Genomic DNA, 108,014 nt, shown 5'->3' with positions numbered 1-108,014 from the left:
TGGGATCACGTGTTTTTGGTTTGCGTCTTGGCACAGAACGCAACGATGAGGGGCTTGTTGCTTCTATTCGCTATTCGGTTCTCTGTTGATATCATGAGTGTATTTCGGGGGCAAATATTGTCTGATGCTGCCCATTGAGCAAAATCTGATGAGCCATAGAGCCTCAATATGACGTCTGGTGATGGTTTGAATAAAGAGTTCGACATGAGAACATCTGCATTTTCTCATTTCGTTGATGACGATACCGTGGCAGTGTGGTGGTAGTCCAGGAAGCGATGCGGGCAGCATTCCTGTATTCAGCTGGAAGATTCTTCAACAATGTTTTATTTCCTATGCTGGTGACCGTATGCTGCATACTGGTTTTCTCCAGATCGCAGAGGAGGTCGAGAAGAGACTCGAGGACGGCGACAGATTAAAGGTGTCCTTCCCACCTAGGGGCACTCGCTAGGACGAAGCATACCTTGGTCCTTTTTGTCGCAGTCTTGTTGGCAAGAAAACGATTGATGGTGCATGGCAGGAATGATAGACTGCGAGAATGACAGGAATTATAGACGGCAAGAATAACAGGAACGGCAAGAACGACTGACCCGACAGCAAGAAATCTCTGCCGCTGGGAGCACCTCTGGCGAGCTTCATCTCTCCCATATCTAGCCACAAGGAGTGAGGTGACCCTCTTGTAGTCTTGGAGATCGGTTGAGATGGCAAATTTCTCCTCGATCCCATTGTATACGAGATGTTTGATCCTCGGAGAGGGCAAGATGATATGCGCAACAGAACATGTTTTTTGTAAGATACTCAGAATAGCACGTACGTATCCCCAAAAGCACGTAAAAAAATCGAGGATTTGGTAAAGTAATATCATAATCCAGCTACGAGACGGCGTCCTAGGTCGTCGTATGCTAATCATATGAAGGATATATCATAGTATGATTTAGATGAATTGCATAGCACAAATCAAGTCAAATCACCCAAAAACATGGTAATGTAACATCATAATCCAACTACCAACCACTAGGTCATGGGCTGATGTTATGGGTAAGTAAAAGAATAAATATAATCTACCCCCCCAACCGCCCCCTACCCTCCCACTCCCCTCCTACCAAATCGTCCCCCTCTACCTCCTATACAGTAACATGACATTATAGTTATAGGGCTAGTAGGGCTAGGCTCTAGTAACGTGACTTATAAGTCACAAGACTAGTAGGGCTAGGCTGTAGCATGACTTAGCTAGTAGATAGTTGGCAAACTAGTAGATAGTTAGATAGTTGGAAAAAGCCTAACTATCTAAACTATCTAAACTATCTATAAGGCATAACACCACTATATAAGTAGATAGTATTCCCTTAGATAGGAGCTTTGTGCTCAACTTAATATAGTATTCTTTATAATACTATAACATGTTACTTAGAAAGCCTTTGTGTCTAATCCCCTGCCTCCTCTGTTAAGTCAACCTTATGCAAGAAACCTCTATGTCTTCTAGGGTGCGTCATAGGGGAGCATCGGTCCTGAACGGCTAGTCTGAAGATTTTCCAACCTAGACCATGGTCTAGGTTGGAAATCCAGGGCAAACTGCCTAGACCGGTGTGGTCCCCTAGCGGTTCCTTAGCAAACCGACCACAATCACATGTTTTAATATAGTGAAGCACGTGATGAGTTTCTGTATACAATTATTTTTACTTTGCTATGGTAATACAGTGATTATTATACTTATTACTATACAGTAGCTCTATGTGTATATATTTAGGATAGTAGAAAGATTTCATTAAAGTTCTACTACAAAGGATACAAAAAAGATGAAGAGAGGAACCCCCGTTGGGTCAATCTCCTTAAGTACCTGAAACGGGTCTGACTCGGCTAACCGGCCCTAACTCTCCCCACGTGACCATAACCTGTCCGACTCTGATCCCTTCCGTCACTGAGTGTAAGGATGCCTTCTCGTCTCTCATTCTAGGGAGTAGACTCTGGGTAGCTGGAGCATCACGTGTGATCATTTGGGTGGGCTAACCGAGTCGGAACCGAGTCGGATGGGTTTCAGGTACTTGAGACAATCGACTCACGGGGTTCCCCGATCATCTTTTTTGTATCCTTCGTAGTAGACCTATAGGATAGCATCCGTTTAGCCTCCGACTTGCACTCTCATATGCTATTACTGTGAGCTGGGTGCCCTGTGTCCTTACACTGAGGGTGGAGGCATCCTTGTCATACTGACATTCGTTGCACTCAGTTTTGTTACGATGGTCATAGAGGTCATGATGCCAGTCCAGGAAAAGTAATCTAGATTGAATCTAAAGAGAGAAGAAGAAGAAGAAGGAATGAAGGTGAGGCTATTCCTCATAACATACAGTTGTCTGCTTAGCGGTTGTAACCTTGTGGCTAAGGCTACACCCGTAATCCCCATAACAACTGTAATAACCGTAATAACCATAACAACCATAACAACCATAACAACCATAACAACCATAACAACCATAACAACCATAACAACTGTAACAACTGTAACAAGCTGTGACAAGCTGTGAGCTGTAATCGTAACAAGTTTGCTATCAAACTCAAGAGCAAACTTAGAAATCTCCTCCTCAAACCTACAAGTCACTATATGTAAGGATGCCTCCACCCTCAGTGACGGAAAGCATCGGAGTCGGGCAGGGTACAGTCATGTGGGGAGAGTTAGGGCAGGTTAGCCGAGTCGGACCCGTTTCGGGTACTTAAGGGGATTGACCCAACGGGGTTCCTCATCATCTTTTTTGTATCCTTCGTAGTAGACCTATAGGATAGCATCCGTTTAGCCTCCGACTCGCACTCTCATATGCTATTACTGTGAGCTGGGTGCCCTGTGTCCTTACATTATACAAAAAAGATCACGCCTGCCGGGGACGGCCGTACTTCAATAATATCCCACACCGGAACGACTCAGGAGAACTACCATCACGACATCGACCGCGACTCGGTGACGTTTTGGAGGAGAGACCTGACGACTTCAAATAGCCGTGATTCCAGAGATCTCACGGACAGCCAGTGGATCAGGGTTTGATTCTTCAGAACAAGCTGGTAAAGTCACCGACGCGTTGGCGCCAAATAGGATACAAGATCCTTAAGAACCCCCTCCTAGCACAGAGGAAATTGTGGACAAGAGCGTTGATAGCTACGAGCTACCGGAAGTCAAGCTCTTTCGTATCGGTACCGATACACACCCGAGGCAATATGTTGAAAAAGCTGACATCAAACATACCCCAACACAACGACGGTCAACTGCCCATAATGACTACCAGACAAACCACCGCTGCAGCTACAGCCGCTGTGCCATCCAAAGACATCCCGAGTCAAATAGCCCACCTCGAAGCACAGATACAGGAGGTCAAGGATCTACTAGTTACCCTGACGGCAGCCCAGACCAGAATCCTGTCCACACCGCCGGTGGATGCCCCCATACCCACAGTCGAAGCTACGGAGCAACAAATGCCTCGTGTCATACTGACATTCGTTGCACTCAGTTTGCTATCAAACTCAAGAGCAAACTTGGAAATCTCCTCCTCAAACCTACAAGTCACTATACATATTTTGGCTTATCACACCAACAACAAGAGCAATACTACTCAACGATTGCTACAACCATCTATGATTCATTACACGTCATTGCTCCTTAGTTACTGGGCCGATATTACCACATAGCATATCTCTACAACCCTCTATGATTCATTACATGACATCACTTGTAATGGTGGGTGCACCAGATGTGAGAATCTAGCTGTCATACTGACATTCGTTGCACTCAGTTTGCTATCAAACTCAAGAGCAAACTTAGAAATCTCCTCCTCAAACCTGTCATACTGACATTCGTTGCACTCAGTTTGCTATCAAACTCAAGAGCAAACTTAGAAATCTCCTCCTCAAACCTACAAGTCACCATACATATCTTGGCTTATCACACCAACAACAGAAGCAATACTACTCAACGATTGCTGCAAACTCTTCTACTACATCTGTTTATGCTACATACATCACGGCATATCATTTGGACACTCATTGAACAAGTTATTAAGAAAATCTCCTCCTTAAGGGGGTGGGCCAATACTACCACATGGCATATCTCTACCAACTAGAGGCCTAGAAACATGAACGATAGCTCTAGAAGCTTCTACAACCCTCTATGATTCATTACACGTCATCGCTCCTTAGTTACCCACAAAATTGGTTAAGTTATGACATAATTTGTCTATAGGTACTCTGACCTTGGACCTCCTTTTCACTTCCTATAGGCTAGGAACCCAAGAGATGGTTCTATGGGATTCTCTTACGTTCACTACATGATTAGCAAGCTAGTTGTGGGTCGCACTTGATTTCTAATACATTTACCAAGCCTGGTTAGACATGGAAAGTCATGGAAAATGAGAGAACTACACTCCTTTGGCATAAATAGGATTGCCCTTTCCTTAAGAAAGGGCAAGCAGGCAATACAGTAAATCGACTATCACATACTTCCACGTCTTTTACAAGCTTCCAAGCATTGATCTTGTTATTCTCTGTTTTTGAAAAGTCAGTGAGGTGCTAACCTCTGACTTACCCCTGAGTTCTCAGACTCAACATTTGTTGCAACTTGTCTAAACCACTTCACCACATCATACACCTGATTGCTGCGTTGTGGAATAGTCTAAGCTACAACCCTTTGGCTCTGTTTCCTAAGACAGTGTGTTGTCTTAGTAAATTCATCCCTTCCTTGGGTGGCTAGATTCTCATATCTGGTGCACCCACCATTACACCACCCCCTCCGGGGCCCTTACGGTTGCCTTCCGCGTGCTCTGTCTGCGCTGCCTTCAGGCCAAAGCCCGTGGGATCCAGTCCCACGACTGCATCTGGTCCCCGACCAGTTCGAAGTGTGGGTACTGCACGGCGCAGCACTCGCCTTGCGTCCCGGTAGGTTTTCTTGTGGGGTTCAGTGTTTGGTTTGGTTGGCCGTTGCTGACTTTGGTGGAAGCTGCCCTGGTTCCTTGGGGAAGAGTTTGCGGCCCTCCGCGCCGCCGAAGAGGCCACCCCCCTCATTCCCGCTGACATCGCCGCCGCCGCCACTGAGGCAAATCGGGTGGCCCTCCTGGCCGCCCAGAGCATGCCAAAGTTCCGCTCCGACGTGGAGCGTGACCTCTACGAGGAGGCACGCGCCACTCAGGCTGCCCTCGAGTCGGGGCTTGCCGTGAGTAGACCCCCTTCCCCTTGTGTTGTTTCAGTGCTGACTCTGGGCAGCAAATTCGGTCGTCGCTGCGCCGTCTCCGGACGGAACAGGAGAGCGTCCCTGCTCTCTTGGGGGAGTTGGTGGCTGCTGTGGGCAAACTGCCCACCGCTGCCGCTCCCGCGGTCGCTCCAACTCGGGGTGATGGGAGGAAGGAGGGGGAGGATGGGGAAGTTGGGGCAGCCTATGGGGCCTAGGTGGGGGAAGACCCTGTGTCGGAGGGGACTCGGGCCTGGCCCTTCGTGTGGGGTCACTTCGACCCTTCGTCTCTCATGGTGGTAGCCGCTTGTTGCGATGCCATTGAGACGTCTGGGAAGGGTGACTCCTGCAAGGGTTACAGTGGTGAGTGCGCCCTGGCTCGGAGGGTATTTAGTTTAGAGACACAGATAGTAACAGCGAAGTGATAGACGGCGTAGAGGAATGGGAAGTGGAAAAGATCCTCACCGTAAGGCTCCGCCAGAAGCAACTACAATACTGGGTTAGTTGGGTCGGATACGATCTGGACCCGGAGTGGTACCCAGTGTCGAACTTCATGAACTCTCCCCATACCCAGAGTTACCAGGTCCACCTCGAGAACAACTCGGATGGGTTACGGCATGGGAAATGGAAGAGGAACAAAACTACGATCACAGAAGGAAAGACAAAGCGGAAGAAGGTAGGGGGTTGTTCGGATCCTTCATGAGGACATCTGGTGAGAACACATCATGTATTTGAGAACCGGTAGGTAGTTCCAATCGAAACGCGTGCCCAATCCGTTCCAACACCATATATAATCCGACCCATTGTTAGCCCAACTTGCGGCTAGGGCGAGAGTTTTTCAAAGTTTTGGTTGATAGGTACACTCTATCTCCTACGTCCCAGTCGATGGCCCTTCGGCGTCGATTCGCGTGCTTAGACATTTCCTCTTGTGCCTTTGCCATGTTTTCCTTTGCGTGGACCCATGCGGTATGCATTCAGTCTGCAACCGCCTTGGCTTCCTCTCAGTTTAGAGTCTCCCAGGGGTTGGTGCTTTTCAGAGTGTTCCAATCCCAACTCGTACGCGGATCGGTTCCGTACTTGAGTCGGTAGGGGGTCATGCCAATGGATGCGTGGGGGAGTGTCATTTGCACGCGGTCCATTATGGGGATGAGTTCGCTCCAGTTATCCTGGTAATGGGATACGAAAGGCCTCAGTCTCTGGTCGATGTATCAGTTCATGATTTCCGTCTGTCCGTCGGTCTGCTTATGATAGGCAGTTGACAGCTTAACCTTCACGCTGATAATTCGACAGAACTCCTGCCAAAAGGATGATACGAATTGGGGTCCGCGGTCACTTACAATCGACTCCGGAGTGTGTCCGAATTAGTATATCCATTCGATGAACAATTGTGCCATTTGCCGGGCAGTTGTGGTTTTGTAGCAAGGTATGGTCACCAAACTCTTTCCGAGTCGGTCCATAAACACTAAGATGCTGTCGTATCCATGCTTGTCCCTTGGGAACTCCTTGAAGTCCATGGTGAGGTGTTGCATAGGATATTCGGGTACGGGTAGCGGGTGTAGGAATCCTTGTTGCTTAGTGACATTGGTGTGAGAAAGCCGGCATGTCATGCAGTTTCGTACATACTGTAAACAGTCCGCTTCCATCCCGACCCAATGATACTTTGGAGCGAGCAATTGGTAGGTTTTCCTGCCACTTGGATGTGCTGACGACACTTGATCGTGCGCTTCTCGGATCAGTTTCGTACATAGATCGGTGTGGCGATTCACACATAGGTGGCCTTTGTACAGGAGGAGCTGGTCGTTCATCGCGAATCCGTCTGGTAGGGGTTGTTTCGCACGAGTCTCGGTGAACGACTTCCGATTGTCCGCACATAGCGCCTCTATTAAATTGAAGGGCACCTGTGCCTTGGGGGTGTCTATCAGGTTAATGGACGCACGTAGCTCTCTGCTAGTTCGGCGCTGATGCGGGGGTGTAAGCGGCTTGGACCTAGCAATACTCTTGCTCTACTGTTGAGTTTGACTTTCTGCTGCGTTACCAAGTCTTGGTCTCTTCGGCTTAGAATATCTGCCTTCTGGTTATTCTTGCCCGCAGTGTACGTAATGCAGAAGTTGAAGTCGGAGAGTAGCTCCATCCACCGAACCTGTTTCGCTGTGAGAATCTTGGTAGACATAAAATATTCCAACGAACGGTGATCAGTGTAGACGTCAACTCGGTGGCGTACTGAAGCCAACTCGGGCCTCCATTTTCTGAAGGCTTTCACGATTGCGAACAGTTCCTTGTCGTGGATCTCCCAGTTGATCTTGTGTCCAGATAGGACGTGACTGTAGAGGCTTACAGGGTACCATCGCTTGTCAGGGTGTTTCTGGGACAGGACACCAGCTACCACTCCATCAGAGGAGTCGGTCTCCAGCTTCGTAGGCAATTCGGGGTTGAAGTGGTGAAGTGCCTGTACCGCTAAAAGTTGTCGTCGCAATTCTTCGAATGCATCCTCACATTCGTCTGTCCACCGGAACGGCTCCGAGGGACTAGTAATAGTTGTGAGGGGCTTTGCTATTTGCCGAAATCTCGAATGAATTGCCGGTAGAAGCCACAAAAGCCTAGGTAGGACTTCACACCTGTAACAGTAGTCGGTCAGATCCAGTTGCGAAGGGGCTCGATCTTGTCAGGGTCCGCTTCGACACCAGAAGTAGTAAGGATATATCCTAAGTACTTTGTCCGGGTAACGTTGAATTCGCATTTCTTTATATCGGCTTGAAGTCCGGCTTCTCGGAGATGCTGTAGGACCTTATGCACATGGTCTACGTGTTCTGTAGGGTCCTCGGAATAGATTAGGATGTCATCTAGGTAGGCAGTACAGAAGTCGTCCAAATATTGCATCAGGACGTTATTCATATACCACTGATAGGTTGCGGGACCGTTCGTCAGTCCAAATGGCAGCACTTTGCACTTATATGATCCATAGCGAGTCCGAAAGGTCGTGTACTTTTCCGAGTCGGGGTGCATCCGTATGCGATGGAAGGCTTGTCTGATATCTAGCTTTGTGAAGATTTTGGCTTTCGACACCCGTGTCAGTAGTTCGTCGATACGCGGAATGGGGTAGGGATCGTTCCGGGTGAGACCATTTAACTTCCGGTAATCAATGCAAAATCTTAATTTGCCATCTGCTTTCTTTATGAATAGGATAGGGGATGCAAAGGGGCTGTTGCTGTTGATGATGAAGCCTTTCTCTAGGTTTTCTAACAGGTATTGCTTGGTAGCCTTAAGCTCTTCGGTGCCCTGTCAGTATAACGGGGAGAAAGCGTTTGGTAAAGGGGCTTCGAGCTGTATCTTGTGGTCGTATATGCAGTGTGGGGGAATTCGATCTGATTCCAACTTCGAAAAGACATCAGTGTACTTCCAGTGCATATGCGGAAGCTTCTGTTGGATGAGGTGAAGTGTTTCTGCATCCTCGTCCAATTCCTTTTCATGAATGATCTGATCGATTTCGTAGATGCTAGTCTGAAAAAACTCGGAGTCGCTTCGCATCATCTCGTGGTGGAAAGCATTTGCACTGATTTCACAGATATGCATGGGCGTAAACCTATGTACTAGGGTCTTCTGCGGTGGGGGAGAAACCTCCTGGTTTCGTAGTGGGTTCGATGGCGTATCGATCTCTTCGTAGTCAGGAATTATCACTTTCTTTTCCATCGAACGTCCGCCTGCGCGGCGTCTGTCTTCGCGGTGGATTGCGGAATCCCGGCGATTCGCATCCGACTGGTATGCAGGATGTCTAATGGACATTTCGCGTGAGTGGTAGGGCAAGGTGATCTCCTTGCTCCAGTAGGAGTCGGCGGGTACTCCTTTGGCCATACTAACTGGCTCTTTGCAGAGTCGAGTAGTATTTAGAAGCGGCTGAAAAGCTTCTTCCCAATTATCACATCTTGTGCTCCGAGGTCCAGGAGTACAAAGGGGCAGTTATATATCTGGCGTCCTTCGACTGTTAAGTGTAACCGAATATACTCCGATACGTGGCCTTGGATTTTGCGCTGAAATCCACGTATGGGTACTGTAAGGACACAGGGCACGTTTGGGAGTAGTTAGGCTCGGCGCCTCGAATGTGTCATCTGCAAGTGCAAGGGATACAAAGTGAGTGATGGCACAGAAAATTGGGTCGTCAACTTCAGTAAAGAAAAATATCGTTCTGTGAATGTCTGTTAGTTTGATATTAGGTGGAATGTCTAAAGCGGTCGGTCAACTCATGGTTTGGGGCGCTTATTATGATGAGAAAATTTGACCTCCATAGCGAGCACATTCCGCTCGCTATTGTCAGGACTGTGTACGACTAGTAGGCGGACATCCTCATAGCAGAGCGCATCAGGGCGTCTGCTGTCCCCCTCCACCCCGCTCATATGAACGTCACCTTCGAGACCATCGCCGTCGGAGCCGGGATTATCTCTTCATTTCCTTTTTGTATCAACTAGCTCCGCAGGCCGACACGCTGTGTCATCGCACCCCTCTTCCTCACCCGGTCTTTATCGGATGTTGAGGGGCATCATCTACACACAGATACAATTGGGACGTTTGTTGTCAGAGGTAGAAGAGACTAGATGCGGGTTTTGGTTTTTGGATTTCAGGAACGGTACCTTCGGTCCGATAATTCGCCGGTACCTGATTCGTTCATCTAACGCACGTGATAGGATTTTGGTTGTAAGTCCTGAAAAACACCAACATCAACCGGCTGCATAATAACCGATTATGTGTAAAGTGTTCGGGGATGCGTAAAGCAGCAACCAGCGCCAGCCGAAAACAGCAGCTCCGACACCACAACCTCGCATAAAGTTATAATAAAGGGTTTAAGTTTCGTTATTATAAGTATCTTTGTATACAAATTTAGCTGTAAAGATACATACCTTCGTTATGCCATTACCCCCGTTACGCCATGACCTACGTTAACTCTGTCAATTGATCGAATACAATCTGGCCGTATGTGCTGTCGCTAATACCGACCTGTCCCCATGCCAGGGAGGTGTTTAGAACCTCAGTATTCTGCACGTTCAAAAAGTTGTTAACTACGATGGCTGTAGTAGAAGCCGTCCCAATGCTGTACATTTGGGCTGACTCCACAAAACTCTCGACAACATTCTTACCGTGGGCAGGCGACTGCTAATGGTATAGTTGTAGGGGATTGTCTTCTTGTCGAGAGTTGGGAACTTCACCTTAGTCGGCATATCGTGAACCCGCAATTGTGCCTGGCCACAAGCGTGGCATACTTCCCACCTAGAGCAGTGATGCTTTCCATCCATTGATCAGATTTACATAATTGCAGCCGTCGCTGTCGATGTAAGTGGCAATGTTATAGTGGATGAGTACACCGATCTCTTTATCTTGAAAGGCGAGCTGCTCTGCTGTCGGCAATCTTGGAGCCATCGATAGGGGAAATGCGATATTTTGGCTCGTAGGCTTTAGGAGCATTGCTGGCTACAGCACATGTCACAAGGCAAGCACCAGCGGGGACAGTATACAAAAGCTTCATCTTATGTCAGAGAGCGGTACGGTGCCAAACTTGGATTCACAGATTGAGATACTCATTACCACTCTCATAGATATATATGTGTATGAGAGTAGTAATTAGTATTCTAGTCCATATGTCAACGTACGGCTTGCCCCCAATACCCCTCGCCTCATTACCCCGCAATAGAGTATATAAATCGTCCTAAAGTTGGGTGTAACGTAGTTAATTCATCGACATGGAGTGACGCCTGCATGATGCTACTAGGGCAATCCAGTAACAGAGTAGATCTACAGTAATCGATCAACTTCCGCCCAAGCCTACAGATGATTCGTATCAAATGCACATGCCCACAATGATCTAAGTCATTGCCAGGTCTGTGAATGGCGAATTGAGTACCGCTAACCCGGAAAGATGTTGTATTATAAATGTAGCTATAGCTCCACATGCTCGCCCTGGGGAAGCGATGACTCGCTGCTAGCAAATAACTTACCTCCGAAGATTTCCTGATAAGCAACATCAAATCTTGCTCCTGCAAGATGTGCAGCGCCTATCTAAATTACACATTAGATCGCCTGTAGATGATGTAGGAATGTATTGGGTGCATTACCATCAGGAAAGAAATAACGAAAAGTGTCCCAAGGACGGCCGCCATAAGGTAGACGGTGTCTGTCGTAGCTTCTGACTTCTTTGCCGCCTCTTCCGCGGTTGGGTCAGTGGCTGCGAGCGTGGCGACCTTGGGGTCTTGTGATGGAAATATGGACTCGATAAATTGCTCGATCTAAACCAGCATTAGTTACTTGTCCCCGAACAATGAGCGCTCCTTCGCAGGACATACCTTGCCACAAGCAATGCTAATTTCCAAGAAATTCGGATCTGTCGGTGAATTCTTCTTGGCAATCTTTCGTGTGTATGTTCTGAAAACTCCGCAGACAATCCGCAGGTTTTGGGTAGACTGGATCATCAACTCGCACGCGTCGCTCTTGGTGATCTTGATGTTTTGGTGGAAAATTTTTGGGTTTTGGAAAACGAGCTCAAGGGTCGCAATGGCCATGGCCTGGGGAATAGCCGTGAAATTGAAAACACTCTGGTCTTTAATTCCAGCCAAGTAGAAGAGGCATTCGTCCGCGTGGCGAAGAGAGTTCAACACCATTTCCGAGCTGCATGCAAGAGCTGCTGTCTGGTTTTCAGGCTTGAACAGGTCCTCGAATTTCTCAACATGCTTCGACCAGATCTCCTTTGGCCAGAACCTCCGTTTGTCGTCCAAGTCTTCGCGGATATCACGAATGATGTTTGTCTTCTGCAGGAACTGTCCCATGGATTCGGACAGGTGTGGGCGTTGGAGAAGTGCCGGATTGGCCAATCCACTCTCGACAAAAAGTCTGGTCAAGCCGTCTCCTACAAGCCCAGCAACATAATGGCAGTACAGCTCATAGTCTTTGATCGTGTTAACGCCGTTCACGTTGTGTTCGGCATTGTTGGCGTATTCCGCCATGCCATTGCCCATTTTATCCGTGATGTCCTTGATGATCGCTTGGTATACCGGCTTCACCTTCTTGTATTCCATGATAACGACGTCGAAGTCCACCAGTAGGCCACGATCCTTCTCATCTGGGCCGTTACCATTGAAATTCCAGCCATCCTTCTCCATGATGTTATGGAAATCTCTCAGTATCGGCTCTTTCTCCTCCAACGGAATGGTCATGTCGTCTTCGACTGTGTCAAGACCGCGAAGGATCAGGTAGAAGAGGGCAACCGGGACGAGCAACTCTGGGTTCAGCTCTTGAATGACCATGCTGAAACTGCGGCTTGTATTTTCCAGATGCACGAAGCATTTTTGGAGAGTTTCGCATTCTGTTTTTTTGTCCCGAGTATGGACTGGATCATGCCATACCTTCCTACATGCGACGGGTTAGCATCGTCGCTTTGGGTTCAGAATGTCCTCACGAACCATTGGATAATTGAGCGCAGCTGGAAAGGATGGAGCGCAAGGTATAGAGCCTGGCTAGCAGAAACCATGATTGAGGTGAAGGCGGAATGTCGCCGGAGAGTAAATGGTGTCTGGTTTGTGGTGAAGTTGATGCGGAGGTGGAGGAGGTAAGATGTCAAATAAGGCAAGTTGCCCAGTGGAGCTTACGGAACTTGCGGACGGGGTCAGGTGAGGAGAAAGGGTACCTTGGAGGAGGCGGCCCTTTTTTCGTGACCATTGGAGAGGATTAATCGTAAAAAAGGGTCTTGCTTGGGCTGACCGACCCACACTGTCTTATGTAGCTAATAATGTGGCTAGGAAAGGGCTTCGTAGCATAATATGAATTTTTAAATGAAAACCCCACAGAGAAGAGTGCTTCAGTAGCACGGATGTACAGAGTGCCACGCGGAGGCCAGAACAGAGTGCTATTCTATCATGTTAGATATTATTTGTAACAGGTTTGTAGGCACAGGTTTTAGTCCCATATGACCTAGACTGAGTACTTTTCTAGAGACGCCTTGCAATCCTATAGGTGTAGACCGACAAATAGAGTTAATTACCTCTAGAATTTGTCACCATACCGATATTCTTAGTAAAAGGCTGTAAAGGAAAATCGACATTTACGAGCTGAAAACGAACGACAGAAGAAGAAGAGAGCAAAGAAACGGTCATTTATTCGTACGGGAGGTGCTCTTACAGTTCCAGAAGGAGTAGAGCAGGGAACAGCCACGAACACAAGCTGTAAGACTGTGTAGTATATGTAGATCGACTGTACATAGTGCTCGAACATGCCCTCAACGAGTATAATTAATCAGAGTCAATTTCAAGACACTCCCATTCTATTAAACCAAGTTGAAGTGAACATTCGACGACCTAGATGAAATGATGATCTGAAAGCATTGACGGTCCATTACAGAAGAGAAGATGACCTCGATGCGGGTTGGACGACCCTGAGGATAGCAACGCGTGTACCAACGACGCCAGCGGGCTCGACGGCCCTATCCAAAACCTAACAAAATCATCACATCCGCCACTAAACATCCAACTTCTCCCTCTCCTGCTCCTCACTCTGCCTCTTCTTCCTGCCCTGCCTCAAGAACCCCCGTCCACGACGCTCTCTTGCCCAGTTCGGCGATCCATCGCCCCTGCGCCCCTGACATCTCAAAATCGCAACCATCAACACAATCCACACCAAAATCACCACCACAACCCCCACATTCCCCAACTCTGGCGTCGCATCTCCAACACCTTTGTACGGGAACCGAGCCCCGGTCGCCTCATCAACATGCGCCTGAGCCGGGTCATACGACTTGTGATCCAAATACGGGTTACCAATCCCATCATCCTGAGCCGCCACCCTTGCTCTCGCCGCCGCATCCTCAACACCCTTCTGTCTCTCCGCCTCCCTCAACTTCGCAACCTTCACAATCTCCCGCGCAGCATCCTCGCGATCCGCAGCGCTCACCCCTCCCTCCCCAGCCCGCCATCTTTGCTCTTCCTCCTTGACCCCCTGCCCTGTCCACGCTGGCGCATGCTCCAATGGCGATGGCGGCGCGCGCTTGCTGTACTGAGGTGGAGTTGGAGGTTGATAATCGATCTCCTCGAGGAAGGCGGCGCGATCAGCGGCTTGGCGTGCGCGTTTCGCCTCAAGCTTCTTGGCAAATTTTATGCGACGGAGGGCGCGGGCACGGGCCTCACGCTCTTTTTTGATGCGGCGCGCTCTTTGGCGCTGCTTCTTGTCCCAGGATGAGGCTTCTTTGCTCATGGTTTGCGTGTTCTTCGGTTTGACGGCCTTGTAGGCCATTTCGCGCTCTTTGGCGGGGACGGCGTCGGTGGTGATTGGGCCTGTCGCACCGGAATCAGCTTCTGTGGTAACTGGCTCCGACCCTTCAATTATTCCTTCCGTTGATGTAGCTGTAGCGGTGGACCGTGTAATGCCAAAAACTGACTCAGGGGTGGTGGAAGGCGGTAGAGCTGGCCCAAGCGATGCTACAGTAATAGTCTCTGCAATAAGGTCGTCCACGGCGTTTTCGCTGAAAGGGGAAGGGACGACAGACTCGATTGGGGCCACAATGGCGGCAGGCACGGATGGAGCATCTGACACGGCTGGCACGTCATCTTCGGCAGGTTCGACCGACCGGCGGTAGACGATAGATGGGAACCATCCGTTATGGTTGCCGTGGCGAGCAGTTGATTTGTCAGAAGCAGGCGTATCCTCATTTTTGTCACCTGATTCACCCTCCGCGCCTTCCTTGTCTTCTCCATACGAGTCGTCCTCCGCACCTTCCTCACCATCTTCAGATTCCAGGGAGGCACCTTCCTCTTTTTCATCATTCCCTAGTGGTTTACGGGTGGCACCTGCCCCAGTTCTGTTGTGCTCCACGGTCTTGAAGTTGGGACTTAATTTTCGAGGAGCTCCAACAACCTCCTTACGACCTTCTCGCATATTGAAGCTGCAAGCATTGTTGAGGTCGGCCATGTAGGCTTCGAATCCACCTACATCGCGTTTTCCAATTCCACGGAACCCCTCATAGGTCTTTCGTTTGGGTTCTTTGGGTGCCCCGGGAGACAATCTGACAGCTCTGAATAGCCTGAGAAGTGTCAACATTGGAGATACTTTACGCTCAGCACCATCAGACGTGATGTCTGTGGCAGTGCTTGTCGAGGTGGTATCCTTATCTGCCCCGTGAGCGTTCGCCTTCCGGCACAAGCCGGCCGCAGGGCAAGGAATATCAGGCGCACATAGCTCAGCAAGTTCGCAAGGATCGACCGGATTAGCCACGGGCTTTCTGAGAGGAAGAGGGACTCCACAGTCTCCAAGTCCAGGCAGCCCCTCCAGGAGTTCGATCTTGATCTTCTCAGTAGCCGGGTTCCCCTTCACGGTAAAGACAACTTTATTCACGAGCTGCTCGCGAGCAGCTTGGTCCTGGGCTTCGTAGTCGTCTAAGGAAAGTTCGCTAAGCTCCTCGAAGAGCTCGCTGCCCAAAACGACCTTAAGGACTCTGTGGATTCGGCGTGGGTCCTCGGGGTTGCTTGGTGCATCCTCGTCGTAGCTGGTCACACCAGGCAAGCCTTCCATGACTGGGAGATTTGGGCCCTCGATGGCTTTCATCAGGTTGTCCATGAAGGTTTGATCAACGAAGTTATTGGAAGATCCAGATGCAGTGAGAACTTCTTCCCCTGGCTTCTTATCTGTTATCTCCTCTTTATTTTCCTCTGCCCCTGCCTTCTTACTTGCCAGCCTTTCCGCCAACTTTTCTGCCACCACATCCGCAACCTTACCCGCAACCTTCTTTCCAAGCTCACCAACTAATCCTCTATTGTTGATGCGGTTCTTATATCTGCTAGACTTCACAGCAACGACTTTTTTGGGCGTCTTGAGTTTTTCCTCCTTACGGTCTTTCTGGAAAATATCAAACAACTTGCGCGCCCTATCGTTTTTGGCCATTTGACCCTCTCGGAGTCTTTCTTTGCGGTCGGCAACCGCCAATTGCCATGATTCTCTATCTTTCATAGCTTGCTCTTCTGGTGTCAATTTTGGCTTTTCTTCTTGTGGAACTTGCGGATCAACCGGCTCATCCCCAGCCTGATGTGCTTGCTGCGGCGTTTTATCAGCATCAAATGAGTCGAAGTTGGTAACGCTGTCATTCTCCTCATTTGGTAGCGAAGCTTCTTCGTCGACCAACAACGTGCCTGGGTTGCCTGGGTTACCTGGAGCTTCTTTGGTGGACACTGGAGCTGGCTCTTCATTTTTTGGCCCTACAGTTTCTGGCTCTTCAGTTGCTGGTGCAGAGGCTTCCTCCGCATCTGCAGATTTTGAGTCCCATTCACCGTCGGTGGCATAGCTGTCAGTGGCATCATCGTTAGAATCCCATTCAGCGTCATACTCTCCATCATACTCCCCATCATACTTCCCATCATATTCCCCATCATACTCCCCATCGTACTCCCCATCATTCTCCCATTGTTCTTCGGTGGCCCATGACTCTTGCCCAGCTCTGAGACTGATACGTCCAGGTGCCATGGTGTATAAATACCAAAAGCGCCAACAGAAATTGTATGAAGTGAGAATATCAGATTTGAGTGAGAATTAATACTAGTCGAATATTGACATGTAAATTCGCACATTCTAATGTGTATGAGAAAAAGGGAAGATAAATCAGAAGGAGAGAAATTTCGAGGCCGTGCCGTAATAAATTAAAGACATCAGGCGTTTGATGCGTTCCTGATTTGTGGTTCCTGGCTAATGTTTGGCGTGGTGGACCCCCACGTGCTAATGCTCGCTTTGACGCCGGTGAAGTTGAACGCGCTAATGCCCGCCTTCACCACGAGAATCTGACATCAATGAAGCTTTACTCTCTGATATTATGGACTCTTAAATACAGCTCGGGAGGAATTAAATAAACTGTGATCGTGCAAGGAAACCCAACTTACATTCAACTCGCATTAAGAACACATCAACAACACTCCGCTAAGTTCAAGACGTGATGAATCTCAATATAGACTTACTACTTTAGGCACTAATATAGTGTTCTCAAATGCACTTGCATTTGAGGACGCTAGTAAGCCGTGAGTATCAAACGGAAATCGTGGCATGAGTTATGGCACTGGAACCTCGCCGTCGTCAGATCAAATTGAAGCTTCTTGGATCTTATTGGTGGGTATCATCGTCATCGCCTACTCTATGGCCTCAGCGCAAAAGGTCTCTGCCCCGCAGTCTGGCACATTCTCTATTACTCATACCAGCCTCTGCCGCAGAAACTCCGCAAATATGCCAATATCTTCGCACGTCTCCAATATCCTTCCTAGATCATCCACGACCAGAGACTTCATCTTGGTGGTTTCCGTCATGCCATCTCCATCGGGAAGAATGTTCTGTGAGACAACACTAAGTGAACCGTTTGATTCGATCCCCACCAAAATGTCCGCTATCCGTGGACCAAGGGGGAAGATTATCCTCAGGCTTGGTCCTGGCTGAGTGTATAAGCTGACATCGACAGGTATTTTCGTAAACTGTAGATCTTTATCCTTGTGGCTTGCCTCCGCCATGAAGGCGTCAAACTCGTCCTTCACGGTACTCTCCTCTCCCGGTACATCCTCGCTCTCTGTCTTGTGGTCCGATGTATATTTTGACCCAAAGCTTCTTTCAAGTAGCGTAGATAGTCTGGTGTATTGTCTCAAGATGGGTAGCATTTGCACTAGCTCCCGCGGATGACTGAACGGCACCTCCGTTAACGTTAGGGCGTATTCCATTTTTGGAATAGTGAGCGTGTTTGTGTGGCACTTCTTCTCATGCTCGCCTGCGCGGTTATACACGCTGACCAGTTGCTCCTTCCGTATTCGTCGGTGGGCACCATCTGGCTCGCTCGTTTCCGCGGTTTGGGGTGGGAAGGCAAGAGCGTCCAATGCCGCTAAAGCATCTGGTTCAAGGTGTGCGCTAGTCGAGTCGTAAATTTGCATTGCTGCGCTGTATGGCAAGGTTAAGGGCGGGCTGAACTTTGCCACAAAGCGCACATCTGGGAATTTCTGATTGGGTAGCTGGCCGGGCTGTTCGATGCCTTCCATGCCGCTGTCATCCTTCTGGTCGGGGTTGGAGGTGAGAAGGATGTTTGGAGGATCTTGCCAGTCAAGAACGACATCAGAAGCTGAGAGGAGGACGTCATCAGCTGTTGGGTTGGACTTGGCGACGGAAGGTGAGATCCATGCCGAGGAAACGCGAACGGGAGGGTACACCATGGATGACGACTGGTCACATTCAAGAAGGAGCGACCATGTTTTGCAACCTTCTCCCTGTGAAGTAGCGTGCCTCTCTTGCCAGTATTCCAAGCAGAGCCCGACATTACCATGGGCATTCATGGCAGGTCGGCCGCTCTTCTGCAACAGCGCAGCCCTCACGATTTGCTCTTGTGTCTTGCCTGACATTGCCTCCTCCTCCGTCAGCCTGGCCACTTCCCATTTGTGTAGCCTCTCTAAGCTGTCATATATTCCGGCAACTGCTTCGTGACAATTCAGCTGGGGCATCACACTGAGCTTGTCCAATCTCGCCATCCTATCCAGATTCCCCGCAAATCGGTCAACCCGTTTCGTCAACACGGTTTCGTCCTTGCTGAGCTTCAGATCGTCGAGTAGAATCCTCCCCGCTTGGTCTGCGTGCCGCGTCACGCTCTCTGGGCTCTCCGGGAATCCGAGCGTCACCGTCTCAACGACGTTATCCGTGAACTCGATATCAATCGAGAGTCCAGTCCCAGCGATAATGAGAGTCTTTGACTTCCCTCCCCTTCCCATCCCGGTCTCCCATAAACACTCCAAACCCACCGACCGCGCCAGCCGCTCGATACCATCCTCGCTGACCCTGCCTTTCACTGCCTTTAGGGTATCAACAATCTGCATCAACTTCCTCCTCTTCCGCTCATCCTCATCAAGCCTTCCGATCCCTTGTAGCCCGCCCAGTCCAGTCCCCAGCCCCAACCCCCCGCCCAGGTGTCCCAGCCCACCCCCCAATCCACCAGCCGATGCATCGAGCCCAAGGTCTCCCAGCGGCAGTGTCGCCAAAGCCGCTGCTGTAGTCGGGCTGTCAAAATTTATCCCGCCGAACGAGGAGGCTGTCGGGTGCGCGTATTGGTTCGAGTTTGCGGGGCTCTTCTTGTACTGCTGAGGCGAGAGATTGACCGATTTGCTCGCCGAGAAAGGCGTGGAGACAGGTGGCGTTAAGCCTGCCCTGAGGCTGGCGGGATGCTTTCCGACAGGCGTCGGGGTAGCCATTGGATACGCTCAATGCTTCGACGGGTCGTCGAGTTGTAAATCGCTTCGGGGCGGTTGTTGACGCTTTGTCGTTAACATTCGACCCTGGGTCGCGTCAATCGCTGGTGAGGAGACGACGCGGTGGATAGTGGCCTGAGAGACGATCTTGAGGAATGAAGCTATTTATTCGAGGGTTTTGCTCAATTCGCAATTATAGTTGGAGCGGTATTGCAAAGTTTAATATGAGGTAGAGTGTGGACAAATTGTTCAGCCTTGCAAACAGGCTGGCCAAGCCGCTTTTGGTTCAATTCAACGTCACCTCGCCTATCTTATAATTTACTACCATAGACAGTATGTTCAACACTGCCCACAACATCGGTGAGATGCCATTTTTGCATATGGATACAATGTCTTACCTCAATTTTTTTTTACAGCTCTGCTGTGCCAAAATGGCAGTCTTGGGATTATGTTGTTGATGAGACGAGCTGGTGAAGGCACAGACCAAATGACTAAAACATATATTTACTACCCAGCTCAAGGACAAACCACCACCAAAGTCCTAATAAACCGCTAAACAATAACAAATAATACCTCTGATGCGCTGCTTGAGGGCCTACCATCTGATAATAATACCTCTAGCCTGCCCTCCGCTATCGACGTTTTTGGGACCGAACATAAACCATGAGACTCGCGCTCTTCTCACCGAATTCCCCTGGCCTTCGCCTCCTTCTTCTGCATCAATAATACTTCTAACTTTTGCTGGATGTCTGCTGCATCAGACACCATCTTTGCCACTTTCAGAGTATTGCTATTTGATCTTGATATTGGCAGGTCCTCGAGGCGTTTCTTGGGAACGACAGCAGCCTTCTGGCCAGTTAATGGATATTTCTTAGTAAACCGCTCAAGAAGCTCTCCCGCCCAGCGCTGAGACTGCATGACAGCTTCTCTCCCTCCGGGATCTTCCGGATTGTCCCAGATCACCCGTTTCTTGGTAGGTTGCGAATCACCTCGTGAATTGGGCCGTGTATGGGCTCTTAGTGGACGCTGATACGGCAAGGTATTCCCAAACTTGCCAGTGATAGGCCATGGTGGACGGCCTTGGAGTGCGGCGTGGAATGGGATATTGATAGTTGCAGGAGCTGTTGGTCTAGCTGATGCTGACAATGTTGGGCAAGTATGGGAGCTGACTTTTTGTAGCCAGATCTCGTTTTCTCTGAAAATTATAGGTTTAAAATCAGGCACTCTTGGATCAAAGCCAGTAGTTGTGTCCTGACCTTGGGCACTGTTTTGAATATCCTCGTCAACTTTCTCTCCATTTTCAGAATCAGTGTCGGTATCTGTCTCGATATCTCTCAATGCCTTCAACAGAGAGTCCAACTTGTTCCTGTCTCCCTTCTTCCATCGTTTGAACGTCGAGACAAAGGCATCGACATCTTTATCACCACCCGTTTCTTGCCGTTCCGCAGCCCCTTTCCCTCCATCTTCCACAAAGAGTCTCTCAAACATTGCTTCTGTAGTTGGCCTTTCGTTTACAGGGTTAATGACCGGGCCAATAAGGGTAATAGCAGGATCCCATGAGACGCTTTTATTCAGCGTACGGCGCGGCGAAGTATTCGATGGACTATGGTCGACTGCTGGAAGTATGGCAGGTGGTACCGAATGATGACCATTTTCTGTGGGATCCAGTGCCGACTTGCTAGGTGAGTTTGGCTGTGGAGGACCTGACTTGTTATCTTGATTTTGTTGTATTTCTTGGTCCACAAACCATCCGTCAGGCGTGTAAGAATTCTCTGCGCGACCTGGAAAGTTGTGTTTATTTGGAGATATGGGCTCACGAATCGGCTTATATATCGGAGAGGGTTCCCCTTGACGTCTGGATTTACGAGTGATATCGTCCTTATTTGGCTCTGCTTTTTGAGGCTTGCCAGAAACTCCGTTGACGATTGAGCCAATTGCCCGAATAATATTCCGACTCGAGGGTTGAAGATAGCGGCCGACAGTGGTAGGAGTGGGTTCCAAGACAATCTTTGGATCCCCCTCGAGTGCATCCTTCTGTATCACTATGCGCGAGAAGGGCGCATCTTTCTCTCCCCTCTCGCTCTTACGATGCCCCCCCCCACGTAGACGCCTGGGTTGATGGGTCTGATCAGGTTTGTAGTGAGCCTTTCTTAGCATCGCTTGATACGCGGACTCTCGATCCGTAGGTTGGCATACGCCCTTCGAATTTTGAGGCTCCAGATAGTCATAATGCTGCGAGCCTGATTTTGGCATCATTTGGAATGCATGATCGTCGTTTTGTATTATTTGAGCTCTGAAATTTCCAATGAAATATTGCCTCGCTTGGCTATTGAGGCTTTCCCCGTGCGTTGCCGCTGTAGGATGTACTGGGTCGCTCACAGTTGCCGACCTCCTCAATCTAGGTGTGTGGAGCGTTATGTTTGGATCTATCGCCAAGATATGTGCTTCAGGGTTTAGGTATGCAGCTTCTATTCGCTGATCTGGAGGCGCTGCACCTCCTGGTACAAACATGGCTCTCATAGGCACATCGCGAAGCTCGTCGACACTGTCACTGGTGAAATTGAGAAGCCTTTGCCTCAATTGCCTTGATAGTATTGCTGGATCCCGGATTGGCTCCGGGGTAGTCCTGAGACTCTGTGGTGGCCTCCATGCCTGCCAGTCACCGCCAGTATTATCTGCTGGCAGCCATGATTCCTGACTTTCATCCACTGGCGTCCCCACAGGGCTTCTGAGTTTCCCGGTGCGTCTACTGGGTTGCATGCGTTCACAAATAATAGTTTCGTTGGCAAATCTTGAAGGTATATCCTGTTCCTCATCTCTTTCCGCGATGAAACCTGGCGGAAAGAGACATCTGGCTTTGGTGCCAGAGGGGCGCACCCCAGATACAGGGGATTTGTTGTCACATATCTGGTCAAAACGAGGGCCCTTGTCATTTTGCGACGGTATTTCAAAAGCATTTGGGGCTTTCGATGGAGCGTCTATACTTAGTCTGCTTCTCTTCAGCAGAGACGAGAAGTACTCGTCATCTTTAGCAGGAGAGTGGTTACTACCGGGCAACGAGCCAACCTTGCTATCTTTCGGAACAGGCGAAGGTAGTTTCTTTGAAGGGGAGCCCAAAATTGACGCAGTTTCGTAGCCACGTTTATGGAATGGGCTCCATTTGTGGACATCCCTCACCGAAGAAACATGTGGGCTTTCACCTGTGTTTCGGGATGTGCTACTGCGCCATGAATTGGTTTTTGTTGGTTGTTTTGGTGGCTGTTTTGACATCTGCTTTGGCAGTTCTTTTGGCGTCTGCTTTGTCTGCTTTTGCGTTGGAGTCTGCCTTTGAGCCTGCCTTGGAGTCTGCTTTGGTGGCTGCTTTGGTAGCTGCTGTTGTGGCTGCCTCAGTGTTTGCTTCGATAACTCCTCCGATGGCTCCTTCGATGGCTGCTTCGATGGGGATACCGCTGATTTTCCTTTTTCTGCTGGCGAAATCCCCGAATTCCAGAGCCGGGGTTGTTTTGCAGTCTTCTGCCGTGGGGTTTGTTCGGGTGTTGGCGACAATTCGGGCTTCTTCCCACGACCGCTATGTGGCGGAGGTTTCGACATCTTGGACCTTACTACTTGAACGCAGCTATTTTCTCGCAGACTTGTCGACAAGCCGGTTTAGGTGGCGATCGATTGAATGGGAGAGGGATATATGCCTGGATTGCTCAGTTCGTATGGCACCCAGTGTATCTTGAAGTATGGAACCCACCCTGCCTCTTCAGTGATGCCGCGTATACGAGGTCTCTCGTTCCAACTTCAGCCAGCTCAATCTAAGCATACCAGTTTGGAAGTTCGAGAGGTTCAGATAATTTGCACAGTTCCATGCGGGAGTTGAGTGAATTTAAGCACCCAACGAAGAGTAAATGATCGTATCGGAATGAAGCTGTGGCTATAAAATACGCTTCGAGATGCTGTAACGCTGCGAAGGCCAGTGAGGTCGCTTCATGGTTTGAGAGAGAGAAGGCAAGGAAAAAAATATGGCAAGCTCTGAAGTGAGCTTGGCAGGTCTGAACGCCATCGTGTGGAAGGAGCGACCTGCGTTCTTGCCATATTTAAAATTTATCCGCGTCGACTGCGAATGGACTCATGCACAGGCGGCAAGGAATGGAGAACGTTTTATACTTCAGAAACAAGCCAAAGAGAAGAAATAGAAATGCTAAACAATCAAGAAGACATAATTGAGTGTATCAGAGACTCTCTTACCTGGGACGTGAAGCCGATGGGGTTGGAAAGTGCTCTGGAGCAATCTTTTCGGAAGGAACGACCATGAAAACGATAGCGAAGAATTTACACACCCTCCCTCTTGTCATAGTTGATAAAATATCAGCGATGCTAAAATCAGGTACATTGATTGCTTGCAATAAATGGCGACCCAAACGCTTCAACTATCCAAAAACCAGTATGAGCATAAATGATGACCGCCTGCTCTTGCCCCAAAACCAACGAAAACGAAGTTACAAGCGCAGTCTTACATACCGGCGGCAGACTGAGCAGCCATCCATTGGGCGAATCCGGCTGGGTTCCTTGTCTGCAGGAAGATGGTCCCGGGACCGGTAAATTTGCACACCAGCCCTTCTCCGGATGCAATACCAGAAATAATACCCCCAGAGGCGATGCGCTCAAGGACGTACTTCGTATTCCACGCAATGAGATGGCCGTTATCTACAACATATCGCTCGCCTTCTTGGAGCTATTTCTGTGTCAGCAAGCCTCTCATGATTCGGAGCCAAGATAGGGAACTCACATCTTTCCGAATAATCGCGCCAAAGCTGGTAATCCACATGATTCCGGTTCCAGAAATCTTAAATACGAAAAGACCTTCGCCCGAGAACATGGCCTTCCCCAAGCCCTGACGCTTGAAGTCTTTCACCACGCCTTGTGTCGATGCAAGGAGGGCATCCTTACCCACGCTCCACTGCTCGTTTCCGGTGAGACGAATCGACGTTATGTCACCAAGAGCCTGTGGGGCAAGAAGCAGTTCTCCTGGGCCCGTGAACGTCGAGTGCGAAATATGGCCAGCCATGATTTTCGTCATGCTAAATTTCATGTTTCCCTTGAGTGTTACAGTTGGAGACATGGCGATCATACATCCTATTCGATATCAGTTCCCGCTCTCTTGGGTGTAAAATGGAACCAATCGGCCGCAACTTACCAGGCTTAACGGACAAAGGGCAGCCGAATGCCAGCTGCAGGGTAATGATACTATTCGTATCCCTATGGCTGATCCTATAACTCCCTCCATTAAACGTCCCGACGTCGTCTTGCGTGGCCACCGCTCCCATAAAGTGCCCCGCTGCAGGCGCACCGGCATGCATGTTCACGCCTTGCTGTTGCTGCTGCTGCTCCTCTTCATACTCTTGTTTCTCATCGGGATACTGGTCAGCGGCTACCCCCGGCGGGGGCGCATATTGCGGAAGAGGCGCCGGAGCAGGCGGACTGGCGGGCTTCTGGTACGATGTGCGGTGAGAGAAGTTCGGGGGCGGTGCATATTGTTTTTGTGCCTGCTGGCCTGGAGCAGGGGGCGGAGGGTATGATTGCGGGTTTGAAGGCGCGGCAGCCGGTCGGGGCGGTGGGTAGTATTGCCCTTGAGCCGGGGCCGGAGGAGTAGGAGTTGCCGGGGGCGGGGCAAAATGCTGCTGGGCTGGTTGACTGCCCGGGGGAGCTGTAATTAAATGTTGTTAGCTTCAGAGTGAAATGAAGGTGGAGCTTGAAGGATCACGAAGGAGTGGGGTAGAGGAATGGGATCCTTACGGGGATAGTAGCCAGACATGGCGACAGTTTCGGAACACAATGCCAACGGCGACAAAAAGGACAGAGTATAGATTTGAAGCTATACGTAGAATATGGAGAGTGGGAATTGAGGCTTCGTGAACAATGCTACCTGGTTGGTGTCAGCTCTCCATCCCCCCAGCTTTACCCCGCACCCATCACGAACAACAAAGGGACACAAACACAAACCTTGATTCAACAGCAACAAATCAGCTCCAAATAGCAAGACAAGAAATGCCTAAATGAAGCAGCGACGTGTATCGGGGAAGCAGGCACATCTATATACCTGCTCACCTACCTGCAGCTGCGCTGACGCTGGATGGCCCATGCCCAGTAAGCCCAGTAATTGGAGACTGCATATATTTCTAGGGCCAGCGATCAACTCCCTCGAAACATCCTTACATAGTAGCACTGTGGCAGACGGTCGCCAGCAGGCGACCAATAGCGCCATTCCTGCAACCCATGTTGTCGGTATCGGCGTATCGACGAGGGTTGTGTGGTTGCGGGATCGATGGCTTTCAGCGCCGTCAATTGGGTCCGCTTCCATTTGGGTGTGCCGTGGGCGCTTACAGGTGGAGAGATTGATGAGCCCTGGATGCTCGGCAGCGCGAAAAGAGACACATTGGAGACACAGCATACTCTGTATAGTACTCTCTGGACACAGGTAACAGGAAAATCACACATCACGCACAATAATATTGTCAACTTTGGATATGTTTTCATGATCTTTGCAAGTTTGCACGAGCTGTCCGTCTCTAAAAGGCTCAAGCAAGTCTGCGAAAAAAAAAGTCACTTTCTCGTCATCGCATCGCATCGCATCGCATCGCATCGCATCATTTTCTCTGCCAGAACATATATAACCTATCCATGCATCATGAGCATCATATTTTAGTTTCCCTTCCCTTGTAATCCGTACCCTACATGAAAGCATCCTTGATCTTGATTCCTCTCCGCCCGTAAAAAGCCAAGAACACCAAACAAGAAGCCGCGGAAATACCCCAAGGCACACTCTAACCCTGTTGTCTCTTGCGCTTTCCGACCTGTGCGGAGAAACCAGTCTTGATGGCCGTAACCGAACGGCGCGATCCGCACGAGTTGCAGGTGATGAAGTACAGTCTGTTCTCTCCCTTGTTGAGCTCCGTATCCGGGGATCTGCAAGTTTTGCAAGTGACGTATTCCACTGTTATTGATTAGTTTCTGATTTTCTATGCAAATGCAGCTCGCTCCTGGGAAAACTCACTGATATATCTCCTCAAGACGTTTTCGATCTGCTTCTGCTGGAAGCGACCCTTGATAACCAATCTCCTGCTTCCGTCCACGGAGCCGCTCGTACCCAACTCAGCGAACAGGTATGATGTGACGTGCTCGTCGGTCCTCTTCATCCTCTTGCAGATCTCGTTCAGGTTGGCGAAAATGGTCTTCTTGTTTCCTTCACGGAGACACTGTGGTGGGGGGATCTTGTACGATCTCGAGCCGCTGCTTGCGTGATCTGGGTTCTTTTGGGCCAGTAGGCTGAAGAAACGGGTAAGGAGGAGCTCGTATCCGATCGGCTTGATGTCGTTGTGCGCCCAGATACCGGTTCCCTTCTCCATATCGCCGGAATCCTCGACCTTTTCGGGCTTGGCAACGGCTTCCTCATCTCCCTCCTCCTTATCCATGTCCAGAGCAGCGAGCTTGGCGGCAAAGTCATCCTCTCCCTCTTTCGGCACCTTCTTCTTCTTCTTCTTCTTCATTGTGAGGTCGAGACCACCGTCAGCAGCTGCGTCAGCCTCGCCAGCTTCGTCATCAGCCTTGGGCTTCTTGGCCTTCTTCTTCTTCATGCCCTTAAGCATGTTGGCGACATCATCGTCATCCTCTTTTGCCTCTTCTGCGTCGGGGCCTGGAATATTGTTAGTCGCCACAGGTGAATTTGTAGGTGAAATGTGGGGTGACAAACTCGAGTGCGACATTGCTGTGTCCTTCGATCCGTTGGCTCCCTCGGTGGAGATCTCTCCATTCTCATCCACGATAGTTGCTCCCTCGCTGAACGCGACAGACTTGCGCGGTTTGCGCTCTGCGATAGTATCCTGTCGCAAACGTGTTAGTCTGACCTGATGTGGCATTTCGCCCCTCATCCAGCGTGGGTTTGTATTTACCTCGCCCGCCATGATTGCAACCCTATAAAAATTCCTCTATTGATAATATCGACGCGATCAAGTGTGTGGTCTCGTCGTATCCGTTATGGAACCTTGTTGTTGTCTTGGGTAGGTAAGGTCGATTCGATATTCGCCATTCAAATTCCAAGGTGGGCTTCGTGAGTCAAAATGCAGCTTATGTAAGCAACCTTTATTCGTTGCTGAGAGCATGGGGAAGGCCGCTCCCCCACGTGAACTGGGAGCTCCTGTGAGCTACGGGTAAAGCACAACTGACGACGCGCGCGACTCACGATTACCACACATTGGCATGCCAGATATTTGATTCCTCCAGTGCATAACCTGCTACTGTATGCTGGGTTCACAAAGACGTTATCTGTGCCTTGGAAGCACATTAGGCTTCACACTTCCGGAGCCGCCCAACTCGCAATGTCGACCTCAACATCTTCCTCATACGTCTTCCCATCTGGACAATGGTCGACGCCAGCCACTGCCCCGGATGCTCATGATGAGCTCGCATCAGACAATGATGATCTCGACTCCCTACCATCATCGATAGACAGCTCGGAGGAAAGCTCGGAGTACAGCTCCGATGCACAGAAGGAGTGGGAGGCCAGCCTGCAGCAGATCGAGCTCCTGCTCACAATGGTTGTTGTGCCGTACGTGGGAAAATATTTCGGGAGGAAGTGTGCTTATTGGAGTGAGTCCACTTTTCTGCGTTGCATTTATTTGAGGGTTGCGATACAGATGGGGCTTGGGAACAGATACTGACTACGATACAGGCTGGGCGAAATACATGGAATGGATGTACGCAGTCGAAGTGAGATATACGAATAAGGCGGCGTTTAGAGCGGCTGGGGCTGTTGAAGCAGCAGCAACATTATAGAACAGTCCGATAAGGTGGAAATAATATATCAACGAGATGAAATCGGAGGCCACTGAGGCATTCGTTTGTTCAGTTCCACATGTAATTAACTCCAACAGCGGCCCTTGATATTACAGTCGTAGCCCGCAGTGATTATGAAGATTTGACCAACAACAGCCCCCTGAACAAGTCACTGAAATGCTGCCAATGTCTCTGCTAACAGGATGGAATAGTGGTTTATTAATCGAATGATAGGGCGTTTGGGCGGCGAGCTGGATGGCCACCTTAAGAATAGCATCAGCGAGGTTGGGTTCTCGATCAACCTGACGTTCCGCCTCGAAAAAGATCATGACGCCCTTCGACGCGGGAAACCCCCTTGCGGTGGACATGGCGGAGTGGTGGGATAGGGAGGTGACGGTAAACTCAGCGGCGGCAGAATGAGTAGTGACAGCAGATATCGGCGCAGTGAGAAAAGGCACTCTACGAAGGCTTTATTCTCACCGTCGCTCATACTGCTGTCACCTACGCACCCCGCCGCCGCTAAGTTTACCTTTTGGTCCGCAGCCCACGGACACCACCAGTGACCTTTCCGGTCTACAACCAACTGACGCGACTGATGGCGTACGTAGGCCGCCGCACACTTAGACACGCATCTTCCAACGTCGCTCTGCCTACTCCTATTATTCCTACTGGCGGCAGCGCGTTTGAACTCGTTAGCGACGGCCTTGCTCACCTCCCCTCATTTAGAATCGCCAATCACTATTAAAATCGGTTTCTCCATCCTGCTCTGTGCCGTCAACCGACTGGCGTGTGCTTGACCTTCTTCTGTGGATGCTTGAAGGATCTGAAGGCTATTAACCCGTGTAATATATGACGAGGCGAATCTAGTGACTATACGGAACGAGTCAAGAGCATATTCACAAGATCCCTGCGAATGCAGAGGTATCGAAACAGTTATCCTGTCACCGTGCCCAACAAGCCAACCGCCACAAAGAGGTGGAAAGACACGTTGAAGCTGCCCGAAAGTCGATACCATACGTTGCATTTGAGAAGGCTAGGAATGAACTAGGCACGAAGGTAACAGAGACTGAACGTAACAATACCGATGCTCTCGAGGTCTTCAAATCACCATCGCCATGATCGGACAACGAGCGCCTCGACTAGTTTTTCACAGCCTTAACTAGGTTATGAGATTGGGTGGCGGTGGGATGGGGAGGTGACGGTAAACTCAGCGACAGCGGGGATTAGTAGTGACAGCAGACTGTCAGTGGCGGCGGTGAGACAGACTCCACGATGGCCATCTTCTCATCGTCGCTCATATTCTACTATCACCTGCGAGAGCAGCAGCGTAGTCTTTCTTAGCTTTCTCGAGGGTAGTAGTGTGCTTGCGTTTAGCCTCCTTCGCCTCTACCACTTTAATATCATCGGCATGCTTCACCTTGGCCATACTCTACTTCTCATCGTTCTGTTCTCAGCAGACTATCAGCAACGGTGAGAAGAAGGCCTTCCTGAAGTTACCGAGGGAATCTCATGCAGCTTGATCAAACGTAACACAGCACTCAAAAGGTTTTCAAACTCCCATCAATTTGGGGGAACGATCTGTTATATTCTCGCGCACGTCATGCTTAAAATCGTATTATAAAACAAAGATAGACTATCAACCAAGTAGGTCACCCTGCCGAAAGATCATTTAAGATTTCTAAAGAATTCCACCCTTTTTCACATCCTGCACAACCACCCCCCTAAAACCAAATATTAATCAAAAGATCCATGCACCACGGTGTGTGTCTTGTCCGTGGGCTGTAAATGATAAACGCCAGGGTATCGTATGCTTCCCGAATATGTGTTCTTTGAAGTGGAACAAGAGACATTTGATAAGTTGAGTCAAAGGCCCGCCTTCAAGGGTGCAGGCCGTATCTAGTCGTCTTGAAGAGACATCATAATCCTACACCAAATTAGCACCTTGCACCAAAGATCAAAGAAGGAATCTCACGGTAAGCTATCAAACACCACCTCATTATGCTCGTAATGCACAACAAAGCCACCTCCCAACACCCGCCTCAGCTCATGCAGCCGCATTAACTTCCACCAGCGGTCAATCGTCATCGAACCCCCGCCATGGACCTTAACCTTCATCCGGCTCCCGTATCGCTTCCCCGTCTCCTGGTCAATCGCCTTCTGGTACCGTGGCCCGCGCTGTGGATGCTCTACGGTGCACAGGATATCGCTGAAGCTGGAGTGTAAGTGCTTGCGATCCTTGCGGCTGATGGACTTGGAGGAAACGGCTGCGAGCTGGCGCAGGGTGTGCTGGAGCTGGTTGGTCTGGCGGTAGACATTGTAGCGCTTGACGAGGGAGTTATCCAAGGGAAATCCTTCCTCATCCTCTACTTCCTCAGGCGGTCCATCGTCTTCTTCGCGATCGGTGTACGATTTCTCGAACAGCAAGGCGATGTTCTCCCCCGCGGCGATCTGGACGGCGGCGTCAGTGCTCTCGAGCTGTTCGACAAAGGCTTCTATGGCGTCTTCAGTACGGTCTTCCATATCGTCGAGAGAGGTAGCTAGGAAGCCCCAGGACTCGAGTGCAGCAACAACGACGGATGCTTCGTCGGCTGCGTCGATGGAGGTGCCGTCGGATTCGATAATCTCGAGGAGCTCGTCAAGAAGTTCCTCGGTGGCCTCGTCCGCTGCGCCACCGTACATGAGGATCGAACCGAGGGAAGAAATTGCCGTGGTTTTAGCGGCAATCGACTCGGAGCTCGTATAGATGCGCTGAATAGCTGGGAAGACGGTGGCGTAGGCAGAGTTAGACGGCGAAGTGATGAGGGTCACGGCGATGGCGCGGATGGCGAGCTGTGTCTCCTTCTCGCTGCTCTCAGCCTTGGTGCTCTTGAGGAAGGCGGCGAGAAGGTCTGATTTCCGGGACGAAATGGTATCGAAGGCGTAGTGCGTGGTGAGGAGGTGCACATAGACTGCGTAGGCAAGCTCGCGGCCTTGGATGCTGCTACGCTTGCGGTCGATAATCTCTTCGATGCGGGCACTGAGGGTCTGTTGCCAGGCGTCGGTGCCGTCGCCCTCGACGGCTTCGGCGGAGAGTAGTTCGTCGATCGAGTTTGTACTGTGTGGGAGGTTAGTTTTATCTCTTGAGCGGGGTTGGCGGGGTAGGCGCGGGGTACAAACCTCCAGTTCGTGCTGTCACTTAGGTTATTCTCCTCTTCGTCTGAGCCGTGCCTGCTTGCATTTCTCGAACCTGCGTGGGATGATGTGCGGGATCCAGCGGCGGAGGAGGCACGCGAGGAGACCTTGGACTGGGCCTTTCGCGACACGGTCTTGTGGCTCTCGAGAGCTTGACGTCTGAGGTCGCGCATGTTGCAAGCTTATCGAGGCTGAAGAAAGAAGTTTGTGCCCGGGGAAGGAAGGGCGATGGGCACTATATGAGCTGTACACGTGTGTGTTGATCTAGTGGTGTGGTCCACCTTTTTCGCTGGCTGAGGGTGTGCTGGATGTTATCGCAGAGCTTTGTGGTACATGTAGCGGAAAAAGGTCGTCGAAGAAGCGAACTCCATGTGTCTGAGGGCGCTGGCTCTGGGGTCGAGGTGCGTATATGTACGTATGTACTCGGTATGGGATGGAAGGATGATGTTATGTGTGGTGTTGTCGAGCCGGAGAGAGTTGTGTGAAGCTTGGTGGAGATAATAGACCAGCGTCAAGAATTCGCCGTCGCTGTCTTTGTGGGCCGACGTGGGCGAATGAGGGCCCACGGTTAGTTACCCCTCACCTTACCTCACCGCTTCACGATAATAATTGAAGTGACGATGACCTTGTCTTCTTAGTAGTAGTGTCGAGAGAGGCGTATTTTGAGGATAGTATTTCACTTGCAGTCGAAGAGCTCAAAGTGAAGCATCTGCTAGGTATTGCCATACAAAATTCGCGTGATTGTGGGAAGCATCATCCCCTAACACACCCAGCCGGCCCGTCCGACCGCTGACCCCGGCCTGCCAAACGATCCTAAGATTTGATACGTGAGATAGGGGTCTAGAACGAAGAATAAGACGCATGTCTGGCGTGATGTTGGAGCGGAGAGATATGTGGGCTATGGTTGTGAGAACTCAACCCCACGATCCCATTTCACGTGCCCGCGATAAGAAATATCGTCATCGCCAATCGAAAATAATCACGCCGATTCACGCCGCATCAACAACCTCAAAATCACAACTTTACCATGCAAACGCCTGCCTGAGCCCACGGCCACCCAACTGAAACAATCCAACACCAGCCACCCAATCCTCTCGAGCCAATTCCCCCGAGACACCCTCAACGGCCTCGCAACCACCCAATCCGCCTCCGCGCGCCCTCCAACCACCCCATCACCAACCATGACCACCACCACCCCCCAAACCCTCACCTTCCCCCGCCCAACCTTCGCCAAACTCGCCCCTCACTCCTACCTCCTCGCGCACCTCAACACCCCCTCCCCCACCCGCGCCAACGCCCGCCTCCCCACCTCCCCCCGCCCCCCACACACCCACAAAGGCTCCCTCACCCACGCCAACGGGAGCGCCGTGATCCGCATCGGCGACACGACCGCCGTGTGCGGCGTCCGCGGAGAGGTGCTGTTGGCTGATGCAGTGGGGTACTCTGAGACGCGCCTCTCTGGCGGTGCTGCTCCTGCTACTGCTGCTACTTCCGGGACGCGCCATAAGGGAGGCATGAAGAGCACAGCGCAGGAACTGGATTTGCTCGTCCCGAATATCGAACTCGCGACTGGGTGCGCGCCGGAGTTTTTGCCGGGGATGCCGCCTAGTAAGATGACGCAGGAGCTGGTAGCGCGCGTCTACGCTCTTCTGCATGCTAGTGCGCTGGTGGGGGATGAGTGTCTGAAGATTTGGGGACCCGTTGTGGACGGGGAGGATGAGGAGGATGAGGAGGGAGAGAAGGAGGAGGGGAGTGAGGTTAAGGCGTTTTGGGTGTTGTATATTGATATCCTCTTCATCTCGCTGGATGGAAATGCGTTTGAGGCTGCGTGGGCGGCGCTGCTAGGGGCGTTGCAGGATGTGTATTTACCCGCTGTGAGATGGGCGGAGGATCGGCAGGCGGTGGTGTGTGAGGATGATGTGAGTAGTGCGACGAGGTTGGAGTTGAGGGGGTTGCCTGTTGCAGTTGGGTTTGCGGTTTTCAGGGCGAAGGAGGGGGCAGGGAAGAAGGGGGAGTATTGGGTGTTGATTGATCCGGATATGTTTGAGGAGGGATTGTGTGAGGAGACTGTTACGGTGTTGTTGGATTGTGCTACCGGGGAGACGAGGTTGATTGGGGTTGAAAAGGTTGGGGGGGCGATGTTGGGGAGGGAGCAGATGGTGAGGTTGATAAAGCAGGCGGAGAAGAGATGGGTGGAGTGGAGGAATGTGTTGAAGGGTTGAATGAGTATGCAGAGTCGGTTCTCAGTTGTGGGATAGGAGGCACGAGAATCTGCACGGGGAATCTCGGAGCCAATGCCAGGCCGATAAAGTTGTCTGTCGGGGCTAACAGCCACAATGCCTGGTCGGATTTCCGGTGCAAGTGTAGGATAGGACTGCCCGGAGTTATGTACTTGAATTCCCTACGACCCAGGATGCCACGGGGCATGTATACAAGCATAGTTGGCGCATTTAGTAGCCTCAAGTATCACCAGGACTATCTCGGTCCGTACAAAAGGAAAATCTCACTGAAAGTATATTGTCAATGAACGGGTTGGATAATACATATATCATTGCAAGCATCCACCTGCACTACGTGAAGATAGTTGCCTATATTACATTGAGAACTTGAGAACTAGACTGGACTCAACAGCTTGTCGACTGCCCATTTGACGTTCAAGCTCCTAATGTCAGAGTAGTGCTGCCCGACACCTATAAGTAAATTAGTATGTTGTCATCATCGGCGGAATGGAATCTATCACATACCCACGAATAGAACGGGTGTTCCCGATGCATGCACCATGGACACAAGAGTTCCAATCTAGGAGATGTTAGTCGGAAGGGACATATGGTTTCGGGGAGAGAACTTACCATATCCCCAACGGTGTCGCACTTCGATATAATAAATCCATCCAGCCTGCGAGTAGCACCAAATGCAGCATTGAAGTTCCTTGCTTGCGCAACAGAATCAGTGCCCACCAATGCCTCACCAACCATCAGGAGTTTATCAGGGTTCGCAAACTTTGCAAACTTCTCCAACGAGGACATCAAACGCTACGCATATTAGCTTCATCCACACAAACTCCCTTGCGAACTCACCTGGTCATTATGGCGCCGTCCAGCAGTATCAATCAGAACCACATCGAACTTCTCCTGCGCCGCAAACGTAATCGCATCCTTCGCAACACTCGCCGCATCCTTGCCATACCCCTTCTGGTAGAGCTCCACCTGTCCCCCCTCTCTCGCGCTCAACTCCTTCAAGTTGCGCACATGGACAGCAAGCTGCTCCACGGCACCGGAGCGAAAGGTGTCGCAGGCGACGACGAGGACTTTGTACTTGTTTTGTAGAAGGAAGAAGCAGATCTTGGATAGGTTGGTAGATTTCCCGACGCCGTTGACGCCGACGATGGAGATGACATAGGGGCGAGCTTTCTTGAGCGAGACGGTAGAGGGTGATGTTACGTCGTCGATTTCGCGGAGGAGGTCGAGGGATGTTGAGGGGGTTAGGATCTTTTGGAGGGATACTTCCATCGCGGCGCGAATCCTCGCCTCTGTGCTCTCAAAGTTCCCAGTCTTGGTCCCGATCAGTTCCCTCTCCACACCCTCACATAAACGCATCGCGGCTTCACGAGCAACATTCTTCTTCAGGAGATGGTCTTCCATTCCCTTCATGGCCTTGTCAAGGTCTGCTTTCGACAACACCTTGCCTCCAACAACATTTCTGAACAGCCCCCCGATAGCTGACAAACTGGACCCAACGATGCCAGATGGCGCAGTGGTTGTGGCAGCCTTTTTTGAGTCGGCAGAGGACAATATAGCGTGAACTTGATCGTCGAGATCTTTCAAGACAAACTGGCCCTTCCCTGTCCTGGAGCCCCACGATTCCTGATCAACAGCCTCCATAGCCCCGGGCAAACCGCTGCCTTCCGCCTCCCCATCATTTGTGACATCAATTGACGGAATAGAATAATCCAACTGGGTGTCATCATCCTCATCAGCATTACCGTCTGCGTCCCAGCGGCGGCCCTTTTTGGCAGTGGGGGCCTTCCCTCCCTTGCCTTTTCGCGAAGCCTCGTCCCCCGATGAAACAAGATTTGTTTTCCGTGCCCGCCTAGATATTTTCCCTCCTGGTCCACCTTTCGTTGTTAGTATATGGCTGGATGGAGTTGAAGGCCTCGAGGTGTCTGGAGTGGCAATGGGTGTGGATTCGCTGGATGTCAAGTTGGCTTGTCTCGATTGGCCTATTAAAAAATTAGCTTTTTCTAGAGTTATAGTCGAGTTGTAACAGGTGGCATACCTCGTGATAGAACGCCGGGAATGGGGGGTGGCTCATCGTCTCCCGGAGCCAGTTTTTGGTCGAAATGAGGCGGGGTTGACGGTACTGATAAGTCGTGAGTTGCCGCAGTAGCCTCTAGTTCCCTAATTTGCTGGTCGAAATATTTGTCAAAATGGCACTCAACACCAGTGGTATGCGGCCTTCTAAGCTGGTCGCCATAGAGGTCCACAAATAGAGTCTTTATATTGTCCACGAGTTTGTCGATCCAGGAAAGGTGGAGGAGTGATCTGTACACAGCCTATATGCGCAATTAGAACATGTATATATGGCTGCTTCCAATTTACTCACAACAAAGATCAAATTTAGCTCCTTCACTGTCGTCCATTTTAGAGTATGCTGGTCGTGCTTGTAAGGGGGGTTATTGGCGGCAGAAATGTCGTCTGAAGCACCAGCGCCACCGGCACGTGTGCGCTCCTCGATGAAGACATTCTTGATGAGGCCGTTGATAATAGCTGGGCTAGTCGGAGTGTATGTCCTTGACCACAACACAACACCGGAAGTTGTGATGATCTCAAAGGTATCCAACATCGTGAATTCGGCGCTCTATTCAAGATGTTCTTATCCCTTCCATCAGTGACACTTATCATCTATTACTGAAGATGTATGAGGGAAGGCGGTGGCAGAAAATTCGCCTAACCAGGTAAAGCTCCCCCTTAACTATCCACGAACACATTTCAAGACGTGTAAACAAACTACTGGCAACCTTCAAGCAGCTCTAGGCGGCGATTCTTGTCTTTTGACATATCTACTTGAAACAACCATTCCGATATACTCTATAAAGCTTCATCATGCAACGACCTACATATGGGCAACCCCCCCCTCCAAATTCGCCACCTTTACATCATCCAGTCCCCCAGCATGTTTCGACCGTACCTCAGCTCCGCTCCCCTCCCCCGCCAGTCCCCCAGCAACAGTCAGGATATGGCAATCCCTATCAACAGCAAGCTGGCCCTGGAGCAGCAGCTCCTAGCCACGCATTTGGCGCGTATGGGGGGTTTATGAACGACCAGACAGCTCAGATGGGATTCCAAGTCGGCCAAACAGCTTTGAAACATGGACAGGAATACGTCGAGCAAAATGTAAGAGGGTAGACAAAGTTATTCTTACAGAAGCTAACGTGCAGCAGTTCAATCGCTACATTAATGTCCCAGCTCTCAAGCATTACTTCGATGTCTCGAACTCTTACGTTGTCAATAAATTGTTCCTGGTGCTCTTCCCTTGGAGACACAAGCCATGGTCCCGAAAGCAAACAATTGGACCGAATGGACAAGAGGGCTGGTTTCTGCCCCCAAGAGAAGATCTAAACAGCCCGGATATGTATATTCCAGGTAAGAGGAAGCTATTGCGCCCCCAACCAGTGCTCTCATTGACATTGTGACAGTTATGGCTTTTGTCACATACATTCTGTTGTCTACTCTCCTCGCCGGCCTGCGTGGTGCGTTCCAGCCTGAATTACTTGGCTACACAGCGTCGGCCGCCTTCGCCATTGTATTCCTGGAGATCCTGGGTCTCAAGCTAGGAAGCTATCTGCTTTCGATATCAAACGACTCGCAGTTGCTTGATTTAGTGGCCTATTCAGGATATAAATTTGTTGGCATCATTGTCACGCTTGTCCTCAGCGAAATAATAAACAGAGGCCAAGGCACCGGAGGATGGGCGGGGTGGACGATATTCGGTTACACATTCTTAGCAAACGCGTTCTTCTTGGTAAGTCAAGACCCGACCTAGGAATTGCACTCTCTCTAACCAGAAATTAGCTACGCTCCCTCAAATACGTTCTCCTTCCAGAGAACTCGACGGACAATTCCAGAGGGGCTATGCATACGGTTGCACGGTCACAGAAAAACCGTCGAACCCAGTTCCTCTTTCTGTACAGCTACATTGTCCAGTTCGTTTTTATGTGGGCACTGAGCCGACCATAAACCCCCACCGGGGAATTAGATCTGAGGCGGTGAGATATGGATTAGCTTTGCGGAGAAAGGGGGGATGGCCTGGCGTTGGGATGGAATTGTATTCTAGCTAGCGCTCCTGACATGGGGGGGTTGACGAAAGTAACGATATAGCGAATAACTAATAAATACCGAGCACCGAGCACCGAGCACCGCCGAGCACCGAGCCTATAAATGTAAGATTCATAAATTATTGGAGTGCATAACATACGTATAGCTGCACCCCAAAGACCAAAAACATCGTCAAGGTATGCGTTATGCGGGGTTTAGCTGCGTCTTAGCCGTGGTTATTGTAGCCTCAGTGATGGACCTCGGCGCACTAGTCTCTGTAGGTTAGTGCACACCTTGATCGCTTTGAGATCAATAAAGAGAGATGGATGGCCATTTCAAACTTCATACTGCTTGTTTTATTTCGAAATTGGTCCTTCCCAGTTCTGTATATTCTACATCGTTATATACTCTCTCGTCGTATTCGCCTCGGAATAAGACATCTCCTTTGCTGAACATGGCTTTCGGTACGCTTCCCCACACTTCCCCACGTTTGCCCCAACTGGCGCACCCCACCACAGCCATTCTTGTCCAGGTCACCAACATAACATTGTCAGCGGAGTTCCAGGGGGTCGGGAGCCGTTGATGATTAATATGTGGGATATGATATGATAGTATCTGGACAGAATGAATCAAGCCCTTTTATAATACTATTGTGTATCAAATTTCCGCGATGCTAACTTCAATATGGAACAGCCGCAGCAGCCGCAGTGGTTGCTGGCACCACTGCTGCCGCCATGTACATCGATGCCAAAACTGGAATTGGGGCTGATATAACAGCGTTGAAGGGCTTTAAACGTGGCGGGCAGATTTGGGATGAAGCTGGTATTTACTCTTTGCTATCAAAGACTTCACATCTGACCATACGTAGTGGCGAAGAAGCAGGCCAGTCTCTACTACCTCTGGGAGGAAAGCGCGCTGCGAAAAGGCAATGAGGAGTGTATATGGTCCCGCGAAGGATGTTACACCTGGACGCAGGCCTACGATCGCGTCCACCAATACGCCCAGTGGTTTCTGGCCGAGGGCGTTAAGCCCAAAGACCTCGTTGGAGTCTACCTTCAGAATTCTCCCGAGTTCATGCTAATCTGGCTTGCCCTGTGGTCTGTTGGGGCTGCGCCTGCCCTGATCAACTACAACCTTGCAGGCGAGGCACTTGTGCATTGCCTCAAGATCAGCGGAGCAACTATACTTCTGGTTGATGCCGACGAGGCCCTTCAAGCGAGAATCAACGAATCCAAGTCGGTGATCGAGGGACAGCTGAACATGAGATGTGTGAATCTAGAGGATGTAAAGAGCGTCATTGTTACGCTACCAGCGCAAAGACCAGGAAACGAACTACGTGACAATGTGGAAGGTAGTGATCCAATGTGCTTACTATACACAAGGTGAGTCCACCCTCGCAAGACTATTGGCCCAGCTAACACTCGGAAAGCGGTACCACCGGATTGCCCAAAGGTTGCCAGTTCAACATAGACAGAATGTACATGGTTTGCTTACAAGTAAGTCACCTTAACCCTCGTTGTATACTCATGCTAACTTCTTTTTCAGCGCAAAGCCGGGATAGCATGGACTGTGGATTCAGACCGTTGGTACGACTGCATGCCATTTTACCACGGTACTGGCGGCTGCGCAGCTCTTAACGTACTTTGTAATGGGATAACTCTCTGCGTTGGCAAGAAATTTAGCACAAGCCAATTCTGGGTTGACGTGCGCGACTCTCGTTCAACATGGATCACCTACGTCGGAGAAACTGCACGATACTTGTTGGCTGCACCCCCATCGCCACTTGACCTCCAGAACGAAGTCCGAGGAATGAACGGAAACGGCCTCCGACCTGATGTCTGGATCAAGTTCCGTGACCGCTTTGGCATCACGGAGATCATCGAGTTTTTCAACTCTACGGAGGGAGTCTTTGGTCTGGTCAACCACTGCAGAGGTGATTATCTCGCAACATCCGTTGGACACCACGGCATTCTTCGCCGCCATCTGCTTCGAGACACATTCGTCCCAGTTCGTGGTGATACAGGCACTGGAGACCTCCTACGCGATCCTAAGACTGGATTCGCCATCAGGGAACCATACGATGTGGGCGGAGAGGTGCTCGTCGCCGTGCCCAGCGAGGAGGCATTCCAGGGCTACCACAACAACCCCGCTGCCACGGAGAAGAAGTTCATTCGTGACGTCTTCCAGAAGGGTGACTTGTGGTACCGCTCTGGAGACGCGTTGAGACGGACTGATGACGGCCGGTGGTTCTTCCTGGACCGTCTTGGTGATACTTTCAGATGGAAGGGAGAGAATGTCAGCACCGCGGAGGTATCTGAGGTTATTGGCAGGTTCCCGGGTGTTGTAGAGGCGAACGTCTATGGTGTTCAACTGCCAAACCATGATGGTCGTGGTAAGTCATATTGAGGGATGCCATTCTAAGATCAAAGCTAACATCGTTCTAGCCGGGTGTGCAGCCATCTACATTGATCCTGCTGCGCGGGGTAGTTTTGACTACGCAGCATTACTCCAGTAAGACCCCCTCAGATACGAATTTTAACCGTTCCCGTTGCTGACCTTCTACAGACACACTCGAACCCACCTCCCAAAATACGCTGTGCCAATTTTCCTCCGAATCGTCCAGAACATGACGCCAATCCACAACAACAAGCAGAACAAGGTTCCTCTGCGGGATGAGGGAGTCGACCCAGCAAAGGTCTACAAGGGAGATGAGATCGTTTGGACCGAGGCAGGCGGGAAAACATACCAGCCATTCACGCCAAGCCATTGGGATAGTTTGAATTCCGGGAAAGCGAGATTGTAAAGAACGAGCGACATATAGGATAAAGGATAGAAGGTAGCTGTTTATAGTAAGTAACATAGGTTGACTCAACGAACGGACAAAGTGTACCACTTTTTACTCCAACATAATTAGAATTATGTAATTGGATAGGAGAATAAGTTTACATCTATCTAAGCATTATGAATTGCGGATCAACCTCCCCAAAGCCTTAACCTTGGCCCACACCCCAGGTTGATATCCCAGGTCCACAATGGCCGTTACTAGCTTGCGTCCCGTCCTCGTGCTGGGAATAGGGTATCTCAGGGGAGCTGGAATAGCTGTCTTGGCTCCCATCCAGCTCCAACGATCCCGACAAATTCCCTTGATGTTGCACATTCCCCTCAGGCCCTCCTCGCCTGCAAAGCGGCCGTAGCCACTGCCTCCCACTCCACCAAATGGCAACTGAACAGCATAGTATGCGCCAAAGTCGTTGACAGCCACCATTCCGCTCTTCACTGCGCGCGCAACTTCGTTAATCTCGTATCCGTTGGCGCCGAAGACGGAGGCACCAAGGCCGAAGTTGGGGGAGTTGGCGATTTCGACGGCTTCTGCTGCGGATGCGGCGCGCATCACGACGCAGATCGGGCCGAAACATTCCTCTTTCGCGATCTCCATAGAGGCGGTCACGTCGACGAGAAGAGTTGGCTGGAAGTAGCTGCCTTGTTTGTACACGGGGTGGTCGTAACGACGACCACCGACAATGAGACGTGCACCATCCGCAACAGCCGACTTAACCAGAGCCTCAAGGCGTGAGAATGACGCAGGAGAAATCATAGCTCCCATGTCGACATTCTCAGTAGGTGCAGAGTCAAGGTCAGAGCCTAAGCGGATCTTGCGTATGCGTGTTTCCAGGAGAGTAATCAGTTTGTCGTAGACAGCGTTACCGGCAATAATACGCTCAATACCAACACAGTTCTGTCCAGACGATTGGAAAACACCACGCATGAGGATTTCAATGATTCGTGGGATATCAGGCGCAGCGGAATCAAGAACGATAGCAGCATCCTTGCCACCAAGCTCGACGACCACGGGAATCAGTGCCTTTGCGGCGCTAGCAGCAACGTGGTGCGCGACTGGGCGACTTCCAATGAAGGTAATATGCGCGATGTCTGGGTGGCAGGTGAGATGGTTGGCAACTTGTGGCCAGCAAACGACGGTCTGGACCAAATTCGGGTCGTGTCCACAGACAGACAATGCGCCTCGTGCAATGACAGTAAAGTAATTGGCGCTCCATGCGGTGTTCTCCGATGACTTGACGACAATTCCATTACCCGCGAAAATGGCAGAGATGATTGGCCCCATCAGGTTGTGGAAGGGATAGTTCCATGACACCAAAGCGGCAACGACTCCGAGGGGCTCGTAGTATACTTTGTTTTCCTTGTACATCATGAGGAGGTTCGTAGGACGTCTCTCCGGTGTCAAGGCCTTCTCGCCGTGTAAAATGGTCCAACGGAGCTTCTCGACCGTAGTCAGCGTCTCTCCAAGGGTTGCATCGATCATAGTCTTTCCAGAGTCGAGGCACGCAATTCGCAATATCTCCTCTTGGTTCTTCAGGATAAATGCCAGCAGTGTGCGGAGCACCTGTCGGCGCTGAGAGAATGTCGTCCGCGCCCATTTCTCCTGCGCAACCTGGGCTTGCTGGATGGATCTGTCGATACCAGCGGCCGTCGAAGGGTTGACGAGGCCTAGAAACTCGCCTGTCGCTGGAGCATAACAGTGTATGGCTGAAGAGCCTGAAAGCTTGATCGAGGGCTCGTCCCAGTTCGGGGGTGGGTTGGTCGATTTTTGCGGAGGCGACACTGTGTATGGAATAACAGGTTCGGAGGTATACCACTTCGTGAATTTGATGGCACCGAAAAGGCATAGCATCGTGAAGCATAGTCCAGTTGCCGCGGCTTGAAGCAACTTTGTTTCTCTAAAAATAGCAAATGTATTAGCATCCGCAGAGTATAGAGATAGTTTGATCCCCGAAACTAAAATACTCACAATTCATTCTCCCACAGCGACCCATCAATCATACGTTCAATAACGTCTCGAACCCCCGCATTGCTCACGAGTGAAGCCATATTTGCGTTGCGCGCCTCTCCTGGTATGTCGATTAAGAGATCGCTATGGCCTTGACATATTGGGGTTGAGGAGGGACGAGAGTAAAAGGCAATTGGAACTTGATAGTTGTTCCAGACCAATCTGAGAATCCCTCATGCAACTGGCAGGGTCGGTTGGGCCTTTCTGGGTAAATAAAAAGGGATGGGCGGGTAAATATTTTCTCCGCTCCGGGTAGCCTTCAGGCTGGGGATATCAAGTAAGTCGCGATGGGCGATACGAATCTAGAATTTGGCGCATGAGATAGCGTCATATTCGAAGGAAAATCCTTGGGTAGACTCTCCTCTAACTGGAAGTCAATGATAATTGCATATTTTTGCCTCGGTTGTTTTGGTTGTCCTATTACTATTTTGCTACCAACATCAATAAAACACAGACAGCTCACAAATACATATCACCTCTGTGTTTGGCATAAAAAGCTGTATTAACTTATGCCAACTCTATAGAGACAACCGTACCCTCGATGGATTGAGGAGGCGATAATGCAGCGCAGTTATAATAATGTATGAAGAACCGAGCCAACTCCAAACCCCACCAGCACCTGATAACAAAGAGCTATTTATATATGCCCAGGCCAGTATCCGCCGACTTCGTTATCTGTAAAGCAATACTTCGTATATATATGCCCAGGACGAGCCAAAGTAGCCATAACGTATAGTAGGATGTGAACCATCACTTTTCTCCTTCCACCTCGGGAGTTGTCTCGGCCTCATTCCATGGATAACCACCAAATATCGCCTCGTCAAGCTCGCTCAACTCAGAATCAATATCCTCCTCACTTCCGTTCTCCTTTTTCTTCATCTTACCCACCGGTTTGAGAATCTTCCGCAAGCCAGTCCTCTCAACAAGGTGGTCAATTGGGCAGACCGTTTCCTTCCAAGCTTCGCTCGTCTCCGAAGTCGAGGCTCTGCAGCGGCCGCAAGTTCTACCGTGTCGAATAAAGAGCTGGTGAAGGCTGTATTTGTACTCATTGGGAACGCGAACCTCACAGTGACTAAAAGCCGAGTCTCTAGTGGCCTTTTCGGGGATCCATTTCAGCCATCTGCAGAGCCGGAAGATATGAGTATCGACTGCAAAGCTTGGACGTCGGAGACAGAAAAGTATGACACAGGAGGCTGTCTTAACTCCTATTCCAGGGTACTTAGTGAACTCCTCCATTGCCTCGTCTGGAGTTAGGCCGTGCATGTACTGTAGCGAAAGAATTTCTTTGTCTGCGACCGCGATCTCCATGTCTTTCTGCCCCTGCTTAAAGCTTTCACCACCAACAACATTAGCCTTTTCGCCGCTCTCCTTTTCCTTGAGGAATGCTTCACGACGGGCTATATTTTCGTCATGGACCATGTCGAGAATCTTTTTAATGTCTATGCTCTTCGACTTTCCTAGACCGCCCCGCTTGATTGCAGCCTCGATATCCTTGACGTCGGCTTCGCGGACCTTGTTCCAGTTTACACTGCCTTTTCCGATTCCCACCTTGAGGATTCCAAACTTGGAAACTAGACCTGCAAAAGCATATCCTGAGTTTGTGCTAGTCGTTGCTGCACTAAGGCGAGTCCGGATGAGTGCATCGAGGACAGACGGAACTTCTCCACAACCGGTCACCTCTAGAGAGGGAGGCGGGATTGCCTTTGGCTGTTCAACAACACCGTGTACCTCAGAAAGAAGATTTTTCACCTCCAGGCATGCTTCGAGCGTGGGCATTAGGAAATCTGGATACGGAGTTACTCCAGGGGTAAGTCCATATTTATTCTTCTTGGGCTTCCTGGGCTTCGTGGCCTTTTTAAGAATTTCATTTCCATCAATGAGTTTTTCCACCTGGTCTTGTACAGCTTGGGATATGTCAACTTTCTTAGCTACTCTGCAGGCCCGAGCCTTTTTGGGTTTCTGGTCTTCGACATCGGCGTCGTTGGCATCGTCAGATTCCAGTAGTTTGGCTCTCTTGGCTGAAGTTCCCGTCTTTGTGGCCGCAGCCTTTCTTTTGCGTTTTGGAGCGGCTTTCTTGTCCTCAATCTCTTCCGATTTGAACCCGTTGGTCAACTCATTTTGCTCAATGACAGCAGTGTTGGTCTCGGCCAAGACCTTAGTGCCTTTGGCCTTTTTCTTCGGAGCTCGTCGCCTGCTGACTTTCGGTTTGGTCTGAGTATCCTCTTGACTTGTGTTTTCCAGGGATTCTTCCTGTTTTACTTCAAGGTCTGGAGTTGCAATTTTCTCATCTTTGACAGCAACTGCACCATCGACCTTCTTCTTTGCCCGAGAAGTGTGTGCCTTCTTGCGAGTCACAGAATCAGGCGGGGTAATTGGCAGCGAGGGACTTTCTGTTGCGTTGTCGGCAGCAGCGGCAGTGCCCAGGTTGTGGGGAAGCTCATCCCATCCTCCCTTGACAATTTCGCCATTGACAGTTGCGCCATTGACATCATCGACCTTTCGCTTCCTGGGGTTTCTCTTGGCCGGAGTTTTCAAAATGATGCCATTAACCCCATCGGCTTTGTCTTGTGTCCCTTTGTGCGCTTGGACGTTGGTTGACAATACATTGTTCTCGCTTCCGGGCAACAATGGCTCCACCACCAGTTCGTTGTCCAACTTCGAGTTGAATATCACTTTGAATTTTGTGGCAACCTGAGTTGACACTGAACTGGTCTTCTTGGTAGCACGTTTTGGCTTCTTCGCCACTGCGGAGACAATTGACTGCTCGACCAAGACAGGCTTTTCGTCAATGGCCTGACCAAGGAACTCAGCCTCGTGCTTGGCAGCAGCACGGGTTACCATGGTGCCGTTCACTGGTAAAAAAGAGTAGGACCAGTCAAGCTCATGATGTTATAATGAATAGACGGTATTAGATGATCAGGCACGAGCCTTCCTGCAGACACAAATTCAGAGAATGAGGCCTGGTAACGATATGAAACAGGGCCTTTCCGACCGGTGAGTATGAAATACAATGAATCTGAAGATGGGATGTAGTGAACCAACAAGGGAAAACAGAATGACTCCCACAAACTGTGAACGGTATATATATATAGTTGTTCAGAGTGGTGAAAAAACTCCTGATCTCACGAGTGAATACTCCGTATGGTGCAGAAGTGACAGATACTCTTGGAGAATGACGCAGTATGAGGTTATACCCCAATCAATTGGGACTTGGGGGGGCTGCGAAACTTTCCATTCATTGGGAGGCTTCGTTGCATTGAGTGTGTATGTGGTTGAGAGGGACAACTCGCAGTTGTGAGTAGATGTAGGATGGTGAATTGGTGGTGGTTAGCCAGATAAAGTTTAGCGCCAAAAGTTACCAACATCATGGCAACCCTTGGGTTAAGTGAATATTCAAGTCAATAGCTCAGGCAACTGGACTCATTGTTACAATGTGTAATTCATATCGAATTGTATAGAGGCGTCTACAAGATATGGCTATAGCGGCATCTTCACTCGAATAGAGAGACCGAGTCTATGAGTCCAACCATAAACGCCTTCTCTCCACCATCTATCATCAAAACAGAACCAGTCCAAATGCTCCATACCCAAAATTGCGTCGTTTATTCGTAACCAGATCTAGGCTCATTGGCGAAATTATGTAGACTGAAAAATGGTTAGTATTAGGTTTTACAAAAGTAGGTGGGAGATTCATACCTGATATCAACACGATCCCTCACAAGTGTGGCAGTACCACCAGTAGCATCTTCTCTCTCCTTCTTACGGCGAGCATGGCCAGCCTCCTCATAATCATGTACGGCACCATTGCTGTTATCAGGCGCATCCGGGATAACTTCACTCTTTGATGTGACAGCGATTCCTTGGGTGATCACATTGATGTCCTCCTCATCAGCGACACCGTTCAAGACATTGTCCTTTGCAGTCTCAAGCACCTTCATCTTGCGGCTCTCACCGCGAAGCTTCTCAAGGTGCTCAAAGTAGCCATCCGTAACCGGGGTTGCGTATTTACCGCAGAAGACACCGACCTCGAACTCTTGAGTGGCAGGATCACGCGGGGATAACTCTGCACACGAAGCCGTGAGATCGTCAAGTGTCTGGAAGATGACCTCCTCAGCACCGATGTGCTTGGCAATGGCGTGCCTGTCGCGGTTGTGGGCGATAAGCTCCAATGGAGAAGCCAGGTCGATACCGTAGATATGAGCATGGGTGATGGGAGGCGAACAACTTGCGAAGATGACTTTGTGCGCACCGGCTTCCCTTGCCATGCTGACAATCTCCCGAGACGTGGTGCCGCGGACTATACTGTCATCGACGAGCAGGACGGTGCGTCCACGGAACTCGGACTCCATAGCGCTGAGTTTCCTCCGAACGCTCTTCTGGCGGTTGCCCTGGCCAGGCATGATGAAGGTGCGGAACACGTATCTGTTCTTGACAAAGCCTTGGGAATACGGCAACTTGAGCTTCTCAGCAAGTGCAGCCGCAGCAGTATTCGAAGTTTCCGGAATTGGAATAACAACATCGATATCTTTGATAGCTTCCGCACCGAGTGTCTTGACGATGGTATCAGCAAGCTTGTAACCCATATTGACCCGACTCCTTTGAACGCTAATACCATCGATAATAGTATCTGGGCGAGCAAAGTAGACAAACTCAAAGATGTCAGGGGAATAAGCCAGTTGTGGTACTACCTGGCGGAACACTGGCTCGGCACCCTTCCTCAGGATAACGGCCTGGCCGGGAAGAATGTCAACGATGTTGGTGAACCCCAACTGGCGAAGAGCGACAGACTCGGATGCCATCATGTAATCGGTTGCTCCCTTGAGAGTACCAGAAGACCTGGATCCAAGGACAAGCGGGCGAATGCCGTAAGGATCACGGAACCCGAGGATTCCAAAGCCAGCCAACATGGCAGTACAGGCCCATCCTCCGACGCACCTCTTGTACATCCTCGTCAACGCCGAGAAAATATCTTCCTCGTTGACACGAGCCTTTCCAGTCTCGTTGAGCTCGTTGGCAAAGATGTTAAGCATCAACTCGCTGTCACTCTCGGTGTTGATGTGACGGTGAGCATCAATATCCAAGAACTTTCGGAGCTCCTCGGCATTGATGAGGTTTCCGTTGTGCGCGAGCGTAATCCCGTAGGGGCTGTTGACATAGAATGGCTGTGCTTCCGCGCTGGCGCTGCTACCCGCCGTCGGGTATCGTAGATGCCCGAGTCCCATGAAACCGGGGAGGTCTTGGACACGGGAGCCGTCATGGAAGACCTTGGCGGCCATTCCATTTCCCTTGCACTGGTAGATGCGTCCACCAGATGCACAGGTTGCTATACCGCAAGCATCTTGTCCTCTGTGTTGAAGATAGTACAGGGCATCGTGAAGGTCGGCCGCCGCTGTTGTGGAAGACGGATCTTCAATGTCGCCAAGGATCAACCCCAAAATTCCACACATATCGACGGATCAATTGTGCGACTAGGAATCTATCACTCCCGTTAGCAAAACTGCTCAAGCATTGCAAAGTAAAATAGAACAGAGGAGGTGGTATGGAGGTTCAGGAATATTTGGTTTATCAGCAGAATAGCTAAGAAGTCTAACATCTTTTTTTCAAATAAAATCATCATGACGGAAATCGCTCAAACCTGTGCAGAATGCACAACTGACGGCTACGTACCCTCAAAAATAGTACGACCTGAGGTGTCGTACGCAAGATATCCGAGGTCGTGTGCTCCCAGAAGTTGCGAAAGAGCGCAACGAAATTGAGTGTAGTGGGTTGAGTGATGTCGGCACTTCAAAGTGTCGAGCACTAACTTCAATCGAAATTGTAGGTTGAAAAAGGGTATCACGGATTATCCAGAGGGATAACTGCTTCACCCAACTGCAACCTGGTGTTGGTGTAGGGTAAGCACAAGCTCAGTGGAAGCTTGCAGAGGAGCGTTTGAATACATTTTTGGGGGGAGCAAAAGGGAGGGTTTTCCGAGCATTGCCCGAATTTATATGGAGACGAACTTTTTCATAAGCTACGCGCTAAACTCGTTTGCCGCGAAATGTCTGGGGCGGCTATTGGCGGGGTGCTGCCCCGTGCATGCATGTGGTAACTTACATGAAATCCGAGCGCAAAATTTACGCTCGCATGATCCGATTTAACGTTTATATTCATTTATGATCACTCTCATCTATCTACTGCACATGTAGTTGCTATTGCAATTTGTTGTCGATTTGGTTGCCGAGGTTTTGCCTATGTCACGGGGGCGCCGGATATGTCGTGGCTTCCTTTTCGGCTTTGCCTTTTTCTTGGGGTGCGTCACCGCCATGCTCCCAAGCAATTTACGACTTATTGGCACAAACTCTCACCGACTGTTGATATAAACTCTCAAATACTCTGGGCAGAAGATCAAGTCATGCCATCCCAGTGTTCAATTCATGCCAATCAACGCCTTGCTAATTCAGAACGGCTTCCCAACTCCTTATGCTCCAAGGGTATCTCTGCCATCCTCGACGCCTTGACGCCGCTTCCGTTATCATGTACCAGGTTTAAGTATCGTGTATCGGTGTTGATATCGGACTTTTAATTCTCTCTCCATCTGTTATTGCAGGTCATGCACTGTTCCCAGTCCGTTAGCATTTGCACGCCAATATACCCATGTCCCTCAACATACCTTGTAAAAGCTCGTCATAGGCTCATCCGCACTTCTGATCTGGACCTGGAAGAAAGCGGCTTCGTTGGAATCGCAGCCTTCCCTAGGACACTGTACTTCGGCCTTCTGTGCATCGTCCCACGCGCCTGGTCCACCGAACACATCCTCGCGCTCGGTGCGGGTGAAGGTCTTGCGCTCAAAGTACCGCTTCGTGAGGAGGTACTGGTATGGGCATGTCCTGCACTCGAGTCGGTTTTGGCCTACGGCGGCAGCAGCTGGGTCGTCGTCCGAGTTACCAGCTAAGGGCGGAACTGGCGAGACCGTGAGAACATTGCAGCAGTTGGGGCAAACTGTTGTCGTTAGCAGCCGTTACAAATAGTAGACTTCATGTTACATACATAGCAGCATTGCTCAAGCTGTACGGTATCCAACAGAAGACAGTACACCGAAATAACTGAATGGGTTTGATCTGCTATTTCAATGCGATCGAAGTCGGCGTGGATGGGTGACCCAAAGTCTCTAGAAATTATTCCCCGCTTCCGAAAGGTTAATCCGAGCCGACTGGGCTCGCGGATGTGTTGGGCGAAGCATATTAAGGCTACCCCTGCGATAAACACTTCTATCTCCCCTCTATTTGCCCTGAGAAATAATTAGGCATACAGCAATACTCGACGCCTATACACACCAACACCAGTTACATCTCGACTGCGATAGCCTCTCTTACTTTCTGACGAGACGGATCTGCGGGGTCCTGGTGGTATCCGAAAGTAGCTGACGCCATAACTGGAGGCCGATTAAACGCCCAGATGGCCGATCTCAGAAATGGTCCGGAGCAGGATCAGGAGCATGAGGTAAGAAGATGATGGTTTTATGCTTTCGTGGCCACTCGCAGGCCATGTTTGCACTCGCCAAGTTGTTCCTACTCTGAACGTTGAAGCTGACCAATTTATAGGGTGCGAAGCCGTCGGAGCTTATCATCGAGGCGTGTAGGAGGAACAACACCGAGCTTCTAAGCTCAGTTATCGAGGAGTGCTCATCGCCCGAAGCCGCCGCCAAACTGCTGAACGAATCGAGGAGCGTCTTGGGCAACTATGCATACCACGAGGCTGCTGCGAATGGGCATTGTAAGCACGACCCTATGATACCTTCAAGAGGCTACTATTGGAGATTACATAAAGCTATAGATTTACTAATTCTACTTCAGACGAGATAATCGATATGCTCCTCGACCAAGAAGGATTCGAATGCGACCCCATCAACAAGAGGGAGGGCGACACCCCACTTCACTATGCCGTGCGCTGGGTGAATGAGCAATCCGCGGAGAACCACGAGTATGGAATAAGTCTGATTGATATGATGCTGGAAGCTGGAAGTGATCCCAAGTCAGTTATACCCATGGAGGTAGCAGTACAATATTGTGACCCAAGCTGACCAAAGCTCGAACTGCAGGATCCGCAACAAAGCAAAGCTAAAGGCAGCCGATCTCGTCAATCCCGCAAACACCGAACTGCGAGACTTATTACAGAAGGCCGAATATGTGCTCCAGAACCAGGGCGACTTCATCGATGCTGAGGAGGAGGAAGACGAGGGACCAACAGGGAGCAACTCTGACAGCGATTTCGACGAAGAACCAACCAGTGGCAAGAAGAGGTAACAAGGCGCATTCGCTTGAAGGGCTGTGTCTACCGCACGACCGGGTAATTAAAAGCCGTGGGAATTTACTAGACCTGTCTGTGGCTGCTCACTGCGGAGTAAGCCCTTGGGGCGCACAGATGGAGTAACGGAGGGGAACAGACTTAGATGGTGGAGGGGTAAGCTTTGGTTCGACTGTGGCACTTGAACACGCACTTTGTACACATGGTACAGTAACGAACGGCCAGTACTCGGTGGTATTTGCACAAAAACATACAAAAAACATTACAAGAACAAGAACCATACTCGATGCATTTGACAGCAGGCATTTGGTGCGTCATACTGAAGTCAAGGCTTATCACTGGCTTATCACTGACTTATCACTGGCGTTTCTTATCAGGTGTCAGGTGTCAAGGGAGGGGCAAGGCTGACGAGGCTACCAGTTTTACTTACTCACTTATAGAAAGATCTCGTTATCAGACTTTGATGCGACGCTGAATGTAAATGTTTCTTGAGTTTATGGAGTTTTTGCTGAATAAATCAATATTTGATAGTTTCCCCCCCCTCGCATCCACCAAGTGGTACCCTTCTCAGACATCCGACACTCCTAGTTTCAAGTGATTAAACCTCCCATCCATCGTTGGCCTCATCCCTTACCTCCGCTCATATCCGCACATGACATATCCCCAATAAGCTTCGACTATGTCTACTATCATCTGAAGAGATCTTCCATCCCAAGTCCACAGAATCACAGCCAATGTCTCATATCCATCTCTCCCGCCACATCTCGCCACATCTCACCACATCTCATTGCCGTCCTTGCCTTCCCGCCACCCCGCCACCCCCCCTAACACCACCCAAACCAAGTTTATCCCTGAAACATCTACACCCTATTGTTTCCCAGCCTCGTCCCGTTGACCCCACGACCCTGCATATACGTCACCATCGCATCGACCACCTTGTGCCATGCCAATGGAAGGCGATGATGTCGGGCGGTCGTGGAGCAGGATTGTGGCCTCCACTCATGACGGCGTCGATCTTATATAGATAGATTTGTCTGTCTACTCCCTTACATACTTCATGTTTGCTGTTATTGTCCTCGCTGGTTTTGACAGATACTGTGGCTTCCATGGATTTGTTATAAGGGTGTAGCTAACGCCTACGTTATATTATCACTGTCACCCGCGCGTTCGCTGTTCCGCTACAGCTCTATAATATTTGTCCTGGGACGGACGTCACCAATTGAACGGCCACAGCTTTCTAGGACCCCCTAGAAGCATACTGGCCTAATGAGCGCCCACGGGCAGCCATCTTCGTCCCAGAAGAATCACTCGATTCCAGCTTCCCGTCGCGCTCTCTCCTCCTTCCTATTACTCGCCGCCGCCACAGGCCTCGAAGCTGGAGGGCATAACGCTACCGCAGATGCTGGTATCCCCATCAAAATCACCAATTCATGTCCCGCCACTATCTGGCCTGCCCTTGCGACTCAAGAAGGCCGTGGCCCGTTGACCCACGGCTTCGAGCTCGCGCCTAAGGCGTCAAAAGAGCTATCGGTGTCTCAAGACTGGCAGGGCCGCGTGTGGGCGCGAACGAATTGCAGTTTCAATGCTGATGGGGGCAGAAATGCATGCGACACGGGCGACTGCGCCGGCGTGTTAGACTGTGTTGTTACCGTATATCCCCCTCCCTCCCTCTCAAAATAAAATCCGAATCTAACACCACACCAGGGCAACCCCCCCGCAACCCTCTTCGAAATCGCCCTCCAATCCGGCGCAAACAAAACCAACTCCTTCTACGACATCTCCCTGGTAGACGGCTACAACCTCCCCCTCTCCCTCCCCCTCCCCATCCCACCAAACCTCACAAACCCCTCCTGCATCGCCACACCACCCTACTCCGCCTCCCCTTCCACGAACGCAAACGCAACATACCCGACACCACGCATCCCCGCCCAGGATCTCACACGCTGGTGTCCATTCCCTCTCCTCCTCCAACCTCCAGCCAAGCCAGGGGACGGCGCATTCCCCCTCCCAGACGACCACATTTCCCGCCCCCCCTTCTCCCCCTGTCTCTCCCCCTGCGCCGCCACCGGCTCCGAAAGCGACTGCTGCACCGCCTCCCACTCCACAGCCTCCACCTGTTCGCCCGGACTGGACTCCCACAACGCCAAGAGAGTCTGTCCAGATGCGTATAGCTTCGCTTACGATGACGGGGAATCGACGTTTAGTATACCTAGCGGTGGGGGGTGGGAAGTCACGTTTTGTCCGGGGGGGGGAGCTCGAATATCTTGGATGTGTTTGGGGAGGAGCTGGGGGTGGTGGCGGGAGGGGAGGTCACAGATGAGGTGTGGAGGGTGGCGAGGGAGGGGAAGGTGGGGGGGGTTGAGGGGGTTGCGGCTGCGGTTGGGGGGAGGGGAGGGAGGGAGGGGAGTTTGGGGGCGTTGGTTGTGGTTGTTTGTGTTTGGGTGTTGTTTTGGTGAGGGGGTGGTTGTTGGGCTGTGTCTGTTGTGGTGGCTGTGGGACGCGCCCAGAACGAAGCAGACACAGCCGCGCAGTCTGTTGTGATGGCTGTGGCAATGGATGAGTGGCTGGGTTGGGTTGGATTGTATTTTTGGCGCTCTACTGGGGAAAGGGGGGACGGCGCCGTATATACCCATTTTTTAGAATCTGCCCACCGAGGCCCGTCAATACAAAATTTATGACTATTCACATGTGCTCGTGCGCCACGAAGGCAGGAGTTCGAACAAGCTACACACCCATCACAAACAGCTCATGGGGGCGCACAAGACTCAGCCCGAGAGGGTAGGCGCGATGTCACCGCCGACTATTCTCCCCTCGCCCACCTCTCACCACCGCCTCCTTCCTACTTCTCTTCCCGCCGCCTCCGTCCCTGCCATTACCCCCTCCGCCAACATCCCACCGACATGTCGCCCCCCGGGTAGCACTACCCCCACGACCAGGTAACCGCCGCCCCGACCACCACGGCCCTACACCAGCAGCTATAGAATGAGAATACACGTTGAGACCCAACTAATCACAGAGCTGTAAACGGCGTGACGTTTAAATATGACATATCCCGTAGTTTCGCCGTCTGTGGGGATCATGATCACCTCGCGCTCCTCGTTCTTATGCGTACTACACACCACTCAAAACTCCATTATACACATTCACCACATACTTTGACACACTCGTTCATATATACGTTATGTTTAAAGACAACCTTTCCATTTAACTGTCATATTTTTTAAGAGAAATCGTAAAAACGCCCAGCCGATGTATCTCCAATCTCCAAACCCCCTTCTCCTTCGCTCAAACCAAACCAAGCCAAACCGCCCCCTTATCCCCAAGCCCATCAAAAATAAAAGCAAAAAAGCCAGATAGAAAAAATCCCCGCTTCTCGCTCGCTCGTTGGGCAAATGTAAAATTTCTCTAACTACCTCTTTCATCCACATCTCCGTCTCCATCTGTCCAGCTCATTGCTTCGATCCCAACTGGAACGTATGGTCGTGAATCCGCAATCCTCTTTTCCATTTATACCCCCCTCAGAATCAAAATCAATAGATTGACTCCCTATTTTTCTCAACTACCTCCCCGAGCTGGTATTTCTTCCCATCTTCCCCTTTTCCACCCCCGCTTCACCACGACACAACCACAACCAAACCACAACCACAACCACAACCACCACAGCACTGAAGCACTCAACCACTTAACGGAACCTCGACGTACACCTCCCCATCACCTCACCCTGACAAACCAGCTCAGCATTGAATTCCGAGCCATCGAGCGTGAGGTAGATGTCAAAGTACACGCGGTAGAAGGTTCCCTGGGGGGTATCCATGCGCTCAAAGTCCTTCTCCAGGTTCTTGCGCGAGAGGTCGGATGTGAGTGTTACGACTTCCTTGACTCCTATTCGCTTGTTAGTCATGTCCTTGCATATTTGCTTCTCGGGGTGAGGTGGGGTGGTGGGGAAAGAATAACATACTGGGATCCTTCGTATACTCCGGACAAATCTCATCATCACAGGCATACAAAATATCCTCATACATCAGCGTCGCCCCCGGCGCCACCTGCCTAAAGAACGACACCTTCACCGGCTCCCCAATCTTTACCCTCTGCCCCTTCTGCACAAAGATCTGCCTTGTGAACTTACACCTATCCTTCCCATCCAAACTGGGCACCCTATACGCCTCCGGATGGTGCCCCTCCTTAAACGGCTGCAGCGTAGCCATGAGGTAGTGACGGCGCGCTACACGGGATGTGACGACGCGCTCCGAGATACCGGCTGTGACGGCACCCTTGACGATGGCGGCGACGGAGTCCATGGGTCTGACGACCTTAGCCTGGAACTGCGGGGGGACGTGGAGTTTGATCTGCTGGAACAGGTATTCGCTGGCTCCAAACCCTCCCACCACAAGGACATTCTGCAGAGTGCGATTCTGCGCCTGGATCGCAATAATCTGGTTCCTCACCAACTCCAAGATGCGGTTAACAACCGGCTCGAAACACTGCAAGATCTCCTCGTTGGTAAAAGTCATGTACCCCTCCTCAATCCCCGCATCGGGGAACTCAGCCTCGATCCCAACATCAACAGCCCACTTCTGGTTATTATTCCTGAAATCCGCCTTGATGCGATTCTCAAAGTCCATGATGCACTTTGCGTACACGCGCCCGGCGGTGCGGGATCCCTCGGGGAGTTTCATCTTGCGGATCTTGGTGCGAAGGATGTTGCTGAAGTTACGGTTGAGGGCCGTGGAGCCGCAGCTGTCGCCGGAGCCGGCGGTGCACTCGGCGACTGTGAAGGGGGACTCCTCTTCGACTTCGTAGGCGATCAGATCGACGGTTCCACCACCACAGTCGACGATCAGGATCGCGTCGTGCACCTTGAGGTTTAGTAGTCCGGCTTTGGCGCAGAACATCGCGGCGGCTTCGGGCTCGGTGATCAGGGTGAGGCGGTTATCGTTCTCATCGCGCAGGAACCCGGCCTGGATGGCGGCGGCGCGCGTGGCGGCCTTTCCGGCGTCGTTCCAGATGGCGGGGACGGTGAGGAAGTACTTGATGTTTCGCTCCTCGCGGTTGAAGACCTCGCCGAGGGACTTCTGCAGCTGGTTGCGCATGGCCTGGCGCAGCTTGAAGAGGTAGTCGGCGGCGACGTCGATCTCGGACTTCCCGGGGGGAAGCGGGGGGAGGTTGATCGGGTCGATGTAGGTGTTTCCGGAGAGCATCAGTTGCAGCTTGAACCACTCGACCTTTTGGACGCCGGGCTTGGGGTAGCCGGTTGGCGCCAACGCGTCGGCGATGTCGGGGCCCCAGCCGACGACCTTTTGGTACTGGTCATAGTAGAGGACGGTGGGGATCTGTAGATGTTAGTTGATATTCCCGCGACCTGTTGGATCATCCCGCTCTGGTCACCTTCTGCTTCGTGTATATACCCGCACCAGGCCACTCCGTAATAATATCCTCCTTCGGCTCGGCATTATCATTCGAGATGAAGGCAAAAGCCACGCCGGAGAAAGTAGTACCCTTGAAGTCTTATTAGCTTCTGCCGTGCTCGTCTCGGGAAGGCCCGTCCCGGGGTGTCAAAGATGGAGAACTCACAAAATCAATACCAACAATCAGCTGCGATTTGCTTCTCCCCGCACCTTCCACCTCCACTGCGTTATTCCTCGTATACGGCGCAGGCACCATACCACCCTGCGGGGCATAAGGCTGCTGTCCACCATACCCCGGCGGACCGCCAGGGAGCTGCGACGGAGCCCCCATATGCTGCTGTTGCTGCTGGGGATAACCCCCTGGAGCGGTATTGATAGGTGGCAGACCACCAAGGACCTGCGACGGCGGCGTGCACGGGTTCCCTGGGACCATGTTCGGGCTTCCTGCTCTGCCCTGCGCGACGCCAGGCGGATAACCCGTGTAGCTCGGTGGGCGAGGACCGGCGCCTGGGTGCTGGTTCATGACGAGGCTGCTCGAGGAGCTTGATTGGGAGAGGGGGCCGGGGCGGACGGGCTGGCCGGCGAGTTGGGGGTTATGTGGCAGTTGCTGTTGGGGTGGGAGGGGCTGCTGCTGCTGTTGCGGCGGTTGTCGTTGCTGCTGGAGCGGCGACGGCTGGGTTGGTGGTGGGATGCCTGGACCTGCGGGCGATTTGCGCTTTGATCCGAAGCCGAATCCTTTGAAGCGCGAGCTGGTAGAACTCATTAAGAAGGAAAGGGCGCGAGGAGGGAGGAGAAGGAGGTTGGGGGGGGGGGGAGAGGAGAGGATGTAGAGGAACAAAAGAAGAGCGAGTGTGGGTAGTGGTAGGAGTGTTCAAAGGCGGGAGTCGGGCGGGAGGGGGAGAAGAGGTCAGCTTTGTGTCAGATGTTGACAGCCGCAGGACCAATTCAGGGTGGTGGGTTTAGGGTGGGATAGGTGTGGGTATGAGTGGAGGAGGGGGATGGGGTTGTTGTTGTTGAATTGAAAGGTTGAAGAGGGGGATGGGGGTTGTCGTTGAAAAGTTGAAGAGGGATGGGGGTTGTCGTTGGAGGGGGGGGGGATGGATAATGGGAATTACTGTTATTGAAGGAGAAGGAGTGCGGCTGTGGGCTGAGCTGGACTTGGGCTGGGATGAGATGATGGGATTCGAGGATTCGAGGATGAGGATGAGGATGAAGATGAGGATGAGGATGGGCTGTGGTAGTGGGTGGTTGTTGTTGGTGGAGGGAGAAGGATTTGGGGAGTGGGATGTGATGGGTAGAGGTACAGTTCGACTAAGAATACATTATAGATACATATTGGGGGTTCTGTATTTGTGTGTGTATGCAAGTACCTCTAACAGAAATGTACATACGTAGGCGGGATATCTGGGATACCATAGAAAGGGGATGGCAGGGGATGGCAGGGTGCGAACAGGGGGAAGAGGGCGTGGTTAGTGGATGGGTAGTGGATGGGTAGTGGATGGGTAGTGGATGGTAGTGGATGGTAGGGGATGGTAGGGGATGGTAGGGGATGGTAGGGGATGGTAGGGGATGGTAGGGGATGGTAGGGGATGGTAGGGGATGGTAGTGGATGGTAGTGGATGGTAGGGGATGGTAGTGGATGGTTAGTGGATGGTTAGTGGGTAGTGGATGGTTAGTGGATGGTGGATGGTTAGTGGATGGTTAGTGGATGGTTAGTGGTTAGTGGATGGTTAGTGAATGGTTAGTGGATGGCTAGTGGATGGTTAGTGGATGGTGGATGGTTAGTGGATGGTTAGTGGATGGTTAGTGGTTAGTGGATGGTTAGTGAATGGTTAGTGGATGGTGGATGGTTAGTGGATGGTTAGTGGAATGGTTAGTGGATGGTTAGTGAATGGGTAGTGGATGGCTGGTGGATGGTTAGTGTATGGTTAGTGGATGGTTAGTGGGTGGTTAGTGGATGGTTAGTGGGTGGTTAGTGGATGGTTAGTGGATGGTTAGTGGGAGTGGCAGATGGTTAGTGGGAGTGGCAGTGAGTGGATGGCTAGTGGGAGTGGCAGACCAGATTAGTGCGTGGTACGAGCGCTGAGTAGTGGTGGTACTGGCAGATTGGTGGTAGTGGGGGTGGTGGGTGAAGTCACTTGATTAGAAATGGGAGTCACTTCTATTAGGAGGCACTGCACCGTCCTGCATCCGGTGAGGATATGAGGTTAGCCACAGCCACCGCCACAGCCACCGCCACAGCCACGAAATATACATAACGGCCTCGCATCTAAAGCAAATAGACATATATATATATTGTCATCGTCTCCAATTCCAATCAATTCCAATGCCTCCACTTGTCTCCTATTGGAGCGAGTCCTCTTGGCGCTTATAGCCCTCCTCACCGGTCGGACTGTGGCGTCTTGGTGGTTGGGTCGTTGACCTGTCTATCTTCCCTTCTTCCTACCCGAACTGTACAGATCTCCATACTATCAAATGCTTCATGTCAATCTGGCCAGTACTACTCTGTCTCTACCCCCAACTTTCCTCCCATTACACGCCTGTAGCGCCTGTAGCGCCTGTAGCGCCTGTAGCGCCTGCAATCTTACCTCCGGCTCGAATCATTCCCCCCCCCCTCTCCTCTCTCTCCATCTCTATAATTTACACAGCTTCACATACAATTACATCAATCTTGACTCTGCTCTACTATCCTCTTACTCTCCAATCAATCCCTCGTCGTCGCTGTCGTGTGTCTCTTGCTGAAACCCCGTACTACTCGAGTACCCTACTTGCTACTTACTTTATGTCCCAATCCGCCATTCTCGGTCCTACTTTCCTGCCCAACCCGCCAAAAACCAGGCCAAAACCACCCCAAACCAACCAAAACCACCCAAAACCACCCAAAAACCCCCCACAACCCACTAAACATGAGGTCCCCGCCGCGTCCGACCAAGCTACGACCTACGACCTACAAACTACAGTTTCTTTTTCCTCTGTACCCTACGCCGACTTCCGCTGGCTGTACCGCCGAACCGTACAGTCACATACCAGCTCCGTACTGGAAGTACTCTCTCCCCTCACCTCGTCATCGACCCCGCCAAGTGTGGCTTCAACCCCTCCACAATCAATCACTTCTCACAAAAATATAGGTCTCTTCTCGGCCCTATATTGCTCCCCTTCAAATCCAATCGGCCTTGTTCGTCTCATCTCCGTCGCCGGCATCGTCCTAGCCCTAGTAAGATACTAAATGCACATAATCGCTCATGTCATCACCCCAGAACGCTGACTGAGCCATCACCTATAGTTCATCCAGTTCTTCTTCACCGGCCCCTCGAGCTTCCTCCAAACCCCAATAAGCTCGCCGTCTTCTACATTCCGCCCTCCCTCCACGAATCCTGCACCCGCGCAAGCTGTCTGCGAGTGCCCGCACCCCTTCCTCCTCCCAACAACACACATCTCGCAAGTGGGCAGCATGTCTTCTCCTCTTCAGGAAGCCGCGCAGCGCGTGGCCAAGGAGTTCGACTACACCGATGATGAGGTGCTCAAGGCGGGGAAACATTTCATTACCCAGATGCGTATGTAACCCACGTCACACGATGCCAGGGAGCCGGGAATAACGAATTTACAGAGGAGGGCCTGCTGAAGGATGGAACCTCGATGAGCCAGATCCCCACATACGTTACCGGCGTTCCCAACGGCACAGAGAAGGTGAGAACTACTTAAACCCCAACTGGCGCGAACACAGCTAACACACACCCAGGGCGTCTACCTCGCCGTCGACCTCGGCGGAACCAACTTCCGCGTCTGCTCCATCCACCTGCACGGCGACACGACCTTCACCCTCACGCAATCCAAAGTCGCGATCCCGAAAGAACTAATGATCGCCAAGACCGCAAAGGAGCTGTTTGATTTCCTCGCCAAGCAAATCGGGCTCTTCCTCAAAGAGCACCACGAGGAGCACTTCGAATCGCACCTCCGCCGCCGCAATACCGCCGCCTCCTCCCCCGCCGGCTACAGAGACGAAAACATCTTCAAGCTCGGCTTCACCTTCTCCTTCCCCGTCCACCAGATCGGCATTAACCGCGGCACCCTGATTCGCTGGACTAAGGGCTTTGATATCGCCGATGCGGTGGGGAAGGATGTCTGCCAACTCCTCCAGGACGCGATTGACGCCCTCCACCTCCCCGTCCGCGTCTCCGCCCTCGTCAACGACACGGTCGGAACGCTGATGTCGCGCTCGTACACATCCCCCGGCAAAACCCCCACCGTCCTCGGCGCCATCTTCGGAACGGGCACGAACGGCGCGTATGTCGAGAAACTGGCGAATATCAAGAAGGGCCTTGAGGGCGCGTACGACAAGTCCACGGGGCAAATGGTGGTTAACACCGAATGGGGCTCCTTCGATAACGAACTCACCGTCCTCCCCACCACCGTTTACGACAGGGATCTCGACACCGCCTCAGTCAACCCGGGGATCCAAATGTTCGAGAAGCGCGTCTCGGGAATGTTCCTTGGTGAACTCCTCCGTCTCGCTATCCTGGCTCTGCACAAGGATAACCTGATCTTCACCGATGCCGCGGCAATCGAGAGTACGTCGCCGTTGAAGACGCACAGTGGGGTGGATAGCAGCATTCTCTCTGTTGCGGCAGCGGATGAGAGTGACGACCTTGCGGCGCTGAGGAAGGAGATTGCAGTGCAACTCGCTGTTAAGCAGGCGAATGTTGAGGATGCGAAGGCGATTAAGACCATCGCTTACGCCATCGGACGCCGTGCTGCACGTCTCTCTGCCGTGGCTGTGGGTGCTATCGTCGTGCAGAGTGGGCGTCTCGACACTTCCTCTGGTGCGGCTGGCGCAGAGGTCTGGGAAGATGACATTGTAGATGTAGGCGTCGACGGCTCGCTCGTCGAGTTCTACCCCGCTTTCGAAGAGCATATGCGCGCTGCCCTGCGGAAGGTGGACGGCATGGGGAAGAGCGGGGAGAGGAGGGTGAGGATTGGGATTGCGAAGGATGGGAGTGGGGTTGGGGCGGCGTTGATTGCGCTTGTGGCTGAGGGGGTGAAGGAGACGGTTTAAGCGGTGGTTTAGTTGGTGGCTGGCGAGGGAGATGGGGAGTGGGGAGGGGGGAAAGAGGAGGGTGGGTTGATGGTTGATCTACTAACTGTGATGATGGTTAATCTACTAACTGTGATGATGGTTGATCTACTAACTGTGATGATAGTCGATGACAGAGGGGGTGAGGATCGAAGTCCTATGAGGCGTTCTTTCTCTGCACCCCGTTGGGGTGTTTTAGGATTGCTAGGTTGGGTATGGTGGGGTGGGGGAAATATATATATGCATTTTATCTAGCATTATCGGAATTTAAAAGGGTTATTTTATGTATGTGTTTTATCTGTCTATTCTTAGCCGATGTATGGGGTAGAGGGGAGGTTGGCGGCGAAGAACTCACGACTACGCAGACAAGAAGAACAACAAATATTTTATTCTCTTTTACGGCAATATTCTTCCCCACACCTCGCAGTTGGGGGTACCCCTCTCCATATGCACACTCAAACTACATCTCCCATCTACTCTCTATCAAATACATTCACCCCCCCATCATGCAGTAGTACATACAGCACATCCCATATATATCTCCCGTCCCCACTCCCCTCTTCCCTTCCCTTCTCCCCTTCCTTCTCTTCCTCCCCCTTCCCCCATCCTACGACCCAAAAGCAGCAGCAGGATAAACCCTCTTCTTCTTCCCCCCCACCACCGAACTACTCCTCGACGACACAGCCGACGAAGGGGGTCCACTGCCATCTACCCCGCTCCCGTTCCCTCCACCCTGCCTGGGAGGGACGGGTAGAAGGATGTCAGTGGGGAGGTCGTTCCATTCCATCCCCGGCCCCATCGTTTGGTATGAGTTCCCCGTCTTTGGCGGGGGCCGTCTATTTTCCTTGTTCCCATTCCCCTGCGGCGGCGGCGGCGGTGCTCTATTTCCCAAAACCACTCCCCCATTTGTCGCAGCCGAAGCCCCAGCGCCGCTAGATCCATACTCCAAATAATCCCTAGCCCCCAACCTCCTCCGCAGAACCCACGCCGTATCCGGACTTAACCTCCTATAATACCCCCCCACGGCCCCTCCCTCAACCTCAAACCCCCGCGCCTTATACCACTCCAACCCCTCTGTATTCTCCGTCCACACATGCGCATACAAACTCGTTATAGGCGGTGAGAGGGGAGCCGACACGATGGAGGTTATGATGGAGGAGAGGGCTGCGGACGCGAGCCCAAGGTGTCGGTAAGGCGAGAGGAGGGCGAGGGATTGTATATAAATCTGCTGCTCCGACCCCTCCTCCCTCCCCCCTGTCGCTGGTGATGGTTCGAGACGACACACCACACCCCCCACCAATGTCGGGGGAGTTGCTGATGGTGTGGTTTGGGAGGGTGAGGTGGACCAGAGGATAGCGCGGGAGAAAGAGGGGGTGGGGGAGGGGGCGAGGATCCGGGTGTAGAAGGAGTCGGGGTAGGTGATGCAGAGGAGGAGGGCGTTGATGCGTTTCAGGGCTGGGATGTGGGAGGGGAGGATGGGGGAGATGGTGGCTTGGGGGTGGATTGGCTTTGTGGTTGCGGTTGTGGCGGTGGTTGGCGCGGGGGGTTGTTGTGCTGTTGTTGAGGCGGGTGGTGGTGGTGGTGGGGTCGACGTGGCGGATTGGGGGAGGGGGGATGGTGGCGGCGCTGTGACGGATGTGGTGGGGAGGCCCTTGGGGGGGTTGATGGAGGGGGGAAGGGCGTAGGAGGGTGATTTTGGTTTGAAGAATGAGCGGATTGAGGATTGTGTGGGGGGAGGGAGGGTTTTGTTGTCCATGGTGGGCGGTGGGATGTGTCCGCGCTCACCCGCCGCTTGAGGATTTGTTGGCGTGAGGTTCGTGAAAACAGGGGGAGAAGGGGTTGATGGTTGAAAATGGCGAGTCGAGGTAGATATCGTAAAGGACAGGTCTGAGTTGGAAGGAATTTGTCTTTGAGAGAGACGTTGTTTATTCGGAAATGTTCCTTCGGGCCAAACCCAACTACATGTGATAAGCAAGGCGGTGAGCCGTTTCCGGCGCTGATCTCAACTTACTGCCGACCCAAGCTTGGGCCAGGGCTGCGGGTTTCACTTCGCTATCGCCGATGAATTCTTGGACCATTACGGTTTACCAGCTCTGACTTTTGGAGGCTGTGAAACTGGACAACCAACATAACGATTCCTTGCTTTTGTGAGTTTAACTATTTGCATAATTTGTTTGAGGAGGTGGAGGTGCTAATTCTGGGCGGGTTTGCAGATTCAATTTATATAAATTTCTGCAAGGGCTGCCGGAGGGTCACGGCAGAGCACCGAGAACACACCATGGCTTCATATACCAGCGATACCGAAGAACAAGCTCGATTAATTGTCTCTCCAGAGGGCGAGGCGGTAGACAGTCTAGATGCATACGTAAGTCCTCTCGCCCCCCTCAATTCAGAAGTTTAGGCTCACAGGCATCCACACAGACATACCCAATCCTCGACGACGAACTATACAACATAATCCACGACATAGTCCTCAAAGTGCACCGCGACGAACGAATAGCCAAAGCAAACACAGCCGCTATACTAATAGAGCAAGAAGCCGCCCAAGCCTTTCCCGATCAGCCAACCACGCCCTCGAAATCCTCAAAACAAAAGCACTCCCCCCCCAAACGACTTGAGAACGATGCTGCTATATACGAAGACGGGTTGGTCACAATCAAGGGCAATCCGCTAGCCACCGTCCACGAGATCCGCTGCCCCAAATGCGGACTTCCTAAACTACTACACCCGACTGATGGGAATGGTGGCCGCAAGCCGGAGCCGGGCGTGGAATACTGTAAGAGGCATCCGTATATTGATAAGCAGGGCCATGATATCTATGGGCTCCCATTTCCCAAGGACGACAGTACGGCGAATCGCAAGTCGAAGTCGAAGAATCTCTTGGCTAGTAGCGGGAGTCAGCTTGACGGACCGGACTCGTCATTCGACTCCGCGGACCCGTCGCCACCCCCGGCGGTGGCCGAACCTGTTACGTTCCCTACTACGCTGTGTCCGAGGTGTCCGAGGTATATTAATATCAAGGTGTTTGCGAGACATCTGAACCTACATAACAAAGGTGGCGGGCGAGCAAGCGGGCGCGCAGCAATCATGAAGATCAATGGCCAATCCGGTGTGACGCCTCCCACGAGCAGGAGGTCGACTCCAAACATCAAACTGAGTCCGCAGAAGCGCTCACTCGAGGACCTGGAGGGTGTGAACTACAACGACGACGGCGATGAGGATGAAGGCGAGAGTCCGAGGAAGAAGGCGAGGATACCGACGCTGAAGGTTAATCCGAAGAAGAAATTGGGGATTGGGGGGGGGTGGTGAAGAAGTGGAAGTCGGGGAAGATTACGGTGGATGGGAAGACGGTGGATCAGATGCCGGGGTTGGGGACTGGGGGGGGGGAAGAAGGGGAAGGCGGTGCGGAGGGTGGGGTCGGATAGTTCACATACTTTGGAAAGTCCGTGATGGGGAGATGGGGGAATGGGGGTTGGAGGGCTTCGATGTAGTGGCTAATAAAACGTAATTCCCACTGCTGTGTCTGTTCGCTTTGTATTAGTTCTGTGATATCCTTGTATGACACGAGTAATGGCTCTCACTGATATGGCTTGAACTTAACGTATAGTTGTGCCAGCCAAAGCCACCGCTATATGTATATCATCTTATTCTTGAAAGATCTATATCTAACTCCCAATGTCAAATCATTGTCCGAACGCCACCCATTTTTAAAAGCCACCACTACTTCTAAACCCCCCACCAACATCCCAACTCACTCCTCCTCCCCCCCACCCTCCTCAAGCACATACGCCCTCACCACCCTCACCTCCTCCACCGGCCTATCCTCCCCCCCGTCTTCACCAACCCCATCCTCTTGAGGACCCCCAACCCCCTCGTCACCCTCCCAAAAATCGTATGCTTCCCATCCAACCAGGGCGTCGGCGCCAGCGTAATAAAGAACTGGCTCCCGTTCGTATCCTTCCCCGAATTCGCCATGCTGAGGATGCCAGCGCCGGTGTGTTTGAGCTCGGGGGAGATCTCGTCCGCGAACTTCTCGCCGTAGATGGAGGAGCCGCCCCGGCCCGTGCCGGTGGGGTCGCCGGTTTGGATCATGAAGTTGGGGATGATGCGGTGGATGAGCAGGTTGTTGTAGTACCCGCGTTGGGCGAGGGTGGAGAAGTTTTGGCATGTCTGTTATGGGGGGGAGAGGTTGGCTACATGAAGTGGGGAACGGGGGAAGGCGGGGGGCAGGCGTACTTTGGGGGCGTGGTCGGCGTAGAGCTCGACTACGATTGTGCCCTGGAGAGTATGTTAGCTATTGTGACAGGATGGCTGCGAGGTGGGGGGTGGGGGGTGGAGAGTACCATGGTGGTTTCAAGAGCTACGTTGGTAGCCATGATGCCGTTATGTTCTATCGCGGTCTTGATGAAGAGGCAATGCGTCAATTATATATCCGCTCTAATTGCAATTCCGTAACCCGTAACACTGCTGAGATATTCCGTTTTATCGATGCAACTGTCGTTGTTCGCGATCAGGCTGCGCATGAATTTGGTTCCGCCACAAGGCTGACAGAACTTCTAAGCTGCGCCAGTCTCTATGATTCTATGATGCGTCGACAGCCTCGTCCCCTTTGACTCCATCTGTCCTCCAACACCACCACCACCACCTCTACCCCTCGCTGCATCATCACCCGGCCACCATGTCGGCCATCAAGATGACCCCCCAGGCCCTCATCACCGAATGGGCTCACTTCCTCTGGCAGGAGCGCGGCATGGCGCAGATGTACACCCACCTCGTCCTCGCAGCCTTGTTCCCCATATACGCCGGCGCGCACGCCTCACTCCGCCGTCCGCCATCGGCCGCAATATCGGTGAAAAAGAAGAGGAAGACAAAAGAGGAGGATGATGAGGATAGTGAAGACGAGGACCTGGAGGTAGAACAGCATCTTGGTCTGACGCCGTCAGATGCGATCATGTTCCCCATCCTCGCCGGCTTCACGCTGTCGGGACTCTACTTCCTGATTAAGTGGCTCAAGGACCCCGCGCTCCTGAATCAGATTCTGGGGTACTACTTCTCTACCCTCGGGGTATTTGGAGTCGGCAAGCTGGCGACCGATGCGCTGAATGTTAGCACCTCGGTGGTGTTCCCGAATATGTGGTCCGCGAAGGGACAGATATACCACATCAACCAGACCCTCTCCGCGCAACTCATCGAGTCGCCCTCACCGAGCCCAGAGACGAAAATCCACCGCCGCTTTGTTGAAGCAAAGACGAACCCCTTCCCAAGCGTGTTCTCGAGCATACGCTTCCCCGCCAGGACGACCAAGCGAATCTGGGCCACCCGCGCCTTGCTGAACCAGCACTGGGTATTCCGCGGTTACATCCACGGCATCCTCAGCGCCAAGTCGCGCGTCCGTCTCAACGACGCCCTTGGTTTCCTCATTGGGGTCACATGTATAGCGCTCTACAACATGAACGGCAAGCCCTGGTACCTCACCAACCTCATGGGCTTCGGCTTCTGCTACGGATCGCTACAACTCATGTCACCCACCACCTTCTGGACGGGATCCCTCGTCATGGGCGGGCTGTTTATTTACGATATCGTGATGGTGTTCTATACCCCCCTCATGATCACCGTGGCTACCACCCTTGATGCACCGATGATGCTTGTTGTTCCCGGCCCGAGTAGGGGGAGTATGTTGGGGTTGGGCGATATTGTGTTGCCGGGGATTATGATCGGGCTTGCGCTGAGATTCGATTTGTATCTTCATTACCTCCGTAAGGGCCAGGCGTCATCGGATATTGCCTTGCCGTCTTACAAAAAACCAACCGCGTCGCAAACAGGCGACCTCTTCTGGACAGCCCGCCACGCCTCCCTCCGCCCCGCTGCCCTCGCTGACGCGGCGTTCAGGAAGACGTATTTCCACGCTGCGTTGGTAGGTTATGTAGCTGGTATGGCCGTCACCCTCTCGGTGCTTAATATATGGAACCACGCGCAGCCGGCGCTACTGTACCTCGTCCCGGGGGTGCTGATAGCGTTGTGGGGGACGGCGCTGGTGAGGGGGGAGATTGGGGTGATGTGGCGGTTTACGGAGAGTGGGGATGATATTGCGGATGTGAGGGGGGTTAGGGTTGAGGTGAAGAAGGAGGAGGAGGTGAAGGTTGGGGAGGTGAAGGTTGAGAAGGGGGGGAGGAATCATGGAGTTAAGGGGTATGGAGCGAAGGAGGATTTTGTCATGTATTTCACGCTGTCGACGCCGAAGGGTGAGGATGTTCGCGAGCGGGTTGTTGGGAAGAATGATTGAGTATAGGGGGTAATGTAGTTGTGGCGAAATGGGGTGGGGGGTAGATAAATGGGTTGCCTGGGAAGCAAGGGGGTTCAGCGATTGTTCTAGGCATAGATGGCTTGGCTACTTGCATTGTTAGAGGTTAGACTAGCCGTGGGTGTATTTTTATCACGGGATTTGGGCTGGTATCGGTTTTGGGTTGATAGACCATGTATTCTATCCACTTTATGCTGTAATATGTTTGTCTCTTCTGCATTGGTGATAGAGAACCCTCCATAAAACGCCTACCCGCTATATGCTTGTTGATACATGGTCCATCTCCATGGAGCCCTCTACCATCCCCACTTTCCTGTCCGACCTGACGCTCTATGCCTCTTCCCTGGATGCCATATCCCATCCCAATGTTTTGGCGGTATGGAGGTTTCCTCAACCACATCCCCGATCATACGGCCAATTGGTTCATATACCTTGCGAACTTTGCCCAGCCCTCCCAGTCCATAATCTCCATCATGACAACTCATCTCCCTTCGTCCCCCCTCGACTCCCAGCAACAGCGCCCACCCCCTCCACAACCAACTGCCCCACCACATCCGGGCTCAACACATCCCTCCTAAACCGCTCATTCTGCAACAACTCGAGGTTCTTAAGCGTCGGCCCCGGATACGTCAAGTACTTGAGATATGGCGCGGTCGAGAAGTATTGGAGGTAGGCGAGGTAGGCGATGAAGGGGAGGTGGGCGAGGAGGGGGATGCTGGGGGTGTTGGGGGTTTCGGAGGTGGTGAGGGTTGCGAGGTGGAGGAGGTAGTGGGGGTTTGCGCTGGATGAGGGGGTTAGTTGGGGGAGGGAGGGGAGAGGGAGGGGAGAGGGAGGGGGAGGGAGGGGGGAGGGAGGGGGTGGGTGGTGGTTGAGAGGGTATGGAGATGTGTTGTTTAGACGTACAGGCATTGGACGAACTAATGGAGTGTTAGTGGATGGGAACTGGATGGGGGGATGGGGACTGTATACCTCAAGTTCGATCTCGAAGCGTGTGAAGCCGCCATACTTGGACTCGTTGTTGGAGGGCGGTGGTGGAGGGTATGAGGAGTCGGCCATGGTGGTGGTGGGAGGTGATGCTGTGACGTGAAGCCATCCCCATACTAGCCGCCTGCTCCATTCTAACCTTTAACCTCTCGCTAGCGTCTGGCTCTCCGGTCGGCTAAGGTCGTCCCCTTTCAACCTCGCAAACACAAACACAAAACCACCACCTCCACAACCACCACCACCCTCCACCCACTACACAACTCTCCATACTCTACTTCCAACAACTTTCCCCCTCTAGGAATACTCTTCTGGATACCCTCATACATCATCGCAACCCATCACCCCCTATCTCGCATCCGCGAATAGAGACTTGGCTTGCGGGTCAAACCGACATCCCCTCTACTCTTGCGCCTTGCGATTCCAGCTCTATACCATACCAGGACAACCTGCGTTGCATGCCCAAGTCTCCATACAGACTCCAACATGGCTTTCGCGCAATCCGGTGGCGAAGGTATGCTATTCTTAGATTTATTGCCCATGCTTTCTACATATTGCGACCCCGCTGTTTTCTGTTTGGGATAGGACGACCGTCCTATCGGGCGACTTCTCCACCGACCCCCCCTCCCCAGCAGACACTATGGACAAAGAGGCACTCACTAACCATGAGCGCGCTCTTATAGATTCGAAGGCGGCAGGCCTCTCTCTCAACCTTCCCTCCAACAACCCCTTCCGCAACCGCACAACTTCACCAGTCTCATCTGGCCAGCTCCCCCCAATGGAGCCCCCACCAAGACCGCTATCACGGAACCCTTTCCTCGACGATGCAGGAACCGTTAAGGAAAGCCTGTGGAGGCTCCCGTCTCCTTCAGCAAAGCCGGCACCTTCGACAGGAAGTGCCACCGCTGAACTATTCGTACGAATCCCGTTGTTACTACCCCGCTCTTGATTTGAAGCGACACAATCCAGCGTTACATCCGTCCAGGTTGCACATTATTCCCGGCTAACACATCTATCTAGGACGAGTTGACGCTTGATGACAAACCAAGAAGCTCGCGCCCTCAACAGCCCGCCAGATCGTTAACCGATACTTCACGCGCCGAAAACATCCCTCCAAATGGCTCGGTGTCTCACCGTCCGACGCGATCCCAGGACAGGCGTCCTCCAGGCCCTCCAAGGACCGATAAACCACAACCACGCCTACCAACAAACAAGCTGGACATCTTTGCCGACCCAACTGATACGAAACCTAATGAGCGTCGTCCGAGGCGCAATTCGGACTCTTCGTTGATGGGTGGCCCCAGTGGTGGCGGGAAGGCACTTGACCCTGTGGAGGAGAATAAACGCCAAGATCGCCGTAGGCGAGAGCGAAGGCAGCGCGAGCGCGAAGCGTTGAAAGACCCAAAGAAACCCAGCCGCAAACTTGATATTATTGATCAGTTGGATGCAACTAGCATTTATGGGATGGGAGGTAAGCAATCTGCACTTGTCTTTAACTTATACGATTCTAATTTGCACAGTATTCCATCACGATGGCCCATTTGACGCCTGTAATCCCCACCGCAACAGGCAAGGTAGCAGACGTGCACCAATGCAGGCTTTCCCAAAGGACTCCTTGAACAATGCCCTAGTTGGAGGACCACCGATGAATAGGCGGCCAAACCACGCAGCTTTCCTCGGGAACAATGACGAGGAGGCATTCAAGGACTTTTCTACCGGTGGTGGAGCAAGTACCAACTACGAGTCATACGGAGGCCGCGCCAACGGACTTGGAGCACAGCCTAGCGTTCAAAGCTCAACCATGAAGGTTGAACCCGTGCACGGCGACGAATCCCTCGGCTTAGGTACATCAACATTCTTAGAAGGCGCACCAGCTTCCAAGGCAGCTATCCAGAGGACGGCCGCGGAAACCGCCGGTGCCGAATCTGCAGCTGCAAAGGCAGGAGGTGGTCTTGCTAGGAAGAAGTCGCTGGCACAGAAAATCCGTGGCATCAACAACCCGAGGCGAGAGTTCGCACCCGGTCCCGCGAGACGCGGCTCTAGCAACGACTCTCGCCCTAGCCCATCCTCGCCTGGCCAATATGGCAATGCTGGCAGGAAGGAAAGCATCACCTTCAGGGAACCGGAAAACAAGCCGACGAGATCGCCGCCAGGCTGTAGTCCGGGGAGGGAAGGGCCTGGCGCGCGTTTGGAGCGGAGGGTTACTACTGATAGCACGGGTGGCGAGGAGGCTGCGAAGCCGGGGTTGGGGTTCTTGTCGAGGGTTAAGAGTCTGAAGGGGGGGCCGAAGAGGCCGAAGGCTGATAAACCTGTCTTTGATTAGATGGGTGGGCTGTGCTTGATAGGCGGCTCCTTCTTGCTGCGAAGCTGGGGTCCTGAAGAGGCTCATTTGCAGCTCATATCGAGGATGTCAAGGAATAGTGCCTTCTTGTTCAAGTTCGTGGACTGGCTCATACCCGCTTCAAATATAGTAGCATGCTCTGCTCGCCAGTGCTTTGTCGCATTTGAAGACTACTGGGCGTCTGGGAAGCGACGGTTTTCGCCTGGTTTTTTAACTTGGTTTTGTTTTCATTTTTCAATTTCAGATGTCAGAAAGATCCGACCGCCATGAAACTTCGAACACGATGATAGCAGCTTCGAGAACACCGGTCGCCTTACTAGTTTCACTCAAGGATGATACTGGCATGGGAACCACGATTAATCGTGCCAGTGACGACGCCAAGATCGTGCATAAGCGGATGGAGGATGTTTGGGCGGTGTGTGTACATAGCGGTATGATGTATGTCGGGGCGTAAGTGGCATTGAGAGTTATGATGGAAAGTTATCACGGAAGGGAAGGCCCAGGTTTATTATGGTAGTGGAGGAGGAGAATGGAGTAAATGGGAGCAGTTGTAAAACCTCATTGTTAGTTGGGTCGATAGGAAAGACGGCTAGATCAAGATCAACTCGAGAGTCGCTTTTTTAACTATAGACTTAGTTAGGTTAGCTTGTGTCTATTCTTTTTTAAATTGATGGGCTTTTATGGCTTCTATGCTCTTTTGTTCGGAGTGAAGGGGATTGAGGCATGAGAACTAAACCAAGATGTGTCACTTGAACTTGGGTTTAACATGTTACAATCCGTATATCCATCCGGGCATGGGTGAATATTGCGTGTTGATTGACGACGCAGTTGATGGGTTGAGCCGTTGGATCTTGACCCCCAACTATTACTCGAGCAGCTCGGAGCCGAACCATCTACACCATCCGAACGGTGCCTACCAAACCAAGCACCCAAGCCAACTGAGAGAAGCTATTCACATCCAGCTACCTTAGCTGGGATATGGGCGATTCAACCCCCCGCCACTTCCACCCCCCCACCCCAGCATCTACACTCCTCGCCCGTCTCCGCAAAACACAGATAGACCCCTCCACCGGTCTGAAACTTGGAAGATTAAAAACTGGTGTTGAGGATGTCGATGAGTACCTCTTTGGGGGAGGGGTGCAGAGGGGCTGCGTTGTTGGTGTGAGCAGTGGTATCACCAGTCCCAACCGCCGCGAGGCTCCAGGGGGAAGAGGGTACCCAAGTGCTGGAGATGCGGAGGGTGACACAGGCCGTCTCCTCACCATCCATATCCTCGCGAGGTCGTTACTAGAACGCCCACATTCCCACGCATCAGTTATAGATTCCACGGGCTCTTTCCCTCTAGCGCTCTTTGCGGGGGTGGTGAGGTGGTGTGTTGAGAGGGGTGTGGGCGCGGGCTCGGGCTCGGGCGTGGGTGTGAGTTCTGATATTGGAGGGAAAGGGTGGGGGAATGGAGGGGGAGGGAGAGGAGGGTTGGAGGAGAAGGTTAATGCAGTGCTGGAGCGCGTAGGTGTTACGAGGGTTTTTGATATCGAGGGGCTTTGGGAGGTTTTGGGGGAGGTGGGGGGTGCGACTAGAAGGACTGAGGGGGGTGATGCACATGCAGCCTCGATAAAGGAAGATGGGGGACTGCTGCCGAGGGTAGGGGGCTGCATGACGAAAAAGAGGGGGGAGGGGGTGATGCGAGGAGCGCTGGAACGAGGGAGATCATGGATAGCGACGCCGACGACGACGACGACGATGATGACCTGGCCACCCACCACCCTCCAACCCCAGTCCCTCAAAATCCTCAAAAGAAACCCAGCTTAAACACCCCCACCAACCACCACACGACCCCCACCCCCTTCGCTCCCGTCACCCCCCAACAACAGAAATAATCCTCCTCGACAACCTCACAACCCTAATTACCACCCTCTTCTCCCGCACCTCCACGCCCCTCGCGCACCGTCTGCTCTCACAACTCTCCCTCACCCTCAGTACCCTAGCCCGCTCCTCTTCTGTTACCATTTTCCTCCTCAACACTTTGGTTAGGAAATCTGCAAAGACCGCGGGCAATCCGGAACAACAGCGGAAGAAAGAGCAGCAGAAACAGCACTCGGTATTTGCGGGTATGACTGCCACGCCTAGTTTGGGAGTGGTGTTTGATGGGTTCGTGGAGTTGCATCTGGTGTGTTTTGCGTTGCCGAGGGGGAGGGAGGATGCGGAGGGTGTTTATGGCGTGGAGCTCCCCGACGATGAGGATGGGACTGGCGCTGAGGAGAGGGGGGATAACCGGCAAAGGGGGTCTGCGGAGGGGGGCATTAGGTTTGCGAATGTAATCGAGGTGCTCAAAGATGATTGTCCACAGCTTGAGAGGTGGGAGGGGGTGAGTGGTGGGAAGAGGCCGCGGAAGAAGGGGGATAGGGAGAACAGGTGGGCGTCGTTTGGGGTTGTTGGGGGGTGGGGTTGGTGGAAGAGGTGTTTGAGGTGTTGGGGGGGAGGGGAGATAGGTAGGTCTTGGCGAATGGTCGAGTATTTGGGGTATATCGGGGAGTCTTGTTGCAACTAGATGCGCTGGTGTAGGCTACAGCTCGCAAACAAACACTGTAAAGGAATAATGGTAGTTAATATAAGCGTGGATTCTCTATGAATTAAATAGCAACTATAATCCCCCATACGCCAGTCAAAACCCCCGCCCATCCCATCGCCCCTGACTCCATCTATCCTAAAATACACCCCCCCACCACAACCCAGAACCCCCCCCCTCCAAGCCACCCCCCTCAACTCTCAGCCTCATCCTCAACCGACACACATGGCACCGTCCACGCCCTCAAATCATCCCTCGCATCCCACTCCGCCACCTCATCCGCCCTCCTCGTCCCACTCCTTCCCCTCCTCTCCCCACCCTCCTCCGACGAAGATGAAGACTGCACCTGCTCCCCCTTATCCGTCGTCAACGCGCGCTGAGAAGCCTTCCGGATCCCTCCAAGCGGATTCCCCTTCCTATCCACCGTCGTCGTCAACCCGGGCATCTCACTCTCCATCCTCGCCTTCTTCCCGGCATGGGTATGTTTCTTACTCGCGCCCGACCCATTCCTGCTGGGCTCGCCACCACTACCCCTCTCATTCTGCTGCTGATGATTATGATGATGGTGGCGGCGCTGGTTCTGATTCCGCGGCGTCGCAGTCCCCATCCCCTCATCCTCGCTGTCATCCGCTCCCGGCGCGGTTTGCAGAGCGGGGTTCTGGGTGGCGGGGACGGGCTTGTTGCCCCAGCCGTCGCCGCCGTTGAAGATGTCTTCGATGCATTGGTCGGCGGCGAGGGTGCCTTTGCTGCAGTGCCAGGAGGCGGCGAGGGTTTGGCGGTACATGTCTTGCATTTCGGCGAGTTCTTTGTTGTTGCCTACTGCGCCGTTGTCTGGGGGGGTGTTAATAGGGGAGTAAAAAAAAAATGTGGGATTCAAAGGGTACGTACAGCCTGCTTTATCTTTCTCCTGCTCTACGGCCATGGCGCCTGTGAATCCCTCGAAGACTGCTGCGGTTCGGAGCGGCGGGGCAATGAAGTTTCGATCCCCGTCGACTTGTGACATGCCCAGACCGATCTTGACAGTGCTATTGATCTTACTATCCTGCATCAGATACCTCCTCACCATAACCTGTCCCACCTCATAATGTATATCCGCATACTCTGCGAGGTTCAAGCGCACCCTCCCTATCGTGATCTTCTCCCCGCGCGCCCCGCCATTGTAGTCCTGCATGACCTCGAACTCGACGAAGCACTCCTGCAGCATGTTCGTCTTGTCCATCGACAACCGCACCACGAGCGAGCGCTCATAGTCCCAGGTCACTTTGTGTTCTTTGATTGGCGCCTTGGTCGTCGCGCCCCGGTGCTCCGCGGCGGTGGACATGGGGAGGTGCCATTTTACGTAGGATTGCCCGGCGACGAGAGGGACGTTGTTCAGGTTGATTATCTGGCGGCAGAGTGTCAGTAAATGGTATTCCGAGAGCAGGTGACGTAGGCGCAGCAATCTTACCTGTAGTATGAGCGCAAACTTCGGCTGTGTATTGTGTGGTCAGCAGGGAATAGCTGCTTGCACTGGGGAATGCGCGGGAATTCTCGAACCTTGCGAGATTTGTTGACTATTGGCTCGAAATACATAGTCAGTAAAGCGACACTTCAAATCACTGGACTCGAAGCCGAATGGGCAGCACGGCGCAAGGAGGGGGAAGGGGACACATACTCAGGCCGTTCATGCTTATATATCATCCTTATAACCCGGGAGGCTCGCGGACCATATTCGGCGAAGGATGCTGGAATAGAACCGGGACCAATGCTATTGTAGTGGGAGGGGCCCGTACACGTGTTAATGGCGGAAATCCCGAACGGGCATATGGATGTTATTGTGTGTGTGCGTGTGTGGCTGACTATTTGCTGATAATTCGTAGATTTGATTCCTGGCCATTCCGGAACTTGCGACGAGGCTACGTAAGTGGTTAAGGTAGCCGTGTTGGTGCTTGTTCGGTTCGGCTGTGCTGGGAGTTTGGCAACGGCGGTGGTCGAAAGCTTATGGAAGAGTCCCGTCTTGGCTGTATATTGTCTAATATCGAATGGAACTCACTGGGGACTCTATTGCCGCAACTGTATTGAAGAAGTTTAATGCTCTGTCTAAGAAGCGCAAGCCCATACAGCGAGCTGATCATCGGAGAGAATGGGTTCCTCTGGCTGGAATTGTTGCTCAAGGTTTTATACCCCGTGACCCCGCGCATCCCACGATAAATACTGACACACGACCAGGAGAAGATGGACTGACGTGTCTGGCTCTTGGGTGAGAATATGCCCCTGTCTGCCTCTTGACATATTGCGCGTCGACTGACCTGCCCAGAACAGGAATGAAATGCCTTCCTTCCAACAAGATCCCTGAAGCCAACGGCACGGTTCTCCACGACTGGCACGCCGAGGTTGTTGCTCTCCGCTCCATCAACCGTTTCTTACTCGAAGAGTGCCGGAAAATAGCTTTGTCCAGGGAGCAGTCCTCGAAGTATGTGAGAAGGAGAAGGGCGGACGAGATCGCCCCGAGCAACTTCCAGCCTTTCACAATCAAGGAAGATGTAAAACTACATATGTATTGCTCTGAGGCACCATGTACGTTACTCAAATCATCATGCCATGCCGCAAGTTAGCTAACTCATGCCAGGCGGTGATGCCAGCATGGAGCTCACCATGGCCGCCCAAGACGATGCAACCCCCTGGGCCATCCCTGCCCCCGCATCCCCTACAGCAACAGATTCCAGTATGCCCGGGCGTGGCTACTTTTCGAATCTAGGCATCGTCCGGCGCAAACCCTCTCGCCCCGATGCTCCCTCCACGCTCTCAAAATCGTGCTCCGACAAGATAACACTGAAGCAGATAACCTCTGTCCTCAGCTCCATCACCTCCTTACTCATCTCACCAGAAAATGCATACCTGAAAACCCTCACGTTGCCGGAGTCTCAATATGTAGCTGTTGGCTGTGAGCGCTGCTTTAGTCCGCGGGGACGGTTAAAGGACTTACAGGTGCCTCCGAGTGGAGGATATAGCTTCCAAAACTTCAAGATGGTGACAACGAAGAGCGAATTTGCATATTCTCGCCGCGACGCAGACGGCTCGCCTCTTCTGAGTGATGCAATTTCGCCAAGTAATATTGCCGCCTCTTGGTCACCATACTTTGAGGAAACGCTGATAGGAGGCGTTCTTCAGGGGCGGAAACAGAATGATCCGAGAGGCGCAAGTGTTGTGTGCAAAAAGAGGATGTGGGAGCTAGCTCGCGACATAACGAGATTATTAGATTTGGAAGATACTAGCTCAGTGGAGAACTCTCCGTCAGATGAAGTGGAATCCGGGGCTGTGAAAGGTCACAAAACATATGAAGATATGAAGCAGTGCCAGCTTCTGCAAGACAGGATGATTGCCAAAAATGATGCCAGGGAAGCATTGAAAGGATGGGTAAGGAATGATGGAGACGAAGGGTTCACTTTAGACGAATAAATTCTTAGTAGGGAAATATCCCATAATTCTAAACTATGCTGGCTTGAACTTGACCTCCCATGGGAGGTTCTATCTATTCTCAGGTCAAAATAGCAGTCGTACATAGCTACAAAGATTCTCGTCAAACAAAACAAAGGTATGGGTATCACCAAAGCGCCCATAAACGCCATCCAAACCCCTTACAAAACCCACCTCTAAACACACAGGCAAACAGATACCCTTCAGCAGCCACCACTCAGCTCGAATGAAACCTCGCATTATGGCTCCCCGCATTCGCTTTCGCGCACTCCGGACTACAAAACCACGAATAGTTCTGCAACCCCCCCTCCTCCTTCAACCCAAAGCACCTCTCGCACCCCAGATCCGCATTCGGCCCACTGAGCTCACAAACATTCCCACACCCCTCCGAACAGCAGCGCCTGATCGCATCCCTCGCCTGCTTGCGCTTACTCTCCTCCTTCGCCGCTTTGGCTTTATTGTTCGCCGCTTGCGCGTTCCGTAGATCCGCGAGCCGGTTCTCGAGAATCTGTGCGTTCGACTTTGCGTCGGCGATGTCTTTCTCCATCACGGGCAGGATCTCGATGTAGGGGGTCTTGTTGTCGAATAGCTTTGTCCACTTTTGTCGCAGCTCGGCGTCGCGGGGTGTGTCGGTTGGCTGGGCGGTGCAGGCGCTTGTGCGGAGGTAGGAGTATTTCTCGGCCTCAGATTTGGATTTGTCGTATTCGGCCTGGGCCTCTTGCTGTTCGGGAGTGAGCGTACTCAGTAGCTTTCCCTCTTCTTGGATAATGTAGCTATCAATGTCCGCTAGAGACGTCCCTGTCCCACGCAATTCAGCAGCTCGTATCTTAACCTTCTTAACCGTCGGATGGTTGCTGGGTCCAAAAGTGCATTGCGAGTCCTTGATATGCTGCATATTCTCCCTCCGGACGCGGCCGTTGATCTTCTCTATGGTAGCCTGCGCATCGAACATTCGCTTTAGATCTTTGGTATATTCCGCTGGTCGGTATGAGGTCCAGCGTCCAGCCGATTCTGCTGTGTATGCATTTTGGTACAGTTTGCGCATCTCATTCTGATGGGTTGTGCATTTGGAAAATCCCGAGGCGCAGTTACTTTGGCATGTCTCCGAGAGCTTCTTCAATTGCCCCTCGAGCTCCGACGTGTCTGCCTCATGAAGAGAGGCAATTTCGTCGACTTGAGCCTTCGAGAGTGGGTATGTCGGTTGAATATCGGCCATCATTGTGTTATGAGTCATCTTTGCTGGGATATCCTCTGATAAAATAGCACCCTCGCATTATATGGCGAGGAACAGATGGTAATTTGTTTTTTTCGTGCGCAAGTGATGCGATCTAGACGTCGGGGTCCAAAAGGCGAGGCTGAAGGAAAGGTTAGTGGAATAAAGACGCTAAAACACTGCTTATCCTTATCGGCGACATGTTTAGAGTATTGCCATGCGCCGCTGAATAGCAGACCCATCTTGTTCCATCAGCACTGACTTGGGTCTTTCTAGAACCCTTTCTACCTCAACGATGGTAAGTTGTCATTGATGTTCTTTTATGTATATATCTAACCAGCATACAGGCAGACAAGCTCCGCGCGCAGCAGCAGTTGGAGCAGCTCCAAGCCCGATACGTTGGGACTGGACATGCCGACACGACCAAGTTCGAGTGGACCAGCAATATCCAGCGCGATAGTTATGCGTCATATATCGGGCATCCGCCTCTCTTAAGCTATATGACTATTGGGATGGGAGAGCCAAAGGAGAGAGTTCGCGCTGCGCTTATTGAGGTTCGTCGGTCAACTTCAAGATTTTTGGGTGCATGAGGCTAATGAATGGCAGAAAATGATACAACCGGTTGGCAAACCCCCAGAGGTCCATGATTGAAATGTCCCAAGGGAGGTGTAAGGGGAGTGTATGGTTTTACAGCACCAAGGAAAGGCAAGGCGTTAGGGAGGGGAAATCATGGGGATTAGGTGCGCATAGGGGAGAACAGGATGGCAACGATGCGAACAGTACGTTGATAGCTGTCAGACGGTTATATGGAGGATGAAGGACAGCACCCGATCCCGGATATATTTAGCTGCTACCGCATCTGTCAATTGGCCTATAATTTCCATGATCCTATGCAACAGCCTGTGATATCCCTCGATTTACCAAATGTTTATTTCCATTCCTTCCAGCTCCAGCAACTCCAGTAGTATCCCAGGGGTATATATGTCTATCAATCCTTAACCCATCATATCATCATTCCTCCTCAGCCTCGGCCGCCCTTGTTCTCCGTCCTGCCCTGCCCTGCTCCTCTCCCTCCGGTTCAACAACCTGCCTCTCCCTCCTCTCAGGACCATCCTTAATCCCCAGACTAGCCTTCAGCCTCACATCCAAATCATCCGGTGCCGTATCCCCATACACTGTTTTCACAAGCCCCTTCACGCCCTCAGCCCCAACCTCCACCTTCCCCCTCGGACCAACCATCCACTCCGTAATATCGGTGCCGCTAGCGTTATCCTTGATCTTCACGACATACCCCTGTTTCTGCATCTTCGCAAACAAGAACTCCGTCTTGTCTACCGGCGTGTTCACGTTTGCGTTCATGCGTTGGAGATACCGCATCAGCTTCTCGTCTGAGACCCGCCCGCCGTTGAGCATGATTATAGACACTATGAGGGTATAGAGACCCATGTATGCGCTTTCTGCGGAGGCGGAGGGGATATGAGATGGTGTTATGATAGCGGGGATGTTGTATTTCTGCGGGAGAATAGACTTGAGGATGTATGAGCGGTTGGTTGATGTAGCGGCGGCCTTTTGTACGGCAGCTAAAACTTCTTGTAAGCAGGCGGAACGTATCAGAGTGGGAGTAACTGGAGGAGAGCATACCTCGCCTGTCTTTCAGAGTAACCTTCTCTTTTGAAGGCAGCTCGACCATTTGCATCCCGAACTTCTCTTCCAGGAGAACTTGCGCCTCATCGAATAGTTGCTGAAACCTGCGGCCGCCGTGCTTCCCAAAGACTACACAGCAATGTCAGCCAAACGTACCCATACCAATCCTGCCTGACATACCTTTCTCTCTAATCCCCTCTCTCCTGATCGGCACTCGTCCAAATTCACACGCCAATGCATAGCGCACCAGTTTCATCACCAGCCCATAAGTTCCCCTCGGATCTCTCCCGACCTCCTCCTCGTCTCCATCCGCCGCATCGATGACCGTGGGCTCTTCTGCGCCATTCTGGGTGTATTCCTCCTCTTCCTCTTCCACAGGTTGGTTTTGGCGTCTGCGCTGGGTACTCCGTGGCCCTTCGTCTTCGGACTGCTCGTTAGAGGATTCTGGTGCGACTTCCTGGATCTTTGTTAACACAAGACAAGGCTAAGGAATCACGAACGCTTACTGCGCGGCGTTTTCGTCCTGGAGCCATGGTTAAAGTTGGCTAGATAGGATCGTGTATTACACAGGGCGATTTTGTGTTTTATCGGCTTTGTGGAATGGGTTCTGTTTGGTTACGTTGCGCCAGAGATGGGGCGAGGTCACAGCGGGGTTCCGTCGTAATGTCGCGTTTGGGAGGACGCGACGGAATTAAATTCAGGGAGTGGCGTTTGGTGAGGCAGCCACTATAAAACCTCCGTTACTTCCCAGACGCCATAATTCTCCCCATCAACATCAGTTGCATGCAGTATGAAATGTCACGAAAGTACATGGTAAAAATATCATCTAAATATTGTTTTTAATCTAAATTGGTATATATGCTGTGCTTGTAGATGAGAAAAACCAAATAGACAACATGATCGCCTCCTATAATTCAAGTAAATATCGTTCAGGTCGCATAAACATATCGTGGGCTTCTATCACCCATATCTTCTATCTCCGCGTCGTTTCTCCCTTCTATTTTCCAATCCTCCTTCCCCATCGCCCTATCCTTGTTGACTTTGGCATAGTAAAACATCATTCCAAGGTATATCAACGCCGCCATTCCCACCATAGACAAACTCGTCGCATGCCCCAGGATGTAGTTCGGTCCGTCGCCAGTTGGATACATGAAAGGCGTCGCAATGCCTGCAATGTTTCCAAACATAAGTTGCAATCCACTGGCAAGTGTGCGCTTCCCGTATCGAGGGAGATTCCCTGGAAGCCACGCTAGCGGCAGTCCAACAGAGACGTACAGGCCCATGGCAACGAGGAAGCACCCAGCATAGCTCACGCCGGAGCTGGCGTGTGATAGAAGCATTCCATAGCCCACCATGGACACCACAGCAAAGACGCAGGTATACAGACCTCTCTGTTGCGTCCTGTCACTTATCCACGCAACGAGTAGATATGTGATGGCTCCGAGCGCATAAACCGGAACGGTCAGAGCTTGCGACTCTGCGACAGTCCAGTGGCCGATCCCTTTGATGATTGTAGGTACAAACGTGCTGAAGCCGTAAAGCATCACATCCTCACCAAACTGAGCGATAGAGAAAGCCCATAGCTGGAAGTCCTTTGCCCCTTCCTTAACATCCGCCCAGTGAAACTTCTGGCTCGATACCGTTTGTCCAACCTCGCGGAATCGGACGTTAACCATCAGCTTGCGCTCGTCTTCAGTCAGAAAATAGGCCGTCTCCACATCGTTGGGGAGGAAAAAGATGCAGACTATTCCAACCAGAACGGATGGGATGCCCTCCAGGATGAAAATCCACCGCCAGCCACTCAGCCCCGCAGCCCCATCCATGAAGCTGATCCCATAGGCAATGAGTCCACCACACGCACCAGCCACGGCAGCAGACGTGAAGAGGTAGCCAATGCGAACAGCAAGCTGCCTGCGGCTATAGAAGAGCGTGAGGTATGTGATTAGGCCGGGGAAAAGCCCCGCTTCGAAGACACCAAGGAGTACGCGGCAGGCGACCAAGGAGCCAAAGCTATGGACGAGACCTGATAATGTCGCAATAACGCCCCATGTTATAGTTATGACTGATATATATCGCCCCGGCTGGAACTTCTTGAGAAGTAGGTTGGAGAGTACTTCGAGTCCCTGTTGATGTTAGCCCGAGAACCAAGAGGTGAATAAGAGGCATTTACGCAGTAGGTGACGAAGAGGATTGAGACGGCTATCTGATACTGGTTACCTTTTAGGTTGAGTTCCTCTTCCATGCCATAGAGCCTAGCATTGCCGATATTAACTATCTTCAAGTCAGCGACGTCGGAGGAACCGGAGACACCAAGGTTGTATCCCTCGGGGTGTGAGGAACATACCACGATCCAGGAAGCTGAAGAGATATAGAAGTATAATCAGAGGAATAATGTGCATATCCACCTTCCTGACCAGTGCCTTCTCAATTGCACTCTCTGGCAAATCGGTGGCCGAGGTCGGATTGATCGGCGCATTTTTGGAGTCTTCGCCAGTGGCAACGGCTTTTTCATTGACCTCGCTCATCATGTCCAGCTGCGACGATTGCCATTAATTTTGCAAAAGCAGAGAGAATATGATGAAACATACCACAGTACGAGGCGATTGAATAGGTTTTACAGGTCTGGCCAAGGCCAGCGACTTTGTTGTACAGAACTCAAACGTGGACGTGCTACCCTCGTGAGAGACAGATTTATCAGCCTTGCACAAAAATTTCCTTGGCGAAGGGATAGCCTTGGTGGTGGGGTCGCACTTGTCAAAACTACCCCACATCACTGAAGAACGGCGGCACTCTAGGAAGGGATATATCATTGATTCTCTGAGCTATTATATTGATAGCAAATATCTAACAAAACATAGATATAGGTAGGTATCTTGAGCAAATATTCGGTCAAATATGTGTGCAAGTCAGTCTCAATACCCCATCAGTAACGCTCCATGCTTATCATCTTCTCCTTTCTTCGTACAACGTTAATTTGTCATGTTTCCTGGTCCATATTTAAGCAACGTTATATAGCAAGTATAGCAAGTATAGCAAAATCCCTATCCATCTGTTATCATGTCAGCGGTTCACTGTTTCACACACATCATAACTACCCCGCCTTCTTCTTGGGTGACTTCCAACAAGTTCTTAGTTGCCAAGCTGAGGACATGATGAAAGGCCTGAGCAGCCACAATGCGGTGACTTTCCTGTGGGGGGAATAAAGTTTCAAAGCCGACCCATTTCTCTTTAGGTCCATCGTCAATTTTCTGGGAGTCCTGGTCTTCCAGATCCGCCTCCGCCTCCCGATATGAGCACCTCACAAACTCCAGGAAATTGAGCGACTCAGTCTCCAATGCATCCGCCACCCACTGGCTGTTCTGAGCGGTCTGGGTATCAACGGCGGCAGATGGTCCGAGGGCCTCAAACTCTTCATTTTCAAGACCAGACGTGCTTCCCGCAACTCCAGCAGGAAGCTCCATGTCATTGTCACTGAGAAGCCTGCCACGGCCAAGTAAGGGGCTAGCAGATGGGTGCCTGGATCCTGGTCTGCTTGGGATAACTGATGAATGGCGCCCTTGTCCAGGCACCACGGAAGACGACCTCTGGCGGAACGAGTTGACAGATGCCGATACATTCCATGGCATGGCTGACGAGTGATGGTCTCGAAGCGGCGTAAATGCCTCTCTTCCTTGCTCTACGCCACTTGAATCATCAGGGTATGGCATCATCTCGTCGTCAAAGTTTGGCATGAAAGCATCCTCCTCGACAGCACGTGGGAGCTGAGGCTCCAAGTCAGGTCGGGAACGAACGTTGCGGGCTTCTTCTCCGTCATTCCCATCGAAAGCCGAACGGGCTCTTTTCTTGCGGCGGTCTGGGGAACTCGCTACTCCAGTGAGAAGTTCCTTCAGCTTGTCTCCGCTGAAGATATCGAGGGGGTGTGGAACATTGCCAGAGGACCGGATTGTTCTGCCGATACCTCCAATCCCATTTCCCCAGATGAAAATGCTCGCATTAGCCACTGCAAACTTATTGATGGTTCTCATAAGTTTCACATGTTTATCCTTGGCCATGTTCTGAACATAGTTCGTCTGCCACTCGCTGAGCTCAGAGTTGCGAATACCAAGACGGATATCCACGTCTGAGATGACTTTAAGAGCCTTTCGTTGCCGCTTCCTCTTCATTGGTACTTCCGCCGAGACTGAAGATTCTTCGAGGCTAGATTCGTTATCTCCACGTTGCTTAGCTCCCTGGTGTTTTGGGAATGCCTCCGCATCGGGAAGAATATTCATGTCGTCGTCCATCTGCATTATGAAATCTCCATCATCATCAAGTCTGCCTGGGCGGCCAATGAGCGCCTCCTCATGATCACGCCTAACTCTCTCGCTGGCAGCAGAGCCGCTTTGAAGACGCCCAGTCCCAGCTAGGTAAACACCCGCCCTTCGGCGTTCGAGCTCTGCTGCATTCACTTCAACCATGGCACCATCAGCATCGAACTCGAAATCGAGGTCATCCAACAGGCCTGGTTCGTCGCCATCGAATGGATTCACGCCACTTGGTGTTTTCTGAGCAGAAGATCCCAATTGAAAGCGCCCAGGAAGTTGGAATTGTCCCGTGATATCACTATTCGAAGGTGGAATTTGCAAGCCAAAGATAGAAGCTTGAGAAGAATTAGAGATTACAGACGCATTAGATGACTTCAATGATGAAAGCATTGAATACTGCGAGTCCTTGAATCCTTGGTCGAGCGTGCTGAAATCCAATGGCGAGAGGGATGGCAGAGCCAGGCCTGGTTCGAATGCCGGATCGTCCATGAGCATGAGCTGGTCAGGGCTACGTATATCAGTACCATATGAATAAATTGAGTATAAACTCTTACCGTGCTGCGCCGGCATTGAGATCGATGGCATTGTTCTTCATGACCTTCAGGAGAGCCCTCATGTTATTCTGGGCAGTCTGTGCATCATGGAGGACGTAGCCACACTGTTGATTATAGACTCGAGAAACTCCGTATCTTTAGGATCGTCAGTTCGTTATTCATATTCGTAGGGGATGAACTAACAGCAAGCTGCTCTGAAGCCTTAGTGCCATTGGGGCCTCGGGTTGTATGATAGTCTCGCATGCCTTCCTGACATCAACGCCGAGGATCTGCTTTCGTTTGACTTTCAACGCCGTCGACGTTGGGCCAAGAGTTCCAACCAACCTAGAAGTAACCAATGTCATTATTTCACTATTTAAACTATGGTGATAGTATTGATAGTAGTTGAAAGGGAGAAACTAGACTTACCACACGGTGGCCACTCCATATTTCCGACTCGTCAAGACTGCACACCAAATCAGCCATCAAATATTATATAGATGGTCTATCGCAAGGCGGGAACAACTTACTCTCGTGACTGTAGAACATTTTGGATACTGGACAGTGAGATTCGAGTCTTGATGCGCCAGGTTTCGGTGCTTTTTCGCAGATCTCCTGAATGATCTTCGAGTTGACCTCGTGGAATATGAAATGACAAGAATCCAGATAGTTCAAACCATCTACCGCATATACTACAGTATATAAATTCGAATTGTGTTTTGGGTTATTCGGTGGCACGACAACCAATCCACCGTGGCCTAGGTAGTGATGGGATGAAATCGAGGTTTTGTTCTCTAAAATCAAACAGAAAGGGTTGAAAGGGGTTCGAGGAGATTGTAATGAACGTCTTCGAGAATTATAATGAGAGTACAGTAAATAATGGGGAATGGAATGAGAAATATGAGGTTGAAGGTGAAATGTGAAGGTTGAAAACGAAAAGAGAGGCGAGGTGGTTGGGAGAGGTGAATATACCCAGTTTGTGACTTGACGAGTTACGCCTATTCAATTTTGGCTTCTCCGTAACAATTGCCACTTCAGCCTGCTTGACACTCGCCTCTTATCATAAGCCTCGTCTGTTAGTTGCTACAACCCGCCATTGACAGCTACTGTTCAACTTTGTTCGAGGACCATCAGGGTATTTGAAGGTAATTTATATGACAAGGGCATGAATGGTATATACAGCTGAACAACCAAAATTCCAGGACCTAATTTTCCATTTCCTGTCTACCTTTATATCCTTTGTTTCCATATGCTGGATTCCATCTATCAACCAACCCTATTCCTTTATCGTAACTTCTTGAAGATTCTCAGCAGATGAACCCTGGCTGCTCTCTCCAACCGTCACAGGCCATTGACCACCCCCCACAACGTACTGTTTGCTGCTCGTGGTAATTGGATCTGAACTACCAAGTGATTGCGGAGATTGCATCAGAGGCGCCATAGTCCCGGACGAATGTCTGAGCTTGTTAACACTATGGTGCCGTGAATGCCCACCCTTGCCCAGTCCCCCCGCCATCATCTCCTGTTGCCACAGGGTAAAATCTTGCGAACTCCAGCTTGCTCGGTGCGCCCGAGCGCCAAAGGGGAGGCCATTGGGCACAGAAGATGTGCTCAACGCGCTATTTGCCCGGCCACGTCTTCCGGAGACAATGGGCTGGGATTTGGGATCAGTCAGGACTGCGAGGATATCTGCTTCCTCATCTTCAATCTTCGGCTCGCGATGCACACTATTGACCTTGAAGTACGGTTCGATTGGCTCTGCTGGCTTTTCGGGTTCTTTAGGTGGCGGTGGTGGTGGTGGGATATCCAAAGCCGCTCTTTCGAGATGCGTAAAATATTTGTAACGAATACCTTCTAATATCCGAGGCTTAAAGTCTTCGCGGTTCCTTGTGAGACTCATATAACTCGATATCGCGCCCAAGACTATCAGAATGAGGGTGGCAATTGCCACAACCCCTTGCGTGATTACAATAACAAATCCCACGATGGTGGTAGGGATACGGGCCATATTATACCGTGGTAGAAATGCGATGGACAGGCCTGCTGTCACGATTTTGCTCAGGCTGAGTAAATATACGGCTATGGCAGTATTGCGATTACCCTCGAAAGGATTCAAGGCGACGATAATTATCATCGCTATGATCTCCACAACGAATAAACCAATGACTTGAGCCTCGGGGTTTCTGGATGCTCCGCCAACAAAGCAGGCACGAACGAACTGGTAGAGAAACCACAAGACAAAAAACCACCATCGTGTCCGTCTGAACCGTCCAGAAAGCCAGCCGTAGCGCTTAATAAAGGTTGAGTCTTCATGAACACCGGGTCTTAGAAGATCATCATCAACGTATCTGATGACAAACATTGGAAAGGAGCCCAACACCGGAGGGGAGTCAATGTGTGTAGCAGCAGTTTCGTCCGCATCAGTTGTTTTACTGTGCCAAGAGAATCCTAGCCAAGGTATGAACTTCCATACTTTCTTACGGGAAATGATAACATGATCAAATTCGCTCTCATATCGCCCAAAGCGAAGCCGATGGAAACAGCAATGTGCGGCAATCCCAAGCAAGCCGACGAGGAAGGTGGTGAAAACGATTGCTGCAATAGCAGTGACTCTTGCAGGACCCGAAATCGAGAATTGATAAAGAGTCAATGTCATCATCATGAAAAATGCGACCATCATAGTTCGTAATATCGCAACTTGGACATAACCAACCCAGTGGCTTCTGAAGAAGTCCAACCGATCTTTCCGAATCCATTTGACAGCGCGGAATCCTTCTAGAGTCCATTTTAAGCCAATAATCAGTCCAATGACTATCACTAGGGCAATCAAGAACCATATGAATCCCGTCATAAAGGCATTTGGCGCTGGAATCCCGATTTCCGACAGTTCCCCGGTGAAGTTCGACCACATGCCGGGGAGTGGTAGACCACTTCCAGATATTCCTCCATACCAGCTATATCCAGGGTTTTGTGAGGCACTGGCGCCTGCAATATCTCTTGCACCAATGATGTGATGTAGCACCTGGCCCATGATAGTCCTGGCGGCAGCTTTGGGTGGTACGCCACCTGGAGACTTACCCGGTTTACCATATATCTGTGAAAGCACGCTGCTGCCGAGCGAAGCGATTGAAACGCCACCGACACGGCTTGAGTTCCCCTGATCTGTGCCGAGAAAATTGCTGATCGATCTTGTCATGCCCGAGTTATTGATCATACCCGCTGACCATGCGAAATTGCTCCACCAAGCGACGCAGACGCTCGGCCAATGCAACGATAGCGCACCAGAGAAAAAGAACGATTGGAACAACTCAAATATCACAAGAACGGAGAGTGAATGGGCGTAGTGTGTCCTCATAACCGGTACGTTGACACCATATATGGCAGTGGCTGCGGACGCCAGCAAGGCAACTGCAGTGAATATAGCGAGCACTGACCCAACAGCCTTTGGATGTGAGAATGTTGCGCCATTTGTCATGACAGCCTGGTAACAGCCTATTTCTGTCTTGGTGGTGTTTGAGTATAATCGTAGAGTTGCATAGCCTTCGAAGTCAGGAATGACGAGGGCAATGGGCGGGATTCCGGAGACGCTGTCCTTGGTTACGGGTATTATTGCCTCCGCGGCTATCGGTTGGCTTGCATTCATAGGACACAGACTGCAATAAGTTAGGGGCTGGTAACTTATCTAAACTAGGGACTTGCCTGTCGATATTTGCACTGCAAGGGTTGAATATCATGTCAAAGCGATCCTCGCCATCTAGAGCCAGAGTCAGTTACGGTGGCCCCTTATTCACATTTGGAGGCACCATACAAGCATCGACAGAAATATACGCTGATACAATTATTAGCCTTTAATAACCTTCATGCAAGGGTTTGAGCCATACCCATGATATTGTCGTGTTTTATCTTTGTTGAACCGGTCAAATGGAACATAACCGTCATGTTATCCGCATAGTAGGCTGCATCAAATCCAGTAACGTCGACTAGGGAATTACCTCCCAAGCAGTCACCAAACTTCCCAGTGTATAAGGCTGGATACCGGTCGTTTGCGAGAATTATAGTTGTCCCGCGCGACCCAGTGCCTTTTACAGAAACCAAATTCCCAGTATCCGAAACTGCGTGGACCAATGCTGGTAGCGTCGCGGCCAGAGCCACAGACAGAATTGTGGCGCCCCATGGCCAAAATGGAGCGAGGAACCCCTTCATGTTTATGCAATGCTCTTAGTCGAAGGCGAAGACTGATGTTGATTCCATTGTCGAGACCTGAAGCTTCATACCATTGCAGAGGGCATAACTTGCTGCGGTGAATGGTGCTCAAGAAGGCATAGGATCATATATGGCAGGAGTAGAATGAGAGATAGGGCCGGGAGTATGAGGAAATGAGGAAATATGACGGAATCTAGAAGATAGATAGAGGGAGACAACAACAATAACGAGGGCAATGACGTTGCTGTCACTTCAGTAAAAAGACCTTAACTTATTGGGCTGGGCATACCCAATATTATGCTCATAGTTGAAGTGTATGCATATGCACAGCACCGTACTAAGTGGAAAAAAGCAGGGTTTTGAGAATGACATTATTGTATTTGGTATTGACCGTCGCATATCAAACACGGAGTTAACGAAGGAATAGAGACGATACCGTGGAGATGCGGTGTGTTTTGGTTCCTTGTTGAGCTGGATATGAAGCGGAAGTGGCTAAGTGGGCTCGGCGTGCGGTTGGCAAGATGGAGACGTGGACAACGTTAATCCGCTTTGGGGGGAAGCGCTGCCGCCATTGGACCAGCCACGGTGAGGGTTTTGCTCCATGATGGATTTTGTTGTCTCTTGACATCGGGAATCCTGACATCTTGACTTGGCAGCTCCTCCAAAGGGTTCAATTGTACGAAATTGCCCAATAACAACATGCTCTACTACTGTAGTTGGGGCAAGGCCTTACCTCAATGGTAAACTCGCATGGTATTGGACTATTGGAGTAATTGTCACACCGGCTTCTTATCAATTCCCCATGCATGTACCATATCTGATTGATTATCCATTAGAGATGCCAAGAGTTGATTCGGCAAGTTCGGGCATATATTTTTGATGACGGACGAGTTCATATTGGGGTGTTGGTGGGGCACCGTCATACATTTTAACTTTATTTTATTATTAATGACTTAATTATGATTAAATATTCTACACCAACTAGAATTTATTATGGGAATCAAGATTGTGATTTTATTTCAGTGTTCCCCAAAATAGTATTAGTATTTGTGGTTTTCCAATAGTATTCGGCGATGAGCAGTATTCGGGCTAAAATTGGGGTATTCGGCGAGTATTTGCCAAAGACTCGAATACTATTCGAGTCCTTGGCAAGCACGGCCCAGGATGCCAAGCTACGAAGATTTTACCCCGCCCTCATAGATAGATCCGTAGAAATAGATCCATAGATAATATACCAATTGATATTTCTACCAGAATGAGCGACTCTGAGCTATCCGCAATTCCAAGTGACGAAGATGAGGAAATTCAGCGTCTACCACCCCCCTTTTCCATTCGAGTCTTCGCCGTCGATAGCTCTACCATTACTACAAATACGGCCACAACTCCCAAATACTCAGTCACCGTTGTTCTTAAAGAATATATTCAGTAGAACATTGTTAAGCACCAGCCCTGCAACGATGAAGATTGTCTGTATGCAAGATGGCTGTAATTATAAGCCAAAACCGAAGCTTTTATCATGGAATATCACGAGTAATTTGTGGAGGCATGTTGAAAGCATGCATCCTGCATTATACGAAGCTATAAAACCAGGAACTCCATTGCTACAGCATGCTCAGAGTTCGCAGAGTCAGAGTTCGCAGGATTCGCAGGGCGCTCCGAATATGAGAACAGCCCGAAACGCCCTACAATTCTTTACTCCTTGAGTAGGAGGATCCGTTCTTGCCTCTCGATATAGAGAGTTATTACTTGCATTTATTGTATCTAATAACTTACCAATGAGTCTGGTTGATCGGCCTTCGTTTCGTTAGCTTATTCACCAGCTTAGCCCTTCAACGTTAGCTATATCAACGAGCTCCTTAATGCGCGATTTACACAAGACATTCTGCAACCACCGTATGAAGCTACAGATAGAACTCCAGGCTCATATAATAAAGGGCGGACGGTTATCACTTACGACTGATTCATGGTCTGCAATGAATGGTGCAGAGCACGCTGCGATAACTTGTAATGGTGGGTGCACCAGATGTGAGAATCTAGCCACCCAAGGAAGGGATGAATTTACTAAGACAACACACTGTCTTAGGAAAAAGAGCCAAAGGGTCGTAGCTTAGACTATTCCACAACGCAGCAATCAGGTGTGTGATGTAGTGAAGTGGTTCAGACAAGTTGCAACAAATGTTGAGTCTGGGAACTCAGGGGTAAGTCAGAGGTTAACACCTCACTGACTTTTCAGAAACAAGGAGTAACAAGATGAATGCTTGGAAGCTTGGAAAAGATGTGGAAGTATGTGATAGTCGATTTACTGTATTGTCTGCTTGCCCTTTCTTAAGGAAAGGGCAATCCTATTTATGCTAAAGGAGTGTAGTTCTCTCATTTTCCAAGACTTTCCATGACTTACCAGGCTTGGTAACTGTAGTCGACGTAAGAGAATCCCATAGAACCATCTCTTAGGTTCGTAGCCTATAGGAAGTAAAAGGAGGTCCAAGGTCAGAGTACCCCTATAGACAAATTATGTCATAGACAAATTATGTCATAGACAAATTATGTCATAGACAAATTATGTCATAACTTAACCAATCTTGTGGGTAACTAAAGAGCGATGACATGTAATGAATCATAGAGGTTCGTAGGAGCTTTTAGAGCTATCGTTCATGCTCCTAGGCCTCTAGTTGGTAGAGATATGTCATGTGGTAGTATAAGTGATGTCATGTAATGAATCATAGAGGGTTGTAGAGATATGCTATGTGGTAATATCAGCCCAGTAACTAAGGAGCGATGACGTGTAATGAATCATAGATGGTTGTAGCAATCGTTGAGTAGTATTGCTCTTGTTGTTGGTGTGATAAGCCAAAATATGTATAGTGACTTGTAGGTTTGAGGAGGAGATTTCCAAGTTTGCTCTTGAGTTTGATAGCAAACTGAGTGCAACGAATGTCAGTATGACACTGTATTCCACACTATCTATGGCTTTTAAATAAGCTTAAGGCAATGGAAAACGCTTCATCGACAACAGCAGCAATCAGCGCAGCTTGTAAAGCATCGTATAATAAGCTTGATACTTATTATAACCTTGTGACAAATCAAGGTTCAAGCCACTCGTCAATTGCTACTATCTGCGACCCAAGATTCAACTTAAGTATATACGAATTTTATATGCCAAATAGTGTAGATGCTGTAAAACGAGATAGGGCAAGAGCACAGTTCGCAGCTTGCTATAACCGGTATAAAGACCGTGAGAACGATATACAGGTTGCTGCTATTGAAGCTACTATTGCTGCTGAAACTGAGCAGCCGACGACTATAATAGAACTTGATTCCGACGACGAGATGTATCAGCATCGTGGGCCTTCTATTGAGGAAGTTGAGTGGCGACGATGGTTCAAAGAGAATGGTGTCGACCGTAATACTAATATCCTCAAATATTGGCAGGCAAAGCAGTATCAGTATCCAGTTATATCACGGATCGCACGGGACTATTTGGCAATTCCAGCCTCATCGGCAGCGTCAGAGCGTATATTTAGTGTCGGCGGTGATATAGTCACAAAGAAAAGGAACAGGTTATTACCTTCAACTCTTCGATATCTACTCTGCTTACGGGATTGGGGGGTTATAGGCGACGAGGAGGAGGATAATAGCGAGTAGACAGTTATCATATTTCATTACTATATACTACAGTTGAGCCTCAAAATACCCAAATACTATTTGGCGAGGATTTGTATGAGTATTCACCGAATACTCCCAGATGGCGAGTATTCGGGAAAACCCCAAATACTATTCGAATACTATTTGGGGAACACTGTTTTATTTTGAAGAGCTAAAATAATTGGACAATGTTCCAACTTTAATTATAAATATTGACATTGGATTGGTCATTTTGAAAAGACACTCTAGGTTTCATCTGATATATAATTTACTCCCAACCCCCCATCTGGAGGCGGCGCCGTCTATGCGTCTAGCTTTAGCCTCTCTAGTAGTTTATCTATCTTCTCCAGCAAAATTTGATAGTTGATAGAATCCGAATCAAACCCATCCCCAACCACCCTGCCGTCTAATGTTCTGATATTAGCCCCATATGTACTTTCCATACTTTCCTGTGGTATCTTGTCATCATTATTAACAATATTTCCATCGGTTTCGGCATCATTTCCGGCATCTTCGGAAATTTGCCGATTCTCATCCATCATTTCCTCCATGCCAGTACCTTCGAAGCGGAGTCGGAAGCGTTCCGAGAGGTAGTAGCGGATACTATATCGTAGTTAGCCTGCGCCGTTGGTAATAGTATATCATTCGACATACTCATCAAGTAATTCAATACTATCAGTCTCCTGTCGCTTCTCAATCCTCGACGCACTCTCTTTGATCAGCTGCTCGAACTCTTCTTTATCAATGTAGTCTTCCAGCCTATAAGCTAGATACCGCGCCGCGAATTCTTCTAGGCGCTGCACTCGGGTTAACCACCCAGCTCGAATGACATCGTAGATATTTATTGCTTCCTTTCCTGCTTGGGTAATCCTAGCACTAGCCGTCTCATCCACCAAGACATCTCTACCCCCATTGTCAAGTGTGCTGATAGTAATAGCAGCCTTTGCCTTCAGCTTTTCAATGAAGAGCATATCTGCTGCTAAAAGCACATCTATGGCAATATCAAGTGAGAAATCCGCCTTCTCGGTGTATAAGAAGTTGAGAATAGCCTCTAGGACCTCTGGAGAGCAATCCACAGGTATAATTTGAAGATAGGGTGTCACCTGTGCTTCCTGGAATGCAGAGGAAAACATTGTCATGAAGTACTCGGAACGGATAAGTATGGCTCGATGCACCGGGAAGAGGACCGATTTCTCCGAGGGAGAAGTTGAAGCCAAAGGTTCGGACGCCAAAGGACCTATAGGAATGCCGTTGCTATGAGAAGCATCGCGCTGTTCATCCTCTGAGGGCGTCGGTGCCTCCATCTCTGTGTCCGCATCAGCCCTGAGAATGACATCTGCAAATATAGTGTTATTTCGATCCCATTTAACATCGTTTGCTTCCTTCGTATCCAAAATAATCTTGTCCTTCAACACATTATCGCGGTACCAACTCTCAAGCTGATCCCGGCCTCTGGCGACCTCATCTTGGTGCCGCTGTCTCGCTATTCGTCGATCTTCTCCTGCGAGTATGCCTTCCCAAAGCGACTCAATCTCCAAATGCTTGCCCACTTTGTCAATTCCTTTGAGCACATCTTCTTCCGACACCCTACTCTTCGGGCCAAGTCCGAGATCCACTGGAACTTCTCCCAGATACAGATATCGAAGTGCTATTTCAAACGCCTCGTCGGGAATTACGGGCGCCAGTTTCCACTGCGTTGTTTCGGGGGCCAGCGATAGCTTCTTCCTGAAGTATGGCGATCGAGCAGATAGAATAAATTTATGGACATGGAAGGCTTCGGTCCCTGAAGTGAGGGTGATATCAGAGGTTTTTGGTACCCGTTTCGTTAGGAGAGATGTGATATGGGAAGCGAGTGGTTGCAAAGGATCGGAGCTCTTGGAATAGTCGTATTGGAGCAGGAGGTTCCTTATGCGATTGGTGAGGGCATTGTATAGACATCGTTCGCCCTGAAACGTATCCCTCTCACAAAGCGCTCCGGATTCTAACAGTAGTTGGACAACTTCGTAGTGGCCACAGAGACTCGCCTGGTCCAACATTAGCATGTATCCCAGGAAGAATGCAGCGAGCATACTCAGGTGGCAAAACGAACCAAAATCAATGGCGTATAATCAAATACATCTCTCGCGTTTATGTTCACACCTCCCGCGATCATCTCATGGCAATCTTTAAGATCACCCCGCCTACACGCATCACATAGTCGGTTGAAGTCATCGCTCGTATCCAAAGGGCTGTCATCGCGAAGGACGCCCTCTTTTATTAATTGATATTCATCTTTAAGCTGGATTTCCAGTTCATCCTTTCGTAGTACCATGCTGGACGGTATATAATTTAAATATATAACGTCGTCCGCCGACCAGCAGCTTGGATATAAATTGAATCGTGAAGTGGCGGGGATGGACCCTCCAAGGATTCGTCTTATCGATTAGAGTGTATTACTAAGGGTGTTTGAGGGTGCGTTGCTGGGGCAGCGACGGGGTGTTTACTAGCCGATGTCTCCAACCAGACCAGACCTCCGAACGAACAAGACGTGAGAACTAACCAAGCAGCATTTACGTTTGCGCATGGCTATTCGACTGCCATATTACATATAAATTCGACAACAGCTTATCTGCCTCCGCCGTGTCATATAAAATGTCGGAGTCGGAGAAATACGAGGTGTTGGAAAAGATTGGTAGGTTGCGCCAATGACCATTCCGTGCGACCATGATTGACAATATATTTCTAGGCCATGGATCTTTCGGCATCATTCGCAAAGTAAAAAGGAAGAACGATGGCGAAATCCTCTGCAGGAAAGAGATCAATTATATCCGAATGTCGCAGAAGGAGCGAGAGCAACTTCATGCTGAATTCGCCATCTTGTCATCTCTCAGACACCCGAATATCGTTGGCTACTACCACCGAGAGCATCTGAAGACGACACAAGACTTGCATTTGTACATGGAATACTGTGGAAATGGCGACCTCGGTCGCGTCATCAAGGATTTACAAGCCAAGAAACAATACGCCGAGGAAGGGTTCGTGTGGAGCATGTTCTCACAATTGGTTACCGCCCTATACAGGTGCCATTATGGAGTTGATCCGCCAGACGTAGGAAGCAACGTGTTGGGCCTAGGAAACACTGCAAAGCCACGCCCACCGGTGGGAAATGTTATGATTTTGCACAGAGATCTAAAGCCAGAGAATGGTAAGATCTATATACCCTTGGAGTTGAGGGACCCAGGCTGATAATGTTTCTAGTATTTCTCGGCGATGATAATTCGGTCAAGCTCGGCGATTTTGGATTGTCCAAGATAATGCAGTCTCATGATTTTGCTTCGACTTACGTCGGTACCCCGTTCTACATGTCTCCGGAAATCTGCGCCGCTGAGAGATACACTCTCAAATCTGACATTTGGTCATTGGGCTGCATAATATACGAGCTCTGCTCGAGGGAGCCGCCATTCAATGCAAAGTCGCATTTCCAACTGGTCCAGAAGATCAAAGAGGGAAAGATCGCGCCAATCCCTAGCGTTTATTCGCCAGAGCTCATGGGCGTCATCAAGGACTGCTTGAGAGTGAATCCGGATAGGCGTCCCGATACAGCAGCTCTACTTAACCTCCCGGTTGTGAAGCTGATGAGGAAAGAGAAGGAGGTCGTGGAACTCGGAAAACTGCTGAAGACCAAGGAGGAACTTACTGCCCGGAAGCTCCACGAAGCTGATGAGAAGATAAGCCGGATTGAAAATGACAAAGCCAAAATGAGGGACGAAATCGATGCCTCTATGAGGCGCGAATGGGAAGTTAAGGCAAGATTGGAAATCGACAGGCTTGTGAAGCAAGAAGTTGAGAAACTGCAGAAGAAGTTTGAAGCAGAAGTGCAGGAGAGAGTGGAAGTTCTCGTGGCAGAGAAATTAAACACCCCTAGTACTTCGAGCGATACTGTGACCATTGAGGACTTCTCACAATCCAGTATGCCAAACGACATTCCAACTTCGTCTGTCAGCACCAGCGGAGAGTTTGATTTCCCTTCGACGACGGATCTTACAGATTTATCATTAGACTCGCCAGAGCCTATAAAACCGACGAAGAAAACCACGCGGACACCATTCGGCAGAGCCCAAACAATGTTTGCTGGAACTCCAATGGATGTTGAAATGGGAGATCCTTCGCCAATGTCGATCGCATCTCTGTCGCTATCTCCTCGTCGAAATGGAGGCGCAAAGGCGCCGGCTACGGGCCGAAACATCTTCGCGGAAGGTGGAAACCCCCGTGATAGATGGCAGGCAACCCTGATGACATCTGATTCTGAAGATGGGGATGACATGCCTCCGATCCCATCGCCGACCAGACAATCTTCGGCGAACCCATTCAAGCCATCGAGTGCACGCCCTGCCCTGCTAGCACAGAGAACAGCGCCTATGCCACGGGTCTCAAACATGTCGAATCTGCATGGAGCTGCGAGAGGAATTCCAGCGCCATCCCTGCCAACTCAAGGCAATAATCTTGGTCCCCGGCCTGTCTCAAGCAGTGGCGCCTTAAAGGAGCGAAGCACATCCCCAAACCGACGCCTGTCCAAAATTCCCTCCTCCTCAAACCTCCATGCTGCGGATCTTGGCTCATCACCTACCCGGAAGCCAAGCCTCACAAGGAAAACCGCAACAAGCACCGACCCATCAGAACTTAATAAATTCGCCATAAAGAACAACATGGCCATGAAAGTGAACCTCCCTCCAAAGGGGCGCACTCTGGTCGAACTCGCGCAGGCACGGGCTGGTGGTCGCCAGTTGGATATTAATGATAATGTTATCGTCGATGAGAACTCGCCAAAGTCGAAACGCGCCTTTGCCGATCGTATGGCGCAACGAGAAGCTGCCTCATGGGACCCGGAGCGCGACGAGATGCCAAGCCCATTCCTTGTGAGGACTAGGCAGCCGATTAGGAGGATGTGATGATGCGTATGACGAACCTTTGGAAACTGCAACGAATGAATGATAGGGTCGAAGTAGGGGGCGGGCTGGGGAAGGGGGGGCAAAGGGTGGGGGGTAGATGAAGGCGTTAGATTTGGTTTGAGCGTCATCACCTGGCAGCTTTTTTCATTACCTCTATATTGCATACTTGCTGAGCTTCATGGCTACCTGAGCCTGGATGTTGGTGTCGTGAGGGCTATTTAAGGCGGTGTTTGGCGGCGGGGCGGTCGGTAGGGCGTTTCGGTCCTTTTGGTGCTGTAGTTCTTACATAGAGGAGATTGCACGTGAAATTATTAACACATACCTGGTACTTTACAATCAACAAACTTGATGATAAAATCTTCAGACGTCGATTTTTAGAAAACATGGCCCACGGCGAAGCGCCAACTCTCATCTCGAAATATGATAATCACTGAGAGACGGATGGCTGGCTTTGTTTTGGTGTTGCAGATCAACGGGACCGGGGAATTATTTGTTCCAGGGCTGACAGCGGAACAGGCCGGAATGATAAGGTGGGGCCAGAGCTGAACGTAGGTGACGTGTAGCCCTCGGCTGACCCAGAAATTCCCCACTTATTAAATGGGGGGTGACAAGGCTGTATTACTCACATGACATGGTTAGGTCAGGTAAAGAACACTATATAGTAGAGCCTATTTCCAAAAAATAGTAAACCGTATGTAAAAGAATACTATATTAAGTTAAGCATGAAGCTCCTATCTAAGGGAATACTATCTACTTATATAGTGGCATTGTGCGTTAACGTAAGTCGTGGCGTAACGCGGGGGATGGCGTAACGCGGGGAATTCACCCCGCCGACTTCTGATAACTGTGAATAACTCAACAATGGTTCGCTGTAAAAGCCTGGGTGTTGCTGAGCGTGAAACTTTAATAGCCCAGGCAGTATTAGACGTCCAATCTAAGAAGTATAAAAGTGCATATCACGCTGAGAAAGTGCTGGGGCTGCCGAAGAGTTCAGTGACGCGACGCGTCAATGGAGGTTTGACACGCTCCCAAGCCCGCCAGAAACAGCAGAATTTATCAGGCGCGCAAGAACAGATACTTCTAAAGTGGATTAAAAACCTAACAATCAGCGGCTATTCTCCAGGGCATCGGTTGTTGAAGGAAATAGCTGAAGAACTCCGGTCGCACCGGTCACTCAATTTTGACGACGTGACGCCAAACTTACTTCTACCCCAACCACGATTTTCCCTCGGTCGTGACTGGGTGTCATACTGACATTCGTTGCACTCAGTTTGCTATCAAACTCAAGAGCAAACTTAGAAATCTCCTCCTCAAACCTACAAGTCACCATACATATCTTGGCTTATCACACCAACAACAGAAGCAATACTACTCAACGATTGCTGCAAACTCTTCTACTACATCTGTTTATGCTACATACATCACGGCATATCATTTGGACACTCATTGAACAAGTTATTAAGAAAATCTCCTCCTTAAGGGGGTGGGCCAATACTACCACATGGCATATCTCTACCAACTAGAGGCCTAGGAACATGAACGATAGCTCTAGAAGCTTCTACAACCCTCTATGATTCATTACACGTCATCGCTCCTTAGTTACCCACAAGATTGGTTAAGTTATGACATAATTTGTCTATAGGTACTCTGACCTTGGACCTCCTTTTCACTTCCTATAGGCTAGGAACCCAAGAGATGGTTCTATGGGATTCTCTTACGTTCACTACATGATTAGCAAGCTAGTTGTGGGTCGCACTTGATTTCTAATACATTTACCAAGCCTGGTTAGTCATGGAAAGTCATGGAAAATGAGAGAACTACACTCCTTTGGCATAAATAGGATTGCCCTTTCCTTAAGAAAGGGCAAGCAGACAATACAGTAAATCGACTAGCACATACTTCTACGTCTTTTCCAAGCTTCCAAGCATTGATCTTGTTATTCTCTGTTTTTGAAAAGTCAGTGAGGTGCTAACCTCTGACTTACCCCTGAGTTCTCAGACTCAACATTTGTTGCAACTTGTCTGAACCACTTCACCACATCATACACCTGATTGCTGCGTTGTGGAATAGTCTAAGCTACGACCCTTTGGCTCTGTTTCCTAAGACAGTGTGTTGTCTTAGTAAATTCATCCCTTCCTTGGGTGGCTAGATTCTCATATCTGGTGCACCCACCATTACACCTTGCCTGCTTCAAGCTTCAACTATTTCTATAGCAGCACTTCGATACTACAATGGAGGACGACCAAGCTCCTACAACTACTGCTGAACAGCAGATGCAACAACTGTTTGCCTTTATACAAACTATAGCAAACAAACTTGAGAATTTGGAAAACACCTTTCAAGCCAACACTTCAGCAACACAATCTTCAACTCAGACACATCATACAGAGCTTCCCACAGCTCCTCTGGCTATTTCGAGTACCCCAGGTGCACTTCCTAAAGTGCAAACACCAGATTTATACCATGGAGACAGGAGGAAGTTGAAGGGATTTCTTATGCAACTGGACATCTACTTCACCCTCAGGCCTCATCAGTTCACCTCAGACATTCAGAAGATCTATTTCGCTGCCAGCTACCTCCGTGGATCTGCATTCAACTTCTTTGAGCCATATCTTAGAAGACTTAGTGGCAACAACCAAAATACCACTACACCTTTGATTACCTCTTATGACCAGTTTCAAGAGGAACTTACCAGGACCTTTGGAGACATCAACGAAACTGCTACAGCAGAAAGAGAGCTACAGAAGCTATGTCAAAAGACCTCTGCTGCTCAGTATACAACAGAATTTAGGAGAATCACTTCTCACTTGACTTGGAATGAAGAAGCCTTAGTCTTCACTTACTACCAAGGGCTCAAGAGCTCTATTAAGGATGAACTCAGCAAAGAAGAACGCCCTACAACACTTCAAACGCTTATAGAGAAAGCTGTCAGACTTGATGATAGGCTTTTTGAAAGAAGAAAGGAGAAGAACCAAGACTGGCATCCAACAAGAAATTTCAACAATTACACCTCTACACCAACTGCTAAGGACTCAGCACCTGAACCTATGGACTTAGACGCCTCTATAAAGAGATCTACAGCAAATCCAGCACCTCAGCCTACAGGATACCCTCAAAAACTGAAAAGGGGTAAACTTACCCCTCAAGAAAGAAAACACAGAATGGACAACAACCTTTGTTTATACTGTGGCAAAGGGGGACACAGAATTCAGGAGTGCTATTCAGCACGGGGGAGTGCTGATTCAAAACATATAGCAGCCTCAGACACAGTCACAACTGCTATTCCTGAAAAACTTGAAAAATCCCTAGCAGGCACAACTTCAACTGAGACTATAACTTCTCCCCTAGACAACAAAGATGTGTCGATGGTGCTTTCTCAGAGTCTCACACACCTGTTAATCCCTATTCAACTCCATTTCAAACAACAGGTGTTGTCTACAAGGGCTATGATAGACTCAGGGGCAACAGGCAACTTTATATCTCAAGACCTCATCTTGACACACCAGTTACCTACAATTCCCAAACGCACTCCAGAGCTGCTCCGAGTCATTGATGGAACTCCTATCAGTTCAGGTTCCATTACCTGCAACACCCCAGTACTCAAACTTGAGATTCCCCTAGGAAAATCAACATTTTCAGACACCATCTCTTTAGATGTTATACCAATGAAGTACCCAGTTATCCTAGGTCTTCCATGGCTTCAAAGGCATGATCCAACTATCAATTGGAAGCATTTATCGCTTGGGTTTAGCTCAAATCCTGAGCTCAATACTGAAAAAACCCTTCAAGCCTCAGTTACCCCTATTCAGGTCCAAGACTCAAACTTGTCCCAGATCAAGGATTTTGACCAAACTATGGACGATATATCATCTCTGATATGGGTTAAACCTTTCCAACCTGTCCTGGAGATAGCAGCTACTTCAGATTTGGAGAAATCATCTCAGGAGGTCATTTTGCCTTTAGCATACCAAGACTACCAACATCTTTTTGACAAGGCAAAGGCATCAATTCTGCCAAAGCACCAGCCTTATGACCATGAGATACCACTCGCAGAAGGCTCAATGCCTCCCTATGGCCCTATCTACTCTCTATCTGAATTAGAGCTGAAAACTCTCAGAGAATACCTAGATGAGAACCTTAGTTCTGGCTTTATCAGACCTTCTTCCTCACCAGCAGGAGCTCCCATTCTCTTTGTCAAGAAGAAAGATGGCTCCTTGCGTCTCTGTGTTGATTATAGGGGCCTTAATGCAGTCACTGTTAAAAACAGATATGCTTTACCCCTTATCCCTGAGCTCATAGATAGGCTCTCTTCAGCAAGGATCTTTACCAAGTTAGATCTCAGGGGAGCTTATAACCTGATACGCATCAAGGAAGGTGATGAGTGGAAGACAGCATTCAGAACACGCTATGGTCATTTTGAATACCAGGTAATGCCTTTTGGGCTTGCCAATGCACCTGCTTCTTTCCAAGCTCTCATGAATGATATTCTAAGACCTTACTTGGATATCTTTGTTGTTGTCTACTTAGACGACATTCTTATATACTCTTTAGACACTCAAGAGCATGTTCTACATGTTAGACAAGTCTTAGAGAAGCTATCTCAAGCACAACTCTTTTGCAAACTTGAGAAATGTCTTTTCCATATGTCTCAAGTTGATTTCTTAGGACATAGAATTTCAACAGAAGGCATTCAGATGGACCCTGAAAAGACAAAAGCAGTACAAACGTGGCCTATTCCTTCCAGCATTAAAGAGGTTCAGTCTTTCCTTGGGTTTGCCAACTATTACAGGAGGTTTATACCAAGATATACATCCTTGGCTTTACCCCTTACTCAATTACTTCACAAGGACACTTTGTATCACTGGGATAAGACACAGCAAGATGCTTTCGATGCTCTTAAAGGAGAATTTAAAGAAGGGAAAATGTTACTACACTTTAACCCCTTGAAACCTGCCACTCTTGAGACAGATGCCTCAGATTTTGCCATTTCTGGAATCTTATACCAAGCTCCAAAAGACAAACAAGAAGAGCTACAGCCTGTGGCATTTTACTCAAGAAAGCTATCAGCAGCTGAACAAAACTATCCCATTACAGACAAGGAACTGCTTGCCATAGTATGTTCTCTAAAGCATTGGAGATGCTACCTTGAAGGGGCAAACTATCCTATCACTATTTACAGTGACCATTCAAATCTCTTGACCTTTACAACCACTAAACAGCTCAATCGACGACAAGCAAGGTGGTCTGAACAACTAGGAGGTTTTGACTTTGTTATAAAACATGTCTCAGGGGCCAAGAATCAAAGAGCAGATCTCCTCTCAAGAAGACATGACTACCAAGATTCTGCTAAAACTAGCAATACAAAGGCTCTGCTAGACTCAGCAAAGCTTATAGCAGCATCTTTAAGCAACCCTAGTACTACAGAGGACTTAGGGGTAAACTTATCCCCTCAAGACCAAGTTGCCCCCATTACCTCTTCTCAGGAACCAGAGACCTTTAAAGACTATACACCCTCAGCAACACTTCTTAAAGCATTCAAAGTTGCTTACAACCATGATCCCTTTGCGAAAAGAACTTTGGAATACCTCCAGAAGAAAGGTTCCTCTCTTGAGAAAGTTGGACTACAGAATTTCTCAAAAAATCAGCATGGACTTCTCTTATTCAAGAACTATATCTATGTCCCAAGGGATAAACGATTACAGCTACACCTCCTACAGCAGTTCCATGATGCTCCAGCTGCAGGGCACTTTGGCTTTGCAAAAACTTATGAACTTCTAACAAGAAAGTTCTACTGGCCTAGTCTAAGGACTACTCTTCAAGACTATATATCTTCTTGCACTACTTGCAACTTGAACAAGCCTACACGGCAAAAGCCCTATGGCCTCTTGCAGCCTCTACCTATACCAGAACGCCCATGGGACTCCATATCCATTGACTTTATAGTCAAGTTGCCTCCTTCTATCCCAAAAGGGGGTGCTACCCCTTATGACTCTATCCTTGTGGTGGTAGAAAGGCTCACAAAAATGGCACACTTTGAGCCTTGCAATGAGACTATCACAGCTTCTGAACTTGCGTGGCTATTCCTCAAGGTGGTCTTTAAATATCATGGAATTCCTGGACACTGGATCTCAGATAGGGGAGCAGTTTTCACTTCAAACTTTTTTAAGGAGTTCTCTAAACTCTTAAACATGGAACAACGCTTCTCTACAGCTTATCACCCTCAAACAGATGGCCAGACAGAGAGAGTCAACTCTGTACTTGAACAATATCTAAGAATTTATACAAACTATGCTCAAGACAACTGGGCAGATCTTCTCCATCTTGCAGAATTTGCTTACAACAACACAGTCTCTAACACCACAAAAGAGACACCTTTCTATGCAAACTATGGTTATCACCCTAGGTTTGAAGTGGCAGAACTGAATTGTCCTGAAAATTTCAAAAACCCTTCTGCTACTGAAAGAATCATCTACCTTAAGGGCCTCCAGGACTATCTCAAGGTTCAAATACAGCGTGCACAAGACGAGCAGGCTCAGGCCTTTAACAGGGGGGTGGTTGCACCACAATTCAAAGTTGGTGATCAAGTCTTTTTGTCTAGAAGACATATCACAACTACTAGACCTTCAGACAAACTTGATACTAAAAGACTTGGACCTTTTAAGATCACAAGGACTATTGGCAAGAATGCTTTCGAGCTTGCATTACCACCTACTTGGACTATCCATAATGTCTTCCATGCATCTCTCTTGTCTAAGGCACAAGAAAGTTCCTTAAGACCACTTCAGTCTCCTCCACCTCCTGTTCTGATCTTGGATCAACCAGAATATGAAGTAGAGTCTATCCTTGACAAAAAGACACTTAGAGGTCAGGACTACTTCCTCGTTAAGTGGAAAGGCTATCCTACAAGTGACAACACTTGGGAGCCTAAGAGAAATCTAAAAAATGCATCTAAGCTCATTCTAGAATTTCTTTCTAAGAAAGCCACCTGGCTAAAGGGCAAGCAGACAGCCCACAAACGTCCTTAAAAGGGGGATCATGTCATACTGACATTCGTTGCACTCAGTTTGCTATCAAACTCAAGAGCAAACTTAGAAATCTCCTCCTCAAACCTACAAGTCACCATACATATCTTGGCTTATCACACCAACAACAGAAGCAATACTACTCAACGATTGCTGCAAACTCTTCTACTACATCTGTTTATGCTACATACATCACGGCATATCATTTGGACACTCATTGAACAAGTTATTAAGAAAATCTCCTCCTTAAGGGGGTGGGCCAATACTACCACATGGCATATCTCTACCAACTAGAGGCCTAGGAACATGAACGATAGCTCTAGAAGCTTCTACAACCCTCTATGATTCATTACACGTCATCGCTCCTTAGTTACCCACAAGATTGGTTAAGTTATGACATAATTTGTCTATAGGTACTCTGACCTTGGACCTCCTTTTCACTTCCTATAGGCTAGGAACCCAAGAGATGGTTCTATGGGATTCTCTTACGTTCACTACATGATTAGCAAGCTAGTTGTGGGTCGCACTTGATTTCTAATACATTTACCAAGCCTGGTTAGTCATGGAAAGTCATGGAAAATGAGAGAACTACACTCCTTTGGCATAAATAGGATTGCCCTTTCCTTAAGAAAGGGCAAGCAGGCAATACAGTAAATCGACTAGCACATACTTCTACGTCTTTTCCAAGCTTCCAAGCATTGATCTTGTTATTCTCTGTTTTTGAAAAGTCAGTGAGGTGCTAACCTCTGACTTACCCCTGAGTTCTCAGACTCAACATTTGTTGCAACTTGTCTAAACCACTTCACCACATCATACACCTGATTGCTGCGTTGTGGAATAGTCTAAGCTACAACCCTTTGGCTCTGTTTCCTAAGACAGTGTGTTGTCTTAGTAAATTCATCCCTTCCTTGGGTGGCTAGATTCTCATATCTGGTGCACCCACCATTACACTGGGTACCACGATTCATACAACGACATCCCCATCTACAGGTCGCTATTGGGCGACGGATCGAAACTGTACGCATGGACGGTGCAACAAAACCAGTGCTTACGGCATGGTTTAACGCATACACCAAGGTGGTTCAAGAGTTTGGAATCACGCAAGAGAACACATATAACATGGATGAATCCAGATTTTCGATTGGGACAATGGAATCTACTCGAATTATACTTGATTCAATGCTTCGTACAAAGCATCAAGCGCATCCTGGCCGTCAGGAATGGGTTTCGATGGTCGAATGCATCTGCGCAGATGGAACCATCCTCCCACCCCTCGGGATCTTTAAGGGCAAGAACGTTCTCCAATCATGGATTCCGCCCGCAGTCATCGACCAGTGGTTCTTCTCTGCGAATACAAAAGGCTGGACAAGCAACCTTCATGGGTTGGAGTGGTTAAAACGCATCTTCGAGCCAACAACACGTACAAAAGCAGATGGTCAGCACCGGCTTCTTATATGTGATGGCCACGACTCACACATTAGCGGGAGTTTCATTGCGCATTGCATGCAGAACCATATTGTATTACTGATACTTCCCCCTCATACATCGCACTTACTACAACCACTGGATGTTGCGATATTCGGCCCGCTAAAAAAGCGTCTGACAGCAGCGCTGTCCCCACTCAACCAAGCGCAACTTGCGCGCATACAGAAGTATGAATGGATGGAGGCATACATCCAGGCACGGCTTGATGTATGCAACCATCAGAACATTGAGTCAGCATACCGTGGCGCTGGCTTGTTTCCTTTTAATCCCCAGCGAGCATTGCGTACGCTGCTCAATGCTGAACCATCAGTCGAGGCTGACCGACCAAAAACACCACATCAGTATGATATTTTTGACCGAGTCTTTATCAACAGCTCCCCCCCAGATGGGATGACCTTACGCTCTGCAAATGCGCTTCTTACAACTACGATTAATAGTGGTGGGGTGCTGTCAACACCAGTGCGGACGTACATCCAAAAACTCACAGTTGCATCAGAGCAACTTCGAGCACGCAGCATTGTCCACCAACTCGATGCCAACAACCTGCGATCAGTTATAAAGCAACGTACGGTACGTACGAAGGGGAAAAGGGTTATTCTGAAGGGTCACTTTCATGTTTCTACGCAAGAGTTGTGTGATGCGGTGATGGAGGCGGAAAAGGCGACACATAACCCAAGTAAGAAAAAGCGCAAAACAAAGGATAAGAACGCCTCCTCAGACATTGAAATTGACGAGTATATTGAGGAAGAAGCAGGGGAACAATCTAAGAGTGATGGTGGATCATGTATTATCATTGATTGTAGTTAAATTTACAGATTTGTTGTGTTCTCTTCAAATTTCCACCGCGTTACGCCATCCCCCGCATTACGCCACGACTTACGTTATGGATAGTTCAGATAGTTAGGGATAGTTGGATAGTTGGGATAGTTCTGATTTCCTTAACTATCCAACTATCTACTAGTTTCCCAACTACCCACTAGCTAGGTCATGCTACAGCCTAGCCCTACTAGCCTCTGACTTATGAGTCACATTACTAGAGCCTAGCCCTACTAGCCCTATAACCATGACATCACGTTACCATAGCCGTAACACCTATAGGGTGTCATACTGACATTCGTTGCACTCAGTTTGCTATCAAACTCAAGAGCAAACTTAGAAATCTCCTCCTCAAACCTACAATTCACTATATTATTTTGGCTTATCACACCAACAACAAGAGCAATACTACTCAACGATTGCTACAACCCTCTATGATTCATTACATGTCATCGCTCCTTAGTGTCATACTGACATTCGTTGCACTCAGTTTGCTATCAAACTCAAGAGCAAACTTAGAAATCTCCTCCTCAGACCTACAAGTCACTATACATATTTTGGCTTGTCACACCAACAACAAGAGCAATACTACTCAACGATTGCTACAACCCTCTATGATTCATTACACGTCATTGCTCCCCTTAGTTACTGGGCCGATATGACCACATAGCATATCTCTACAACCCTCTATGATTCATTACATGACATCACTCCTTAGTTACTGGGCTAATACTACACATGACATATCTCTATGAACATGAACGATAGCTCCAAAAGCTTCTACAACTCTCTATGATTCATTACACGTCATCGCTCCTTAGTTACCCACAAGATTGGTTAAGTTATACATAATTTGTTCTATAGGGGTACTCTGACCTTGGACTTCCTTTCACTTCCTATAGGCTAGGAACCTAGGAGATGGTTCTATGGGATTCTCTTACGTCGACTACAGTTACCAAGCCTGGTTAGTCATGGAAAGTCTTGGAGAATGAGAGAACTACACTCCTTTAGCATAAATAGGATTGCCCTTTCTGTAATGATGGGTGCACCAGATGTGAGAATCTAGCCACCCAAGGAAGGGATGATTTTACTAAGACAACACACTGTCTTAGGAAACAGAGCCAAAGGGTCGTAGCTTAGACTATTCCACAACGCAGCAATCAGGTGTGTGATGTAGTGAAGTGGTTCAGACAAGTTGCAACAAATGTTGAGTCTGGGAACTCAGGGGTAAGTCAGAGGTTAACACCTCACTG

The 108,014-nt window shown here is 50.3% G+C and overlaps 38 protein-coding genes across 38 annotated transcripts; 15 read left to right on the top strand and 23 right to left on the bottom strand.

Annotated features, from left to right (window-relative positions):
- Positions 1–4,304: 4,304 nt before the first annotated feature.
- VC83_00069 (uncharacterized protein) lies at positions 4,305–5,418 on the top strand (the record flags this gene model as incomplete). The annotated part of the gene is made up of 4 exons (XM_024463766.1): positions 4,305–4,322; positions 4,837–4,911; positions 4,973–5,185; positions 5,236–5,418. 4 exons carry the CDS (start codon positions 4,305–4,307, stop codon positions 5,416–5,418), a joined length of 489 nt encoding a protein of 162 aa, XP_024328581.1.
- A 5,160-nt stretch (positions 5,419–10,578) lies between these two features.
- On the bottom strand, positions 10,579–12,773 carry ERG9 (terpene cyclase). The gene is made up of 4 exons (XM_024463765.1): positions 12,640–12,773; positions 11,527–12,586; positions 11,299–11,469; positions 10,579–11,242 (listed from the first exon to the last, which is right to left on the bottom strand). The coding sequence occupies exons 1-4, from the start codon at positions 12,705–12,707 to the stop codon at positions 11,123–11,125; spliced, it is 1,419 nt and encodes a 472-aa protein (XP_024328582.1). The 5' UTR covers positions 12,708–12,773; the 3' UTR covers positions 10,579–11,122.
- A 688-nt stretch (positions 12,774–13,461) lies between these two features.
- VC83_00067 (uncharacterized protein) lies at positions 13,462–16,860 on the bottom strand. The gene has a single exon (XM_024463764.1). It carries the CDS (start codon positions 16,679–16,681, stop codon positions 13,691–13,693), a length of 2,991 nt encoding a protein of 996 aa, XP_024328574.1. The 5' UTR covers positions 16,682–16,860; the 3' UTR covers positions 13,462–13,690.
- A 66-nt stretch (positions 16,861–16,926) lies between these two features.
- On the bottom strand, positions 16,927–19,665 carry VC83_00066 (uncharacterized protein). The gene has a single exon (XM_024463763.1). The coding sequence runs from the start codon at positions 19,417–19,419 to the stop codon at positions 17,395–17,397; it is 2,025 nt and encodes a 674-aa protein (XP_024328575.1). The 5' UTR covers positions 19,420–19,665; the 3' UTR covers positions 16,927–17,394.
- Positions 19,666–23,222, bottom strand: VC83_00065 (uncharacterized protein). Its single transcript, XM_024463762.1, has one exon. The coding sequence runs from the start codon at positions 23,005–23,007 to the stop codon at positions 20,098–20,100; it is 2,910 nt and encodes a 969-aa protein (XP_024328576.1). The 5' UTR covers positions 23,008–23,222; the 3' UTR covers positions 19,666–20,097.
- A 357-nt stretch (positions 23,223–23,579) lies between these two features.
- VC83_00064 (uncharacterized protein) lies at positions 23,580–25,896 on the bottom strand. Its single transcript, XM_024463761.1, has 5 exons — positions 25,405–25,896; positions 25,198–25,327; positions 24,599–25,108; positions 24,191–24,537; positions 23,580–24,136 (listed from the first exon to the last, which is right to left on the bottom strand). Exons 2-5 carry the CDS (start codon positions 25,214–25,216, stop codon positions 23,915–23,917), a joined length of 1,098 nt encoding a protein of 365 aa, XP_024328237.1. The 5' UTR covers positions 25,217–25,327; positions 25,405–25,896; the 3' UTR covers positions 23,580–23,914.
- Positions 25,886–27,611, bottom strand: VC83_00063 (uncharacterized protein). The gene is made up of 4 exons (XM_024463760.1): positions 27,351–27,611; positions 27,152–27,281; positions 26,456–27,094; positions 25,886–26,395 (listed from the first exon to the last, which is right to left on the bottom strand). Exons 1-4 carry the CDS (start codon positions 27,360–27,362, stop codon positions 26,226–26,228), a joined length of 951 nt encoding a protein of 316 aa, XP_024328577.1. The 5' UTR covers positions 27,363–27,611; the 3' UTR covers positions 25,886–26,225.
- Positions 27,612–27,776: 165 nt separating this feature from the next.
- VC83_00062 (uncharacterized protein) lies at positions 27,777–28,233 on the top strand (the record flags this gene model as incomplete). The annotated part of the gene is made up of 2 exons (XM_024463759.1): positions 27,777–28,047; positions 28,130–28,233. The coding sequence occupies 2 exons, from the start codon at positions 27,777–27,779 to the stop codon at positions 28,231–28,233; spliced, it is 375 nt and encodes a 124-aa protein (XP_024328578.1).
- A 1,554-nt stretch (positions 28,234–29,787) lies between these two features.
- VC83_00061 (uncharacterized protein) lies at positions 29,788–32,720 on the bottom strand. The gene is made up of 3 exons (XM_024463758.1): positions 31,390–32,720; positions 30,206–31,327; positions 29,788–30,157 (listed from the first exon to the last, which is right to left on the bottom strand). Exons 1-3 carry the CDS (start codon positions 31,575–31,577, stop codon positions 30,130–30,132), a joined length of 1,338 nt encoding a protein of 445 aa, XP_024328579.1. The 5' UTR covers positions 31,578–32,720; the 3' UTR covers positions 29,788–30,129.
- VC83_00060 (uncharacterized protein) lies at positions 32,586–33,626 on the top strand (the record flags this gene model as incomplete). Its single annotated transcript, XM_024463757.1, has 1 exon — positions 32,586–33,626. The coding sequence occupies one exon, from the start codon at positions 32,586–32,588 to the stop codon at positions 33,624–33,626; it is 1,041 nt and encodes a 346-aa protein (XP_024328580.1).
- Positions 33,627–33,932: 306 nt separating this feature from the next.
- Positions 33,933–36,416, bottom strand: VC83_00059 (uncharacterized protein). Its single transcript, XM_024463756.1, has 6 exons — positions 36,007–36,416; positions 35,680–35,956; positions 34,482–35,623; positions 34,254–34,436; positions 34,149–34,203; positions 33,933–34,094 (listed from the first exon to the last, which is right to left on the bottom strand). The coding sequence occupies exons 1-6, from the start codon at positions 36,244–36,246 to the stop codon at positions 34,018–34,020; spliced, it is 1,974 nt and encodes a 657-aa protein (XP_024328196.1). The 5' UTR covers positions 36,247–36,416; the 3' UTR covers positions 33,933–34,017.
- VC83_00058 (uncharacterized protein) lies at positions 36,417–38,066 on the top strand. The gene is made up of 4 exons (XM_024463755.1): positions 36,417–36,797; positions 36,845–37,046; positions 37,100–37,425; positions 37,476–38,066. The coding sequence occupies exons 1-4, from the start codon at positions 36,507–36,509 to the stop codon at positions 37,638–37,640; spliced, it is 984 nt and encodes a 327-aa protein (XP_024328195.1). The 5' UTR covers positions 36,417–36,506; the 3' UTR covers positions 37,641–38,066.
- Positions 38,067–38,172: 106 nt separating this feature from the next.
- On the top strand, positions 38,173–40,521 carry VC83_00057 (uncharacterized protein; the record flags this gene model as incomplete). Its single annotated transcript, XM_024463754.1, has 7 exons — positions 38,173–38,182; positions 38,412–38,540; positions 38,587–39,100; positions 39,148–39,214; positions 39,264–40,110; positions 40,163–40,229; positions 40,284–40,521. The coding sequence occupies 7 exons, from the start codon at positions 38,173–38,175 to the stop codon at positions 40,519–40,521; spliced, it is 1,872 nt and encodes a 623-aa protein (XP_024328198.1).
- Positions 40,207–42,739, bottom strand: MSC7 (Meiotic Sister-Chromatid recombination aldehyde dehydrogenase). Its single transcript, XM_024463753.1, has 2 exons — positions 42,526–42,739; positions 40,207–42,454 (listed from the first exon to the last, which is right to left on the bottom strand). The coding sequence occupies exons 1-2, from the start codon at positions 42,603–42,605 to the stop codon at positions 40,678–40,680; spliced, it is 1,857 nt and encodes a 618-aa protein (XP_024328197.1). The 5' UTR covers positions 42,606–42,739; the 3' UTR covers positions 40,207–40,677.
- On the bottom strand, positions 42,725–45,825 carry VC83_00055 (uncharacterized protein). Its single transcript, XM_024463752.1, has one exon. It carries the CDS (start codon positions 45,403–45,405, stop codon positions 43,315–43,317), a length of 2,091 nt encoding a protein of 696 aa, XP_024328200.1. The 5' UTR covers positions 45,406–45,825; the 3' UTR covers positions 42,725–43,314.
- Positions 45,826–45,988: 163 nt separating this feature from the next.
- ADE4 (amidophosphoribosyltransferase) lies at positions 45,989–48,527 on the bottom strand. Its single transcript, XM_024463751.1, has 3 exons — positions 48,232–48,527; positions 46,261–48,040; positions 45,989–46,209 (listed from the first exon to the last, which is right to left on the bottom strand). The coding sequence occupies exons 2-3, from the start codon at positions 48,009–48,011 to the stop codon at positions 46,167–46,169; spliced, it is 1,794 nt and encodes a 597-aa protein (XP_024328199.1). The 5' UTR covers positions 48,012–48,040; positions 48,232–48,527; the 3' UTR covers positions 45,989–46,166.
- A 598-nt stretch (positions 48,528–49,125) lies between these two features.
- On the bottom strand, positions 49,126–49,603 carry RPC11 (RNA polymerase III C11 subunit; the record flags this gene model as incomplete). The annotated part of the gene is made up of 3 exons (XM_024463750.1): positions 49,126–49,161; positions 49,217–49,545; positions 49,594–49,603. 3 exons carry the CDS (start codon positions 49,601–49,603, stop codon positions 49,126–49,128), a joined length of 375 nt encoding a protein of 124 aa, XP_024328202.1.
- Positions 49,604–50,001: 398 nt separating this feature from the next.
- Positions 50,002–50,849, top strand: VC83_00052 (uncharacterized protein; the record flags this gene model as incomplete). Its single annotated transcript, XM_024463749.1, has 4 exons — positions 50,002–50,046; positions 50,148–50,319; positions 50,400–50,577; positions 50,645–50,849. 4 exons carry the CDS (start codon positions 50,002–50,004, stop codon positions 50,847–50,849), a joined length of 600 nt encoding a protein of 199 aa, XP_024328201.1.
- An 831-nt stretch (positions 50,850–51,680) lies between these two features.
- Positions 51,681–53,834, top strand: VC83_00051 (uncharacterized protein). The gene is made up of 2 exons (XM_024463748.1): positions 51,681–52,500; positions 52,555–53,834. The coding sequence occupies exons 1-2, from the start codon at positions 52,117–52,119 to the stop codon at positions 53,389–53,391; spliced, it is 1,221 nt and encodes a 406-aa protein (XP_024328204.1). The 5' UTR covers positions 51,681–52,116; the 3' UTR covers positions 53,392–53,834.
- On the bottom strand, positions 53,835–57,510 carry VC83_00050 (uncharacterized protein). The gene is made up of 4 exons (XM_024463747.1): positions 56,422–57,510; positions 56,236–56,346; positions 54,809–56,180; positions 53,835–54,732 (listed from the first exon to the last, which is right to left on the bottom strand). Exons 1-4 carry the CDS (start codon positions 57,016–57,018, stop codon positions 54,533–54,535), a joined length of 2,280 nt encoding a protein of 759 aa, XP_024328203.1. The 5' UTR covers positions 57,019–57,510; the 3' UTR covers positions 53,835–54,532.
- A 1,047-nt stretch (positions 57,511–58,557) lies between these two features.
- Positions 58,558–61,902, top strand: GLK1_1 (glucokinase). Its single transcript, XM_024463746.1, has 4 exons — positions 58,558–59,469; positions 59,539–59,809; positions 59,863–59,942; positions 59,995–61,902. The coding sequence occupies exons 1-4, from the start codon at positions 58,738–58,740 to the stop codon at positions 61,306–61,308; spliced, it is 2,397 nt and encodes a 798-aa protein (XP_024328552.1). The 5' UTR covers positions 58,558–58,737; the 3' UTR covers positions 61,309–61,902.
- Positions 61,903–61,920: 18 nt separating this feature from the next.
- On the bottom strand, positions 61,921–63,248 carry VC83_00048 (uncharacterized protein). The gene has a single exon (XM_024463745.1). The coding sequence runs from the start codon at positions 63,080–63,082 to the stop codon at positions 61,934–61,936; it is 1,149 nt and encodes a 382-aa protein (XP_024328553.1). The 5' UTR covers positions 63,083–63,248; the 3' UTR covers positions 61,921–61,933.
- Positions 63,249–63,405: 157 nt separating this feature from the next.
- On the top strand, positions 63,406–64,681 carry VC83_00047 (uncharacterized protein). The gene is made up of 3 exons (XM_024463744.1): positions 63,406–63,473; positions 63,540–63,691; positions 63,748–64,681. Exons 2-3 carry the CDS (start codon positions 63,605–63,607, stop codon positions 64,633–64,635), a joined length of 975 nt encoding a protein of 324 aa, XP_024328556.1. The 5' UTR covers positions 63,406–63,473; positions 63,540–63,604; the 3' UTR covers positions 64,636–64,681.
- Positions 64,682–65,127: 446 nt separating this feature from the next.
- CYP1 (heme binding) lies at positions 65,128–65,945 on the bottom strand (the record flags this gene model as incomplete). The annotated part of the gene is made up of 3 exons (XM_024463743.1): positions 65,670–65,945; positions 65,563–65,604; positions 65,128–65,496 (listed from the first exon to the last, which is right to left on the bottom strand). The coding sequence occupies exons 1-3, from the start codon at positions 65,700–65,702 to the stop codon at positions 65,128–65,130; spliced, it is 444 nt and encodes a 147-aa protein (XP_024328557.1). The 5' UTR covers positions 65,703–65,945.
- On the top strand, positions 65,946–67,796 carry VC83_00045 (uncharacterized protein). Its single transcript, XM_024463742.1, has one exon. It carries the CDS (start codon positions 66,005–66,007, stop codon positions 67,607–67,609), a length of 1,605 nt encoding a protein of 534 aa, XP_024328554.1. The 5' UTR covers positions 65,946–66,004; the 3' UTR covers positions 67,610–67,796.
- Positions 67,797–68,714, bottom strand: SOH1 (suppressor of hpr1). Its single transcript, XM_024463741.1, has 3 exons — positions 68,597–68,714; positions 68,531–68,544; positions 67,797–68,408 (listed from the first exon to the last, which is right to left on the bottom strand). Exons 1-3 carry the CDS (start codon positions 68,681–68,683, stop codon positions 68,099–68,101), a joined length of 411 nt encoding a protein of 136 aa, XP_024328555.1. The 5' UTR covers positions 68,684–68,714; the 3' UTR covers positions 67,797–68,098.
- VC83_00043 (uncharacterized protein) lies at positions 68,715–71,644 on the top strand. The gene is made up of 4 exons (XM_024463740.1): positions 68,715–69,122; positions 69,292–69,524; positions 69,629–70,079; positions 70,129–71,644. Exons 1-4 carry the CDS (start codon positions 69,095–69,097, stop codon positions 70,929–70,931), a joined length of 1,515 nt encoding a protein of 504 aa, XP_024328560.1. The 5' UTR covers positions 68,715–69,094; the 3' UTR covers positions 70,932–71,644.
- Positions 71,645–73,387, top strand: VC83_00042 (uncharacterized protein). Its single transcript, XM_024463739.1, has one exon. It carries the CDS (start codon positions 71,928–71,930, stop codon positions 72,756–72,758), a length of 831 nt encoding a protein of 276 aa, XP_024328561.1. The 5' UTR covers positions 71,645–71,927; the 3' UTR covers positions 72,759–73,387.
- Positions 73,388–73,708: 321 nt separating this feature from the next.
- VC83_00041 (uncharacterized protein) lies at positions 73,709–75,192 on the bottom strand (the record flags this gene model as incomplete). Its single annotated transcript, XM_024463738.1, has 5 exons — positions 75,170–75,192; positions 75,052–75,068; positions 74,963–74,986; positions 74,404–74,899; positions 73,709–74,346 (listed from the first exon to the last, which is right to left on the bottom strand). The coding sequence occupies exons 1-5, from the start codon at positions 75,180–75,182 to the stop codon at positions 73,709–73,711; spliced, it is 1,188 nt and encodes a 395-aa protein (XP_024328558.1). The 5' UTR covers positions 75,183–75,192.
- A 344-nt stretch (positions 75,193–75,536) lies between these two features.
- Positions 75,537–76,953, top strand: VC83_00040 (uncharacterized protein; the record flags this gene model as incomplete). Its single annotated transcript, XM_024463737.1, has 4 exons — positions 75,537–75,669; positions 75,724–75,754; positions 75,812–76,071; positions 76,124–76,953. 4 exons carry the CDS (start codon positions 75,537–75,539, stop codon positions 76,951–76,953), a joined length of 1,254 nt encoding a protein of 417 aa, XP_024328559.1.
- Positions 76,954–76,967: 14 nt separating this feature from the next.
- On the bottom strand, positions 76,968–78,344 carry VC83_00039 (uncharacterized protein). Its single transcript, XM_024463736.1, has one exon. It carries the CDS (start codon positions 78,203–78,205, stop codon positions 77,189–77,191), a length of 1,017 nt encoding a protein of 338 aa, XP_024328184.1. The 5' UTR covers positions 78,206–78,344; the 3' UTR covers positions 76,968–77,188.
- Positions 78,345–78,479: 135 nt separating this feature from the next.
- Positions 78,480–78,835, top strand: VC83_00038 (uncharacterized protein; the record flags this gene model as incomplete). The annotated part of the gene is made up of 3 exons (XM_024463735.1): positions 78,480–78,482; positions 78,532–78,738; positions 78,791–78,835. 3 exons carry the CDS (start codon positions 78,480–78,482, stop codon positions 78,833–78,835), a joined length of 255 nt encoding a protein of 84 aa, XP_024328183.1.
- A 360-nt stretch (positions 78,836–79,195) lies between these two features.
- VC83_00037 (uncharacterized protein) lies at positions 79,196–80,361 on the bottom strand (the record flags this gene model as incomplete). The annotated part of the gene is made up of 4 exons (XM_024463734.1): positions 79,196–79,764; positions 79,826–79,957; positions 80,009–80,285; positions 80,335–80,361. 4 exons carry the CDS (start codon positions 80,359–80,361, stop codon positions 79,196–79,198), a joined length of 1,005 nt encoding a protein of 334 aa, XP_024328178.1.
- Positions 80,362–80,654: 293 nt separating this feature from the next.
- Positions 80,655–82,483, bottom strand: VC83_00036 (uncharacterized protein). The gene is made up of 4 exons (XM_024463733.1): positions 82,417–82,483; positions 82,173–82,362; positions 81,999–82,099; positions 80,655–81,951 (listed from the first exon to the last, which is right to left on the bottom strand). Exons 2-4 carry the CDS (start codon positions 82,354–82,356, stop codon positions 80,758–80,760), a joined length of 1,479 nt encoding a protein of 492 aa, XP_024328177.1. The 5' UTR covers positions 82,357–82,362; positions 82,417–82,483; the 3' UTR covers positions 80,655–80,757.
- A 352-nt stretch (positions 82,484–82,835) lies between these two features.
- On the bottom strand, positions 82,836–85,577 carry VC83_00035 (uncharacterized protein; the record flags this gene model as incomplete). Its single annotated transcript, XM_024463732.1, has 6 exons — positions 85,196–85,577; positions 85,095–85,131; positions 84,870–85,010; positions 84,687–84,821; positions 82,924–84,640; positions 82,836–82,877 (listed from the first exon to the last, which is right to left on the bottom strand). Exons 1-6 carry the CDS (start codon positions 85,212–85,214, stop codon positions 82,836–82,838), a joined length of 2,091 nt encoding a protein of 696 aa, XP_024328176.1. The 5' UTR covers positions 85,215–85,577.
- A 364-nt stretch (positions 85,578–85,941) lies between these two features.
- VC83_00034 (uncharacterized protein) lies at positions 85,942–88,868 on the bottom strand (the record flags this gene model as incomplete). Its single annotated transcript, XM_024463731.1, has 4 exons — positions 85,942–88,318; positions 88,365–88,419; positions 88,474–88,494; positions 88,547–88,868. 4 exons carry the CDS (start codon positions 88,866–88,868, stop codon positions 85,942–85,944), a joined length of 2,775 nt encoding a protein of 924 aa, XP_024328175.1.
- Positions 88,869–92,707: 3,839 nt separating this feature from the next.
- Positions 92,708–94,901, bottom strand: VC83_00033 (uncharacterized protein). The gene is made up of 3 exons (XM_024463730.1): positions 94,600–94,901; positions 93,165–94,534; positions 92,708–93,113 (listed from the first exon to the last, which is right to left on the bottom strand). Exons 1-3 carry the CDS (start codon positions 94,819–94,821, stop codon positions 92,813–92,815), a joined length of 1,893 nt encoding a protein of 630 aa, XP_024328182.1. The 5' UTR covers positions 94,822–94,901; the 3' UTR covers positions 92,708–92,812.
- Positions 94,898–97,490, top strand: KIN3_1 (G2-specific serine/threonine protein kinase). Its single transcript, XM_024463729.1, has 3 exons — positions 94,898–95,181; positions 95,236–95,694; positions 95,748–97,490. Exons 1-3 carry the CDS (start codon positions 95,142–95,144, stop codon positions 97,436–97,438), a joined length of 2,190 nt encoding a protein of 729 aa, XP_024328181.1. The 5' UTR covers positions 94,898–95,141; the 3' UTR covers positions 97,439–97,490.
- Positions 97,491–108,014: the final 10,524 nt, after the last annotated feature.

This window comes from Pseudogymnoascus destructans (assembly GCF_001641265.1).
Source record: "Pseudogymnoascus destructans isolate 20631-21 unplaced genomic scaffold scaffold_1, whole genome shotgun sequence".
Taxonomy (NCBI): Eukaryota; Fungi; Ascomycota; class Leotiomycetes; order Thelebolales; family Thelebolaceae; genus Pseudogymnoascus; species Pseudogymnoascus destructans.
The sequence above is the reverse complement of the archived record's forward strand: the minus strand, read 5'-3'. Positions and strand labels throughout refer to the sequence as shown.

Coding starts and splice junctions, on each gene's coding strand:
- ERG9 (XM_024463765.1), bottom strand. CDS start 12,707: ATGGTTTCTGCTAGCCAGGCTCTATACCTTGCGCTCCATCCTTTCCAG. Junction 11,470..11,526: donor TTAGCATTGCTTGTGGCAAG/GTATGTCCTGCG, acceptor ATGCTGGTTTAG/ATCGAGCAATTTATCGAGTC. Junction 11,243..11,298: donor TCGTTATTTCTTTCCTGATG/GTAATGCACCCA, acceptor TGTGTAATTTAG/ATAGGCGCTGCACATCTTGC.
- VC83_00067 (XM_024463764.1), bottom strand. CDS start 16,681: ATGGCACCTGGACGTATCAGTCTCAGAGCTGGGCAAGAGTCATGGGCC.
- VC83_00066 (XM_024463763.1), bottom strand. CDS start 19,419: ATGGCTACCCCGACGCCTGTCGGAAAGCATCCCGCCAGCCTCAGGGCA.
- VC83_00065 (XM_024463762.1), bottom strand. CDS start 23,007: ATGTCGAAACCTCCGCCACATAGCGGTCGTGGGAAGAAGCCCGAATTG.
- VC83_00064 (XM_024463761.1), bottom strand. Junction 24,538..24,598: donor CCCTTTGTCCGTTAAGCCTG/GTAAGTTGCGGC, acceptor GATATCGAATAG/GATGTATGATCGCCATGTCT. Junction 24,137..24,190: donor GCGCGATTATTCGGAAAGAT/GTGAGTTCCCTA, acceptor ACACAGAAATAG/CTCCAAGAAGGCGAGCGATA.
- VC83_00063 (XM_024463760.1), bottom strand. Junction 27,095..27,151: donor CACAGCAATGTCGCACTCGA/GTTTGTCACCCC, acceptor ACAATATTCCAG/GCCCCGACGCAGAAGAGGCA. Junction 26,396..26,455: donor CGTCTTGAGGAGATATATCA/GTGAGTTTTCCC, acceptor AATCAATAACAG/TGGAATACGTCACTTGCAAA.
- VC83_00061 (XM_024463758.1), bottom strand. CDS start 31,577: ATGCGCGACCTCAGACGTCAAGCTCTCGAGAGCCACAAGACCGTGTCG. Junction 31,328..31,389: donor AGTGACAGCACGAACTGGAG/GTTTGTACCCCG, acceptor CCTCCCACACAG/TACAAACTCGATCGACGAAC. Junction 30,158..30,205: donor GTGGTGTTTGATAGCTTACC/GTGAGATTCCTT, acceptor AATTTGGTGTAG/GATTATGATGTCTCTTCAAG.
- VC83_00059 (XM_024463756.1), bottom strand. CDS start 36,246: ATGTTGGATACCTTTGAGATCATCACAACTTCCGGTGTTGTGTTGTGG. Junction 35,624..35,679: donor TCCCGGCGTTCTATCACGAG/GTATGCCACCTG, acceptor ATTTTTTAATAG/GCCAATCGAGACAAGCCAAC. Junction 34,437..34,481: donor GACGGCGCCATAATGACCAG/GTGAGTTCGCAA, acceptor TAATATGCGTAG/CGTTTGATGTCCTCGTTGGA.
- VC83_00058 (XM_024463755.1), top strand. CDS start 36,507: ATGCAACGACCTACATATGGGCAACCCCCCCCTCCAAATTCGCCACCT. Junction 36,798..36,844: donor AGGAATACGTCGAGCAAAAT/GTAAGAGGGTAG, acceptor AACGTGCAGCAG/TTCAATCGCTACATTAATGT. Junction 37,426..37,475: donor TAGCAAACGCGTTCTTCTTG/GTAAGTCAAGAC, acceptor ACCAGAAATTAG/CTACGCTCCCTCAAATACGT.
- MSC7 (XM_024463753.1), bottom strand. CDS start 42,605: ATGGCTTCACTCGTGAGCAATGCGGGGGTTCGAGACGTTATTGAACGT. Junction 42,455..42,525: donor TCGCTGTGGGAGAATGAATT/GTGAGTATTTTA, acceptor TGCTATTTTTAG/AGAAACAAAGTTGCTTCAAG.
- VC83_00055 (XM_024463752.1), bottom strand. CDS start 45,405: ATGGTAACCCGTGCTGCTGCCAAGCACGAGGCTGAGTTCCTTGGTCAG.
- ADE4 (XM_024463751.1), bottom strand. CDS start 48,011: ATGTGTGGAATTTTGGGGTTGATCCTTGGCGACATTGAAGATCCGTCT. Junction 46,210..46,260: donor AGGGATCGTGTTGATATCAG/GTATGAATCTCC, acceptor ACCATTTTTCAG/TCTACATAATTTCGCCAATG.
- VC83_00051 (XM_024463748.1), top strand. CDS start 52,117: ATGAGCGCCCACGGGCAGCCATCTTCGTCCCAGAAGAATCACTCGATT. Junction 52,501..52,554: donor TGTTAGACTGTGTTGTTACC/GTATATCCCCCT, acceptor ACACCACACCAG/GGCAACCCCCCCGCAACCCT.
- VC83_00050 (XM_024463747.1), bottom strand. CDS start 57,018: ATGAGTTCTACCAGCTCGCGCTTCAAAGGATTCGGCTTCGGATCAAAG. Junction 56,347..56,421: donor TGATTGTTGGTATTGATTTT/GTGAGTTCTCCA, acceptor TAAGACTTCAAG/GGTACTACTTTCTCCGGCGT. Junction 54,733..54,808: donor GGAGTATACGAAGGATCCCA/GTATGTTATTCT, acceptor ACAAGCGAATAG/GAGTCAAGGAAGTCGTAACA.
- GLK1_1 (XM_024463746.1), top strand. CDS start 58,738: ATGTCAATCTGGCCAGTACTACTCTGTCTCTACCCCCAACTTTCCTCC. Junction 59,810..59,862: donor ACATTTCATTACCCAGATGC/GTATGTAACCCA, acceptor ACGAATTTACAG/AGGAGGGCCTGCTGAAGGAT. Junction 59,943..59,994: donor TTCCCAACGGCACAGAGAAG/GTGAGAACTACT, acceptor ACACACACCCAG/GGCGTCTACCTCGCCGTCGA.
- VC83_00048 (XM_024463745.1), bottom strand. CDS start 63,082: ATGGACAACAAAACCCTCCCTCCCCCCACACAATCCTCAATCCGCTCA.
- VC83_00047 (XM_024463744.1), top strand. CDS start 63,605: ATGGCTTCATATACCAGCGATACCGAAGAACAAGCTCGATTAATTGTC. Junction 63,692..63,747: donor TAGACAGTCTAGATGCATAC/GTAAGTCCTCTC, acceptor GCATCCACACAG/ACATACCCAATCCTCGACGA.
- VC83_00045 (XM_024463742.1), top strand. CDS start 66,005: ATGTCGGCCATCAAGATGACCCCCCAGGCCCTCATCACCGAATGGGCT.
- SOH1 (XM_024463741.1), bottom strand. CDS start 68,683: ATGGCCGACTCCTCATACCCTCCACCACCGCCCTCCAACAACGAGTCC.
- VC83_00043 (XM_024463740.1), top strand. CDS start 69,095: ATGGCTTTCGCGCAATCCGGTGGCGAAG. Junction 69,123..69,291: donor CGCGCAATCCGGTGGCGAAG/GTATGCTATTCT, acceptor GCGCTCTTATAG/ATTCGAAGGCGGCAGGCCTC. Junction 69,525..69,628: donor GTGCCACCGCTGAACTATTC/GTACGAATCCCG, acceptor ACATCTATCTAG/GACGAGTTGACGCTTGATGA.
- VC83_00042 (XM_024463739.1), top strand. CDS start 71,928: ATGGGCGATTCAACCCCCCGCCACTTCCACCCCCCCACCCCAGCATCT.
- VC83_00039 (XM_024463736.1), bottom strand. CDS start 78,205: ATGACTCATAACACAATGATGGCCGATATTCAACCGACATACCCACTC.
- VC83_00036 (XM_024463733.1), bottom strand. CDS start 82,356: ATGATGAGCGAGGTCAATGAAAAAGCCGTTGCCACTGGCGAAGACTCC. Junction 82,100..82,172: donor CTTCAGCTTCCTGGATCGTG/GTATGTTCCTCA, acceptor ACTTGAAGATAG/TTAATATCGGCAATGCTAGG. Junction 81,952..81,998: donor TCCTCTTCGTCACCTACTGC/GTAAATGCCTCT, acceptor TAACATCAACAG/GGACTCGAAGTACTCTCCAA.
- VC83_00033 (XM_024463730.1), bottom strand. CDS start 94,821: ATGGTACTACGAAAGGATGAACTGGAAATCCAGCTTAAAGATGAATAT. Junction 94,535..94,599: donor ATTATACGCCATTGATTTTG/GTTCGTTTTGCC, acceptor ATGTTGGACCAG/GCGAGTCTCTGTGGCCACTA. Junction 93,114..93,164: donor AGTATTGAATTACTTGATGA/GTATGTCGAATG, acceptor ACTACGATATAG/TATCCGCTACTACCTCTCGG.
- KIN3_1 (XM_024463729.1), top strand. CDS start 95,142: ATGTCGGAGTCGGAGAAATACGAGGTGTTGGAAAAGATTG. Junction 95,182..95,235: donor CGAGGTGTTGGAAAAGATTG/GTAGGTTGCGCC, acceptor ATATATTTCTAG/GCCATGGATCTTTCGGCATC. Junction 95,695..95,747: donor AGATCTAAAGCCAGAGAATG/GTAAGATCTATA, acceptor TAATGTTTCTAG/TATTTCTCGGCGATGATAAT.